The following is a 139351-nucleotide window of genomic DNA, read 5'->3' on the forward strand; positions in this document are numbered from 1 at the left end:
TATGTTTGTTTTCACGCAGTCCAGAGGTGTTGTATGAAATAAAGTGACACTTTTCTGTGTGAAATTCTTCCCTGTTTCCACTACTTTCATCACGAGTAATGAGAAGTTACACGAGTGCTCCAGGAGCACGGAGCTACTCCAGTGTTTTTTCTTTCTCAAGTCGTTTCTTGTAAATCTGAAGGAAGTCAAACACGTTTTTTAAAATCCCATGTTCCTTTTGTGTGCATGTTTGAATGTAGTGGCTTTTATTATCAGATAAATACTGCAGCCTTTAACTTCTACTGTGCCATATTAACTTGACAAAAATGAGGCTGAAAAGGAAAAAAAGTGGAAGTTGATAAACTATATTTATATAGCATTTTTCTAGATAATGTAAGTGCTCAACGTAGTAGCAGAGAATTCAGGTCAGCTGTAAAACCATAGCACAAGTAGAGATTAAACTCCAGATTAGTTAGTGTTAGTAAACCTCTAGTTAGTGTTAGTAAACCTCTAGTTAGTGTTAGTAAACCTCTAGTTAGTGTTAGTAAACCTCTAATTAGAATCAGAATCAGAAAAGGGTTTATTTTGCCAAGTTTTCACACGAGGAATTTGTTTTGGGGATTGGTGCAACACAATACAAATATAAAAACAAATATATAAGAGATAAAATAAAATTAAATGTATAAACAATAAAAAGTATAAACAGTCAAATAAAATGTAGACCGGAAATGTACAAAATGAGGGGACTGGGGCCTTGTTGCTGAGGACAGCTGCAGACGGGAAAAACGGTTCTTGTGGCGTGAGGTTTTGGTCCTGATGGACCGCAGCCTCCTGCCAGAGGGAAGAGTCTGGAACAGTTTGTGTCCGGGGTGGGAGGGATCTGCTGCAATCTTTCCTGCACCTTCAGGGTCCTGGAGGCGTGCAGGTCCTGGAGACATGGAAGATTGCAGCCAATCACCTTCTCTGCCGAGCGGATGATACGCTGCAGCTGCTCCTGTCCTTCACAGTGGCAGCAGCGTACCAGACGGTGATGGAGGAGGTGAGGATGGAGGATGTGATGGAGGAGGTGAGGATGGACTCAATGATGGCCGTGTAGAACTGCACCATCATTGTCTTTGGCAGGTTAAACTTCTTCAGCTGCCGCAGGAAGTACAACCTCTGCTGTGCTTTTTTGGTGAGGAAGGTGATGTTCAGCTCCCACTTGAGGTCCTCGGTTATGATGGTCCCCAGGAAGCGGTGGGACTCCACAGTGTCTGCTGGGGAGTCACACAGGGTGAGGGGGGCAGGTGGGGCTGCGTTCCTCCTGCAGTCCACTATCATCTCCACTGTCTTTAGAGCGTTGAGCTCTAGGTTGTTCTGACCGCACCAGGTCACCAGCTGGTCCACCTCCCACCTGTAGGCGGACTCATCACCATCAGAGATGAGTCCAATGAGGGTGGTGTCGTCCGCAAACTTCAGGAGCTTGACAGACTGATGACTGGAGGTGCAGCTGTTGGTGTACAGGGAGAAGAGCAGAGGAGAGAGAACGCAGCCTTGAGGGGATCCGGTGCTGATGGTCCGAGGGTCAGAGACATGTTTCCCCCCACTGCTTCCTGTCAGACAGGAAGTCAGTGATCCACCTGCAGGTGGAGTCAGGCACGTTCAGCTGGGAGAGCTTGTCCTGGAGCAGAGATGGGATGATGGTGTTAAAAGCAGAGCTGAAGTCAACGAACAGGATCCTGGCGTAGGTTCCTGTGGAGTCCAGGTGCTGGAGGATGAAGTCCTGTTAGTAAACCTCTAGTTAGTGTTAGTAAACCTCTAGTTAGTGTTAGTAAACCTCTAGTTAGTGTTTAGTAAACCTCTAGTTAGTGTTAGTAAACCTCTAGTTAGTGTTAGTAAACCTCTAGTTAGTGTTAGTAAACCTCTAGTTAGTGTTTAGTAAACCTCTAGTTAGTGTTAGTAAACCTCTAGTTAATGTTTAGTAAACCTCTAGTTAGTGTTAGTAAACCTCTAGTTAGTGTTAGTAAACCTCTAGTTAGTGTTAGTAAACCTCTAGTTAGTGTTAGTAAACCTCTAGTTAGTGTTAGTAAACCTCTAGTTAATGTTTAGTAAACCTCTAGTTAGTGTTAGTAAACCTCTAGTTAGTGTTAGTAAACCTCTAGTTAGTGTTTAGTAAACCTCTAGTTAGTGTTAGTAAACCTCTAGTTAGTGTTTAGTAAACCTCTAGTTAGTGTTTAGTAAACCTCTAGTTAGTGTTAGTTAACCTCTAGTTAGTGTTTAGTAAACCTCTAGTTAGTGTTAGTAAACCTCTAGTTAGTGTTTAGTAAACCTCTAGTTAGTGTTAGTAAACCTCTAGTTAGTGTTAGTAAACCTCTAGTTAGTGTTAGTAAACCTCTAGTTAGTGTTAGTAAACCTCTAGTTAGTGTTAGTAAACCTCTAGTTAGTGCTAGTAAACATCTAGTTAGTGTTTAGTAAACCTCTAGTTAGTGTTTAGTAAACCTCTAGTTAGTGTAAACCTCTAGTTAGTGTTTAGTAAACCTCTAGTTAGTGTTAGTAAACCTCTAGTTAGTGTAAACCTGTAGTTAGTGTTTAGTAAACCTCTAGTTAGTGTTTAGTAAACCTCTAGTTAGTGTAAACCTCTAGTTAGTGTTTAGTAAACCTCTAGTTAGTGTTTAGTAAACCTCTAGTTAGTGTTAGTAAACCTCTAGTTAGTGTTAGTAAACCTCTAGTTAGTGTTAGTAAACCTCTAGTTAGTGCTAGTAAACATCTAGTTAGTGTTTAGTAAACCTCTAGTTAGTGTTTAGTAAACCTCTAGTTAGTGTAAACCTCTAGTTAGTGTTTAGTAAACCTCTAGTTAGTGTTAGTAAACCTCTAGTTAGTGTAAACCTGTAGTTAGTGTTTAGTAAACCTCTAGTTAGTGTTTAGTAAACCTCTAGTTAGTGTAAACCTCTAGTTAGTGTTTAGTAAACCTCTAGTTAGTGTAAACCTCTAGTTAGTGTTTAGTAAACCTCTAGTTAGTGTTAGTAAACCTCTAGTTAGTGTAAACATCTAGTTAGTGTAAACCTCTAGTTAGTGTTAGTAAACCTCTAGTTAGTGTTAGTAAACCTCTAGTTAGTGTTAGTAAAGCCCCCTCTGACCACCTCAGTGTCTGCTGTCTACATCTGTTTATTCATCCCTGTACTGCACCAGTTAGTCATTGTGTCTCTCCTTTCTCTGTTCTTCATGCTCTCTGTCTGTTTTCTCTTTTCCTGCTCTGCCCAGTCTGGTCTTCAGCAGGAGATCCCCCCTTGATCCAGGTCCTGGTCCAGGTTTCTCCTTATTGCTGTGATACAATCTGACCAAGTACCAGCAACGGTGGAAGGAAAAAACTCCCCCTTAACAGGAAGAAACCCTGGCAGAACCAGGGGGACGGCCTGCATCTACCAGAGGAGACTATAACTATAACAGAGAAGGAACATGGTGGGGAAGGAGACTCACGTTAATGATTATAATAACAATGTAATGAATAAAGAAAACAGTGAGGAGAGGTGCATCATGGGAGGTACCCCGGCCGTCTAGGTCACACAACTAAGGGATGTTTCAGGGTCACCGAGCTGAGCTGCCCCCAATTATCAGCTTTATCAAACAGGACATTTTCAGGCTTAATCTGAGAGGTAGAGAGCGTTTCTGCTTCCCAAAAACACAAACTAGCAGCTGGTTCCAGAGGAACCTGATACCTGGAGGCTCTACCTCCCAGGAACCACAAATAAACCTGCCGCCTGAGGGCCAAGGCCTCTTTTTGGAAAATATGGACCTATGGGCTATTCGGATGTGATGGAAGTAAGTTGTTAAGAGCTTCATAACAGAGCTGATGAAGACAAGCCAAATGTGGTCCTAAAAGCCTGTTTAATAACATTATATAACAATATATATATATATATATATATATATATATATATATATATATATATATATATATATAATGTATATAATGTTGCTTGCGTGGGTTTCCTCCGGGTACTCCGGTTTCCTCCCACAGTCCAAAAACATGCATGGTAGGTTAATTGGTGATTCTAAATTGCCCGTAGGTGTGAGCGTGAGTGTGGTTGTGAGCATGGTTTGTGTGTTTCTATGTGGCCCTGTGATGGACTGGTGACCTGTCCAGGGTGTAACCCCTGCCTCTCACCTAAAATGAGCTGGGATAGGCTCCAGCAGACCCCCGTGACCCTGCAAAGGATAAAGCGGGTATAGATAATGAATAGAAATATATATATATATATATATATATATATATATATATATATATATATATATATATATATATATATATATATATATATATATATATATATATATATATATATATATATAATTTATATTAATACAGGTACAGGTTAATACAGGACAGAGGAGCCTCTTAAAGAACAAGTTACAGGTCTGTGAAACCCAGAAATCTTGCTTGTTTGTAGGTGACCAAATATTTACTTTACAGAGGAATTTACCAATTAAGTCAGTAAAAATCCTACAATGTGATTTCCTGGATTCTTTCCCCCCATTCTGTCTCTCATAGTTGAAGTTACCTATGAAAATCACAGGCCTCTCTCATCTTTTTAAGTGGGAGAACTTGCACAATTGGTGGCTGTCTAAATATGTTTTTGTATATTTGTATATATGTACATATCTATATGCACACACACACATATTTATATATATATATAAATATGTGTGTGTGTGCATATAGGTACATATACTATACACTATATATGTATATATTATTGAGCTTTATTTCGAATATGCATATTAAAAATACATATACAAAAAAGTAAAAAAATAAAGTACAAATATATCTATATCTATATATATATTATGGCATGCCGTTCAGGAAATTAATATTTGAATATATTGAATGAACCTTGAATATATTGAATGAAACCCTGAATATATTGAATGAACCTTGAATATATTGAATGAACCTTGAATATATTGAATGAAACCCCGAATATATTGAATGAACCTTGAATATATTGAATGAAACCCCGAATATATTGAATGAACCTTGAATATATTGAATGAAACCCTGAATATATTGAATGAACCTTGAATATATTGAATGAAACCCCGAATATATTGAATGAACCTTGAATATATTGAATGAAACCCTGAATATATTGAATGAACCTTGAATATATTGAATGAACCTTGAATATATTGAATGAACCTTGAATATATTGAATGAACCTTGAATATATTGAATGAACCTTGAATATATTGAATGAACCTTGAATATATTGAATGAAACCCCGAATATATTGAATGAAACTCCGAATATATTGAATGAACCTTGAATATATGGAATGAACGAACCTTGAATATATGGAATGAACGAACCTTGAATATATTGAATGAACTTTGAATATATATATACCTTGACTGACGTCATCATTAACGCCATCTTGAACATCATATTTGCTGCTGCTGCAAATATGAGCCAGTCAGCTCCAATCTAGCCACAGAAACCAGAGAAAAAAATATCAGTATCATGTTATAACATGAAACGTTTATTGTTAGAACAATAAACGTTTCACGTTTATGTACTATTAATCACGTGATAGTGTGTTGTGGCTGGAGTCGGGCCGGGCTGAGTCTCATGTGTTCCGGTTGTGAACTGGCATCACCACGACCCAAAACATGGATAAGGTTACTCCACTGTTGAGCTTTCTACGAAATCGCGGTGTACCAGTAGAGTTCCTCTCACGCATGGAACAAGAACATGTAAGTGTATAAAACTTCTTGTGAAAACTTTATTTCACTGCTGTCAAGGCTCAGTCATGCAGCTAGTATAACCTAACTTAGTCAGCCAGCCAGGGTTACCGGGTAACACCGGTACTATGCACAGTTTTGCATCCCTGCCCCGAATTACCATGTGATTTCTTTCAAACTTTGATTTTAAAGTGTCATTACTGAGTGTTAAGGGGTTGAGTTGCCGCGCGGTGACGCAATTCTAGCAGGGATGCAAAACTCGGCATAACACCGGTGCAGTTACAACAATTACCAGGAGAAAGAGATGCTGCTGCTTCAGGTCCTCTGTATGAACCGAACTGAACTTACATTCAACCAGAATGACCGAATTTATACAAGAAACCACATTTAACGTTACGTCAAAACAATCAACAGTTATTGGGCTACTTATAAACTGTGTATCCCATACATACAGCCCATCTGCCAAGTAATCTGTATTACATCTACATCTGTAAAGGTAGCTGTGTGTGTGTGTGTGTGTGTGTGTGTGTGTGTGTGTGTGTGTGTGTGTGTGTGTGTGTGTGTGTGTGTGTGTGTGTGTGTGTGTGTGTGTGTGTGTGTGTGTGTGTGTGTGTGTGTCCATAAGAGAGCATATGTCTGCATGTATCATATTGACTCATAACAGGAAGCATTACATTAATCTTTGTTCTTACTGGTATTTTCTTCTACAGGAAGAGATGCAGCAAGGTGCGCATTTGTGGAATACCCACATTATCCGCAACAGCAGAAATGCAGTAGCTCCAAGTGGACGTCCAATTCTTATGTACACCATCCCTCGTCTATTTGGAGGACAAGATCACCTGAAAGAGGTCTCTCAGGAAGCAGTGGGCTTGTAAACAAGAATGCCAACAAAGAGTACCTTATCCTTGTGATGAAACTATATTCAGCTTGTGTTGCCTTATAATGGCAGAGAAATTCTTACACCCTTCCTGAGAACATACATACTTAAAGCCTTATAAATTTGTCTGGAAATCACAGACAAGCATTCTGACCTGCTGACTGAAATGAAGTGTACTGGTTGTGCGGGAGTGTGTCTGTGTTCCCACAGCTCTATGTTCCCACAGCCCTATATTCTATATATCCTATATTCATTTTTTAAAGACATCTGTTTCTGCACCGTCAGTCACAGTGCAATAAACACCACTGGTAATAAAAAAGACACAAATTCCAGTTAAATTCAAAGAAATTATCAACCTTAAATAACCATGGACATTTGTTTGTTTACAAATATTTGCATTAAGTAGGAAAAAATAATAATTGGGTGACAACACATTTGCTGTCATATGCAACAACTTGCTGATAAACAGTTTGGCAGATGTAAAATGTATAAGACCAGTTTGCACGTCTTAATCTGTGCAGAAAAAGTGAATATCTAAATGGGTTTAACAAAATATTTTGCCTGCACTGCACATGTGCTCACTTAAAACCATTAAAAAGGGGCCAGGCTCCTGAGTCCCACGTGGCAGTAGAGTTCATCCAGTGCTGTGTCCTGCTCATCATGAGAAGAGGTTCTTCCTGCCCAAACTCTGAGACTGTTGTGTTGTTTGTATTCCTTTATTTTTGTTTTCATGATAATAAACAGACATTTTTTCAATGTTGATACCAAAAACCTTTGTCAACCTTCATGTTTCCAATGTGGATTTGTTTTAAATCTTATTTGGATGAAAATAATCAGTGAAACTACTAACACTCACTTACTGACAGATTTCTGTCAAATGCCAAAATATGAAAAATGTCAAAATCATTTAAGAATAAATAAAACATGTTATAGATCAAGTACATTTGTCATGCTCTTGTCATTATTTTCATTCATATAGAACAAGAGAGGTCTTAATATTTGATATGGTTTCTATGAATACACATAAGAGAAAAAAATGAAATTTTATGAAAGACCAAAAATGACAGTGAACATTCACTTTGAAAGCTGAAACTATTCATTTATTTTCATTTAAGCATTGTAGCAACATGCATCTTATATCATATATAATATCACAAAATGACGTGTCTAAAACATAGACTTAACCATATTGATTCATTCTGCCATTCTTAGTACCGTGCACAGTTCCCCAACTGTGATATTTTCATCAAATACAGCTTCCTCCTGATAGTTTAATATGTCATGATTAAATGTCTCAAATTTTCCAAATTTCTTTTTTCCGTGTGGGGAAAAAAGGTCTTTAGCATACTGTAACATGTCAGCTTTTATTGATTCTTTGGGTACATCAATGGCCCTTGTTCCGCCTCTTTTACATTTCCTCACTTGTTTACCTTCATGAATCCACCCTAACTCAACTTTTCTGGTCTTTCTTTTCAGCCGATCTGTTGTTTTTTCGATAACGTATTTTCTGCTTTGGAGAAGAAGTCTCCTCCTGGACAGATTTCTTATCATTCTTCCCATCAATGCCCATCTTTTTCTTTAGTTTTTCAAGCAGTGAATGTTATTTTGGTTCTCTTGCACTTGCACCTTGATTTTCCATACAGAAGCGTCTTGCTGATATCTGATCTCCATATGTTGGGATGTTCCAGCCAGAGTGTCATCATCCATACAGTCAATGACTGTGGCATCAATCTGTCAAAACAGACAGAATTATTACAACTCAAGGACAAGACAACATCCTCCCACCACAGTTCCCACAGTTGTATCAATTAATTTGCTAAACTTTTCCATAATATTTGATGCCATTTCCATGACTTTAATAGTAGTTTAAAATAAGCAGAACAATATATAGATCATAGGGCGCAATAATGAGGCTCTTACTCCAGGAGGAGGAGGAGGAGGAGAGGAAGAGAAGAAGAGAAGGAGTGATGGGGAGAGGAGGAGGAGGAGAGGAAGAGAAGGAGTGATGGGGAGAGGAGGAGGAGGAGAGGAAGAGAAGGAGTGATGGGGAGAGGAGGAGGAGGAGAGGAAGAGAAGGAGTGATGGGGAGAGGAGGAGGAGGAGAGGAAGAGAAGGAGTGATGGGGAGAGGAGGAGGAGGAGAGGAAGAGAAGGAGTGATGGGGAGAGGAGGAGGAGGAGAGGAAGAGAAGGAGTGATGGGGAGAGGAGGAGGAGGAGGAAGAGGAGAGGAAGAGAAGAAGAGGAGTGATGGGGAGAGGAGGAAGAGGAGGAGGAGAGGAAGAGAAGGAGTGATGGGGAGAGGAGGAAGAGGAGGAGGAGAGGAAGAGAAGGAGTGATGGGGAGAGGAGGAGGAGGAAGAGGAGGAGGAGAGGAAGAGAAGGATTGATGGGGAGAGGAGGAAGAGGAGGAGGAGAGGAAGAGAAGGATTGATGGGGAGAGGAGGAGAGGAGGAGGAGAGGAAGAGAAGGAGTGATGGGGAGAGGAGGAGAGGAGGAGGAGAGGAAGAGCACTTGTAATACTGTTTTAAAAGTGCTAAATAGTTGACATTACTTGGCAGATGGGCTGTATGTATGGGATACACAGTTTATAAGTAGCCCAATAACTGTTGATTGTTTTGACGTAACGTTAAATGTGGTTTCTTGTATAAATTCGGTCATTCTGGTTGAATGTAGGTTCAGTTCGGTTCATACAGAGGACCTGAAGCAGCAGCATCTCTTTCTCCTGGTAATTGTTGTAACTGCACCGGTGTTATGCCGAGTTTTGCATCCCTGCTAGAATTGCGTCACCGCGCGGCAACTCAACCCCTTAACACTCAGTAATGACACTTTAAAATCAAAGTTTGAAAGAAATCACATGGTAATTCGGGGCAGGGATGCAAAACTGTGCATAGTACCGGTGTTACCCGGTAACCCTGGCTGGCTGACTAAGTTAGGTTATACTAGCTGCATGACTGAGCCTTGACAGCAGTGAAATAAAGTTTTCACAAGAAGTTTTATACACTTACATGTTCTTGTTCCATGCGTGAGAGGAACTCTACTGGTACACCGCGATTTCGTAGAAAGCTCAACAGTGGAGTAACCTTATCCATGTTTTGGGTCGTGATGATGCCAGTTCACAACCGGAACACATGAGACTCAGCCCGGCCCGACTCCAGCCACAACACACTATCACGTGATGAATAGTACATAAACGTGAAACGTTTATTGTTCTAACAATAAACGTTTCATGTTATAACATGATACTGATATTTTTTTCTCTGGTTTCTGTGGCTAGATTGGAGCTGACTGGCTCATATTTGCAGCAGCAGCAAATATGATGTTCAAGATGGCGTTAATGATGACGTCAGTCAAGGTATATATATATTCAAAGTTCATTCAATATATTCAAGGTTCGTTCATTCCATATATTCAAGGTTCGTTCATTCCATATATTCAAGGTTCATTCAATATATTCGGAGTTTCATTCAATATATTCGGGGTTTCATTCAATATATTCAAGGTTCATTCAATATATTCAAGGTTCATTCAATATATTCAAGGTTCATTCAATATATTCAGGGTTTCATTCAATATATTCAAGGTTCATTCAATATATTCAGGGTTTCATTCAATATATTCAAGGTTCATTCAATATATTCGGGGTTTCATTCAATATATTCAAGGTTCATTCAATATATTCGGGGTTTCATTCAATATATTCAAGGTTCATTCAATATATTCGGGGTTTCATTCAATATATTCAAGGTTCATTCAATATATTCAGGGTTTCATTCAATATATTCAAGGTTCATTCAATATATTCAAGGTTCATTCAATATATTCGGGGTTTCATTCAATATATTCAAGGTTCATTCAATATATTCAAATATTAATTTCCTGAACGGCATGCCATAATATATATATATATATATATATATATATATATATATATATATATATATATATATATATATATATATATATATATATATATTTGTACTCAAACACACACAGAGTTTCTATGAGTTCATGTTTGTTCTAGTTCTGCCTAGCTAAAAAAGAAAAGTATTAAGGCTTGAAATTTTGTACTACTTGTGCTTTATTTATTTTTTTATTCTGTTATTTTATTTATTTTATTATGTATTAAAGTACTTGAATTTACTTTAAGATTATTTTAATTTAAGCTATTTTTTATTCATTTTAATTAATTTTATTATTTTATTGATTTAATTTGCCTGAAGATGATTATTTTGTACTTTTGTCTGTTTGAATGGTTGTGTTAAACAAATAAATCTGACGTTACTCAACAGTTACTCAGTACTTGAGTAGTTTTTTCACTAAGTACTTTTTTACTTTTACTCAAGTAATTATTTGGATGACTACTTTTTACTTGTACTTGCGTCATATTATTCTGAAGTAACAGTACTTTTACTTGAGTACAATTTTTGGCTCCTCTACCAGCTCTGTGTAAGTCTGGAAGCCTGCAGTGCGTCCTCCCCGCCTGCGGGGGGCAGCGGAGCAGCAGAGCACCAGAGCAGCGGAGGATCTGCCGGATGTTGTCAAACGTTCTGAACTTTGACTCTTCACTGTTATCACGTTTCCATCCTCTCGAACCTTCCTGTGGCTCCAGAAAGGCTGTTCCCCCCAGATCCATGGCTACTGAGCGGTAGGTCGGGGCGGGAGTGTTGTTTCCGTGGGTTTGAGTGTTTATTCTGGTGTTTGTAACGCGTGTCTCTCCAGCAGCATCTCTGACAGCGTGGTTGACGGAAACCCCCAGCAGGCTCTGCAGGTAAACACCAGCCCAACTCCTACAAGCTGCTTCCAACTTCCCCTTTTACAGTTACACTCATGTCACGGTCTGCTTTAGAATGAAAAGTCAGACTTATTGACTGAACTTGAGTGTTTTTCTCCAGTATTAGCACCGGGTGGAGCCAGCCTGGTTAGCCGGTGTTCTGCCGATTTCTGCTGCTTTGCCAAAAAATGCTACCTAATGGTTTTCTACCTTTTGTACAGCTACAATTTTACTGTGTTTTACTCCCTAAACCACTTCCTTTCCCCCCCAAGTGGTCCTTGTTGTGTTCCTAATGACCTGCCTGGTTAAATAAAGGCCAATGACTGAATGAATATCAAATAAAGCCATAGAATTGTTTTTTTTTCTCTTTATCGTATAATGTTATCAAAGTGTAATGCAATTCATGTCATGGGTAGTGTATTTTGAAGGATCAAATACTTAACATCTCATCATATTATCCATTTTACATCGTGCAAAAAATGATGGGCGTGCCAATCAAACTTTAAAAATCCACTGTGCGCATGCGCAGAACCACAAAGTAGCACTTCTCGGCAGGGAGCAAGGATCAACAGAACACCGGTGTTTCCTGAAGCACCGCTTTGTTGCAGTAATGTCTTTACGTGTCCACAGAGAAAGTGTCGGTTTTTAATTTTTTTTTGTATTCACTTTATGAATGCAAAATGATCATCTCTACGCTGGCTATCCTGCCTGATTGTATCCTCTAATAATATGTGTTAACATGGCTAGTAGAAAGTCTGACGCTAAAGGGCGCGACAGGTGTTCTGCCAATTTCTGCTACCTGCCGAGAAATGCTACTTTGTGGTTCTGCGCATGCGCACAATGGATTTTCAAAGTTTGATTGGCACGTCCATCGTTTCTTGCACGATGTAAAATTGATAATATGGGATGTTGAGTATTTGATCCTTCAAAATACACTACCCATGACATGAGTTGCATTAAACTTTGTGAACATTATATGATAAAGAGAAAAAAAAAGCAATTCTATCGCTTTATTTGATATTCATTCAGTCATTGGCCTTTATTTAACCAGGCAGGTCATTAAAAACATTCTTATTTACAATGACGGCCTGGCAAGAGACAAGGACCACTTGGGGTAAAAGGAAGTGGTTTAGGGAGTAAAATGCAGTAAAATTGTTGCTCTTCAAAGGTAGAAAACCATTAGGGAGCATTTTTTGGCAAAGCAGCAAAAAATGGCAGAGCAACGGAAGTTGGTAACATTAACGACCATCATGTCTATTAATGAAGCGCATTTAGAGACTGTAAAGGTTTGGGTGTGCCAGGGTTTCCTCAGAACCATTTGAGAGCCTTGTATTTCCTTCCAGGCACTAACTGAGGCCTTGCAGGAGGATCCTGAGAAGGCGGAGTGGTTGTGTCAGCGAGCTTACGCCCACATACTTCTCAAGAACTACAGCGGTAAGTTTGCACACACGTGTGGAAACACATGTGCTACCTGGCTGAGCTTAGAAACTAGGTCTAGGGATCGATTCAAATGTCAAGATTTGATTCGATTCGATTCCGATATTAATTTGGGTTAGTGTTATTAAACTGTTTTTTGAGCTGTTGTATGAATTATATGACTGTAGTTCTGCAACATATTAATACTAGTATTATATTGAGATTCAACAGCAAGTATTGCAGCTAATGATGCTGTAAGGACCAATCAGCTCCCAGAATGCTGATAGAACTGCTTTAGGAAACATCGTGGGTCAGAATTACCAAACAGATCCAGGGAGGAAACAGAGACGGATGAAATCAGTTTTATTTTTTCCCACATTCCGTTTTTATTTGTTCCATTTTCGGTCTATTTTGGTTTTTAATTTTTGAGCATTTGGTTTTTAGCATTTTTTGCAAATGTAACCCCAAGACAGTATATAAAGTAATGAAATATAGACAATTTATGCAATTATTACTGAAAACTTTAATGTTTTCATACCTTTAAACATATTTAAAGGCAAAAACATGGCACCAGTTATTCTCGTGTCCAACAAAACATTCCTTTTTTGGGGATAAACAAAAAAATAACCAAAAGTTGTAATGTAAAGATGAAAAAAAATAAATAAATAAATAAAATAAATACATTTAAAAAAAATCGATCTTTAGACATATGAATCGATTTTTAGGAATTAATATGAGAATCGATTTAGAATCGGGAAATCGATTTTTTTCAACACAGGCCTATTAGAAACACTTAGTTATTGGTTCTGTATCGTTCTTATGATTGATAACTTGATGGATCTGCCTTTGATTGAATATAATCTGCGTGGAGGATCCCTCCCTAAAGACTGGAAGAGCCTTGGAGAACCTGCTTGTAGTACAAGAAAGATAACTGCTGTCTAACGTTAGTTAACTATTTATATTATGTAATAAATAGTATTTGAGATAGTCTCTCCTTTGTCTGCAGTATTGACATGATTGTCTTTATTTGTTTTGATGACAACAAACAGATGATAACTGAATATGGTGTTCTTATGTTTCCTTATGTCATGTTTGTTTGCTTTAAAACCAAAATCAATAAAAATATCTACAGGACTGTCTCAGAAAATTAGAATATTGTGATTTTCTGTAATGCAATTACAAAAACAAAAATGTCATACATTCTGGATTCATTACAAATCAACTGAAATATTTCAAGCCTTTTATTATTTTAATATTGCTGATCATGGCTTACAGCTTAAGAAAACTCAAATATCCTATCTCAAGAAATTAGAATATTCTGGGAATCTTAATCTTAAACTGTAAGCCATAATCAGTTATATTAAAATAATAAAAGGCTTGCAATATTTCAGTTGATTTGTAATGAATCCAGAATGTATTACATTTTTGTTTTTTAATTGCATTACAGAAAATAAAGAACTTTATCACAATATTCTAATTTTCTGAGACAGTCCTGTATTAAAAAAAACAAAACAGATATCATCTCACAGAAATGTCATTTTTCCACAATATTTTTCACCGTGTGATAGAGTGGACACGGTTTTCTGTACGTAATCTCATTATACCCCGTCTCTGCAAACATGGCATATCTGCCTTTGGATTTATTATTTATATGTTTTATTAATCATTGTTCAGGAACTTAGTCAGCATTGTCAGTTTTTTTCTTGCTCTTAAACTGCCAGTACATTACTTTATCTCAAAGAAGAGGAGAGAAAATGTATTGATGATGGTATTTCTACATGTGGGACTCCATGATCCTCGATGAAAGGTTGTCCTGTTGTGTCCAAAGGTTTGTCTAAAACATCTTTGGACAAGGTTTTCCCACATGCAGTCACCATTGTAAAGCTGTAAACAACGATGATGGATGGTCCACCTCAGAAACAGAAACAGAAACCCTTTTCCACCGACGGAAAAAAAAATCTTTTTTTTTTTTTTTTAATCCCGATTTTTTTTTTTCCCCCATTTTATCACCCAGTGCTCCTACCTAAGTCAGTCCTGGGCATTGCTCCCTCTACCAACCCCGGGAGGCCCTGCACTGAGCTCAAGTCTCCTCCTTACTTGAGGAGTGAGCAGGCTGCTTCTTTTCACCAGGCAGGGTGGGGTTTCTCTGGCCGGACTTGGCGCGTGGAAGGATCATGTTATTCCCTTATTGTAACCAGAATATCGATATCGTATCGGAAATCGTATCGTCTTGGGACCTAGTGTATCGGAATCGTATCGTATTGGGAGGTCAGTGATGATACCCAGCTCTACTGATGAGAGTAACAACAGTAGCAGGATCTATATTTGCCAGACGAGTAACTGGGGTGAAAAGGAGATCTGCAAGCTCGTCAGCATAAACCGGCATATGTCCTGAACCACAAAGGGTTTAATAGTTTAATTAGGATCCCCATTAGCTACAGGATGAGTGCAGCACTTCTTCCTAGGGGTCCGCCAAACATTTTAAAATAATACAGTACTAAACATAACATAATAAAAGCAAACCAAATACATTTCCACTAGATAAAGAGAATATCAAATTAAAAATACTCTTCAAAAAAAAAAAAGCATAGACAGCAGAGGCAAAATGAAGACAGCGAAATAAGAACATAACACAAAACAAAAACACTGCACAGTTAAGAGTTCATCTGAGATTGTCAAAAAGTCTGAAAAGCAGTCCACAATTTCATTTCAATTGTAGTCTAAAACTTCATAACTGATCTAATACAGAAAAAAATAAAGAAAAAAAATTCAACAACAGTCATAACCAACTATGTTTCAATTTCCAGCAGGTCAGACAATCAGTCTCAGCAGATGCTGGTTTAAGTGATCTTTATTACAATGTTTTATAATTGTTACTTACAGGACTGTCTCAGAAAATTAGAATATTGTAATAAAGTTCTTTCTTTTCTGTAATGCAATTTAAAAAAAAAAAAAAAAGTCATACATTCTGGATTCATTACAAATCAACTGAAATATTGCAAGCCTTTTATTATTTTAATATTGCTGATTATGGCTTACAGTTTAAGATTAAGATTCCCAGAATATTCTAATTTTTTGAGATAGGATATTTGAGTTTTCTTTAGCTGTAAACCAGCAATATTAAAATAATTCAGTTGATTTGTAATGAATCCAGAATGTATGACATTTTTGTATTACAGAAAATAAAGGACTTTATCACAATATTCTAATTTTCTGAGACAGTCCTGTATACTGATTCAAAACATGTTGCTTAACTAAAAATTAGAATGTTCTTATGCTGTTTGTTTGTGTGATGTGTTTGGGAAATGAATTTCACTCATACACCCTGTACACAACAGTCCTGTTACCAGCATTAGAATTCACATTTGGCAGCAGAATCTCCCCCAGCTGCATGTAGGTGATTTATTTATGATAGTCAGAGCTGGAATAGCTCCTGGGTGGTCCACGTTTCAACAAGTGGCCACAAAGATGACAAAACGGGGCTTTGCATGAAGCAAAACCCGGCTACAAACGCTCATCCCGATGTTCATCCATCCTCGTTTGAAGATTTCACCTGTCTGACGACCTGTAACTCTGCTGGTGTAGGGACACGTCATTCTACAGATAACGCCTCCCGACTGGCCCTCCCTCCCCTCACCTGGCCTTTAGGAACGAGAGGACAAATGACACGCCTTGCCTTTATATACCAAATGCACGTTAGACACGTGTTCGTCATCCAGGATCTAATCTAAAGCGCCGAGTAACTGCAGGGGGGAGGGATTCAGCCTGTTCTGCACCAAATCCAACTCTTCACCTCAGTTTTTATGAAATGGTCAGAAAGGACTACATTGTTGTCCTTTTATTCTGTGTATATGTATTTCACAGTGTCACAACCCAGTCTCACATAAAAACCTGCCTACGTTGGTCCAAAGTGCAAAAACGTAGAGGGGTTACAATAATAGCCCTTGAATTGTATAACTGTTAAATTTTTCTGACAAAAACTCATAACTTAGCCACTATAATAAAGAATAATATATAAATAATAATAATGTAATAATCCGGTTGCCGTCCAGCAACCAAAACGTTGTGATTTCACATTATTCTGGCGAGATCTGAAACAACTTCGCAACAACGAGCAAGCGAATGATCCTACATTCACTGAGTGAATATTATGAAAGTAAAATATATATTTCTCGCTAGAAATGCAATCAAAACGCATTTTTATGCAAAATATTGATTTGTTTCACTAAAATATGAGAAATGTCTGCCATGTTTTTTGGCGTCACGGCCAGAATCTTGAAAGTCACGTGACTTGGACGCAAAACGAATAGTCAGAAAAATGTAACAGTTATACAATTCAAGGGCTATTATTGTAACCCCTCTACGTTTTTTGCACTTTGGACCAACGTAGGCAGGGTACGTTTTTATGTGAGACTGGGTTGAGTGCCAGTACTTCAATAAAAGCTAAATGTTTCCAGAGTCAGTGAGAAATCATCTTAGATAATTTCAGTATTGACCAAAATATGTGATTAAAAAATGTGATTATGTTTTCCCCCTATAATCGATCAGCCCTGTCAGTGTTTGCCGACGTTCATGAAGCTTTTCAGCCTCAGTCATGATGACATGTAGGAAGACTGCAACCAAATCTGAAACTGATTGATTAGCAGTAACCTGATATTGCTACAATGAGCAGATTTAGGTTTTTGCGTATATCTTGGGAGATGTAGATGATGATGAAAATATTTGTTTGGTCAAATTGATTGTCTTTGTAATCATATTGCTAGTGTTTCTTTTGTTTAAAGTTTCATAAGGAGCGTATTAAACCAAACTCCTCCGGGACAATTCCTCAAGTTGTACAGAAATTAGCTCGGATCCCGACGACTGCAGGTTATTGTTATTATTAGGGAGCCTAAAAGATGACAATATTTAGTCTATTGTTCTGTGTTAGGGTGAGTTATTTAATCTTCACTGGGTTTATATATGTAAACGTGTGTTCTCGTACCAAAGCGTGGGATTTCCGTGCTACTCAGTAAATGTTTTGTGTGTTTTGTTTCCACAGATGCAGCTGACGATGCCAAAAAAGCGCTCCAGCTCCAGCCCAGTCTTCCCATAGCTTTCCTGCGAACAGGGTGTGTATTGTAAAACCATAAAAGGGAAAGATTAAATGTTAATTATAGCTTAAACTACTGCTATTCATTTTGTTTGTTTTGTTCCTTGTGTGATAATTTAAAATGAATGTTCATAATTCATGTCTGCATTATAAATATGCAAAGATGAAAGATGAATACTCATGGGCAACTGAAAATACTACCTTAAATAAGCAACTTTATGGCTACTGATAATTCACGGTGTAATTTGATCTATAGACATTGGTAGTTTGAAGCTTACATTAAGTGCAAAACCACCAAAAGTATAACTCTTACAACTAAACAAGTAATTTTTCCAGTTATTTTAAGGCGGGGTCGGCAACCCGCGGCTCTTTAGCGCCGCCGTAGTGGCTCCTGGAGCTTTTAAAAAAATGTTTGACCTTATTTTTTTTCTTCTTTTTTCTCTTTTCCTTTTTTTTTCTTTTTTTAATATTTTCCTTTTTTTTTTTTTTTTTACATTTTTTTCCTTTTTTCTCTTTTCTTGTTTCTTTCTCTTTTTTTTCTTTTTTTCCTTTTTTACTCTTTTTTTCCTTTTTCCTTTTTAATCTCGACATTTTGACTTTTTTCTCGAGATTGTACTTCAACATTCATCTCGACATTCTGACTTTTTTTCTCAAAATTTCAACTTTTTTCTCGAAGTGCATAATGGAAAAAAAAATCTCCCCCCAGTTCTAACTAATATAAAAACATGCAGCATGTGTTTCCTTCATTCTAAGGCTTATGCGAGACTTTTCATTTTTTGCGGCTCCAGACATATTTGTTTTTTGTGTTTTTGGTCCAATATGGCTCTAAAACATTTTAGGTTGCCGACCCCTGTTTTAAGGTGTCTCTAAATGTCACATGACACAAACGGAGCTGTTGAAGTTCCCCTCAGTGAACCCGAAATTCTTTGTGACTATATTTGATTTCTGGAACAACAACAACACAACAAATTCCGAATGAAGACTTGATCAAGTTCTTTCCACATCTACGATGCTAAAATATGTACTTAAGCATCTTGCTTTAACAAGCCAGCATTTGTGTGTCAGAAGCTGTCGCTTTAATTTCCCCAGGATGATGTTTGTGAAGTGACATGTTTGTGTGTGACCTGCAGGATAGCAGAGTTCCACCTGGAACAGTACGAGTCAGCACACGCAGCCTTCACTCAGGGACAGCAGCTGGACGGTCAGTACAACACACCCATCTTCCTGCTCTCTCGCTTCCTTGTGGGACTGGTAATTGAGCTGTTTTATTGTATTGACCTTGTATATAATGTTTGCCTTTTGCTACCTACTGTTGTGGCAAAACCTCTTGGGATGAACAGTATCATCTACTTTTCTACTATCTACTATTCCCTCTTTCTGTCTACCGTTACCATTATGAGTTTAACAAAAACTAAGCCCAATTATGTCACGGTTTGACAGGTTGTAGAACCATATTTGCCAGATAGTCAGACAACACCATGCAGAAATAGGTAAGGCAAGTTTATTTGTAGAGCACAATTCAGCACAAGCTAATTCAAAGTGCTTTACATCAACATTAGAAGCGGCAAGACACAATTAAACAGTAAAGACAAATAAAATAAGAAAAGAGGTAACGTAATAAAAAGCACAAGTTGTTAAAAGTAAGGGCAGTAGAGTACAGCAGGTACATCTCATTCTTACAATGGCAAGAATTACGTTTCTATACGGTCAAAACGTACAAAGACCGGGTCAAATTAGTTTATTTAATTGGATCCCCATTAGCTGTCACCAGACTGGCAGCTACACTTCCTGGGGTCCACACACAACAAAACATCACATAAGACACAATAGATAACATGTCTGACAAGTAAAGCAAGTAAAGCAAACATACAAAAACAATGCAAGACATAAAAACAAACGGTATAGGCTTCAAAATAAAACAAACTAAAGTACACTAAAACTAAACATCACAATACATTAATCTATATCCCATCTAATTCCCTTAGATTTAGATAACATTTGGATTCAAATGAATGTGTTTTTTAAAACTTGCCTTAGTCGGTGCTTCAATAATAATAATTGTATACAAATACAGTATTACAAAAGTAATCTGTGCCGATTCGTGCGGTGAATTAAACCAATTTGACAATTTTACGTCACAAGGCCTGCATTCAGGACTTATCCATAAATTTGCGTGGTTTTCAAAAATCATAAGTATTTAATTTAAGAGTACGCTTAAATAACAAATAAAATTATAAGAAAAGAGGCAAAATGATAAAAAGCACAAGTTGTTAAAAGTAAGGGCAGTAGATCCAGCAGGTAAGTATTTAATTAAACAGTAATGTTTTTATCCTGATTTAAAGGATCTACAGTTGCAGCAGACCTCAGGTCTACAGGAAGTTTGTTCCACCGGTGAGGAGCAGAATAACTGAACGCTGCTGAACCTTGCTTGGTTCTGGTTCTGGAACCACAACAAACCAGATCCAGATGAACCTCAGGGGTCTGGGAGCTTCATAGGAACTAACAGTTCCAGATGAAGCTCAGGGGTCTGGGAGCTTCATAGGAACTAACAGATCCAGATGAACCTCAGGGGTCTGGGAGCTTCATAGGAACTAACAGATCCAGATGAAGCTCAGGGGTCTGGGAGTTTCATAGGAACTAACAGATCCAGATGAACCTCAGGGGTCTGGGAGCTTCATAGGAACTAACAGATCCAGATGAAGCTCAGGGGTCTGGGAGTTTCATAGGAACTAACAGATCCAGATGAACCTCAGGGGTCTGGGAGCTTCATAGGAACTAACAGATCCAGATGAAGCTCAGGGGTCTGGGAGTTTCATAGGAACTAACAGATCCAGATGAAGCTCAGGGGTCTGGGAGTTTCATAGGAACTAACAGATCCAGATGAAGCTCAGGGGTCTGGGAGTTTCATAGGAACTAACAGATCCAGATGAAGCTCAGGGGTCTGGGAGTTTCATAGGAACTAACAGATCCAGATGAAGCTCAGGGGTCTGGGAGTTTCATAGGAACTAACAGATCCAGCATGGATTTTGGTCCAAGACCATTCAGGTCTTTGTAGACCAGCAGTAAGATTTTAAACTCTATCCTTTGACTCACTGGAAGCCAGTGTAGTGATTTCATGACCGGTGTAATGTGGTCCAGTTTCCTGGTGTAATGTGGTCCAGTTTCCTGGTGTAATGTGGTCCAGTTTCCTGGTGTAATGTGGTCCAGTTTCCTGGTGTAATATGGTCCAGTTTCCTGGTGTAATGTGGTCCAGTTTCCTGGTATATGGTCCAGTTTCCTGGTGTAATATGGTCCAGTTTCCTGGTGTAATGTGGTCCAGTTTCCTGGTGTAATATGGTCCAGTTTCCTGGTGTAATGTGGTCCAGTTTCCTGGTGTAATATGGTCCAGTTTCCTGGTGTAATGTGGTCCAGTTTCCTGGTGTAATGTGGTCCAGTTTCCTGGTGTAATGTGGTCCAGTTTCCTGGTGTAATGTGGTCCAGTTTCCTGGTGTAATATGGTCCAGTTTCCTGGTGTAATATGGTCCAGTTTCCTGGTGTAATGTGGTCCAGTTTCCTGGTGTAATATGGTCCAGTTTCCTGGTGTAACATGGTCTAGTTTCCTGGTGTAATGTGGTCCAGTTTCCTGGTGTAATATGGTCCAGTTTCCTGGTGTAATGTGGTCATGTTTCCTGGTGTAATAGGGTCCAGTTTCCTGGTGTAATGTGGTCCAGTTTCCTGGTGTAATATGGTCCAGTTTCCTGGTGTAATATGGTCCAGTTTCCTGGTGTAATGTGGTCATGTTTCCTGGTGTAATAGGGTCCAGTTTCCTGGTGTAATATGGTCCAGTTTCCTGGTGTAATATGGTCCAGTTTCCTGGTGTAATGTGGTCCAGTTTCCTGGTGTAATATGGTCCAGTTTCCTGGTGTAATATGGTCCAGTTTCCTGGTGTAATATGGTCCAGTTTCCTGGTGTAATATGGTCCAGTTTCCTGGTGTAATGTGGTCCAGTTTCCTGGTGTAATATGGTCCAGTTTCCTGGTGTAATGTGGTCCAGTTTCCTGGTGTAATGTGGTCCAGTTTCCTGGTGTAATGTGGTCCAGTTTCCTGGTGTAATGTGGTCCAGTTTCCTGGTGTAATGTGGTCCAGTTTCCTGGTGTAATGTGGTCCAGTTTCCTGGTGTAACATGGTCCAGTTTCCTGGTGTAATATGGTCCAGTTTCCTGGTGTAATATGGTCCAGTTTCCTGGTGTAATATGGTCCAGTTTCCTGGTGTAATATGGTCCAGTTTCCTGGTGTAATATGGTCCAGTTTCCTGGTGTAATATGGTCCAGTTTCCTGGTGTAATGTGGTCCAGTTTCCTGGTGTAATATGGTCCAGTTTCCTGGTGTAATGTGGTCCAGTTTCCTGGTGTAATGTGGTCCAGTTTCCTGGTGTAATGTGGTCCAGTTTCCTGGTGTAATGTGGTCCAGTTTCCTGGTGTAATGTGGTCCAGTTTCCTGGTGTAATAATGTCCAGTTTCCTGGTGTAATATGGTCCAGTTTCCTGGTGTAATATGGTCCATTTTCCTGGTGTAATATGGTCCAGTTTCCTGGTGTAATATGGTCCAGTTTCCTGGTGTAATATGGTCCAGTTTCCTGGTGTAATATGGTCCAGTTTCCTGGTGTAATATGCTCCAGTTTCCTGGTGTAATATGGTCCAGTTTCCTGGTGTAATGTGGTCCAGTTTCCTGGTGTAATGTGGTCCAGTTTCCTGGTGTAATATGGTCCAGTTTCCTGGTGTAATATGGTCCAGTTTCCTGGTGTAATGTGGTCCAGTTTCCTGGTGTAATGTGGTCCAGTTTCCTGGTGTAATGTGGTCCAGTTTCCTGGTGTAATGTGGTCCAGTTTCCTGGTGTAATAATGTCCAGTTTCCTGGTGTAATATGGTCCAGTTTCCTGGTGTAATAATGTCCAGTTTCCTGGTGTAATATGGTCCAGTTTCCTGGTGTAATATGGTCCAGTTTCCTGGTGTAATGTGGTCCAGTTTCCTGGTGTAATATGGTCCAGTTTCCTGGTGTAATATGGTCCAGTTTCCTGGTGTAATGTGGTCCAGTTTCCTGGTGTAATATGGTCCAGTTTCCTGGTGTAATGTGGTCCAGTTTCCTGGTGTAATATGGTCCAGTTTCCTGGTGTAATGTGGTCCAGTTTCCTGGTGTAATGTGGCCCAGTTTCCTGGTGTAATATGGTCCAGTTTCCTGGTGTAATGTGGTCCAGTTTCCTGGTGTAATGTGGTCCAGTTTCCTGGTGTAATGTGCTCCAGTTTCCTGGTGTAATATGGTCCAGTTTCCTGGTGTTTGTAAGGACTCTGGTGGAAATAGGATTACTTCAATGTCTGACATTGATGTCAAGGAATTGTGGCATACTCAAGTTTACTCCTTTGTTTCAGCTCATTGAAATGTGTATGAAGTTGCTTATGCAGAGCTCTTTTAAGGTTCCTCCTCAGAAATCAGTGGGACTGAGGTCTGGACTTTCCCAATACCTCCACTTTGGTCTTGTTTGCCCAAAGGATATTCTTCCTAAAGGCACGTGATGTATCAGAGCCTACGCCATGCTTCTGTGTGCTTTAATTCAATTCTATTTTATTTGTATAGCGTCTAATACAACAGATGTTCTCTCTAGACGCTTTCCAGAGACCAGAACTTTAGAGAGAGAAGATGCTTTCTCCTGTCAGCTCTTTCTAACAGGTCACACATGTGCAGTCTCACCTTAACACGCTGACTGCAGCCCGCCGAGCTGTTCATCTCTGAGCCTTTCACTGACCTTGGAGTGACCCTGAGAAAATTGGCAGCTATCTTGGCTGTTTAGCCCTCGTGAATAATATTCCTCACTGTAGAATGAAGGACTGCAAGCTTTTTGGATTTTTATGAACTTTGTTCATTGATTTTTAATACACAAATTGACAATGATAAAGTGCATGTAAATGACAGTAACATAAGAGCCAAAAAACAAACAAACAAACAAACAAACTAGGGATGGCCCGATACCATTTTTTTCACACAGAGTACGAGTATATTTTAATTTGTGTACTCGGTACTCGAGTACTGGTACAATACTTCTACCACAAAAATAACTAGGCTAAAAATGCAATGAAAAATGCAATGAATTGGAAGACAGGTTTTATTTGCAACAGATAAATTCAATAAAAATAAATAAAATGATCCGGTATCTGTATAGGGGCATCCCTAAAACAAAAAAAAAAAAAGAAAACAGACAGTTGGCTTGGCCATATTTCACATATTCCAGTGACAATAACTTCACTTCTCAAGTCAAAATAGAAATAAATAAATAAATGAATGAATGACAAAAAGTAAATAAAAATAAAGTGGGATCTTATTCCGGTGTAACTGGGACCTTTCTCTGCATAGGCAAAGAACGGTCCCCACATTTCACTCAATCTTCTGCAAGAGCCTCTCAGTGTACAGGACTGTCTCAGAAAATTAGAATATTGTAATAAAGTTCTTTATTTTCTGTAATGCAATTTATAAAAAAAAAAAAAAAAAAAAAAAAAAAATGTCATACATTCTGGATTCATTACAAATCAACTGAAATATTACAAGCCTTTTATTATTTTAATATTGCTGATTATGGTTTACAGTTTAAGATTAAGATTCACAGAATATTCCAATTTTTTGAGATAGGATATTTGAGTTTTCTTAAGCTGTAAACCATGATCAGCAATATTAAAACAATAAAAGGCTTGCAATATTTCAGTTGATTTGTAATGAATCCAGAATGTATGACGTTTTTGTAATTGCATTACAGAAAATCACAATATTCTAATTTTCTGAGACAGTCCTGTATATCGGATTATTTCAAGCCTCAAATTGTTGAAAATCTCTTTTATCCACAGTGTATGTGATGGTGGTGTTGGTGATTTCCACCTCATTAGAATAAGACCTCTAGCCAATAATGTCACAAAAGCTATCAAATCTACTTGAAGTTTAAGCAAAGGCAGGTGAGAGATGCCAAACAAGCTTTTTGGAAATGACCAGTTAAACCGTTCTCATTGTGACGATTAGCAGCAACTGCTTCTGTAAGATCACTGCTCTTGATTGTTTTGGCATCAGTAAAGGTTTTCACACACTTCTTGGCTTAATTTTCATTAAGTGACACATTGTGGAAGTTGTTTTTGGCCATCAGAGGATTATTCATCCCATCTGTGTTAGATTTCAGGACCAGATGCTTCTATCTGTCCATCCACCCGTCCATCTGGCATTTTCACATGACTTTATGATTACAATTGCAGCTGGGGGAGATTATTATAATTAACATTTATTTTAATTAAAAATGATTAGGTAAATCCTAGGGATTATAGGGGGCTGTTTTTGCTTGAAAGTCCCTTCCCTCATCAGGAGTAGACTAAACAAGGGCTAGACTAAACAGTGTTTTGTTGTTTTTAAACCTATATTTCATCAGGCAGGCAACTAAGAACAGGTTCTTATTAACAAATCCAGCCTGTGACCAAGGAGCCAGGACAGGTTATTTAAAGCTCCAATTAAAAGTAAATACAATATAATAAAACATTAAACGATGACACAGCAAGTAGGCATGTTCAGCAGATAAAATGTGTAACAAAGTTTGTTTGAAATCAGTGAAAGTAACGTGGGATAATGATCCTTTTTTTCCCCCTTTTGTCTGTTTTATATTTGGGTCAATGACGTGACGCCTATATTTTCTGAAAAACAGATTTTTCTTTTTTTTTTTTCAATTCAAAAAAGGTTTAAATGGATAAAAAAGTACCAGATATATAACCTACCTGTCCCACATATGCACTCACTTGAATTTTACAAAAAATACTAGTTATTTGGGATTTTGTTGTTGTTTTAAGCGTCAAAATATCATGTGGTGCGACCGTCCGACCATGACTCTGGTTTTGAAACCTTTTTTGAAATCACTCTAAATGTTTTTAAATCAATCTTCTTCTATCTGGCATGATTTCAGAACTGTCTTGTAGTGTGTAAGATTGCAACACATTTGTATTTATATTTCCATCATAATATACAAACAAAGTTTGACTGATGTCCATTTTATGAAATATCATGTGCGACCATTAAAAAAACAACCATTTTTGTATAATACGGAAAACTTGTAAAAAAAAAAAAAGGATGTCAAGATGTTAAGGAAATTAATTAATTTTAATATGAATCATGGTTGCACCACATGACCTTTTTTAAGGCTAGTGCCAATTCATCTTGACAAAAAACTCTGAAATCACTTAATTTAAAATCTTTATATGAATTTATGTGTACAAAACATTCTTAATGTTTGAATAGATATTCTTTTTTTCATTATTTTAAAATTGACCTGTTGAAAATCCTTATTGGTCGTTGACCCACTTATGTGTGGATGGTTGTTGAGGTAGAAGTGGATGAGACACCAGATTAGAGGTTTGACCTTTGATTTTCAGTGGGACATAAATGTGTGGAGTTTCATGGCTTTGGATCCAGAAACTCAGCGCCACAAGACCAAGTTAATAAGGAGCCTGCAGTATAATTCTCATTCTGTCACGCCTAAAAATAATTCTCTTGGCGTGATGGAGCACTCATGGTAGTGTTCATCTTTTCTTCTGGGGACAGCTGATTCATTTCATTCTTTCCCCCAGATTTCCCAAACAGCTGTAAGGGGGTGAGACTGCATAGATACTGTGTTGTTAATACATGAAAAATGAAACGTAGCCATCTCAATAAAAACGTAATGTTGTGTTTTGTTCCTTAATTTTGCTCAGTTTCCAGTGGAGTGACTTGTTTGGTGCTGTGTGTACTAGTAGACGCTGGCGGATGCAAAGCCATCACTTCTTCTGTGTGTGAAGGTCATTCAGTGCCACAACGTGTGTGGAAAAAACCTCCCAACTTGAGGTTCTATTGTGATTTTGATGTCTAGAGGCGTCTACAGGGGTGCAGCTATGATTACAATATTCTACTTCTTTATGTTATGTTTATTTCCTCTTAATATGATGAAAGTGCTGTTTGCTTTCTTATTCAAGAGGGTTTTGGTTTAACTGGGTTCATCTTCCTCATCTAACTACAGATTAAATAAACTCTGCGTTGACACATGTTTCCTTGTTTGTTTTTTCCAGCGTCTGATAAATCATTTGAGATCTGGATCAAGACGTGTGAGGAAATGATGGCAGGTACGTTGCTATGGTGATGCACTTAAGTGTACAGCAAAATGCTCTGAGGTGTTAGATGTTTATACAGAGTATAGTATGTGGCAGTTATTTTCAAACACAGCCTGTGTTGAAAAAAATCGATTTTTTTCGGATTTTAAATCGATTCTTATGTCTAAAGATCAAGTTTTTCCTTTTTTTTTTTTTTTTATCATTACATTTTCGCCCGGTGAACTTTAATCCCAGTAGTCGGACACAGTTTGTTATGACTCTTCTGAAAAATGCCGGGTGCTTCATGGCAATATGTGTGTGTGGTGACAGAATAAATTAACAAGCTGAAATGATTTGTTTACTGCATGAACTGTTGCATTTTTTTTTTTTTTTTTTAACTTTAAATGCAAACGATGCCTGTTTGAGTTATTTATTTCACAATAATTATTGTGAAATCATTATTTCACTAGTTATTTCACATCATATCATAATATCATGTCATATAATTCTGGAAACGGCTCAAAAAACATTTTTAATAACACTAATCCAAATCAATATCGAATCAAATCCTGATAATTGATTCTGAATCTTAAGAATCGGAATCAAAACGATTCTTGACATTTGAATTGATCCCCAGCCCTATTCAAACAAACAGTTACTAACACTGACTGTTTCCATGCATCAATAACCCTTTTAAAACCCGAATATTGGCAATGACCCGAATTTGCACGGCCTGTAAACACCAATAACCCCTTTTGAAAAACCCGAATTTGCTCATGCTCCGGTTTTTAAAAACCCCAATATGACCCCCGGGTTACTCCGTTTAAAACATGAATATTGGGTCATGTAAACGCCAAACAGAATATCCCCATCAAACGGAACAGGAATTTGTTTTCTGCACATGCTCTGTTCACAAGGAATCCTGGTCTTTTGAGTCCAGGAAGTTCTTATAAACACGGAGAAACCAAGACCAGGAGGAGACTAATCACTTCATAAATGTAATGAAGGATATGAACATTTCTGCATTTGTAGACGCTAGAAAGTACCGGGATAGAAGATTTACAAGAAGGTGAGAGAAAAGTTGAAGCAGCATTTGTTTTGAATTTGGATACAGGAAGAAGAAGCAGAAATGACGGGAATTGTGTCATCACGTTCTCCGTGCGTCGCTGGTTTGATCCAGATATCCTGAATGATTAATTACCATGTAAACGGAATATTATGAATGTTTCAGTAACCGGAATATTAGTCATAAAACAAATTTTGACTGCATGTAAACATAGTCAGTAACTTTTGCTCTGTTCTATTAATTAGTCTTATCAGACCAAGTGAAGTAACACAGTCAGGAAGCAGATCAGCTTATCTGATCAAACACACGTATGGATCTGGTGTAGATGCTCCCGGCGTCTGAGGCAGAGCTGCTCAGTCCAATAAGAGATGCGTGCCGTGTCTGGGTGACGCTCCTCCGTCTGCTGGCGACGCTCAGGCCCCCTGGATTAGCTCCTGTAAACCAGAGCAGGAGTTCTGACAAACACGCTTCACACCCGCGTGCACATGTTCTCCCAAGAGCAGCAGGATCCATCAAGTTACTGATGTCTGAACGCCTGTGATGAGACCCAGCCCCTTCATGAGACACACACACACACACACACACACACACACACACACACACACACACACACACACACACACACACACACACACACACACACACACACACACACACACACACACACACAGCTGCTCACGCACGCTGCGTGATGGCATGTTTACCACTAAGCAACATATACGGCACCTGGTTATTGTGTCACACGTGTCTCTCAGCACAACAGCCCTCCCTCCCTCTCAAAGCTCATTAAGAGAACATTAACACACATCCTATCATCTCACGCCTCTCCCCGCTCTTTCTGTAATGCAGCGAGTGAATAATGCACGACGGCAGTCTGGTAAACGCTGCTCAGGCTTGCTCTGGCCCGCGGGGCTTTTACTGGGCGTGGCCGCACCAGTAAACAAACTGGTTTCAAGGCTTGGGAAGTGGGTGTGACCGGACAGACTGACTGCTCTTTTGTTGTTTTTTTTTTTTTTTACTTTGTCTGCATATATATTAACGGTTAATACCATGTTGGTAAAAACCTGCAGCATATATGTATGTATGTATGTATGTATGTATGTATGTATGTATGTATGTATGTATGTATAAATAAATATATATATGCACATTTTTAATATATATCATGTATATTTGAATATATCATATTTATTTTATTAATATGTGTGTGTATATATATATATATATATATATATATATATATATATATATATTTTAAATATGTTGTTATTTTATATATATATAATATTTTAAATATCTTATGTGTGTGGATATATATATATATATATATATATATATAATAATATATTTAAAAAATTATATATATAAAAAAAACATAACATATTAAAAAATATATATATATATGCGCGCATTTATATCATATTTATTTAATTTTTATATATATATATTATGTTTTTAAATATATAATGTGTGTATATATATATATATATATATATATATATATATATATATATATATATATATATATATATATATATATATATATATAATGTATATATATTTTTTTGTGATGTGAAGGGGGGGGGGTGACACCTGCTGCTAATTTAAAACACGAAAAACACACTCTTGTTTCTTGTTTTTTTTTTTTTTGTGGAGTTCATTTGCTGCCACCGGCTGCTGAAAACTTATTACAAAGCCTAGCAATTATCATTTTAGAGCTTCAGTGTCGTCATGCAGTTAGAGGGTACAAAAATGTTTTTACCCACTTGACAGCTTTTCTTTTTTTCTCCTTCTCTGTAGATCAGACAAAGAACGGCGGCGTCAACACGGTGAGCTTCTCCGCAGCGCCACTTAGGGGCGTTGTCGCTCTCACTATTAACTCAGCTCTGTGCAAACTTCAGCTTCAAAGAAAGAAGCCTTACTAAGCTTCTTTTGTTTTTTATGTTTTCCTTTTTTCCATGTGTGTGTTTTTGTGTCATGCACTACTTTTTCACGGCGTCTCTCACTCTAATTGTCTTCCATCTTGTGGGATGAACGACTCAGCAGACGCCAGCAGCTCCTCTCGCAAAGTAAGTGCACAGATCTAAATATGGCTTAAAGATTTTCCTTTTTCTCTTTTTTTTTTATTTTTATTTAGACGGGACAATTCATACTAATGAACACTACATTGAGCAGTGTAAATACACCGGATTTTAGCAGAAATAATAGTTTCCACCCGCAGTCCCCACAGAAAACATAAAAACTATTCAGTCAAACAATACAATCAAACAAGGGAACAAACATAAAACATACATAGTAGCAAAATAGATTTAGTAGCATTTAAAAGCAGTATGGATTGTATCTAAAGTGACTTGAGTTTAAAGTGACTTGAGCAAAAAATGCATATTACAATAATGAAATACCAGCGATGGTAATATTATGGTACTGAGAGTATCCAAGTTGTGTGACATACGAAGTGCGTGTTGCTTTGCACATTGCCCTAGTACGTACGAATTAAAACAGCTAATTAACATTAAACAAACTACACAAGTTTAAGCCTGGTTGTGATATCAGTTGTTCCTCCAATAGAGGGAATGATGTCACTTCCCCACTTGAGTGGCAGAAATGTCTGCAACTAGTGGAGCAGACGGGATAACAGCTGATTATCAGCTTAAATTAAAGGCAGTTGGACTTGACAGTGACCTGTACAGTTACCAAGAACCAGTGGTCCATGGACATTAATATTTGGTACAGTTACCAAGAACCAGTGGTCCATGGACATTAATATTTGGTACAGTTACCAAGAACCAGTGGTCCATGGACATTAATATTTGGTACAGTTACCAAGAACCAGTGGTCCATGGACATTAATATTTGGTACAGTTACCAAGAACCAGTGGTCCATGGACATTAATATTTGGCCACGAATCCAGTTTCCTGATATTTATATGTACTTAATTTCTACGCCGGGGAAATACACGAAGCAAACTTGAAGGCTTACAAAACTCTTGACGCTTGGTCCGACTTCAAGGCAGGATTTGTTGTAGAAATTAAAGTGATGAGGACACCGAACTTTATGATTTGACCGTTTAACGTTAGCTACCCAAAAATCCAACATTACCTGATACAAAATGGGAACCACAAATCCACGTTTTCGGTGCCTGGAATCCAGTTGTTTCTGTGAATTGCAGAGATCCATTTGTCTCTCTTAAGCTTATTTTTCGTCAGTCTGTAAAACGATAACTCTGATTTCTTGCTAAATCTATGAGTACAGTCGATCGCACAACAGCTCTTTCCCATTTTAGATGTTTTCCAGTTGCTCAAACTGAAAGTTTACGCTGCCACTCAGTCTTTCTGACACTCAGTCTTTCTGACACTCAGTCTTTCTGACACTCAGTCTTTCTGACACTCAGTCTTTCTGACACTCAGTCTTTCTGACACTCAGTCTTTCTGTCACTCAGTGGGCGTAACCCGCTGTGAAGTATCATCTGTGACGTCATGCACATTCCCTCTCTAGCCATGATTTAAAATGTTCTGTGAAAGGTCTTAAAAAGATGCAGCCCTGCTGCTTCTAGGTGGACGGTCTGCGTAAACACTTGCAGTGTTCTGTCCTCCACATCGGCCTTGAAGCCTCTTTAATCAGCAGTGTTTGTTTCTTCCAGGCATGACTGGTACCAGACAGACTCCCAGGTCATCGTCACAGTCATGGCCAGAAACGTTCCCCAGGACGGCGTGTGCGTCACCTTCACGGAAAAAGAGGTAGGAGCCCCACGAGCTGCAAGGCAGCACCGAGGAAGAGACGGTCCGTGTTTCTCTGCGTCTGTCACTACGTTTACATGCAGCAGTTCAGTCGGGTTTCTGATTGTATAAGACATCGTTCTGACTTTTAAACTGCATGTAAACACCTTAATCCGATCTACTTCGGACCTGTATCGGACATTAATAATCGGATAGCAACACCTAGATCAGGGGTCGGCAAGCCCGCATGCGGCTCTTTAGCGTTGCCCTAGTGGCTCCTGGAGCTTTAAAAAAAATGTTTGACCTTTTTTTTTCTTTTTTCCTTTTTTCTTTTTTTCCTTTTTCCTTTTTTTCCTTTTTTCTCTTTTTTCCTTTTTTCTCCTTTTTTTCTTTTTTTTCTCCTTTTTTCCTTTTTCGACTTTTTTTCTCGACATTTTGACTTTTTTTCTCGACATTTCGACTTTTTTCTCAAGATTGTACTTCAACATTAATCTTGACATTTTGACTTTTTTTCTCGACATTTCGACTTTTTTCTCAAGATTATAGTTCAACATTAATCTTGACATTTTGACTTTTTTTCTCGACATTTCGACTTTTTTTCCTCGACATTTCGACTTTTTTCTCAAGATTGTACTTCAACATTAATCTTGACATTTCGACTTTTTTCTCGACATTTCAACTTTTTTCTCGAAGTGCATAATGAAAAAAAAAGTCTTCCTCCAGTTCTAACTAATAGATACATGCAGCATGTGCTGCCTTCATTCTAAGGCTGATACAAGGCTTTTCATTTTTTGCGGCTCCAGATATTTGTTTTTTGTGTTTTTGGTCCAATATGGCTCTTTCAACATTTTTGGTTGCCGATCCCTGGCCTAGATAATTCGTTCAGAGTCTGAATGTTAACTCCATGTATACGGAGACATCGGATATTGCAGTCTGCGCGTGCTGGAGAATTTCCTCTGGGCCATTCACCCGGAAGTGAAAGGAGACGACGCGTGTTAAATAGTTGTTTAAACACCTTTTAAAAAGATTCGAAAGACATGGCAGAAGCTTCATCAGGACACCGGAGCAGATCAAAATAAAGTGGAAAAATATGTGGAAGTCGTAACATTGGCGCCAAACAAAACAACGTCAACCGGAAGTGGCTCTTTGTTGAAATGGTTACCATGGTTACCATGGTTACAGCGCCACATAGCGTCACAGAGTCAGCCATGCTCTGGACATTTATCTGATTCTCTGAACAGCATGTAAACTCAGAAGTGATTGGGTCTTCTGGATGTCTTTACACTGCAAAAACTCAAAATCTTAACAAGAATATTTGTCTTATTTCTAGTTAAAATGTCTAATTTTTAGTCAAAAAAATCTCATTACACTGAAAAAAAGACTCATCACTGGAAAAAACAACAATTTTCACCTGTTTCAGGTAGATTTTCACTTAAAATAAGTAGAAAAATCTGCCAGTGGAACAAGATTTTTTTGCTTGTAATGAGAAGATAAATCTTGTTCCACTGGCAGATTTTTCTACTTATTTCAAGTGAAAATTTACTTGAAACAGGTGAAAATTGTCAATTAACAAGTTACTTTTCTGGTAATGACTCTTGTTTTAAGTGTAATGAGATTTTTTTTGACTAAAAATGAGACATTTTAACTAGAAATAAGACAAATATTCCTGGTAAGATTTAGAGTTTTTGCAGTGTAACTGATACGTTCAGAAATCCATCTGTTTGCTGCATGTAAACGTGTACTGCGTGTGGAACGGAGACGGGTTTGCTCTGGGGTGTTTCCTCAGGGGGGCCCATTAGACGGGTCTCACACACATGTGCACCCCCACGTACACACCCCGTCCCCCTGAGGGCCCAACTACGCCTCCAGTGGTGCCGTGTTAACATTACCCCCCCAAGTACAGATCTAAGAGCAATTTACCCTCCCCAGCTCCTCCAGCCTCCTAATTGTGTGAAGATGGAAGGCAGAACTGATCTAGGATCAACGGCAGAGCCCTTCAGGGACAACCCTACTTTTCTCTCTGTTCCCCGCTCTTTCCCATCTCTGCACTCGTCTCCCTCTCTCCGAGGGCTAACTGCAAGGCCCCTCAGGGGAACGGCTTTGTCTTTCCTAATAGAATAACAAACTGAGTTTACCCCGTTTCAAAGGAAATAGTTCACTTGCTCCAAATAACACAGCCACTTGTTAAGCTCCCTCTATGGTGCCGAGTACTGATAAGTTCATATATTTTTTACTAGGTCAGTAAATACAAAGGAAATTAAAGATGAAAGAAAGTGGTTCCAGTTATTTTCTTGCCGAGCCTGAATATGCAGCAGCTGTATATACACACACACGGCGAGGAAATTCAACGGGAAAATGAATAATGAGCCTTTTATAGTTTTCTGCAATTGCCCAGAAGCAACTTGAGGTAACTTTCTAAGCTTTTATTCCCAGCGAACAACTTGTTAAATTCAGAGTTAACTTTTTAATAAAATGTTAGCTGTGGAATGTAAGTGAATATACATGCAAGTCATTTGTTGTTAAAGAGGAGAATAACTAGTATTTTCTTCAAGCATGATTAAAGTCGGGCTCCTCTAAAACCCCTAGCCACCCACGGTGCAGAAAATATTTAATTTTCTCAGACGGCAAAAATAAGAACTTTATTGATCCCACATAGGAGTAATTCATGTTATATCAGCTATAGAGAACAAGGTAGTGACGAAAAACTATATATATCCCCCTCACAAAAATAACAATGTTATTGTCTGAAAAATGGTTCAAATATGTTATTTTGTTACTTGAAAAATTTAAAATATGTTTCTCTATTTTTCTTATTTTTGTGAGGGGGATATATATTGTTTTCGGCACTACCTTGTTCTCTATAGCTGATATAACATGAATTACTCCTATGTGGGATCAATAAAGTTCTTACTTTTGCCGTCTGAGAAAATTAAATATATAATATTTGGTGCCTAACTGTTTCTCAAGTATATTAGTGCGTGTGTGAATGAATAAATGAGACGTAAAAATGTACATTTCTTTGTAGAAAGGCGCTTTATGAAAATATGTCCATTTACTTGTATTAGTTTACAGAGCAGTCTTGAACATCCAATATGGCGGCGACGTTGACGTATCGCAGCAGCGGGCAAAACCACTCTATGCGTCTACGTATATATGTTCACCCCTCCTTCCTTCTTCTATCTGTTTTTTGATGCATTGACTGAGGGCAGCAGTTAGAATTAAATCAAAATATGTCCACTTTCAGCTCTGGAGACACCGTAAGACGACAAGAGGCATCTATTTTGCTGACAAACCTCCACCTGTATGAGGGGGAATCACCCATATCTGCTGTTGCTCTTTTCTTTTAGCTCTCTGCAAAGATCCAGATGGCATCAGGACAGATCTACACCCTCCACCTCCACCTGCTGCACCCTATAGTCCCCCAGCAGAGCAGCTTCAAGATTCTCAGCACCAAGGTAATCCCTCATGTCACTTTTACACTACTCAGCTCCACTCTCGAAGATGTAGATCCTGGAGGAGATGATAGATGTGCTGCTGGGTCTGTGACTTGTGTTCCATATCAAGTTAAAAAATGAGAGTGAAAGAAGCTTCAAGCGGCAACGCTTTTTTTTTGTTAGTTTGTCTCTGCGCTGCTGAAAAGTCAGCTGGAGCCGTGAGCAGCTATGAAGAGACAGAGCTCCTGGTAGATCTGGTCGTTCCTTATCGCCGTCTAGATCCCTTTTTAATTCTCTCCTCAGCACCAGGTTTATGAACATCTGCACCTCAGAGTTGGATCATGAAACAGACTTTTTGCTGCTGTTGCTGGTTGAATAAAATGAACCAGAATCCGTCAGAGTCTCTTTCTCTGATTTCCTCCTCCTGACTCAGACGTCTGACTCCAACCCCCCGACCAATCGGTGGCCTGTAGTGTGATGATGTCAGATACAGCCGACTCAGCAGCTTAGAACCTCGACAGAATAGTTACAGAAAAGTATCTACTCTGCACGTTAGACCCCTGGTGGAAAAGAACCAAACCGAGTGGAGTCGGGCTGAGTAGGTACTGGTGGAAAAGTTCCATTATAGTACTAGAGAGTACTCATGGCCTGCATACTAGAGGATCATTTCTCATGCATCAGCATGTAAATGTAACATCCTGTACATCCTGAGCAGTGTTGATGAGACACATTAGTGAACCAGAATGAGTGTGTCCTCTGCTTGCACCATAACTGCATGCAGATATATCCGTTATGGACTAAAAAGTACGCTTAAGATCACAACTGATCAACACTCGAGTACCGAGATGATACAAGTGACCTCACACTGTGTCATGTTATTTCCTGCATGGTTTTAAGGTGTACAGGACTGTCTCAGAAAATTAGAATATTGTGATAAAGTTCTTTATTTTCTGTAATGCAATTTAAAAAAAAAAAAAAAAAAAAAAAATGCCATACATTCTGGATTAATTACAAATCAACTGAAATATTGCAAGCCTTTTATTATTTTAATATTGCTGATTACGGCTTACAGTTTAAGATTAAGATTCCCAGAATATTCAAATTTTTTGAGATAGGATATTTGAGTTTTCTTAAGCTGTAAGCCATGATCAGCAATATTAAAATAATAAAAGGCTTGCAATATTTCAGTTGATTTGTAATGAATCCAGAATTTATGGCATTTTTGTTTTTTTAATTGCATTACAGAAAATAAAGAACTTTATCCCAATATTCTAATTTTCTGAGACAGTCCTGTATAAACATTGTTGAATACTGTACCAGTGGATTCAAGGATTTTAACAGATGGGGTCTTGTCAAACATACACTGGTATTCTTCTTTTCTGGATCTTTTTTTACTATAGCAGACTCAGGTGGGGAAGGAAATAGATGTGTTTTACAACTTTAAGACTTCGCCGAACTGAAAAATATAAACAAGCAAGAAAAAGAAAATGTTTTCAAATCTCTGCAAAGTTTTGGAAAGTCAGTGAAAAGTCATTGAATTTTATTCGGAATCATTTGAAATACTTTCTGAATCCTTCCCGTGCTGGTAGTTAGTCTCAATAATAGAAGAGCAGGCTGACAGACGTGTCAGGGAACATGTTTTATCGCAGTATAAAGAAAATATGATGCGTGGATGTGACTCGCTGGAGGAATGGCTGCTCAGAGCTTCTGTTTGATCACACCACATTTTTATCTGATGACAATATCATTAATTGTATTTCATGCATTTCATTTTTTTGTTGAATAAGAAAAAAAAAAGACAATAATAAAGCAAGAAAAGGGTATGTTGATAGGAGTTTAAGCAGCTTACTGAAACTGTGGCTGATCATCGCTTCTGTTACCACTTGGAGATCAACATCTTAATCTCTTCAATAATTTAAGGCAATATAAAGTAGACTGGCATTTCCTTTAATTCCTTAATGCTGGTAAAGCTTAGTGTAGCGGTAGAGATGAGAAAATCCACTGTGGCTGCTGAGGGGAGATTCACACAGAGACATAAATCCTTACTCACATTCACAATTAGAAGAGCTATACTTAATGAGAGTTCCTTAACACTGTTTAAGGTGATTACGGACTTAATGAGTAGGAGGGCACTTTCTTCCCAAACACTAATTAGTGTGTTGTAGATGTGGGCTAATGAGCGCTGGCTGGACGTGTCCCGGTTCTGGATTCAGACAACCGTCAGGTTCCAGCTCGCACATCAACACTCTCACGCAACTTTCTCTTTTTCCTTAATTATCAAGGAGGCAAGTTTGTTTTCTTTTAGGGCATCGATCAGTCCGACTTAAACGCTCCGCTCAGTTCCTTTTAAATCTTGTTTAGAGCAGATCTTCACAAGTGTCCTTTGATGCAGATTCTCATCCACATTTTTTGGTGCAGAAATATAAAATACTATACAGGACTGTCTCAGAAAATTAGAATATTGTGATAAAGTTCTTAATTTTCTGTAATGCAATTTAAAAAAAAAAAAAAAAAAAAAAAGTCATACATTCTGGATTCATTACAAAGCAACTGAAATATTGCAAGCCTTTTATTATTTTAATATTGCTGATTATGGCTTACAGTTTAAGATTAAGATTACCAGAATATTCTAATTTTTTGAGATAGGATATTTGAGTTTTCTTAAGCTGTAAGCCATGATCAGAAATAATAAAATAATAAAAGGCTTGCAATATTTCAGTTGATTTGTAATGAATCCAGAATGGATGAAATTTTTGTTTTTGTAATTGCATTACAGAAAATCACTATTTAAATTTTCTGAGACAGTCCTGTATTTATAAAATACTATATTTGTCATGATAGCCATTTGTTGTCTCTTCAGCGATTTTACTATTTGATCTCCATCTGTTTACATTTGGATGTCTGGGCAAAAAAAGGAATGCATGGTTTATTTGCGTTTTTTATTGTTTCCAATCACATATCCTGCCTTGAATCTTAAATTAGATCAAAACTGGAGGTTTTAACGATTTAAAGGTCAGCAAATAAATTGGAACAGTGTGATCCCGACTCTCAAACACTTGCTTGTCAAAATTAAACTCCGCACTGAGGCGGAGCAAAGTTTGTTTCTCTGATCTATAATATCACAGTCTATATTAAGACGGACGACCTTTATGGGAAATGAAGAAGAAATGTGGCTTGTCTGCATAAAGCACACACAGAAGTGGAGGGAGGAAGGAGCTGATGACGAATAACGGTACATTTAGTCATTGGCATTTATATAATAGTCATATCACAACATTAGAGCATTGCCTTATGGGAGTTTCCAGTGCAAATATTAATTAGTTGTAGGCCTGTGTTGAAAAAATCGATTATCCGATTCTAAATCGATTATCATATGAATTCCTAAAAATAGATTTGTATGTCTAAAGATCGATTTTTTTTTTTTTTTTTTTTTTTTTTGTATTTATTTTTGTTTATTTTTTAAAATGTATTATTTATTTATTTATTTTTTCATCATTACATTAGACCTTTTGTTATTTTTTTTTTTGTTTATGCCAAAAAAAGGAATGTTTTGTTGGACACAAGAATAACTGGTGCCATGTTTTTGCCTTTAAATATGTTTAAAGTTATGAAAACTTTAAAGTTTTCAGTTATATTTGCATGAATTGTCTATATTCCATTACTCTACTGTCTTGGAGTTACATTTGCATAAAATGCTAAAAACCAAATTCTCAAAAGTTAAAAACCGAAATAGACCGAAAATGGAAAAAATAAAAATGAAATGTGGGAAAAAATAAAAGCAATTTCATTCGTCCTCTGGATCTGTTTGATAATTCTGACCCACGATGTTTCTGTTTCAGTTCTATCAGCATTCTGGGAGCTGATTGGTCCTTACAGCATCATTAGCTGCAATACTTGCTGTTGAATCTCAATATAATACTAGTATTAATATGTTGCAGAACTACAGTCATATCATTCATGCAACAGCTCAAAAAACTGTTTTAATCGCACTAACCCAAATCAAAATCGGAATCAGATCGGATCAAATCTTGATAATCAATTCTGAATCTTAAGAATCGGAACTGAATCGATTCTTGACATTTGAATGGATCCCCAGCCCTAATTTGTTGATATCTGAGCTACATGAGCCTCAAAATCTGACTGCTGCTGCTGCTTTATAAATGCTTCCTTTTCAGCGGTGAAGTTGCAATGACTTACATGAACTGAGCAAATAGCAGGAGACATGCAGTCCGTGTTAATTCGTCTATCATTTGCCCGCCCTGTCTTCAAATGGACATGGAAAGTAATGGATTGTCCTCAACGCTTCCTGGTGATGTGTTATTTCTGCAGTCTCAAGTGCTACAGTTAACAGATGGATCCCTAACCGTGTGAGACACAAACCGGAGCAAAGTTTGATATAACTGCGTATTCAAAGATGCACACACTGCAAAATCTTAACAAGAATATTTGTCTTATTTCTAGTTAAAATGTCTCATTTTTAGTAAAACAAAATCTCATTACACTTAAAACAAGACTCATCACTGGAAAAAACAACAATTTTCACCTGTTTCAAGTAGATTTTCACTTGAAATAAGTAGAAAAATCTGCCAGTGGAACAAGATTTTTGTGCTTGTAATAAGAAGATAAATCTTGTCCCACTGGCAGATTTTTCTACTTATTTCCAGTGAAAATTTACTTGAAACAGGTGAAAATTGTCAAATAAGGTATTTTTCTGGTAATGACTCTTGTTTTAAGTGTAATGAGATTTTTTGACTAAAAATGAGACATTTTAACTAGAAATAAGACAAACATTCCTGGTAAGATTTTTAGTTTTTGCAGTGCAGTTGTGCAAACGACCCTCATAAAGCTGGAACTACTGAGTTACTTTACAGCGAGGCCACTGGAGGAATGAAAATACAGAGTCATAGGTGCTGGATTTACAGTATGAAAGTGTCAAAGAAGCAAAAAGCTGTTGAGAAATGAGATTGGTAACTTGGTGTAACCCGATGTCCATATATTGTGTGCGTTTCTCTCCGCCACAGCTCACTGCGCTGAATAGATGTTGACCTGCACAGAAACTGCCCCCTCTCAAAAACACACTTCCTCTCACTCATTTTCTCACTCTTCCATGGCAACAGCGCACACTGCATACCAGAGGTGCACGTGGGCTGCAGCTTAAACAAGGACTCCCTTCTACAGACCGCAGCTGAAAATGCTCTTAGACGCTCCTTATTATCTCCTTTTATTTCCCTGCTGTCTTTGTCGCGTTAATTATTTCCTCCAACTCTGCACGGCGCTCATAAACACACACTCTGTGTCCTCCTTTTACGTTTATCTGCTGATGCAAACGTCCACCTATGCCGTTCAAGCCGTCCTGCTTCCTCACAAAGCCCCGACTGTTCCCTGGTCCAGTGGGCTCCTCGGGTGCACACAAGCCTCCACGTGCACACTCACACACAAGTCCTCCCGCACACTCACTTCATCCAGGTATTTAAAAACGGCACAGAAACTTGTGCAGGTAAAATGTGCGGATGTTCCTGTCAGTGTGCAGGAGCCTAACGAACTGAGGAGCTTTCTCCATGCATGTCTCATTTAATTGTTTTGGAGCCATTTGGAAACCACTGGGGGATAAAAACATTCAAATGAACAACCAGCATCAGCGAATCCAGTTTCTCCAGATTGGCATGCATCCCTAATGAGTGTTGAGAAACGCGTTGCCCTCGGAGCTGTTGATTCTCCACCAGCCTGCGTAACCGCCCCGCATTAGCCGCGCCGCCGTGTTTACGCTCCGTCTCCTCGCTGTCTTTAAAGACAACTTAGCAGGGAGAAGCTAAGCTGGGTGCGAGAGTGCACTGACACACACTCACTGACACACACAGGCGCACACTCACACACACGCGTATGTAAATGGCAAGGCCGAACAGTAATCTTCCAACACACTCGTGCTGTTTAAACCGAGCATTTGCTGCATGTTTTTGCGTCAGTGTCGTCTGTAGCACATTATCGTCACGGCGACCTCCTCCTGTCCTCCATCGCAAAACATTCCAACCGCAGGGGTCACCGCGACGACGGGGAGCCAATTACACACCAGTGTGTTTGATCAGAACAGACGGCTCGTGCACGCGTGCGTGTGGACGCGTGCGCGCAGGCATGAGCCACAACCGCCGCCGCCGTGCCGGATCCACTCTTGGCCTTTCATTCAGCTCTAAAGTCATCTCTTTTCAGGCAAATAGCTAAAGTGGCATCTCCCCCCTCTTTAATTTGCATGCATGTCAACATCTGGGGATGTTTGTGTTTCATTCGTGTCAGTTTTTAGGCGAGTGGAGTTTGAATTTAGCTGGCTTTCTGGGGGGCGGATGCAGGGTGGGGGTGACGGGGTTGGGGGGGGGGGGGACACAGGACTCCGGTACCCAGTACTCGAGTTGTAAAAATAAATCAGGGGGGGATGGTGGATTTTATCATATGGGGACAGATAATTTGTGCTGATTACAAATAATATAATATATTACAAATAATAGCAGTGACCAAAACACCTGCAGAAATACTGCAGGAATGACATAGCAGCAGTTAAATGCAGCCTTCTGTAAGCTTTAAATATCCACTGGGCTTACATCAAATACATCAAAACACAACAATAAAAAACACTTTTCTGAACTTATCAATATGACTCTGTCCTTCACAGGATAAGTAAAATGGATCACTGCAAAAACTCACAATCTTAACAAGAATATTTGTCTTATTTCTAGTTAAAATGTCTCATTTTAGTAAAAGAAAATCTCATTACACTTAAAACAAGACTCATCACTGGAGAAAACAACAATTTTCACCTGTTTCAAGTAGATTTTCACTTGAAATAAGTAGAAAAATCTGCCAGTGGGACAAGATTTTTTGCTTGTAATAAGAAGATAAATCTTGTCCCACTGGCAGATTTTCTACTTATTTCAAGTGAAAATCTACTTGAAACAGGTGAAAATTGTCAAATAAGTTATTTTTCTGGTGATGACTCTAAATATTGAAATAGCAGTAAAACCACATTCATTGATGAAATGACATAAGGGATGGAAAGGGGAGATGGGAGTTTTACAGGCGGGATGATTTGGACCGTTTTTATTTCAGGGGGGGATGTCATCCCCCCTCATCCCCCCTCATCCCCCCTCATCCCCCCTCATCCCCCCTCATCCCCCCTCAACTCCAGTACTGCCGGTCCCCCTCTGTTAATAGCATGTGTGTCGTGCAGCGCTGCCCAGTCCTGCCCCTGGGGTCCTGTGGGTGGCGGCCCCTGATCGTGACTCTGCTGTCACATCCCTTTACAGGCCGTGGCCGGGTCTGTCACCCACGCAGGGACACGTGCATGCGGCGCGGTGCACGCGCCGCATGCACGTGCATGTCCCTTGAAAGCTAGGAAGCACAGATGTAGCAGCAGATTAATGTTGCATGACCCCAAGAGCACACAATACAGGAGCAGACTGACGCACACGGAGCTCCGGCTCCACTTCTGTCCCGTTTAGCAGAGAAATTCAAGATGGTGAATGTAGGGTCGCCAACTCCCTGAAAAATACATAAGGGACCCCTTCACCTTTCCTGGCTGGGGGAATTTTTTTTACCCCTTTTTTGAGTGCAACAATTTTGTAACTATTTGACTCGAAGCTGAATTGAATTAGATGCATATTTTTGAATGCCATGAACACATGGAAAACAAATTATTATCCAGCAATTCACTTTAATACGAAATAACAAAATGAACTGAATGAAATAAGTATCTTTCTTAAACAGAAACCTGTCCTGCTTAACTTACAATTGTATAAATTAATATAAAACAATAGAAAGAAAGCAGAACATCCATTCTGTAATAGTGCACATTTTTAGTGCAATAACAAAAGTGCAAACAGAAAGTCTGTAGAAAACTTGTAAACATATTTGTGGCTCAAAGGCCATGACTGTAGCTACAGTTGGAGTAAAACAGAACAAAATAACTTATGAACTCAACAGCTCAATGCCATTTTTTGCTATTTTCTGACTCTTACAGTAATACGGGACAAAGTGCGTCCCTTTTCAGCTCAATACGGGACGTACTTTAGTTTATGAATATGGGACAATTCTGTTTTTCCAGGGACGGTTGGAAACCCTAGGTGAACGGTGCTTGCAGCACTGGCTGCTAAATTTAAGGTGATAACACTTCATTTGCTGGGTCTTTGTCCCTTTCCTGGGCTCTGACTTTGTTTTTTTTCTGTGCCGCCCATTTTTAATGATTTAGTTTAAATATGAGAAAATGTTGTAGTCGTACGCATGGCTAGATTTCTGCCCTGGTACAAGTCTTGTTAAAAACCAAGAATGTACAGTGGTCAGACAAATGTAAGCACCTCCTGAAAAGGACAATTAGGTGTAGTATAAGAATATAAAGCACTGGCCAGAAACTCTGCTCAGCATTGCCTCCATGTCAGACAACAGAATCAGCATGTTGCTACGTAACGGAGTCATGAAAGCCCTACGAGACCTTAAAGCATCTGTGCTACTTTCAGGAAAGCTTAATATTATGCAGGAAGATGTATCAAATTCCAAAGAAAACAGTAAACTCTGTTCACAATCAGGAATGAGACCCACAAGCCAAGTTTATTAGTACAGCACAATTCAACACAAGGTCATTCAAAGTGCTTTACATCAACATTAAAAGCAGCAAGACACAATTAAACAGTAAATGACAAATAAAATGAAATAAAATGATAAGAAAAGAGGTAAAATAATAAAAAGCACTAGTTGTTAAAAAGTAAGGGCAGTAGATCCAGCAGGTACATCTCATTCTTACAATGGCAAGAATTACGTTTCTATACGGTCAAAACATAGAAAGACCGGGTCAAATACAGTATTACAAAAGTAATCTGTAACAATTCGTACAGTGAATTAAACCAATTTGACAATTCTATGCCACAATGCCTGTTTCCAGGTCTTATTTCATACAACTGACGAGAATTATGTTTCTATACGTTCAAAACATACAAAGACCGGGTCAAATACCGGGTCATTTTTGGGTTTTTAAAAACCGGAATATGAGCAAATTTCGGTTATTCAAAGGGGTTATTGGTGTTTACATGGCCGTGCAAAACTGGGTTATTGCTAATATTGGGGTTTTAAAAGGGTTATTGATGCATGGAAACGTAGTCGGTGATGGAAGCCACTGGTCACCGAGGGAACAGGTGAATTCATGTTGATTTGACAATATTAGTCTTGAACTGCTCCCAAGATATTCAGTATTACAGGACTGTCTCAGAAAATTAGAATATTGTGATAAAGTTCTTTATTTTCTGTAATGCAATTTAAAAAAAAAAAAAAAAAAAAAAAAAAGTCACATTCTGGATTAATTACAAATCAACTGAAATATTGCAAGCCTTTTATTATTTTAATATTGCTGATCATGGCTTACATCTTAAGATTAAGATTCCCAGAATATTCTAATTTTTTGAGATAGGATATTTGAGTTTTCTTAAACTGTAAGCCATGATCAGCAATATTAAAATAATAAAAGGCTTGCAATATTTCAGTTGATTTGTAATGAATCCAGAATGTATGATGTTTTTGTAATTGCATTACAAAAAAATCACAATATTCTAATTTCTGAGACAGTCCTGTATGGATTGATGTAAGCTGAGACTAAAACTACCTGTGGATGTTGTCGACGCCCTGAATGATGCACCTTCTGGAAAGGACGAGCGTTCAGAGACATTGTTTAAAACACACTTTTGTTGAACCTTTGACCCAACTTGCCAGAGCGAAGTCATACTTGGAAATCGTATGAAACAGGGCAGGCACTTTCACGTACTTTCACAATGTGTTTTTGGCAGATGAAGAGTCAGTAAAGACGCCTTGGTGAAGACTGTCAGGAAAAGAAAGGAAAACGTTTTTTTTTTCTCTAAAGAAATGCCTTCATTGTCATTCTTTGCTCCTCTTTAAATGAAGAAATAATCCAGTTTTGATAGAAATGATGGCTTAGCTTAAAGTCTGGCAGCTGGATTCTCTTGTGAATGTGATTTATTCCAGAACCCGTCTGCGTCGCATGATATGAAAGCGTAACAGAAAAAAAAACTTTTTATGCAAAATGCAGGAATCAGTCATGCAAATGACTTGACACTCAACACAAAGTGTTAGGGAGGCAGGAAACCTCTGGGACTGAGAAATGAAGCCAACCGTTTCTGTTCACGGCTCCCTGAACCTGGTTCAGTCAACTCCCAGAAACCCTCAGGAAAAAAAAAACTACTAATTTATAACATGGATGGATGTGTTTACAGCCCAATTACCTTTTCCTTGACAAATGTATGTTTTTTAGTTTTTTTTATTTCTATCACGACCTCTGTAAATGTTCAGGTGTGAGTCCCATCGGTCCCTAATAAGACTCTTAATTAGCTCTATTGAAGCTACTTTCTCATCATTGTAAATCAATGCCCTAATCGAACATAATCAATAACGTCAGGATGCTGTCGAGGGTTTTCCCAACAGTCAGTTACAGTAATTAGTTTAAAAGTTGAACACTTTCAGTAAACGTGCAGGTGTCTCTAGAGCAGGGGTCGGCAACCCGCGGCTCTTTAGCGCCGCCCTAGTGGCTCCTGGAGCTTTTTCAACAATGTTTGACCTTTTTTTTCCTCTTTTTTTTTTTTTTCTTCTTTTTTTCCTTTTTTTCCTCTTTTTTCTTTTTTCTTCCTTTTTCCTTTCTTAATCTCAACATTTCGACTTTTTTCTCAACATTTCAACTTTTCTTCTCGAAATTTTGACTTTTTTTTTCAACATTTCGACTTTTTTCTCAATATTTCAACTTTTTTATCGACATTTCGACTTTTTTCTTGGCCTTTCGCCATTTGCCTTCATTCTAAGGCTTATACATACAAGGGTTTTCATTTTTTGCGGCTCCAGACATATTTGTTTTTTGTGTTTTTGGTCCAATATGGCTCTTTCAACATTTTGGGTTGCCGACCCCTGATCTGGAGAAACAACATCATCCATGCACAGTTACTCCCACAGGCTCTTTTGAATTGATAATAACCCTCACATGCACATGCATGTTTCTGAGTGGCAGTGAGAGAGACTCGCTCACACACAGTGAAGACAGAAAGACCCCAGCAGGGATTTGGACCAGGGACCCCCCCCACTTCTATAAGGCCAAGGTTAAGCATTATTGACGTGCTTGAGTCTTACTATGGCCCCTCCCTCGTGCTTCAGGGTACAAAACTGGAGGTCGGCAGCCAAACACTGATCTACAAGTCCATTCTTGATGATCTGATCCTGGCCTGTGTTGGGGAAAAAATCAATTTTCCCATTCTAAATCGATTCTCATATTCATTCCTAAAGATCGATTTATTTTTATTTACCATATTTATTTTTTCATAATTACATTTTCGCCCGGTGAACTTTAATCCCGGTAGTCATTTAATTCACACATGTCCGTGGTGTGAAACTATCAAACAATGAACACGGCGTCGAAGAGTAGTAGCGTTTACAAAGGGCTGGTTTTGAAAACTCCTGAACTAAATGAACTTTTCTTTGGAGAAAATGCTGGATATTTCTGCTTACATTTCAAAATGTTAGTTCAATTAAGTTCATGTTATCTATATTTGCTATAGCTTGTTTGCTTGCTTGCTGTAAGCCATGATTTGTTTACTGCATGAGCTATTTGAGTTATTTATTTCTTAGTTATTTCACAATAATTATTGTGAAATTATTATTTCACTAGTTATTTTACAGTCATATAATTCATGCAACAGCTCAAAAAACATTTTTAATAACCCTAACCCAAATCAATATCGGATCAGATCGAATGAAATCTTGATAATCGATTCTGAATCTTAAGAATCGGAATGGAATCGATTCTTGACATTTGAATCGATACCCAGCCCTAATCTGAAGTACACTTGATGTACAGTTGCAAAACGAATCAGAAATGATCTTATACCTTTTTTACAGAAAAGAGAAAAGCACTTTATGTGCAGCTACCTGCCACCCTAAGCTGGTGAACGGTAACATTACAGTGTCTGTACAGAAGAAGAGTAGGACATGATCCATCAGAGCCTTAACCACCTCCTAATGTGCCACCGTCGTGCTGCATCAGGGTCACGGGTCATTAAACCAGCCACACCTGCTGCAGGGAGTGAGCTGGGACCATGTTGTCACTTTCCAAAAGGGTTCCAGCTGCTGATGTACGAGGGAGGAACTATTTGTCCCACAATGAACCATCTCATGCAGGTTATGCCAAAATGAAATGTCTTTCTGTATAATGATGTCAACAAAATGTTAGAGGAGCAAACAGAATGTGTATGTATGAACATGTAGAACTTTGACGTACATGCACGAAAATCGCTACACACCTGTATCATGTCGCAACTTAAAGAAAAGTCTCTTGGCGCCATGGCCGAAACCGAACAGGAAGTCGGCCATTTTGAATTAATCGTGTCATTTTGGTGGAATTTATGCCATTCCTTCAGCCGCTTCAGAGCCCGAACCGTAACGTGCACCCAGGTGTGTTATACATCAAAATGTGCGTCTCCATCCTGCGAGGACGCGCATTACTTTTCTCAGTCAAAAGCGTTACCGTGGCGACGCTAGACGCCAAAAAGCGCGCCCCCCCTTCATCTGATTGGTCCAGACAGAAAAAACTTTGTGCCTCAAGCCCCTCAATACGGTTTTACGTACATGCACGAAAATCACTACACACCTGTATCATGTCACAACTTAAAGAAAAATCTCTTGGCGCCATGGCCCAAACCGAACAGGAAGTCGGCCATTTTGAACATTTTGAATAAATCGTGTAATTTTGGCGTAATTTATGCCATTCCTTCGGCAGTTAATACGGCCTGAACCGTAACGTGCACCCAGATGTGTTATACATCAAAATGTGTGTCTCCATCCTGCGACGATGGGCATTACTTTTCTCAGTCAAAAGCGTTACCGTGGCTACGCTAGACGCCAAAATGACGCCCCCCCCCCTTCATCCCATTGGTCCATATTTGATAGTTGAACAGAATATGTATGCACAAACAGGCGGTGGAATATTCCTAGGAGCGGTAACCTGCGTTCCCGGGAGAGTTGCTCTCTTTTTAGCCGTACGCCGGGCAGGAGGTGATGATATGTACCAAAGTGGTGTATCACTGCAGCGCTACACGCACCAGCTCATCACCTCTAAGCGATCACACGGTCGTCAGCCGGCTCTCTCCGTCCCTAACCTCGCCTACCTCTCGGCTCTTCTCCTCTCTCCAGCTCCCCTCATAAATGAATCATCACATCGCCCAGCAGAGCAGAAATGTTTCTTAATTGCATCGACATCACCAGAACTGTCTTTCAAACACACACACCATTAAAGAGGGTGTTAGAGAGTGTGTGTGTGTGCATGTGTGTGTGTGTGTGTGGGGGCACATGGCAGCGCCGCTCGCGTGTCTCGCTGCTCGGTGTCCTGTCAATGCGGCTCAGTGTTAAAAGCATGCATCCATGTCCCCCCCCCCCATTGTTTTTCCTCCTCTCCCATGTTCTCCTGGTGTAATGATTTGGATCAGAAGCTGCTGTGTGGAATTAGGATCTGATGCCCCCCCCCCCGCTCACCGTCTCTCACACTGGCCTCTGGCTGACAGACATCTCGTTAGTGCTGCTTGTCTGTCAGTAGGTTGGAGATTGAGCCGTGCCCCCGCACACCCCCACGTCTACACACACGCACACACACGCACACGCACTCATTTGCAGGCTTAGTTGTCCACAGCTTTGAAGAAGAAGATGGTCTCTCTGTCCCCAGTAATGATCTCATGTCCTGTGCTCTTAAAGTACTGTATTTTTCTGGACTATAAGCCGCACCCGCATATAAGCCGCATCCACTTTATTTAAAAAAAAAGATATGCAAGCCGCAGATATTTATGTTGTTAGATTAGATATTTACTACATGTACAGAAGGATTTTGAACTGTAAATGATGTACATGTTTGTACCTAAATAGATCTTTCCTAACAGTATCTTTTAACACGGCAGCAACTTTGCTGATTAAAACAGGACAGAACCAAGAGAAAATAACCGGTATTTATTTATCTGTTTGAAATCTGCTTCTACCTACTTCTATCTGCTAAAGAAGAAGTAGCGTATTCTTCTTTGCATTTATTTTGTCTTAGTTTTGATTCTAATTCCGGTTAGAGCGCCCCGAGCGGTGGAAGAAAAATCCACAGAATAGCTGCACCTTTGTATAAGCTGCATGGTTGAAAACCTATGAAAAAAGTAGCGGCTTATAGTCCAGAAAATACGGTATCTTTTTTTTTTTTTTTTTAAATATGTTTATTGTTTTTCAGAATTTTATGCCCCGTTTACACGTAGCAAAAACGCTGGTCTTTTCATGCGTTTTGGCCGTTCGTTTACAAGAAAACGGAGCTCAAAGTCTCCAAAACCATCATTTCTGAAAACTCTGGCCAAAGTGGAGATTTGCAAAAACTCCGTCTTCACGTTTGCTTGTAAACGGAGAGAAACGGACATTTAGGCTTCAGAACGTCACATTATGAGACAGAAACGTCACCAGCGTCATGAGTGACACCTGTGGTTACAATTAGTTTGGCCACTGTCAATATTTTCTTGTATTTTACCTGTTTTATATTCTAAAGTCACACTTAAAAGTAACTCCACTTCTCTGTCACTCCAAACCAAAAACTCAGGTTCATCTTGGAAGTAACTGGAAGTTACTCGTGTCATTTGTTGATGTTTTTTTCCAGGATTCTGATTGGCTAGCATGACTTTATCATCTCGTTACACTGCCCCCTGTAGGTTTGGCTGCTCATAGCACCTTAACAGATATTTACCTGGTTGTACCTGGTTGTACCTGGTTTTACCTGGATGAGCTGGTTGTACCTGGTTGTACCTGGTTTTACCTGGATGAGCTGGTTTTACCTGGTTGTACCTGGTTGTACCTGGTTTTACCTGGATGAGCTGGTTTTACCTGGTTGTACCTGGTTGTACCTGGTTTTACCTGGATGAGCTGGTTTTACCTGGTTGTACCTGGTTGTACCTGGTTTTACCTGGATGAGCTGGTTTTACCTGGTTGTACCTGGTTTTACCTGGATGAGCTGGTTGTACCTGGTTGTACCTGGTTTTACCTGGATGAGCTGGTTTTACCTGGTTGTACCTGGTTTTACCTGGATGAGCTGGTTTTACCTGGTTGTACCAGGATCCCATACACATCAGGCTACTGTGTTGTTAAACGTTTCTCTTCTCACCACATCTATCCCTCCCCTCCTTCTCCTCCATCAGGTGGAGATCAAGATGAAGAAGACGGACGGTGTCAGATGGGAGAAGCTGGAGGGAGAAGGACAGGAGTCCACCGTCAAACACTTCAATCCCCGTCAGTCATCAGCGTTGGCACCTTTTAATATCAACTATTCTCCCATTTCTGCTCCTCCTGTTCCTCAACCACTTTCCTCTTTCTTTCTCTCTGCGAGGATCAATATAACCTTGTGTTTGTCTGTACTTCACTAAATGGAGAGTAGGCAGCGGAGCTCCGCCGGAGCCGTTAGTTAGTCTGATGGCAGAAGTAGGCAGGGTGAAGGAAAGGTACGACAGCAGAATGTGACTCAGTATCTGAGCCCACACATTCCTCACAGGATTAATTACTTATGTAAGTGTGTGGGAGAGGGGGAGGGGACATACAGTTTAAAACTTGGACCTCTGTCACATTTAAATACGATATTTGACATCTTTCTGACTTTCTGGGCTGTCTGTGCAGCTTGTCCGCTCTGGCCTGAATCTGTCTGCTGCATGTCTGTTTGCTGTATTCATGGAAATCTGTGTCTGGATTACATTTCCTGCTCTGCCTCTCCGTGTCTTGTCGGGATTAAACAGGCTTGTTACCTTCACAGAAAGCAGAAAGGAAATCACAATGTTATTCTTCGGCATGCGTGTTTGACAAATTGGCAGCAAAGCGACGGAAATGAATTCAGACGTGGAGATTTCCCAACGTGGTGCGATAAGTTGTCCACGCAGCCGAATCAGTTTAGATCAGGGGTCGGCAACCCAAAATGTAGAAAGAGCCACATTGGACCAAAAACACAAAAAACAAATATGTCTGGAGCCGCAAAAAATGAAAAGTCTTGTATAAGCCTTAGAATGAAGACAACACATGCTGCATGTTTCTATATTAGTTAGAACTGGGGGAAGAGTCGGAAAAAGTCGAAATGTCGAGAAAAAAGTCGAAATTGTCGAGAAAAAAGTCGAAATGTCGAGAAAAAAGTCGAAATGACGAGAAAAAAGTCGAAATGTTGAGAAAAAAGTCGAAATGTCGAGAAAAAAGTCGAAATGTTGAGAAAAAAGTCGAAATGTTGAGAAAAAAGTCGAAATGTTGAGAAAAAAGTCGAAATGTTGAGAAAAAAGTTGAAATGTTGAGAAAAAAGTCGAAATGTTGAGAGAAAAGTCGAAATGCAGAGATTAAAAAGGACAGGAAAAAGGAAGAAAAAAAGAAGAGAAAATAATTAAAGGAAAAAAGAAAAAAAAGAGAAAAGGAAAAAAAGAAAAAAAGAAGGGGGAAAAAAGGACAAAAAAGGTCAAACATTTTTGAAAAAGCTCCAGGAGCCACTAGGGCGGCTCTAGAGCCGCGGGTTGCCGACCCCCGGTTTAGAGTTTAAAGTTGCTTTCGTCAACGAAAATTATGACTAAATATAGTCGTCAACGAACCTTTATCACCCGAGGAAAACGAGACGCAACGAAAATGCTGGTCATCTGACTATAACGATAATTAAATATATAATGCGTAGAGGAATAAAAACCAGACTAAAATGTAGATTACAAAATAAAAACTCTGCTAAAATGTGTCTTCATTTTTATTGAACAAAATGAGATGAAATGTTATAACAAAGATCCTTAATATTCTTTTTTAAGGTGTTTCCTCTGGTTTAGTTCTGCTGCTGGGTGACGACAGGAAAAAATAAATATGTTGTAAACTCAAGTTAGAGTCTTCTGTATCTGGAATGAATGCATTCTTGAGTCTATAAGGTAACAATATAATAATAATACACTGCAAAAACCCAAAATCTTAACAGGAATTTATGTCTTATTTCTAGTTAAAATGTCTCATTTTAGTAAAAAAAATCTCATTACACTTAAAACAAGACTCATCACTGGAAAAAACAACAATTTTCACCTGTTTCAAGTAGATTTTCACTTAAAATAAGTAGAAAAATCTGCCAGTGGAACAAGATTTTTTTGCTTGTAATAAGAAGATAAATCTTGTTCCACTGGCAGATTTTTCTACTTATTTCAAGTGAAAATTTACTTGAAACAGGTGAAAATTGTCAAATAAGTTATTTTTTTGGTGATGACTCTTGTTTTAAGTGTAATGAGATTTTTTGACAAAAAATGAGACGTTTTAACTAGTAAATAAGACAAATATTCCTGGTAAGATATTGAGTTTTTGCAGTGTATAACCTTGTTTGAATTGTAAAATGGGTTTGGCTAAATACAATGTTTGACTAAAACTAGACTAAAATGGTCCTGGACAATTCTGACTAAAATAAGACTAAAATGCTCAGACTTTTAGTCGACTGAAACTTGAAACGACTAAAAGGAAATTGATCGTGACTAAAACTAATAAAAACTAAAATGATAGCTTTACCCAAAGACTAGACTCAAACTAAAACTGAAACAGGCTGACAGAAACGACACTAGTTTAGAGGTTCAATAGCTTTTCTGTCTCTGTTTATGGATGGTGGTGTTGCATGAGTTCCTCATACGTGCAGCGAGTCCTGTGTAATGCTGCTCTCCTCCTGCACCAGATCTGTACCCGTCATCGTCCCACTTCACCCAGAAATGGGACAAGATGGTGTTGGACTTGGGCGACGAGGAGAAGAACGAGAAGCTGGAGGGAGACGCCGCGCTCAACAAGCTCTTCCAGCAGATCTACACGGACGGCTCCGACGAAGTCAAGCGGGCCATGAACAAATCCTTCGTGAGTATTGTGTTCACCACTACTTTGCATGCCCATAATTAAGCTCAACAAAGCCAGGCTTTCTTTAAGAGAGCCAGCTGAAGCCGTTGTTGGGAGAACCGTATTGATTATTAACTAAAGTTTGTCCTGGGTTTGTGTTTGAGGCGTTGTAGGCGCTCCCTCGTCGCTTGTTTCTGTTTCTGTGTTCTACTGAGTCTAAGACGATAAACTCTCAGCGCTGTCGTTTCTGAAAGCAGCTGCACAGAAAGCTTTTAAATGTTTAACTCCATTCTCAAAAAGGGCCTGTTTTTCTGACCCATAAACACTTTATTTGAATTTGATTGATTTGAATATTCTCTAATGTGCTAGCTTACTTTCTAATGTATTTTTTTTATTATCAGCAGTTTAGAAGAGACTTGTTTGTAAATTAGGACAAAGTATTAAAAGCATATTCAACCTTCATGGTTTCCATAGCAACGCTGTAGCTGAGAAGCTTCTTTAGAGCCGTATCATGCAGCTCAGCCGGTTAGATAGTTGACATGTTCCCTAAGCTGAAATGTTCCATTATCACTTGTTAATTCAGCATGAAAGAAAGAAAGAATCGGCGTGGTGTTTTGGTGGAATTGGTGCAATAAAATGAGTGTGTTGGTGCAGCGACTAACTGTTCAGGTGACAGTTGAGTTACATCAGTAACTCCACGAGCTGATGTTTATTCAACATGAACAAAGCACTTTCCTGCACTTTGAATTTTCAGACATCAACGTTCAGTACTTGTTCCTGGTGATACTTAAATGCTGTTTCAACAGGACTTGATTTGATGAAGTGCTTCAGAGCAGTTTAGTTTAGTGTGAGTGGTCGTGCTGCCGTGGGGATGCAGCAGGTTCGGAGGAGACACCGTCACGTCACCGAGACACCAACCCTCTCATCTCACTCTCAAGTAGATCCCTCAACCATTCCAGTCCACTTGAGATCGCTGGCTGATTAAAGGAAGCAGCAGGCTTGTGAGACGTCTGTGCAGGACACGACGGTATCCGTCTGTCGTCGCCTTCTGTTGACGGGGTTGGATTTCAATCAGAAAGTTAGCAAAAGAAAACTGGTCTGATGTGTTCCTGTCCACCGCAGCAGAGGAGCTCTGGAGCTCCGGTTGTAGGTTACAACCAGTATTTGAGGCTCTGGTTGTAGGTTACAACCAGTATTTGAGGCTCCGGTTGTAGGTTACAACCAGTATTTGAGGCTCCGGTTGTAGGTTACAACCAGTATCAGAGGCTCTGGTTGTAGGTTACAACCAGTATTTGAGGCTCTGGTTGTAGGTTACAACCAGTATTTGAGGCTCCGGTTGTAGGTTACAACCAGTATTTGAGGCTCCGGTTGTAGGTTACAACCAGTATTTGAGGCTCCGGTTGTATCTAGAGATGCACCCATCAGGATTTTGAGCGCCGATTTCCAAAATCAGTATCTGCTGATCCCGATATTGTTGTCTCATGTACATGACACTGGAATTGTATTATTAGTTATAAAGATTAGGAAATGAGAAAGTATCATGAATTGACTGTTTTATTTGAGGCGATATTTCACTCTAGAGACTCTTAGAGACGACTTAGACTCAGTTTACAAAGAGTAAGTGTAGCTTATTAACTTAAACTTTCCTGTGGTAATAATTATGTACAACATGTGCAGCAACACAGACGACAGCAGACATGTCACTCTGTAAAAGTTGATACAAGTTGTAAACTAAACCTTAGTTTTCCTGTGGAAAGAGGAATTCAATCTTAAAATAAAGATCAATTATGAATTATTAAGGTTTGCTAAAGCTTTAGTGATAACATCCGAGGAAACTCTTGTGAGTGAAGCAAAACTCTTCACACTAGAACTCCACTCGTGAAGCGACTGACGCGACTGTCGTCCTGCGTGAGGTTTTGGATGTAACTGTATATATTCTGATAAAACTCCACCGGATATTCATCAGTGAAATATTAACGACGCGGCAGCACTTACCGCGGATCCAAGCAGCTAACGACGTGTTTAAACCCGACATCTGCTACAACAAACGGCTGAGGAGCAAAGCTTATGAATTCATTACCTTACGATGTAGTTCTTTATTAGGGTCCGAGCACTTACAATGCTTATTGTATCTGTAGGAATTTTCCTTCTTTTTTTCTTTCTTTATTTTGATTTTTCCGACAAAATGAGGGTCTTTTTTCCCCCTAAACGTGCCGCAAAAGTCACCAAATTTTGCACCAAGCCAGGCCTGGCGAAAAATGTGATATTTAATGGTTTGCATTAACGGCTCAACAGCGCCCCCTAGAAAACTTTGTGCCTCAAGCCCCACAATACGGTTTGACGTACATGCAGGAAAATCGGTACACACCTGTATCATGTCGCAACTTAAAGAAAAGTCTTTTGGCGGCATGGCCGAAACCCAACAGGAAGTCGGCCATTTTGAATTAATCGTGTCATTTTGGCGCAATTTATGCCATTTCTTCGGCAGTTAATACGGCCCGAACCGTAATGTGCACCCAGGTGTGTTATACATCAAAATGTGCGTCTCCATCCTGCGACGACGCGCATTACTTTTCTCTTTCAAAAGCGTTACCGTGGCGATGCTAGACGCCAAAAAGCGCGCTGTTTAATGGGTGCAGGACTAGCAGCAGCATGCTGCATGGAACTTTCTAGGAATAAATCAACAATGGTGGACAGTAATTGACCAGCTTTTCATCCCTCACAGTGTAGCACACAGCTGAGGTCTCTGACACGTCGTCTTGATTAGCAGCTGAAATTAACTAAAGTATTACCACGGGTAATGTTGAATGCCTGCACAGTTGGATATCCACATACTGTACTGGGGTGCAGCCCTGCAGATTAGTGGGAAGGGGATTTAGTTGCACTCAGATTGAACTGAATGCCTCTTATCGTCATTATACAGTATAAATGGTAGAGCTTCTCCTGGGCTCAGTGCAAGACAATTAAAGTAAAAACAACAAGTAAGTAAAAAGTGCAGATATGCAAAATAATAATATAAGGATAAAAAGTGTAGAAGTATAAAAAAAAATGGAAGGCAACTGTGCATATAATTTACTTGTTTGTTCAGGATGTTGATGCTTCTTGGAAAGAAACTTTTCCTCAGTCTGTTTGTTGTTGCTTTTAAGTGTGTGTAGCTGGCAGACGGCAGCAGCTCCAGCAGCGGAGGACGGGGATGTGAGGACGGGGATGTGAGCGCTGCTGGAGCTCTGCCGAGGCGGCGGGTGGAGCAGACGTCCGTCAGGGAGGGGAGAGGACAGCCAGGAGCCTCGGTGCTGCTCTGACTGTCCTCTGAAGCCTCTCTGAAGCCTCGGTGCAGCTCCGTACCGGGGGGGGGGGGGGGGTTAACCGTCAGCTCCGTACTGGGGGGGCCATATTGGACCAAAAACACAAAAAAACAAATATGTCTGGAGCCGCAAAAAATGAAGTCTTGTATTAGAATGAAGGCAAATGGTGAAAGGCGAAATGTCGAGAAAAAAGTTGAAATGTTGAGAAAAAAGTCAAAATTTCGAGAAAAAAGTTGAAATGTCAAGAAAAAAGTTGAAATGTTGAAGTCGAAATGTTGAGGGAAAAAAGTCGAAATGTTGAGAAAAAAGTCAAAATGTCGAGGAAATAGTCATAATTTCGAGAAAGAAGTCAATGTAAAAAAAAAAGTCGAAATGTTGAAGTCAAAATGTTGAGAAAAGGAAAAAAGAAGAAAAAAAGGAAAAAAAAAAAGGAAAAAGAGAGGGAAAAAAAACAATTTTTGAAAAAGCTCCAGGAGCCACTAGGGCGGCGCTAAAGAGCTCTGGAGCCGCGGGTTGTATTGTATTTTTGTGTTTTTGGTCCAATATGGCTCTTTCAACATTTTGGGTTGCCGACCGCCGTTTATTTCTCCAACTCTGGTAGACTAGCAACCACAGACGCCAAAGACTAGTTTAACACGCAGGATGAACAATATTGTCAAAATCATTAGAGCCCACTACAGGTGCCCCCCCAGAATTCAGCCAGTAATGAAACCCGTCACACGGCCCATGGCCTGCAGAGGGTGAGCTGTGATGGGGCTCAACACCCAGCTCTGCTGCAACATTGTTCCACTGATGGAACCTGAACCATGGTCAGATGAGAGGCTGTTGGAACCAGATAGTAGTACTTGGAGACGTCCCGTCTGAGTAAACCACGCCGAGCCGGACCGTTCCTGAAGGATTCAGAGACGCTCTGGTCTAGGGCTGAAGCGATTCTTCAAATAATTCGATCACAAAAAATGATGGAGGAATTTTCTCTGCCTCGAGGAATCGTTTAATTTTGCAGCTCAAAGCAGAGTATTTCGCCCGGACTACGTTTAATGCGGCACAACACGCTGACGCCACGCACGTAAAGGAAGAAGAAAGAGGCGGATATGTTTGGTTTTTGTAACATGCCTTGCTCAGGCGGGAGACACATGTAGCTCAGTGCTTAACTTTTATTTTTAATCCACTCTTTTCTTGTGGTCCGTTCTCCTATATGTTCCCCCTCTAACCCGGTACATACATAGGTTCCTCTAAACATCTGTTCCCGCTACAGTTTTAACTAAAAGAAAATGTGCTCCAATACAGCAGGTCTCATAATTATATTTTGAACACTGCCAAAACTCAAAATCTTATACTTTAACTTAAAACTTAACTAGAACTTAAAATTAGCTCGACACAAATGAAAGTTCAATTGAAACACGTGGGAAAAACACCTAACCTTTTAAAGGCAGGATTGAGGCAGGATTTATGAAAAAAATCTGTATACATTTTAAGTTTTCTAGTAATAATGTCAGATGAAGCGTTCCAAACCAAAAAGAATGTTTCCTCTAGTGCCCTGATTCCCAACCCCCGGTCCCCGGACCGGTACCGGTCCGTAGAGCCGTTACTACCGGGCCGTGGAATGGCTTGTGTTCCGATCATAATTAGGGCTGCAACGATTCGTCGACGTTGTCGACAAAAAAGCGATAATCAAAATTGTCACCAGACGTTTTTTTTCCAATGGAGTGAGGCATCTCACTTCACTTCACCTCATACAATCTCTGCCGAGCCGCGCTGCAGGACGTCTCAGCGCAGCCTTTTTTTTTTTTTTTTGCGTCCCAGCGCTGCTGCGGGTAACAAAACTTCAAATGTTCGGGAGCATTTTAGCCTGGATACGGCGAATAAAAGAAGACTTGCAAGTAGGGTGCCACCAGTGGCGAAACAACTCAGCACCGGGCCCCGATGCAAGATCATTAAACCGAGCCCTGCCCATCACAATGTAAAACAGACATGCTGTGATTGACGCAATCTCACAGCAGATGCATCACCATTCAAATGGCAACGGGCACTACTGACAGCTTTAACTCTTAACACAACCACAGCGCAGATAGATATGTTTAAAAAAATCCCATATATATAGCACATATAACCAACAGCATAACACACACAGTGCGCCGGTGTGCGACAGAACACCAGCAGTGGCAACAGCTGAGAATAAACCCACACAGCGCACAGACTGAAATTTGGTGGCACGGTGGCACACCACAAATAAAAACATCATAAACACGCATAAACACAAACAAACTAGTGATACACTATCACTATAACAAATATTAATAATAATGGGTCATTACTTACAATTACAGTTTGACTTTCCGGGCCTTCCGCTGGGCAAAGTCTTTAATTAATTCCTGACAACAGTTCAACTCTCGGGGTACGCGGCGACGCGCGCCGTACGGTGCGCGTCGCCGCGTACCCTACGCCGTAATCTGCGTTGGTACAACGCGGAACCATAAATCAGCCAGTGTCCGTCACTCATCTCTGTGCAGCAGAACCTGCAGCAGCAAGACGCTGCTCTCTGATTATGTCTCACAGTTTGAAAACCCCAAATAAAAAATAAATAAGAGAATATTTTATGAAATCAATAAACAATTCCATCATCAAAATTATAACAAATAAAGGTTCAATATATCTTGCTTTGCATGTAATAAGACTAGGTAATATATTAGTTTCACCTTTTAAGTTGAATTATTGAAATAGATTAACTTTTACACCAAATTGTAGTTGAATTATTGAATTAGATTAATTTTTACACCAAATTCTAGTTGAATTATTGAAATAGATTAACTTTTACACCATATTCTAGTTGAATTATTGAAATAAGTTAACTTTTACACCATATTCTTCACCTGAAGCATTTTTTTGTCATATAATTTCATCCAAAACTTGTATAAATCGAAATGTGTTTGTTTGAGTGGCAGCCCTGTCATGGCTTGGCGGACAATAAGTTCTGGTACCCGACCGGACTGAACAGCGCCATGCACAGGTGCTGTATGCAGGTCAGGTACAGTCAGCTGCAGAGATGAGCGGACCTCAGCAAACCTCCATGAGCCGTTTCTTTACTGGTTGTTCCAGTAAAAGAAATAGTGATGAACAAGTGGAAAATCCTACCAAAAAGAAAAGCAAAAGCTTTAATCGCAAGTACGACATTATGTATATAAAATATGGATTTGTTGCAACGGGCGATTTGGAGGCGCCAAACCCACTATGTATTTTATGTGGAGAAACGCTCGGCAACGAAGTAATGAAGCCATCCAAGCTTCAAAGACACTTAAATACAAAACATCCTTCTCTCAAAGACAAACCAGTGGATTTTTTCGAAAGGAAAAAACGTGAGTCAGATTTGCAGAAGCAAGTTTTAAAGGCCACAACATCAGCTAACGTCGCTGCAACGAGGGCTTCATATCTCGTTGCTCACCGGATTGCAAAAGCTAAAAAGCGCTATACAATTGGAGAGGAGCTAATACTGCCCGCTGCAAAAGACATCTGCCTCGAACTTTTGGGGGGAAAAGCAGCTGGCAAAGTGTCGCAGCGGTCTGGCAATTGAAATAGGCTGTTATTTTCGTAAAATGAGTCGCCACCTGTTGGTGGATAAATATATGCACCTGAAACCATTGTAAAGTTAGTAAAACAATGATAGCCTGCATTTTAAAATGCATTGTTTTTTTCTAAAATGTTTATTAAAATTGACATAAATTGTCAACCGGTCCCTGAGCTTTTTGTTTATACTTCTGCTGGTCCTCGGCACAAAAAAGGTTGGGAACCCCTGCTCTAGTGTATCTCTCTGTTGCCTTGAACAGGCTGTGTGCTGCAAAATGTGCTGCAATTGTGGGCTGAATTTCCCGCTCTGGGCTGCAGATGTGACGTCACATGACGCTGCATGCACGTTCTCCCCGTTCTCCCGTGCCGGCTTCACTGTTGGCTGCAGTACCCCCAACGGCCGTCGTGGTGAAGGGTGGCGCTAGAGAGTCTCATTTCTTAAAAGGAGCCTCATGCTCCTTTAAGTGATGTGTGTTATCAAGTGTAATGGCATTTTTAGGTTAGAAATAAGAACATTTCTCGGTAAGATCCTTAGTTTTTTGAGTGAAGGCAGTGAATTTGGTCGACTGGTGTAAGTTCAGGGTTTTTAAATGCACAGCCATGAACCTACTGTATTATATAATTTAGTCTTAGTGATGTCAATTAAAGGAGCATGAGGCTCCTTTTAAGAAATGAGACTCTCTAGCGCCACCCTTCACCACGACGGCTGTCGGGGGTACTGCAGCCAACAGTGAAGCCGGCACGGGAGAACGGGGAGAACGTGCATGCAGCGTCATGTGACGTCACATCCGCAGGACAGCGCGGGAAATTCTGAGTCCTAATTGCAGCACATTTTTCAGCACACAGCCTGTTCAAGGCAACAGAGAGATACACTAGAGGAATCATTCTTTTGGGTTTGGAACGCTTCATCTGACATTATTACTAGAAAACTTAAAACGTGTACGAATTTTTTTCATAAATCCTGCCTCAATCCTGCCTCAAGCTCCTTTAACATCTAACATCTTATGTATATTTATAATTGCTCTTTATCTAAACAAAAATATGTTTTATCCGATTACTCGATTAATCGATGGAATTTTCAGTAGAATACTGGATTACTAAAATATGCGATAGCTGCAGCGTTACTCTGATCGTCGTAGCGACAAACGCTGCGTCTCTAGATGCAGCCAGGAGAGAAACGTCGGGGTGGCCGGTGTAAAAAGCTTTCCCTGGTCTCTCCCTGGTCTGAACTGAGCGTGACCCCCGGCCCTGCTCCCCAGACACTCATCCATTCACCACAGCCCTCTCACCTCCATCCCTCCAGCAGAGCTGCCACATGGAGGAATGCCCCAGTGCACACGACAACAGTTCTGAGATAAAGGTGCAAAGTGAAAAATGCAGTCATTAAACAACAATGAGTGGAGTTATGAAACAGTAAATCCCCAGGACTTTTTTCTTTAGAAGCAACAGGAAAGTCCCAGCCAGCATGTTTGCAGTCCAGTTTATGAGCTTCAATCTGGCTCTTTTAGGAATGAAGAATGGTCTGCTGTCATTTCTAACAACCCAACCTGCTGCTCTTTGATGTTCTCGTGAGGCGTAAACGTCCCAGAGCACGGTGGCTTCAGGACAACAAGCAGCCCGGTGCAGCGGTGCTGGGGTTCTGTCCCTCCCCGGTGCTGGGGTTCTGTCCCTCCTCGGTGCTGGGGTTCTGTCCCTCCCCGGTGCTGGGGTTCTGTCCCTCCCCGGTGCTGGGGTTCTGTCCCTCCCCGGTGCTGGGGTTCTGTCCCACAACGTTCAAAGATCATGCTGATCTGCTCGTTTCTTGAGCTGCTGCACGTCTTCTGTCCCGTTAGTTCCTGGTGGGAAGTCCATAGTGGAACAGCTCCTGAAGAAACTTCTGCAGTCAGCTAATAATCTTCATAAAAGGGATGAGAGGTCCCCGACTTCCTCAATCAACCTGGATCCACGTGCAGTCTTTGTTTTGAGCGTGAATTAGCTTCTCTTTGCTTTTCTCTTGTGCCATTCTGACGACCAGTTCAGTGTCTCTGGAATGCTGGATTCACACTGAAGTGTCAGAAATTACCTGTGGAGGCTCGGGATGCTTGGGGCGCTGGGGACGCCTGCAACGCTGCTCGCTAAAGTCTGGCGATGTCAGCAGGGGCGGGGCCTGTAGTGGGCGGGGCCTGCAGGGGCGGGGCTTCAAGCTGCGCTGCCTAACTGGAGGGAACAAAGTATTCTACACATATCTATATCAGGGGTCGGCAACCCACGGCTCTAGAGCCGCACGCGGCTCTTTAGCGCCGCCCTAGTGGCTCCTGGAGCTTTTTCAAAAATGTTTGACCTTTTATTTCCTTTTTTTATTTTTTCCTTTTTTCCCTTCTTTTTTTCTTCTTTTTTTCTTTTTTCTTCTTTTTTCCTTTTTTTCTCTTTTTTCTTTTTTCCTGTCCTTTTTAATCTCGACATTGCAACTTTTTTCTCGACATTTCGACTTTTTTCTCAAGATTGTACTTCGACATTAATCTTGACATTTACATTTCAACTTTTAATTTTTTGCGGCTCCAGATATATTAGTTTTTTGTGTTTTTGGTCCAATATGGCTCTTTCAACATTTTGGGTTGCCGACTCCTGATCTATATATAGCAGCACATCTTCCGTTTCCTATTTCACCATGGATCACCTTCTTTATATTTCAGCGTTATTTCCGCGTAGATAAGAGTGAGTTTGATCCTTAACCAGGTTGGTCCTGGATCAACATCAACCATCATGAAGCTGCAGTCTGTCTGCGGTGAACACTGACACACCGGGTCAGAGCGGGTTTGGTCATAATGTTTAACCTGTGTTTTATGATTAATAAGCACGGTTTTTAATTATTTTTCGTTGGATCAATGTAGCAAATAAAATCGTTGGGACCATCCATCTCCTCAACATCAGATACTGTTTCACATAAAATCAGCAAAAAAGTCAGTTTGCTGGATGAAATATATTAATTCCTGATAAAATAAGTGTGTTAGTGCACAGCTCTGCTCATGTACGCATGTGAATGAGTGTACGTTTGTGTGACATGAAAGTACAATCTGCATTGAGGTTCTCGCTTCAGGAATCCCGGTCTGTGATTGGACGCTGCCTCGGCGTCGCCGCTGCTCATTTGCATAAAGTTCAGATTTTTCAACTTCAGATTGACGCTCTGGACGCCTCTAATGCCTCCGTGGCCTCCAACGCCTCTCGCAGCGCTTTCATAGAGAATGAATGGCAGCCGGACCCCTATGATGCCTGTGCTGCTTTCAGTGTGAATCCAGGGTCAGACACGGTGTGTTTGTGTTGGAGCAGACGGTTCTTTCCAGGATGTTCCTGAGCCGTTTGGTGGGGCCGCGCTCATGTTGTTTTAACCACAACAGACAGGAAGATGACAACGTTGTTGTGATTGTGTCCGTCTCTCCTCCTGCAGATGGAGTCGGGCGGGACGGTCCTCAGCACCAACTGGAAAGATGTGGGCAAGAAAAAGGTGCAAGTGAGTCCTCCGGATGACCAGGAGTTCAAGAAGTACTGAGCACTCCCTTCCCCCCCAGCGTCTCTTCTGTCTCCTCCACCCGTTTCACACGATCTCTCTTCACATGTGGGCCTGAGCTCCGGGGGGCCCCTGGTCTCCCGCTCCCTGGCAACTCCTCCGGCCGGTGCTCGGGGAGTAAAACCCACCACATCGCTGCGGGGCATTTAAATCTGTTCAACTGTTCGACTGATTCCCATTGATTTGTTGTGTGTTTTTTAAGGACTCAAAAGGAAAGTAGATGTGAGCGACAGAGCTAAAACGCATCAGTACAACCTTCAGATCAGTTTCAATCACTCTTCTCGTGTTTCCTTCCTGTTGGGGAGCCTTTCATCGCCTCTTCTCATCCATGCTTGTATAAAAAAAATGTAAAGTTGCAATGAATTCCAACTCAACTGATTTTTCTTCCTGTGAGAGGTTAAACAGCGAGACTCGGCCGGCGGCTGAGAACCGGCTGGCACCTGAGTGTGACTCGAGCTTCAGTGTAAATAAAAGATTTGTTGTTTGGCTCTAAAACTTTGTCCTTTTTTTCCTGATTCGCTGTCTCCGGAAGCGGTTTTGGACGGACCGGAGAGTCTGTGAGAAGGACCGCTGAAAGACACAAAAGCAGGAGTTTACGGAAGAGAATTAGGGCCAGGCAGGAGAAAAATAAAAATTATATTTTAGAGGAGGAAGATTTTTTTTTTCATTATGCAGAAAAAAGTCAAAATGTTGAGGAAAAAAGTCGAAATGTCAAGAATTATGTTGAAGTACAATTTCAAGAAAAAAAGTCAATATTTCGTGAATAAAGTTGAAATGTTGTCGAGATTAAGTATAAAAGTATAGTAGTATAATTTCCAGAAAAAAGTTGAAATTTCATGAATAAAGTTGAAATGTTGAGAAAAAAGGCAAAATTTCGAGATTAATGTTAAAGTACAATTTTGAGAAAAAAGTCAATGTCGACATTTCGACTTTTTTCTCAAAGTGCACAATAAAAAAAAATCTTCCCACTCAAATATTTGTTCTCCTGCATGGCCCTGATACTACTCCGTAGGTTTGTGAGGATGGTGAGGTTCTGGGGCCTCGTGTATAACAGAGTGCATAGGATTCATACTAAACTACCTATACTAACATACCCAAAAGCTGATTTATAAAACCGTGTGCACGCACATCTGCACGCAATGTTCTCTTTATAAATCACAGTCCAGCTGGAAGGTTGCGCTGGTGAATTCGGCTCATATCCCGCCCTCTACACGCCCACTTCATACCATAAATGGGCAATGCAAAGTAGTTCATGACTGTATTTGCATATGAATGAGCCTGCTGAGCATGCGCAGCGACACCTGCAGCCTGTTTGGGTGTCAGGATGAATGAGACGTGTCGAGCAACCGTGCCACTAAATTTCACGGAGACTGAGATGGAGATGTTGTGGATGAGGTGGAGGACAGGAAAACCACATTATTTGGTGGTCACAGTAGTGGCATCACTAACAAAAATAAAGCGAGTGAGTTGCCTGCCAGAATGTGATTTCTGGCCGCGGGAGCGCGCACAGCAGCCCGTTGAGCGACAGCGCTGAAACGTCAGATTTTCAGATTATGAAGCTCAAGAATGAGATCAAGTCATATTTAGGTAGAAACAACTTTTCATTAACTGTATTTGGCCTTCAATCAATTTTTGGCAGGTAAAAAGACCCATTTTCAGGGGAGAAATCAGATTCTGGCAGGCAATCACTTTTTGGCACGGCACCGGCACGGCGTGTCCTGCACCGCGGACATGCCGTGCCGGTAGGATGATCTGACAGATGAAAATACCCTGTCAAATCACGCTTCCACATAGACATCAACATTTATCTATGTGGAAACGTGATCTGACGGGGTATTTTCTTCCGCCGAAGCGTCGTACACATAGATCTATGTGAAGCACTTTCTGATTTCCTGCTGTTAAATCGTCTATTTACATGAAAAAGCCTTTGAAAAAAAAGAAACGGGGATGGTACGGTAGTATTTTCTGCAGAGGTAGGACAGCTGGGCAGATCACCGGCTTGGGTGTACATGGATCTATAAGTCTGATATGTGATGACATTAACAGTATGACATGAATCTGGCTTCATTTCACCACCTCACCATCTGCGTCACCAGTTCCCCAGATCTTCAGACTGTTCCTACGGGAGGGTCAGGGTTAGCGTAGGGATACGCACATTTTTCCGTTAGTTTTTTCTGTTTAAATCCCAACCTTTGCGTAGAAGGTGGATTGCGCATCTTTCAAGCCCTGTTTTGTGCGCAAGCAAACTTTATAAATGAGGCCCCAGGTCTGTAGTAACGGGAGCAGGCCCGGGTACGGAGGACGGCCCCAGCAGCAGCAGGGGGGGGGGGGGGGGGCCGGGGAGCAGCCCCACTACTGTAACTGAGAGGGGGGGGGCTGCCGGGGCCGTATTAATATGGATCAGCCTCCCTAACCACATCATCAAGCCTCTCACACCCACTTAAGTGTTAAATTCATCAGACGCCGTTTCATCTCTTGTGACGATCAAACACCCATTTTTAGTTCTGGATGGAACTCTTAGCTTCGTGATGCTCACACACTCCTGCAGTATCCCTCACACACACACACACACACACACACACACACACACACACACACCGCCCCCGTCCTCCCCCCTACCCCCGCCCCAGGCAGCTCTGCCACATCAAAAGGAGCTAAGCACTTTGCATCGTGGGTAAGATCTGGGAGCATGACGGCTGCAGAGTCTTTAGTCTCATTAAAGAGTTCTAGAGCTGCAACACTCACATTAAAGGACTCTGGAAACTTCTCCCTGCTCAGCCCTTCGGAGCGGCGGAGCGGCTCAAAAAATCAAAATGTTTTTCCAGCGTGAGAGAGGAGAGGAGGTTCACAAATAATCCCAGCGATAACACGCAAGACGTGTAAATAAATGGAAAATATATTCATTTGATCAGCGGGAGAAGAAAGAGGGGTGACACTTGAAAGTTGACTTTAAAAAAACAACACAAAAACAACTTTATTCAGTGATATTGCACTTCCACATGTCTTTAATGCAGGAAAGAAATAACAGCTTGAGAGAGGAAGTGAACGGTACATGGTTTTAATGAGAACTGCTGGTGACGAGCCAATCACAGGAGAGACGGCTGAAACAGGAATGTTCCTCCGCAGCAGCACCGAGCTATTTAGGTCAGTTATTGAACCTCTCAATGTATTTATGTACATGTGAATACAGCATCACCTGCACTCGTCTGTATGCTCAGGGAAACTAGTTCAGCTTCCTAAATCCAGCCGTGTTTGGAGCTCGTCTTCACCCGTCTATATTTTGTTGAAAGCGTGCTGTTGTTCTAGTTGGATCTAAATCAGCCGCCAGCGTCAGGCACACGAGTTCAGATGCTGCCGCCCCCCCGTCCCCCCCGCCCTACACCAGGCCCAGGATGCGGGCCACCCACCAGTTGCAGGGCATGATGACCCTGCAGACCACCCTGCAGTTCTGGTAGTGGTAGGGCCAGGGCTGGTACCCCCCCAGCGGCTCACACACCCTCTGGCAGTGGGGGTAGCTGCGCCGGCAGTCCCTGCAGCAGATGCCCTGGTGGTCCAGCATGGGGTCTATGTCCATGGTGCCCTGCTCGCCCTCCAGACCTCGCTGGGACATGGGGGGACACGGGGGGGACAGCAGTTACTCAGACTCACTTCTAACCAAATCTCAGAGTTACCATTTATTAGTCAAAGCATTAAACAGCATAAATGTTTCAAAAGTATTACTATTAGCACAACTCTGACAGCCTGGTAGGAATTCCTTAAAGCAGCTAAAATTTCACTTTTTCCATGTGACCGTACACCCATATGGAACAACCCAGACATCCTGAAAAATGATAAAAAGATGGCAAACTTTGCTCAATGGAGAGACCAAGGAATACGGTATCTACATGTAATCATAGGAGGACAGTTTGTACCTTTTTATACACTCACTGTTCAATATGGAATTAGCAGTAATACATTTTTAGAATACCAACACTTTACAGGTTAGTGTCTAAAATAGATAATTCAGTCTCTCTTCCGATTTCAAAATGGGAAGTGGATCTCTCTCTTAACACTGACCAGATTTCTTGGTCACAAATATGTTTAAATACTTTCACTATGACTAAGAACCCAAACTTACAACTTATACAGTACACAGTTCTTCATAGAATACATTATACAGGACAAAGGATGTTCCAGATGGGCTTTGTCACCTCTAACATCTGCTCACAGTGCACAGAGAACACCCCAGATAATTATATGCATGCTTTATGGTTCTGTACACCGGTACGGAGGTTCTGGACGGAGATTTGTGAGGATTTATCCACATGGATCAACTACAGAATTCCAGTGTGCCCCACGATATGTATATTAGGTCACCTGGGTGAAAGTCAAATGGAATCTAACTGGACACACCGGGTTCTCACTGCCTTATGTATCGAAGAGAAAACCATTCTAGTGAATTGGAAACAAAAGTCCAGTTTATGTATTAACCACTTTAGGAATCTTCTGTCAGATCATATTAGTAGGGAAATATGGAATTTCCAGGGGGGTTAGGGGGTTTCAGGGGGAGGGCTCACCTGGTAGGGGTTCTCTGGGTTGAACTCTGCCTCCACGTCCTCGTAGTCCTCCTCCCCGGGGGCCTGCCGGCGCCCCCGGGGCGGGGGGGGGGCGGCCCTCCTCTTCCTCTGTCCGCCTGAACACATCACATGTTACACAATAGTAGGGAGGCCGTAGGTGCTCTGACAGCACCGGGGCGTCCTCAGCTCAATTCAATTCAATTTTATTTATATAGCATCTATTACAACAGCAGTTGTTTCTAGGATCTTTCCAGAGACCAGAATATGAACCCCCGGGCAATTATTAGTTAGTTAGTTAGTTAGTTAGTTAGTTAGTTAGTTAGTTAGTTAGTTAGTTAGTTAGTTAGTTAGTTAGTTAGTTAGTTAGTTAGTTAGTTAGTTAGTTAGTTAGTTAGTTAATTTATTTGTCCACAAGTGAAGATTTGTCTTTTGTCCCATAAGCATCTGCTGCTTCCACCTGCCTGCTGTGTGATGCTGACCACCCCGACCCCCCAGTCTGGCCCTCGGCAGGAGGGTCCCCCCTTATGATCCAGGTCCTGGTCCTGTTTCTTCCCTCCTAAAGGGGAGTTTTTCTTGCCACTGTTTGGCTTAAGGTTTTTCTCCCACTAGGGGAGTTTTTACCTGCCAGTGTTTATGTAATAATTGCTCGGGGGTTCATGTTCTGGGTCTCTGGAAAGATCCTAGAGACAACTTCTGTTGTATTAGACGCTATATAAATAAAATTGAATTTAAAATTGAATATTTCAGTTGATTTGTAATGAATGAACTTTATCACAATATTCAAATTTTCTGAGACAGTCCTGTATATTAATAAGAGCTGTCATTTACCTATTTACTGTACACAGTGAGCGAAAATAACCGAGTCAAATTCAGTGTCTTGTTTGACCTGACTTGTATAAACCTGATTGTGATTGTGATTGTGTTCCTGGACCGTGATTGGCTGCGAGTGCTCACCGGTGGAGTAGGTGGGCCGGAGCCAGAAGATGGGCAGGTCTCCACACAGCTCCTTGATCTTGCTGCTGAGGAAGGCGGGGTTGGACAGCGGCGCGTCCGCCGCCACCCAGATCAGGTCGTCCTCGAACTTGGCCGGCATCACTTCATCGTCCTTTCAGGGGGAAACAGAGATCAGGGCCGCGCTCACGTGGACGTCAAATAGCGTGCTGAGGGGGAACATCCACCTCGTTTATTCGTCTTGTCAGTAGCCTCCAACAGCCCCCTCTCTCTGAATTTTAATCTGCATTAATAGTGATATGTTAATGCTCTTTATCAGGGAAACTTGCAGCCCCGGGGGTTTGGATATAAACTCCTCTTTGCATAAACATTTAGCTGCACACACAGTGTCAGGACACATCAGCGTCCACGGGAGCGTCCTGGGATGACTGGATCCACAGACGGACTAATGAAGGTTCAGGAGTAAACAGGCTTCCTGTCAACAGCCTGCAGGTAGGAGGGCTGGGGGGGCTGGGGGGGGCCGCCCCACCCCGGGGCAACACTCCTGTGGGCTGCACTCGCCACGGCCCTGTTCCCTGTTCCCGAGCCGCAGATTTTTCTTTCCGTCTCCTTTTTCCAGCTCAGATGGTTTTGCTGGAGGGACAAATGCAGGAGGGGGAGAGGGGGGGGTTCTTCTTCCCTTCTCCATGTCTGATAAGTGTTTATCTGAGCCACTCGGGATGGACACGCATGTTTGTGTGCTTATCTGGCCCATACTTCCCATCACTCTGAATTATAGCCAATGACCAGCCTGCAGCAGCCATTAGAGCAACATCTCCGTGTCTCCAAACACACACACCATCTACAAATGATCATTTATGAGGCAATACAGCAACACACACACACACACGAGCACAAATGTGAAATAAATGATCGTTTATGAGGCAGACAGAGACGATGAGAGCAGCCTGGCGTGATAATTAATTGTGTTCCTGCATGTATGTGTGTGTGTGAGAGGGAAAGTGTTTATCCACATGTACATTGATGGGAGCGGTTCTGCTGATGTGGATTTATGTGGATGTGACGCTTACCCAGAACTAAATGATTTTAATTATCAGACGGCCTCAATTGAACGAGCACAAGCTGTGGTGTGTTCTGTGATAACGGAGCTCCAGCACTCGTGCACTCGTCTCTTTCTTTTCTTCTTCTTCTTCTTCCCCCGTTAACGCCCCGGGATGATGGCGCTGACCCGGCAGGTCTCCGGACACCTCAGCAGTGGGAGGAGAGCGGCCGTCCCAAGGGACGGGACCACGGCATTCTGGGAAAACTGAGTGGATGAATAAACACGCAGACGATGTGGACGTGTTCTCTGGAAACCGGGGAGTTACGCCCCGTTGTAACGTGCAACCCCCACCGCGCTCGGTATTAGGGCCATGCAGGAGAGAAAATATTGGAGAAGGGAAGTTTTTTTTTTATGGTGCTCTTCGAGAAAAAAGTGGAAATGTCGACATTAATGTTGAAATACAATTTCAAGAATAAAGTCGAAATTTCGTGAATAAAGTCAAAATTTCGAGAATAAAGTTGAAATACAATTTCAAGAATAAAGTCGAAATTTCGATAATAAAGTTAAGAATAAAGTCGAAATTTCGAGAATAAAGTCAAAATTTGAGAATTAAGTACAAATGCAATTTTAAGAATAAAGTCGAAATTTTGAGAATAAAGTCAAAATGTCGAGAATAAAGTTGAAATGCAATTTTAAGAATAAAGTCGAAATTTCGAGAATAAAGTCAAAATTTCGAGAATAAAGTGGAAATTTCGAGAATAAAGTTGAAATTTCGAGAAAAAAGTAGAAATTTCGAGATTAATGTTGAAATACAATTTGGTGAATAAAGTGGACATGTCTCCTCCATCAAATCCAGTTAGAGAGACTGACAGCTCTGCAGCAGCAGCCCTAACTAACTACTAACTTTTTTTTTTTATGGTGCTGTCTTCAGGGAGTAGCATTGAGGACGTCAACTTCGGGGGGGACTGGCAACTATCTTCAGGGTTTTCCATTTGAGAGTAAGATCTCTCAGCCGAGATTCCAGCTTTTTACTGGACCTGTATTTAACCGGCAGCAGCGCTCACACGTCCTCCCCGCGGGCCGAGCAGAGACAGCACCGGCCCGGTCATTACCAAACACAGCAGGAGCCGTGAACAGCTCTGGGACCAACGCTAAAGCGTCTGAAGACGGGACGTGTGACGAGAGCCTGACGGGTTAGTTGGAGCTCCTACGAGGAAGCTAAAGTTGTGACGATGCAGCAGAACCCACCAGATCGAAGGTCATGGAGTCCTTGTTCAGCGTCTGCACGTCAGGCAGACGGGCCTTCACCTGGGTCTTGATGTAGCACTTCTCTCCTCCGGAGAAGCGGATCCCCGTGATTCCCTGGAGCAGGAAGACGGGAGGTCGTTAACGAGAAGACATGGAGGAAAAGCTCAGAGCTCCTCCACCAACTGTCCTTATCTACAGAGTTCTACATCATCCAGGAGGAAGACACTGATTAAAGGTTCACAGGCTAAAACTAGGCCTGGGTTGAAAAAATCAATTTTCCGATTCTAAATCGATTCTCATATCAATTCCTAAAAATCGATTTGTATGTCTAAAGATTGATTTTTTTTTTCATCATTACATTACAACTTTTGGTATTTTTTTGTTTATGCCCAAAAAAAGGAATGTTTTGTTGGACACCAGAATAACTATTGCCATGTTTTTGCCTTTAAATATGTTTAAAGGTATGAAAACATTAGAGTTTTCAGTTATAATTGCATAAATTGTCTATATTACTGTATATACTGTCTTGGGATACATTTGCATAAAATGCTAAAAACCAAATTCTCAAAAGTTAAAAACCGAAAATGGAGAAAATTAAAACGGAATGTGGGAAAAAAATTAAATTGATTTCATTTGTCTTCTGTTTGCTGCCCTGGATCTTTTGATAATGTAATTCTGCCCCATGATGTTTCCTAAAGCAGTTCTATCAGCATTCTGGGAGCTGATTGGTCCTTACAGCATCATTAGCTGCAATACTTGCTGTTGAATCTCAATATAATAGGATTAATATGTTGCAGAACTACACAGTTATAAAATTCATGCAACAGCTCAAAAAACTGTTTTAAAGGTATTATCCATGATTTTGGAGAGCTAGCCAGATTTGAAAGTGGCACCTCCTCTAAGCCCTGCCCCCTCCTCCCCCTCCCAGCTTAAATCATGTAAAAACTCTAACCAATCCGTCTCATTCGGTCCGAATGAAACGGATTGGTCCAGGACCAGAGGCTTGGCAGGGGGGGGGGGGGGGGGGGACCAATCAGATGCCTTCATGAAAATGTGCTGTCCAAAATGTCCTGGAAATTCGACTCCTGCAAATGTGCGTTCCCCAAAGTTAGTGGGGGCGTGGCTTTGGACGGAGCGCTGACGGGAGGGGGGGGGAGGGGGCGGGGCTTACAGGAGGTGCCACTTTCAAATCTTGCTAGCTCTCTAAAATCATGGATCATACCTTTAATAACACTAACCTAAATCAATATTGGAATCGAATCGGATCGACTCAAAAAGTGATAATCGATTCTGAATCGGAATCGATTTCTCTGCGGTGTTACTGAGTCCCGTCTCCCGTTCTAGCAGCAGCCTCCTCATATCTTTCATTCCCCTTGAGCGGGACTCACGATCTGGAAGTCGTGCACCTCCACGGCCTCGTCCGCCCCGCTGCTGGTGCTGAAGCGCTCCATGTTGTTGGCCGGGTCGATCTCCATGGAGCCCTCCTCCACCTTACCGTTGATGCTCATGCTGTAGTGGACGTTGTAGACCTGCACACACACACACACACACACACACACACACACACACACACACATACACACAGAATTTCAGACTGGCATGTCAGGTATGAGCCCTCAGAGACCCCGCCACCCCCACCCCCACCCCCACCCCCTCCTGCACTCTCCCTCACCCTGTTTCTCCCTTTTCACCGTATTTTCCTCCAGTGTTTGTCAGCTCCACTGTGAGACCCTCCAGTTCCCTCTGCTAACAGCTGCTAACAGCTGCTAACAGCTCCCCCTCCAGAGATCCTCTCCTCCACTCCTGTTAGGAGTAAAAGCACTCCCTAGGATCCTTCTCCCCTCTCATCCGTCCACCTCTTGCTCCCGGAGCATCGGCCGGACCAGAGACCCCTCCACCTTCTCCCACCCCACCTTTTTCCCCCGGCAACACAACGCTCCCATTCACCAGCCCGGCCTCTCAGTCACGCTGCACCAGGGGAAAGGGAAGGGGCACTGGACTTACATTAGGACTGTTTGCCTGCGCTGCAGAAAAAGAAAGACACCTTAGTCTCCCCCAGCACAGCATGCAGCGACGGCTGCACTGCACTTGGTTCAGAGTCCAAATCCCTCCTTTGGAAACGTTCAATTCAGGTTTTTCATGAGTTTAGGAGCTGATTCTGCAGCCCTGCCAGAGCTACTTCCTTCAGAAAGAGGGAATGAATGAGAGACTTTAACTTATTCAAGTTTTTTAGCCCATTTTTAAGTCCACAAGTAGATCACAGCCCCCCCCCACACACACACACACACACACAATTAAATTAAATTAAATTCAATTGTATTTATATAGCATCTATTACAACACAAGTTGTCTCTAGGATCTTTCCAGAGACCAGAACATGAACCCCCAAGCAATTATTACATAAACAATGGCAGGTAAAAACTCCCCTTTAGGAGGGAAGAAACCTGGACCAGGACCTGGATTATAAGGGGGAACACACACACACACACACACACACACACACACACACACACACACACACACACACACACACACACACACACACACACACACACACACACACACACACTGGTGCAGGTTAATCAGCTTAGGAACATGAACTGTAGCAGAACAATCTCTTATTCAGTTTGATGTAAATGGCCTACTTTTGAAAAGAAGTACAGTAAAGTTCCTTTCACCTCCTCTACTTTCACCTCCTCTCCTCCTTCCACCTCCTCTCTCCTCCTGCTAAAGCTCTTGTGAATGATGGATCAAGAGGATCCGTGTCTCTTACGTGCTTCTCGTTGTTGTTCCAGAAGTAGAAGGCCCCCGCGGCCCCCAGCAGCAGCAGCAGGGCCCCGGCCACCAGCACGGCCCCCCCGGCCCTCAGCAGGCGGCCGCTGGCGGAGGGTTTCCCCGCCACGGCGGAGTAGGCCTGTGGAGCAAGGACCGCGTTAGGGGTTAGGCACGGATTACAGCAGGGCAACGCACTTACTGTTACAGCAGGAGGGGCCCCGGGCCCCTGGACCCCTGGATCCCTGGATCCCTGGATCCCTGGACCCCCGGACCCCCAGACCCCGGACACTCACCGGAGGCATGAAGTGCTGCAGGTCCTCTGGTCCCGCCGCGGCGATCGGCACTTTCTCTGAGCACCCGGACATGACTGACCCGCACCTGAGGAGACCCGGGTCCACTGCTCTCCTGCACTCTCTCTCTCTCTCCTCTCCTCCTCCTCCCTCTCTCCTCCTCCTCCCTCTCTCCCTCTCTCCCCCCTCACTCCTCGATCACTTTTTTTCTCCCACATACCAAAGTTGTTCATGCTCCACTCCACTTTGAATAAAGTGATGAAGTAGCTGAAAGCTCCAGATTGTTAGGATTTTATGAAATTGTGAGTTTTTGTATAACTCTTTTTATTGACTTTTTCTTTTAAACATATAAAACATAACAGGCATTCAACAATTCACAAGACACTTCGATTCAAAAGGAAGGGGGAAAAAAACTATACTGACAGACAGGCAGTTCAGGGCTTTTCTCAACTTGATCAGCTATTGATGCATAGCTGTGGGAGAGTTAAAGCTTGGTCTCAATATAATCCATAAATGGTTTCCAGGTACTCTCAAAGTTATGTGTGGAGCCTCACAACACAAATCCTAGTTTCTCCAGTCCAAGGTGCTGCCTCACATCTCTCAGGATTCTCCCAGTTCAGGAGGATCAGTCTCCGGGCCAACAGGGGGACAAATCTGGTTATTTTGAGTTTATTACGAGAGAGATTCTCGTTCATCCCTCCCGCTATACCAAAGATAGCTATCAGAGGATCCGGCTGAATTACAGTTTTGAAGACTCTGACAGCGTTGTGAAGATCGAACTCCAATAGGTGTGCCGAAAGTATGAGTTTTTTTTTTCTATAAGATTGTACTCTGATGGTTGCTCTCAGTGCAGAACCACCTCCTGGGTTTAACCGCGGTTGAATTGGTTTGATATTGGATATTGGATATTCGACATTCAACACCCATAAAACTTGTGATACATACCACTGATTTTGGTCAAACCACTTGTGATGTGTTCATGGTCATCTAGACTATATATCACAAAACAGTAATTATTAAAAAATCATATAAAAAAATCATATAGGGGCTGATTTAAAAATCATATTATGGGCTGATTTAATGTGGTTTAATGAAAACAATCGGTGTTATGCATCACAAGTTTTATGGGTGTTGAATTCATTACACCTCATTAAATCAGCCCATAATATGATTTTATAATAATTACTCTCTTGTGATATATAGTCTAGATGACCATGAACACATCACAAGCAATATGACCAAAATCAGTGGTATGTATCACAAGTTTTATGGGTGTTGAATTCATTAAACTACATTAAATCAGCCCATATATATGATTTTTAAATCAGCCCATATATATGATTTTTTAATAATTACTGTTTTGTGATATATAGTCTAGATGACCATGAACACATCACAAGTGGTTTGACCAAAATCAGTGGTATGTATCACAAGTTTTATGGGTGTTGAATGTCGAATATCCAATATCCAATATCCAACCAATTCAACCGCGGTCGAAAGTATGAGGGTTTTTTTTCTAAAAGATTGTACACTGATGGTTGCTCTCTTAGACTGATTAGCTGAGTTCTTCTTTAGGTGAGGACGGTGAAGAAGAACGGATGTTTAAGATTGATGGGTCCCCTCCTGTTTTTCTCTGGGTTTAGGTCCTAGATCTTTGCTGGGTTGGCATGTTGGATTAGAGATTGACAACAGAAAATATATGGCTGAAAGTGTGACATGTTTAAGTTTCTTTCCCTGCAGTTGACCTGCAGATAAGGTTCAACAGATAAGGTTCCTATAATGTACACAACACCTCCCTTTTTCAGTATAAATATGACTGGATTGATGACCACAGTGCGCATTTCTCTCCTGGTTTGACAAAAGTGTACCTCCGGCTGGAAAACATTGTGCATGATATAATAAAAGCTTGTATTAACTTTGATTCTGTTCACTGGTTTTTCTTCGAAGCCCCGACGTGACTCGGAGGTTTCTGCTTTCTCTCAGAAAATCATTCATGCTTTTTTCTCTTTGAAGATCCTCTAGCTGCTCATGTAACTCACATGAGTCTGATCATTAGGCTTCATTGGCTTGGAGGGCAGAACCAGCTCTGCCTGCAGGATTTCCACACGGTTCCAGGTCCAAAGTGAATTCTGCAGAATGTTGTGTTTCACCAGAGGTGGAAAAAGTACAAAAATATTGTACTTAAGTAAAATTACAAATTTTCTGCTTGAAAATTACTTAAGTAAAAGTAAAAAGTACCCATTAAGAAAATTACTTAAGTAAAAGTATAAAAGTACCTCAAATTAAATATAATAAAGTACCAAAAGTAAATGGTGTAAAATGTACTTAAGTACAAAAGTAAAAAGTAAAAAGTACAAAGTACAAAGTACAAAATTCAAAGTACAAAATTATTTTCAAAAGGATTGCAAAGAAATGAAGAATCCAAGAATTTGCTTACAACTCTAAATAATGGTGATATTATTCTGACCGCGGCGACACGCACCATACGGTGCGCTTCGCCGCGTACCCTACGCCGTACCTTACGTCGATTTAACGCGGAACCATAATTCAGGCTTCAGTCTTCATCGGTACTCGACGCGACGGCGGTTCCTCCGGCCTTTCCGGCCCGCCTCTGCGGCGCAACTCTCCCGGGGGCTGCGGCTCCTTCTCGGGGAGGCCGAGTCTCCCCGTCTGCCCCAGGTGTCTCGCATGGATCTATAATATTAACGGTATTAAAGGTGTCTCGTCACGGACCCGCCGCCGGGCAATCAAGGGCAATTCTCTCGCCCCCCTTCCTTCCCGTCCGCCTTATCGACGCACAGGCGTAGGGTGTGCGTCGCCGCGTACCCTACGCCGTAGCTCTGCGCCGGTGTAACGTGGAACCATAAATCAGCCCCCGCTGTGCTGTTCTCATGGCTTTAATTTGTAGCGAGTAACGACGTGTCCAATTTTAAATGTAGCGGATTAAAAGTACGATTTTTTCCTTGAAAATGTAACGAAGTAAAAGTAAAAGTACAGAAAAATGAAAGTATCAATAAAAGTACAAATTCTCAAAAATCTTACTTAAGTACAATAACGAAGTACTTGTACTTCGTTACTTTACACCACTGTGTTTCACTGCTGTGAGGGGCAAACCCCGCCGGCTGGTGGGGCACATTTCCAGCATATCCGCTCTTCTGCATATTCTTTTGAGTCTAGAGAAGCCGCTGCTTTAAAAAAAAACCCTGAATTCCTGAATGATAATGACTGGATTGCGCAAGAGGCGCGCGGTTCGCGTTCTGCAGACCCACAAAAGGTTCCCGTCAGGACCGACCAGATCCTCCCTCCAGGATAATAAATAAATAAATGAATAAAGGACGTGTGTAACTGGTTGCAAATGTCAAACCTTTTCCTCGACCAGCTTATGTAGACACAGTTAATGCACCTTTGCTGATTCTGTCCTGGTCCATTTCATAAAAACTCGAGCACCCTCCTGTTTTGCAAAAATGGTCCAGAGAATGTCCTCTAAAAAATAACAAGATTTGCAATGCAGGGTTTAGTCTGAAGTGTGTGTGAGGTGAGGGGGGTGCTGTGTCTGTTGTGGCATCTCACCAGCCATAATCATGTATTCACAGAGGGGGGTCAGGAGAAAAGAAGAAAACAACAGAACTGACCTTCTCGCTGGGCTGCAAGGACGCGCTGCTGCCGCAATAACAGCGACGCCTGTCGGCCTTTACTCACCAGACTGCTGCTGCAGACACGTCCACCGTCACGCCTTCAAACACACAGCACTCGCGCTCACAACAGTATTTCAAAGTTTATTTCCTTTTTCAGAATATCAGACGAATAAAAAATCTGTACAGTGAATCCTTATTGCATTCAAATGATTTCAGAAGTTGCTGTGAACTTTGACATTTTGGGTCACCAACCCCTCAAAGAAGTGACGTTTTTTGGGGGGACATTTAAATAGTGGCATGCTTTTAAGATCAATAATTACATATCATATTTACACATCTTTCCTTGATTATCTTTATTATATAAAAAATAAAGTCTCTGCATGTACAAATCTTGCATATGATACACTTCACATCCAACAAATGTCTCAAAGTGATTCATGGACTCAAAATGTGGCTTTTACATAAAAACAAACACACACACACACACACACACACACACACACACACACACACACACACACACACACACACACACACACACACACACACACACATATATCAGGATAAACTTAGATATGCACCCCCCAATAACAAATAGCTTATAATACTCTCACATAACTGTCATGGACAATAAATCTTAAAGTTAAACTCTGAGTAGACTGTACATTTCTTTGAGTGTCCTTGAGTGTGCAGACGTGTGTCCTAGGCCTGGTCGTCGGGACAGTGTGTGGGCGTGGGGGTGTAGACGGGGATGGCCATGTCGCTGATCTCCGTCACCCTGACGGGCCTGGGGGGGGTGACCAACACGTAGTCGTACTCCCGGTGCAGCACCTTCTCGTAGACGCTCTGCAGCCCCACGGTCTTGGGGATCTGGGCCTGGTAGTAGTTGTCCCTGCGGTGGGGGTCCCGCGGGAGGGAGGCCGTCTTGGGCAGGCTGCTGAAGGAGGACAGGGTGGGGGCCGGGGAGGGGGCCGCATTGGCCCTGACCGCCGAGGGACTCCAGCAGCGGTCCGAGTGGCCCAGGACCTTGCACTCGCTGGTGCAGGCCCATAGAGCTGCAAGGGAAAGAGACGGAGATATTTAGTATTGATTACGTTTATTTTGGTACTTAACCATGCTTTTATTTTGAAGGTACTGGGTAGCTGGAGCACACTGGGTGAGTTTAGAATAGGGATTGGCAGACACAGGTGAGGCACCTGGGAGGGCAGATGGTTTTTTACCAGGGCAAGAGAGGCAGCAGAGGGCCACTGTTCTTTGTTTGGTCATTTGCCAATGTACGGAAGAGTATTAGGGCCAGGCAGGAGAAAAATAATATTGGAGAGGAGGAAGATTTTTTTTTCATTATGCACTTCGATAAAAAAGTCGAAATGTCGAGAAAAAAGTCGAAATTTCGTGAATAAAGTTGAAATGTTGAGAAAAAAGGTGAAATTTCGACTTTTTTCTCGAAATTGTATTTCAACATTAATCTCGACATTTCAACTTTTTTCTCGATATTTCGACTTTTTTCTCGCGACTTCGACTTTTTTCTCGAAACTGTATTTCAACATTTATCTCGACATTTCAACTTTTTTCTTGAAGTGCACAATAAAAAAAAATCTTCCCCTCTCAAATATTTTTTCTCCTGCATGATCCCTAATACTCTTCCGTACCAATGGAATAAACCTCAAGAAACATTATTTTTTGCCTGGACAATGGACTTTGTTATATCCTGCGTAAATTCACTCCCATGTGTCTCAGCGGCCGTTTGATTTGACATCAGTTTATTATAGTTTGATACTTTTGTGTGTGTTTGTTGACTAGATCACTCAGGAGCTGTTTCTGATTGTTCCCCTCTCTTACCATTCTGGCCCCCCATGGGGGGAACCACGGCCCCGTCTTTCTTCAGGCCGGTGTCTCCGCTGACGTCGCTGTCGCTGTCGTTGAAGTCGCTGTCCCCCTTGCCGCTGTCCTTGCCGCTGAAGGCGGGGTCCCTGGCGGAGATGGTGGTGTAGGAGTTGCCCTTCCAGATGGTGACGGGCCGCACCGCCTCCTTGCCGTTCCCGTAGCCGGGCAGGGTGGAGTAGCCCTGGGGGAGGAGGGGGGGAAACAGGTTATTTTCCAATTCAATTCCATTCAATTTTATTTATATAGCGTCTATTACAGCAGAAGTTGAACAGAAATAAACCCCCGAGCAATTATTCCATAAACAATGGCAGGTTAAAACTCCCCTATTGGGAGAAACACCTTTGTCAGCCTGGCTACAGTGCTGAACAAAAAACGTGGGTTACTTTTGTTATCCTCTATCAATGATGAATAATAAGCAGTTCTGACTTTGCGAATGGCTTTTTAGAATATATTTCCATTCACGATAGGAGTCTACAGACTTCCAAGAGTCCCACTTTCTTTCCATTTTACGCACGTTTTGTTTCAACATATCTGAATTATACCAGGGAGTTAAGCTCAAACCCTCCCTTTCAAAGGAGCAACTGCATCTAAATCTGAAGGGAGAGAAACCTTAAGCCAAACTATTCCAGACAAACACACCCCCCCACACTCCAGAGCGCCCTCTCACCTCGTGTTTCTTCCCCCGGATCTTGCTGCTGCTGTCCGACTCGTACACGCAGGGCACCTCGCTGCCGTCCTCGGACGCGGAGCACAGGTCGCTGCCGGCGGGCTGCGCGGGGGGGAACCCCCCCTCGTAGGCCCCCCCTGCGGGGGGCCCGTGCAGCGGCAGCAGCGGGTTGTCCCCCCCCGGGTGGGGCCTCCCGTGCATGGGCTTCTCCCCGTAGGACTCGCGGTCGTCCCCGTCCTTGTCGTGGGGGCGGCGGTTGCAGGACGTGGCGATGAGGATGATGGCCAGCAGCAGCAGCGTGCAGCTGCCCGCCAGCACCACGATGATCACCACGGACAGGTCCCAGTGGGGGGGCGCCCGGGGCTCGCCCCCCGGCGGGTGCGCGCTCCTGCCGCTGGGCGGGGGCCCCTCCACCAGCAGCAGCAGCAGCGTGGCGGTGGAGGTGAGCGCGGGCGCGCCGCCGTCCGTCACCGTCACCATTACGCGCAGAGTCTCGTCCACGTCGTGGCGCAGCGCATGGTTCAGGTAAACCTCCCCGGTGGAGGGGTTCACGGAGAAGGTGGGGGGGTCCCCGGGCCCCCCCCCAGTGGGGGCCAGCGCGTAGGACAGCTGCGCGTTCACGCCCTCGTCCGCGTCGCGCGCCTCCACCCGGGTCACCACGTACCCGGGCGGCGCGTCCCGCGGCAGCGGCAGCTCCGTGGAGCCGTTGCCGCCCACGGGCGGGTGCGTGATGACCGGCGCGTTGTCGTTCTGGTCCAGCACGCGCACGCGCACGCTGGCGCTGCTGGCCAGCGGGGGCGCGCCCCCGTCGCTGGCGGTGACGCGCAGCTCCAGCTGCTTCACCACCTCGAAGTTGAAGCTGCGCAGCGCGTACAGCGCGCCGCTGGCCGGGTCCAGGGACACGAAGGTGGAGATGGGGGAGCCCATGAAGTAGGAGTCCGCCAGCCGGTAGCTCACCTCCCCGTTGGGGCCCAGGTCCGGGTCCCGGGCCCCCACCGTGGTGATGTAGGCGCCGGGCGCGTTGTTCTCCGGCACCGACACCTCGTAGGCGCGCTGGCCGAACGCCGGCGCGTTGTCGTTCTCGTCGGTGAGGCGCACGGTGTACTGGGTGATGGTGCGGAACGGGGGGGAGCCCAGGTCCTCCGCCACCACCGTCAGGTTGTACTCCGGGATGCTCTCGCGGTCCAGCGGGCTGGAGCTGACGATCATGAAGCTGTCCTCGTAGGCCTGCTGCAGGCGAAAGTGGTCGTGTCCGTACAGGGTGCAGTGCACCTGCCCGTTGGCCCCGGAGTCCCGGTCCGAGGTGCTGACCAGCGCCACGAAGCTCTCCCGGGCCGCCGCCTCCGTGATGTAGGCGATGCCCGCCGTGATGGAGGTCATGGGGGTGATGGAGATCTCCGGCGCGTTGTCGTTCACGTCCTGCACCTGCACCACTATCTTACACACGGCCGGGCTCGGGTTGGGACCCAGATCCGTGGCTTGGACGTCGAATTCGTACGTGTTCTTACTCTCAAAGTCCACCTGGCTCTCTAGGGTGAGCCGCCCGGTCTTCCTGTCCACCCTGAAGAGCGCGCGTATCTCTGCAGGGACCTGGTTCCCGAACCCGTACACCACCTCCCCGTTCAGACCCTCGTCCGGGTCCTGCGCGTCCAGGTCCAGCAGCAGGGACCCCACCGGTGCGTCCTCGGGCAGCTCCACCGTGAAGCCGCTCCGGTCGAACACCGGGCTGTTGTCGTTGTAGTCCTTGACCCGGACCCCGATGCGGGTGGTGCCGGTGCGGGCCGGCTCCCCGCCGTCCACGGCCGCCAGCTCCAGCGCGTAAGAGGACTGCGTCTCCCGGTCCAGCTCCTTCATCAGCACCAGCTCCGCATATTTAACCCCGTCCGCCCTGCTCAGCACGTCGATGGAGAAGTGGGAGTTGACGGAGATCTGGTAGCTCTGGATGTAGTTGCTCCCCACGTCCTCGTCCACGGCGAAGTCCAGCGGGATGCGCGTCCCCACCGCCGTGTTCTCCGAGATCTCCAGGCTGGAGTCCCTGCGGGGGAACGCGGGGGAGTTGTCGTTGATGTCCTTGACCTCCACCTCCACGTGGATGAGCTTGAACTGCTCCTTGGAGAAGCTGACCACGTCGAAGGCGATGAGGCAGTGCAGGGTGTGTTTGCACACCCGCTCCCGGTCGATCCGCTCCCCGACGCTCAGCTGCCCGTCGCTCTCCCGCAGACGGATGAAAGACGAGTTGAACTGTTTCATCATCCGGAAATTGTTCCTGGAGCCCGCCAGGGAGGACGGGCTGGAGGAGAGGATGTCCTTGGCTAAGTTTCCAATCACCGTCCCCGGCGCGTCTTCCTCAAACGTCTGATATTTCACCGTCTTCCCTTGCGTGACGGCGGCCAAACACACCAGAGAGACGCAAACAAGCACTAACAGCCCGCGCCACCCCTTTCCTCCCATCTTTCCCACAGTCACTCCAAAAATATTCTGTAAATTCAGCAAACTGTCTTCACTGAGTCCAACTTGTTTGAAACCAAACGCACCTGGAGAAGCTTGTCCTGCCGCGCTCCTGACGGCTCCTGACGGCTTTGCGGGGCTGCTTTTTTAGTATAAAGCCTGTGATAAATATTCCATATGGCTGTTAATGCGCACTCTGGATGCACTCCTCTCTTTCTCTCTCCCTCCCTCTCTCTGTCTCTCCCTCCACTGAAGGTGTGTCGCTCTCTCTCGGATGGAGCGGGCTGCAGTGTCTGCGGGAGGGTTTATATGGCGGAGCATGCAAATGAGACGCACTGTGACCAATCCGGGCTTTGGGATGGGGATGGGGGGTAGGGGGGGGTCAGACAGCTGGGGGGGTGAGGGGGGTCCTTCTGTAGACCTCCAAAACCCTGTTTAGAGATTCCTGGACTGTGCGAGAAACTTGGCACCCATGTATGTGGGCTAAACGCGCGGCTTGATTTAATAGTGCCAGTTTCCGCCGCTTGTTTCTTTCTGCTCCCCGGGCTGGTGGAGGCGGCTGCGCACCGACACATGGGGAGGGGGGGTGGGGGGGCAGAGATGCGCAGTGTCCCTGAGCTAGAGGACAAAGCATTTGAATAGGAGTGTCTACTCGGGCTGCCTCACCTCTAGAAAGCGTTTCGGTGTAAAGAGATGTGGATCCCCGCGCACCGTGACGCACGCGTCCCCTGGTAACCCACTGGGAGGGAGAAGCCTGTCCTGGTGACCTCTCCACCTCTGGAGCACGATAACAACATGGGAGCATGCAGGAATATGAGGCGATGAGCCGGGATAGAGTTGTTTCTATGATGCTGAGGCAGCGGAACCCGCGGAGCCGTGGCAGAGCCGCGCTCAGATCAATGTGATAATAACACTCATACCAGCCCCATTAATAAAGTCTATACATTGGCTCTGCTGTCTGTTCATTCATCTCTCTGGTGTGCTGTAATCCATGCCACTGTTTTTGCCTCTGTGATCATATCTCGGGCGACAAAGGGAATATAAACGTTGATTTTATTGTAATTCCGCCTCGGCTCTGATCCGCTCACGAGATGAGCGCGCAGGGAGGGAGAGAGAGTGATGATTTCTTTCTCTTTTTTCTCTCCCCCTTTTAATTAAAGCCAGTGTAACGGCCCCGGCTCAACATGCGGCTGTGTTGGCCTCGGCTGGCAGAACAGAGAGGAGCCAGTCACGCACACATCACTCCCACAGCCTTTACCCCGTTACAAATGGGATCGGGCTCTGGACGCAGGAGGGATTTATCGGGATTTCAATAGTGAGATTATATCAAAGGCCCATGAAGCCCTCGTTAGTAGCGGCGGGATAATGGCATGGCAGGGTCCCCCGTTGCAGCCGTCTTTTCTGTGCATTGTGGTCCCTGTGTGTGCCCCTCACCCCCCCACCCCCCCTCCACCCATGCAATCCTCGTCTAACTGCAGCATAATGATGCAAAGCCACATGCAGCCTTTGTAGCCCCCCCGTGCCCCCCTCCCTTTAGCTCCTTTCAGTACATGCAGATCAGAAATGAATTGGCCCGGGCACCGTGGGTCCCTCTTGTTAAAATATATTTAGGGAGAGACCCGGGGCCCCGTCACGGCCCTTTAAGAGATTTCTCATTCTTCTTCCCATTGGGCTCATTCTCCCCTTCCCCAGCCCGCCTCGGTTCTGCCCCTCCATCTCCCCCTGCAGCTTTTCAGGGGCAACAGTTGCCGTGCAGTGGAGGCTAATATCACTTGACATGTTCTATAAAGGAACCATCTGCCACAGAAAGTCAAATGAGAAACACCTGAATGAATAACACAGATAGATAGATGTTCCCCCTGAGCAAGCAGACTCCAGTCATTGATTGAATAATGACGTTTAGGGAATCACTTTCCAATAAGACACTTTTTTGAATGAGGAGCTGCAGTTCATGAATTGATGAACATTTTGCTTGTGGGGAAATCCCTCGTTGCTGCATATTGATCCAAGGAAACGGAGGAAAGAGAGGTTAATGGAGATGTATCATTATAATTACAACCGCCAAGGAAAGTTAGTCTAAAATGTAAAAACAGAATGAAATGATTTACAGATCTCACATTGCTTTTACAGTAGAGTCTAGAAACATTGGACCATTCCAGGAGCTGACCAGTGACAGGACAGTTTTAACTTGATGAAGTAAAGACGGGCAGAGTTTCTTTAATCTGCAAAACCTGTTTACAATGAAACCATTTCAGAGTCATTTCCTTTTTTGTTTCAGACTTCTTTTTTCTTTGTTAACACTTGTGCTGTCTTCAGGTCAAGGAAGGAGGAAGAGAAGAAGGGAGGAAAGAAGGAAGGAAGGAAGAATGACAAGAAGCAAAGTAAGAAGGAAGGAAGGGAGAAAAGAGGATGGAAGGACGGGAGAAAATAAGGAAGGGAGGATGGGAGAAAACAAGGAAAGAAGGAAGGAAGGGAGAAAAGAGGAAGGGAAGAAGGAAGGAGAGAGCAGGAGGAAAGAAGGAGGGAAGGGAAAAAAGAAGGAAGCGAGGAAGGAAGGAAGGAAGGAAGAAAGAAAGAAAGAAAGAAAGAAAGAAAGAAAGAAAGAAAGAAAGAAAGAAAGAAAGAAAGAAAGAAAGAAAGAAAGAAAGAAAGAAAGAAAGAAAGAAAGAAAGAAAGAAAGAGAGAGAGAGAGAGAAAAGAGGAAGGGAAGAAGGATGGAGAGAGCAGGAGGAAAGAAGGAAGGAAGGGAAAAAGAAGGAAGGAAGGGAGAAAAGAGGAAGGGAAGAAGGAAGGAAGGAGGAACTAAGGAAGGAAGGAAGGAAGGAAGGAAGGAAGGAAGGAAGGAAGGAAGGAAGGAAGGAAGGAAGGAAGGAAGGAAGGAAGGAAGGAAGGAAGGAAGGAAGGAAGGAAGGAGGAAAGAAGGATAGGAGAATTAGGTCATTTGGACCCAAAGACAGTACAAGGGTTAATATGCAACTTGACGAACGTAATAATGGCAGCAAGAGAAGAGACTTTCTCCTGTAGTGCAACCAAAAACAGCAAAACAAAAAGACTAAATGTCTCACAGCCTCAACGGGAAGGTTTCTGGATCCATCCCCGGCCCCATCACTAGTGTCCTAGTGAGCGAGACACTAAACTAAGATCCTGGTCGTAGTGCGGGTAAACCTGGATGAATGGGGATGGTTGTGTCAGGGAGGGCATCCAACATTAAACTTACAGCAAATCAATATGCAGGACATGGTTGGCCATGGAGACCCCTGGAGAAAAGCCCAAAGCAGGAAAAAGTCTGTTATTCTTCAAAGACCAAGAAATCACCAACGTTCCAGATGTTCCACATTGCTGAAATCACCAACAATTTCACAGTAATGTTTCCCAGCATAAGAATAAAAACAGTATATCATCAAAAGATTCATTGAATAAATCACTGTATAAATGGACAGGATCAAATAAATCAATAACGGATGTTGCAGATGTTAGGGCCCTTGGGCAGCACTATTCACCTTTCAAGGTACAAATGGAGGTTAACATTCTGCAAAATGCTGCTATTTTCTCTGGACTAAAGCTGAATGAAGCAAAGTGGTCTTATCCTGCGGTCAGGCGACCCAGAAATGTGAAATTCTTTCTAGAAAACTGTGTCCTCCACACTAAAAGGAAGAGGCATCTGCAGGTTGTTATGAGGGTCAAAAGCCTGCATCTCTCACGGTATGAAAGTTCATTCTGGGATGAAGTGGTCAGCCTGGAGTGTAAACTTCAATGAATCAACATGACACGAATGAAAGATATGAAGAAGACTCAGAAGTGCTGAGCAGCTACAAGAGTACTGAGTCTCCATTTCCATTTTTATTTATTATAAATATCTCATAGCTATCATTTTTGTCCATCGTTCCTGTAGTTTCTTGTGCTGGCCCCCTTTTTTCTCTTTTGTGCATGTTTGCAGGCCGGAGCTTCGGGAGCTGCGTTCTGGCCTGCGGTTGAATTGAATTGAATTGAATTGAATTGAATTGAATTGAATTGAATTGAATTGAATTGAATTGAATTGAATTGAATTGAATTGAATTGAAAGGACAGTTATCCCCCAGTAGCTGCCTGGGGGATAACTATATATAATAGGTGAACATCACCCTGTCCCAAATAACTGCCATCAAAGATGCTACATTTCCTCAGTTTAAAGATTTCAATATCTGTTTCCTGTTGTGAAGTTTAGTCTGGATTGCAGTATTTGAAGTTGCAAGGCTTTACCGACTTTATAACCATACAGCCAGCTTTTTTAGAGCGCTGTAACATATTTCTCTCATTCCTTTTTAGAAAGCTTTTATTGTGGTGTGAATATTGTTATTCATTTTACACTTAGACTAGTGGAGTGGTAGTCTAGTGGCTACAGAGAAGGGCTTGGGCTCGGGTCGGGAGGACCCAGGTTCGGCTGTGTGGAAGCCAAAATGAACCACCTTGAGCCCATGAGCAAGGCCTTAACCCAAACCTGTGTGTTTGTTCTGTCAGATGTAAGTCGCTTTGGATAAAACTGTCTGCTAAGTGACATTATTATTAGACTTGGTTATTGCTGTCTTCTTATTCACTATGCACTGTATTTTTATCTTGATGTATTTTATTGTTCTTGGGAAGCCCTTTGTAACTTTGTTAAGAAAGGTGCTATATAAATAGAGTGTATTATTATTATATTATTATATGGAGTGACAGGAAGGGCAGGGACGACGTCGTTGCCGCTGCAGTTTCCACGGGGGAAAACACTTGTGGTTCCCTGGTGGGTGTGAAGAAGCCCCCACGGGGAGACCGGTTCCCCCCACGAGGAGACCGGTTCCCCCCACGGGGAGCCCGGTACCCCCCACGAGGAGCCCTAAATCAGCCATAATCAGCAATATTAAAATAATAAAAGGCTTGCAATATTTCAGTTGATTTGTAATGAATCCAGAATGTATGATATTTTAGTTTTTTTTAATTGCATTACAGAAAATAAAGAACTTTATCACAATATTCTAATTTTCTGAGACAGTCTTACATCTTACACCAAAAAAGGGGATACAAAAATAATAGTTATAGTGACAAATAAAACTAGTACCGTTAAAGAGTGCATGGGACAGATTTTGATACCAAAATCCCCACTTTCCTGTGATGGAGACACGCACCTAAAGAAAAGGGCCAGTCACGTGACCGCCGTGTCCCTCGCCCGTCTGCACGCGAGTGGGACAAAAGCAGAATTAGGGAGTCTCTCAAATCCCTCCATTCTTCACGAGACACATTAGCATTTTCTTTAACTTATATAAATATCTCTTTAGAAGAGCTCCCCTCCTCCTCCCGGAGCTCTTCTCTGCCCCCTTTGCCCCGCTCTTTTTCTCCTCATCTTTTCTTTTCTCTCGCTTTGTGGCTCCATTTGCTCAAGTGATCGCGGGGTATTTGGGGTCTGGAGCGGCTCCTGGCCTGATCCGGGCCCCTCGTCGGGGGCTTAGGCCCTTTCACATGGAAATGGAAGCTTTTTGGTCGCTTTTGTCCAGCAGATCCCCCCTAAAAGCGATGGACGGGGGGGTGCGGGGAGGGCGAGGAGAGAGGGATCTGTGTGCGAGGGTGGGAAGGGTGGGAAGGGTGTGCGTGTGCGATCATCGATCCGGCCGCTGACCCCTCACCCCCCTCACCCCCACCCCCCCATCCCACTCACAGCATCCTCTGCTCACTCGCGTGCCATCACAAGCACATGAGCTCTAATTGGTTTCCAGCACTAATTATCCAATTAACTCCTCTTCAAGGGGCCCTAACACCCCAGGCCTGGGGGTGAGGCGAGCCCTACAGCTCCAGGGTGCAACACTGGTGTCTCTGCCTCATAGCGGTCTTAAAGTGAAGTATATTATGCTCTTATTGATGTCATAATGTTGGGAAATTTGAATATATTGCAAAACTTCATTCGTAGTAAATTCAACTTAAGGTGAAACAAATATATTATTTCCCACTACGTGCAAAGTGAGATATTTCAAGCTTTTATTTGTTATAATTTTGGTGATTATGTCTCACAGTTTATGAAAACCCCAAATAAAAAATCTCAAAAAATTTGAATATATTATGAAATCAATGAACAATTCAATCATCAAAATTATGACAAATAAAGGCTTAACATATCTTGCTTTGCCTGTAATGAGACTGTAGGCCATACATGTATTAGTTTCACCTTTTAAGTTGAATTATTGAAATAAACTAACTTTTAGACCATATTCTTCACCTGTAGCTTATTCTACATCTTGGCTGATGGACATACAAGCATAGGAGGCTATTTAAGTTGCTAGTATGGTTGGCTGTCTGTAAAGTCATGCAAGTTCAATGTTATTAAAGCACTTTAAACTTTAAATCAAAGCGTTTTGTTTTTTCATATAAAATAAATACATTTCTATGCATTTTAGAAGTTTTGGGGTTTGGCAGGCAGGTGGAAGCTGCAGCGGGATGACCAGAGAGGGGGGGGGGGGTGGGGTCTGGGGGGGGGGGCGCAGGCAGGTGGAAGCTGCAACAAGTATTTAGTATTGATTAAGTTTATTTTGGTACTTAACCATGCTTTTATTTTGAAGGTACTGGGTAGCTGGAGCACACCGGGTGAGTTTAGTATAGGGTGAGGCGGCACCTGGGAGGGCAGATGTTTTTTTTACCAGGGCAAGAGAGGCCTTAAACTCTTATCCAAATTGAATGCGTCATAAAGTGCTTTGCACATTGATTTGCCCCTTCTGGGAAAGTAAATGTGCATTTGCAGGTTCCAGCTTCAACATGTGTCACCCGTCCTGATAATGTAGGACCTTTACTGCAGTTGGATGGTCAGTTCAAGACAAATGAGGACAGTATTTGAACAATACTGGCGGCACCAATGGCTTTGCTCGCTGTTTTCTTCACTTGTAAGCTGCTACAGCCTCCCTGTGTTCCACAGCAGTCATATAAAGTTAATTTGGCACAGCTTATTGTGTATTCAAATTGAATCCCAGATCATTTTAGAAGGTTGTTCTTCAAATAGCCGATAGCAATTTCCACATTTATAACCCACACTGCAAGATAAAGTTGAATTTTTGATGAAGTAGTTACGAGGAGAGTGAACGCTCGATAAAAGGACTTCCAGTCACATGAAAAAGACAGTAACACTTTCAGCTGTAACATTTTATGTCTCAGGATGTTAAAAAGTAAACAATAAAACAAACAATAAGGCACTTTTTTCATCATCTCTGTGACAAAAGCAACAGAAAATACAGCAGCAGTGTAACAGTAATCTGGTGTTGGGTATCATGTGGACAGCGTCTCAGATTTACGAGGGAGCAGGTCTTCTTCAAGGTCGCTGGGTTCGGCCTGGTTGGTACTGGTTTTAGTGTGAACCTTTGGGTTTGTTTTTCCTTTCTTTTACCTGCTTTACACACTCTAGTTTGTTAAAGTCAGTAGTCATAGTTGCAGCTATAGAACAAGACTATAATAGTTAGTCTCAAACTGGTGGTAGATATGCTGCTATAGGCCTATGCTGCAGGGGGGCACCGACATGATCCACTGGGCGGTGCCTCTCACCCATCTTCTCTTCTCCTCTTCCCTTTTTTATTTATTATAAGTATCTCATAGCCATCCTTGTTGTAGTTTCTTGTGCCGGCCCCCCTTTTCTCTCTTGTGTAGTTTGCAGGCCGGAGCTTCAGGACCTGCATGCTGACCTGCAGTCCCCCCTTCTGATCATCCCACTGCTGCTTCCACCTGCCTGTGTGGATGTCTGCTGTGTGCTTGCTGACATCCCCGACACCCCAGTCTGGCCTCCGGCAGGAGGTCGCCCCTTATGATCCAGGTCCTGGTCCAGGTTTCTTCCCTCCTACAGTAAAGGGGAGTTTTTCTTGCCACTGATTGGCTTAAAGAGCATATTGCAGGTTGGAGACCCCTGTGAATCAATGTGTAGGAAAATAATGTAGGAACTGAATTTTCATTGAAATACGCATAAATATATACTACTGTGACCTCTGGAGTTGTTTTTGTGAGAGTATTTTACTTCCGAATCTGAAAAAGCTGAACCGGAAGTGACGTAGCGGCAGGAAGTGCGGTGAATTTATCTACCTACGCCGTAGGCTACGTAGGCTACGTAGGCTACGCCGTCGATTTTACACGGAACCATAAATCAGCCTTTATTCACTGCAGCACCACCCGCCCGTGCTCCTGAAAGAAACTCCGAAACTCCTTAAAAATGGGTGAGTACTTGTAATCTGTCTACGTTTGTACTTTCTAAACAGAAAACAGGCTTATTATCTTCTCTTTTTTCTGATTAAATGCATCCGAAATAGCCGGGTATTTTTAAAACCGAATATTTCCCACCCTTCGTTTATCCACATTACATCGTTGTTAAAAAAAAAATCCTTCCACACATAACCGGAGATCTGTGTTTTCGAACACATTCATAAGCATTCCAAACCTGTAGATCATCTGTTCTTCCGGCCTCCGGGCCGCCTCTGCGGCACCGCTTCACCGGGAGCGGCGTCTCCTTCTCGGGTAACGAGCTCGAGTCTCCCCGTGTCCCACGTCGCCGCGTACCCTACGGCGTAGGCTCTGCGTCGGTGTAACGCAGTAAACGGTGGTCGAGAGCAGAGACCATTTATTTAATAAATAGCTTGGAGAACAGATGGTGGATCATCTGTAGTTCTGTAGTAAACAAAGGTCGCACGTTAGACGTCAGACTCAGAACAGATTTGTTGTTGTTTTGGAGCATAATGTGACGTTCGAAAACGCAAAACTCTGGTTGTCTCTGTCTACACGCATCTACATAAACGGAGTTTTCAAAAATCTTCACTTTGCCCAGAGTTTTTTTAAACATTCGTTTATTTGTGTTTTCATGTGGATGACAGGTCCAAACGTAGGAAAATATCTTCGGTTTAGCAGATACCCGGCTACGTGTGTACGGGGTCTGGGCAGTCAGATGGGGCAGCTGTGGAGACGTCTCCCTCCTGCTGCGTCATATGACGCGGTGTTCGAAAAAAAAAAGCGTTTGTAGGAGCTTGGCTAAAATCAGCCACTTTTTCCTCTGAATACGTGCCCTTATGTCTTGTAAAACATATTAAATCATACATTAACTTCTCACATAGTCATTTTCACATAAGGTCAGGTATCATTTTTGAAAAAATTCTAACCTGCAATATGCTCTTTAAGGCTTTTCTCCCACTAGGGGAGTTTTTACCTGCCATTGTTTATGTAATAATTGCTCGGGGGTTTATGTTCTGGTCTCTGGAAAGATCCTAGAGACAACTGTTGTAATAGACGCTATATAAATAAAATTGAATTGAATTGAATTTAGTTGCACTATATTGAAATTGGTTTACCTGTTGTTTATTGGGTAATTTACTTCCTGTTGTGTTTTGGACCCGATGCTGTTGTGCAATCCTGTTCTTACGTCACTTTTTTAACTGATACGTTCACAAGTATCTATACTTGTCTGTTCACATATGTCAGTTGCTTCTTCTGCCTTTTTTTCTGCTGTTCATATGCTTTGTTTTCCTTTTTTGTTTCAGACTTCTTTTTTCTTTGTTTAGATGCAACTTGACGAACGTAATAATGGCAGCAAGAGAAGAGACTTTCTCCTGTAGTGCAACCAAAAACAGCAAAACAAAAAAAAACTAAATGTCTCACAGCCCCAACGGGAAGGTTTCTGGATCCATCCCCGGCCCCATCACTAGTGTCCTAGTGAGCGAGACACTAAACTAAGATCCTGGTTCCAAACCTGGATGAATGGGGATGGTTGTGTCAGGGAGGGCATCCCACATGAAACTTATGGCAAATCAATATGCAGGACATAGTGGTTGGCCATGGAGACCCCTGGAGAAAAGCCCAAAGCAGGAAAAAGTCTGTTAGTCTTCAAACTCAGACCAAGAAATCACCAACGTTCCACATGTTCCACATTGCTGAAATCAGCAACGTTCTACATATGAAAGGATCCACAAATGAAAGAAAATAAAAAAGTGTTACACGATCCTGAGTGTTCCAGTTCAATGAGACAATAAAACAAATATTGGGCAACCATAACCTCTTCAGTAGTAGCCACGTGTGAGTCCACGAGTCCTTTAAGTTTGTTTCTTTGTTTTATTGTTTGCACTCGTAAAAAAGAAACATTACACAGAGGAAAAAAAGTTAAGAAAAGACGTGCAGGAGAGGTCATAAAAACCAGAAGGGCTTATAAGCGACTCCCCCCTCCTAAAAACAAGAAAAAATAAAAAACAATAATGCACAAAACCATATAAGCATAATACATAGGCCTATACAGTATAACTGATAACTCAGTTATACGATACTTCAGAATACAATTAAATAGCTTAGAAAAATATTTGAATAATGGTGAATGACAAACACAGATATATTAAAAATCTCTAAACTTTTTTTCAGCTTTCTTTTGAAGCAGATAATGTTGAGCAAGTTTCACTTAGATGTTTTAAACTGTTCCACAGCACAAAACCTTGATACATAAATGAACATTTAGCAACTGCGGTTCTGCAGAAGGGGATATGCAAATCATTCCTTCTTCTGCTGGAGTATGAACGATAATAGGAATTAAACTCAAAATAATTGTGAAAATGTCTGGGTAAAGTTAACAGAGAGCATATGACTTTATACATCAGGATTCCTGTTTGATACTTATTCACATTGTAGATTGTTAGTATTTGTAATTTAATTGTTAGTATTTGTAATTGTTAGTATTTGTAATTGCTACGACAAGTGACCAGACAAGTTCAGACCTCTGCTCATACGGTGGTCCCTCGCTTATAGACACGTTTTTGTGGCTTGCAGTGCATGGCTTACATTTGATTGGCTGCTCCTGACTGCCATTCATCCCCTTGATTCTCATGGAGAGTCAGAGTGTACTTGGTTTTGCACATCGCGTTTTGCATTTTGAGCAGAGGTGTATAGTAACAAAGTAGATGTACTTCGTTACACTACGTAAGTATTTTTTTTTTATTAGGACTTTTACTTTTACTTCATTACTTTTAAAAGTTAAAAAATATACTTTTACTTCGTTACTTTGACATTTGCCACCTTGTTACTCGTTACAAATTAAAATAATCAAAGAATTATATTTTGCAAGAAAGACAGTTTATTTTTGGTGTTTTATTCTCACCTGAAAGTGAACAGCTTAAGAAAACTCAAATATCCTATCTCAAAAAATTAGAATATTCTGGGAATCTTAATCTTAAACTGTAAGCCATAATCAGCAATATTAAAATAATAAAAGGCTTGCAATATTTCAGTTGATTTGTAATGAATCCAGAATGTATGACATTTTTGTTTTTTTAATTGCATTACAGAAAATAAAGATCTTTATCACAATATTCTAATTTTCTGAGACAGTCCTGTAGAGTTCACTTCGCCATTTTTGCAGAAATGGATCTTTCAACCTTTGCTCAACAGTTAGTTTCAACCAGTCAGTGTTATTCCATGTTTGAGAGAGCCATGGTGAGGTTTGTAGTTATTTCTTAGTGTTTTCAGAGGCAGTAAACTGTACTGGGGCTGATCCCCAGCAGCAGGCCTGGACTGGCACCAGAATGCCACCAGATTGATAACGTCCTCTCACAGCAAACATTCCTTCTCCTCCCCGTCTCTCTTTTCTCTTTAGTTAACTCCTGCTCAGATCCATCACCTCCAGCCCATCTGTCGCTGATGGCTGCGACGAACAAAACGGTTAACATCTCATGAATACCGCTTTTACACCCCGACCACAGATTGTGGGGAAACTTTAGGGGCCAGTGGAGTAACCAGAGCAAAGAAATCTGTCCGGGGACACTCCCTCTCCGCTTCCACTTCATTACCGGTATTGTGCTCGGGAGCGCGCAATCTGTGCGGCCGTCTCCGCCCGGCCCCGCCAGCTTTCCTCATCACTTTCCAATGATGATTTAACAGGCTCTCGAGGTCCCGTTTCCCTCCAAACTCCTCCTTCCTGCCCATCTCATTCTCCCTTTCACTGCTTGTCAGGTTCGTGTGCTTTTGTCTGCAGCTATTTCCATCAGCCTGCACTCTGGAGGTCAGGGGGAGAAGCACATAAAACTCAGACATCGGCCCTGAATAAAAGAACAATATATGGAGGAGTTAAATGCAGCCAAACACCCGCCCCCTGGAAATCATTTGGAGGGAAGAAGCCTTGTTGTTGTTGTTGTTGTTTTAATAAATACACTTTTATACAATTCCTTACCTTCTTCTTTTGGAAACAAGCTGCAGGAGCTGGACGTTTTTACGTGATGAAAAGCTCAGGGCACCTGATGACTGCGCCGAGCCAGATTGCGTTGCGCTTTAAGGCTGATTTATGGTTCCGCGTTACACCAACGCAGAGCCTGCGGCCTATAGGTGCGCGTCGCCGCGTACCCTACGCCGCAGGCTACGCTGTCGATTTAACGCAGAACCATAATTCAGGTTTTACACGAACAGATGGGACCGACGAGTTAAGGGGGGATCTGAACACCACTTACGTGAGGTTATGCAGCCGCAGTACTCGAGTTGTAAAAAAAAATCAGGGGGGATGGTGGATTTGATCATATGGGGACAGATAATTTGTGCTGATTACAAATAATATAATATATTACAAATAATAGCAGTGACCAAAACACCTGCAGAAATACTGCAGGAATGACATCAAAACACAACAATAAAAAACACTTTTCTGAACTTATCAATATGACTCTGTCCTTCACAGGATAAGTAAAATAGATCACTGCAAAAACTCAAAATCTTAAGAATATTTGTCTTATTTCTAGTTAAAATGTCTCATTTTAGTTAAAAAAAATCTCATTACATTTAAAACAAGATTCATCACTGGAAAAAACAACAATTTTCACCTGTTTCAAGTAGATTTTCACTTGAAATAAGTAGAAAAATCCCCCTCAACTCCAGTGCTGTCTATGGCCCATCTTCCTCCTGCTTTTAGTAAAGTAGCCTGCAGAGGAGCTTCTGATGCAGATCAGGAGCCGTTGGTGAATGTTATAATCCTGGGCCATCATGTTGGAGGGCCACAGGAAACTGCAAGGAGGATTTTTATTGGCCAGTAAATGTTTTAGCACCTTCATGAGCAGAAATGAATTCATGCAGATTCAGGGGTTGGGAATTTTAATTCAGTTCAATTCAATTTTATTTTATTTATATAGCGTCTATTACAACAGAAGTTGTCTCTAGGATCTTTCCAGAGACCAGAACATAAACCCCCGAGCAATTATTACATAAACAATGGCAGGTAAAAACTCCCCTAGTGGGAGAAAAACCTTAAGCCAAACAGTGGCAAGAAAAACTCCCCTTTAGGAGGGAAGAAACCTGGACCAGGACCTGGATCATAAGGAGAAACCTGGACCAGGACCTGGATCATAAGGAGAAACCTGGACCAGGACCAGGGGCCAGATTCACCAATATGTTCTTAAGAACGATCTTAAGAAATGTCTTAAGATCTAAAATTAAGAAGTTCATAAGAAAGTTCTTAAGTGAAATTCCTCAATATTTTCTTAAGAACCGTCTTAAGAACTGTCATTTCTTACGAATTTCTTATTTTTCCTACTTAAGAACTTCTTAAAATATGGCTGTATCCGAAATGGCATACTAAGTATTACATGCTACATACTGCATCAGTATGTACTGTATCCTGCATACTAAATGAAGGATTCAGTAGCCGCTCCAGCAGACCGTTCACACAGCAGTAGCAGCCAAGTATCCCAGAATTATATGATATTATATTTATATTTATATTATTATTATTATTATTATTATTATTATTATTATTATTATTATTATTATTATTATTATTATTATTATTATTATTATTATTATTTCATTATATTCAGTCATGCACCTGAAGCGAGACTTCACTACACCGATGCTCCACAATATTGTGGGTCTTTGTTTGTGCAAATGTGTTGAAAAAGGTGATATTAGAGTCTTACCTTTTACAGAAGACATTTTAAGACAGGTCAAGGTTGTCTTAAGTTAAGAAAAAAGTCAAGAACAAATTTGAGAACTTTTATTTCAAGAATACCATTTATTCTTAAGTTTTTTCTCAAGAAGAAACTTAAGAAGAAAGTTGAGAAAATACTTAAGAATTTTTTAGGAGAATATGACTTCTTCTCTTTTTTCTTCTTAACACTGAACTTAAGAAAAAAACGACACTTAAGAAGATTTTTTTTCTTAAGAATGTTTAGTGAATCCCGCCCCAGGCTCATAAGGGGGGACCCTCCTGCCGGAGGCCAAATGTGCACTTACATCTTCCTTTTAACACACCATGTGACTCAGGATTTAGTAAATGTAGGAAATGGATGAACTGTGACCTTGATGGTGCTTTGGACAGTAGTTGGCGGTTTTTCTAAAGTTGACACCATTTTACAACTACACTGTAAACGATTGTCATGTAAATTAACAGTAAAATACTGGCAGCAGGGTTGCCAGTATTTTACTGTTAATTTTACAGTTCTCCTACTGTTATCTGGTTTACAGTATATTACTGTGTACTGATTTACAGTACATTACTGTTTTTTCTTGATTTCACAGTAGATTACTGGCAGCAGGGTTGCCAGTATATTACTGTTTTTCTACAGTTTGCTTACTGTAAACTTAATTTACAGTTTATTACTGTTATAATACTATCTAGTAAAACACAGTATATTGCTGTATTTTATTGGATTTACAGTAAACTAGTGGCAAGGTAGCCACAATATTGTTTTTTATATTAACAACCGAATTTTACCATAATCCCAAATAAAGTACCGTGCAGTCATTTTTGTAAAGAGCATATTAGTAGCAATTAGCAAATAAGCAAATTTAACGTGGTATTCTATACAACATACTGAATGATTCAGTTAACTTAAATGCAGCAATAAAAATCTATGGAAAAGAAGAGACTTAGAAAATATTAGATCAATTATATAAGCCAACATTTATTTGTAAAGAGGCAGTATGAACTTAAACAAACAGTTTTTTTCCCCATTACAGTTGGACATTTCAAATGTGCATAACAGAATAAGGCAGCCCATTCTTTCATCAACTGTGAACACAATGAACACTAAACAACTTTTTAATAAACTTCGAGGAATTATGCATCTTGCCATTGCAAGTAGTGCTGCCTTTTTAATACAAAATACATAAACAATCATTTTTCTGCAGTGCTCTACAGCATAAATACCCACATTTTTTAATATAGCAAATTCAGTAGAAAGACAAAAAATGGGCAATGACCGTGGCTACACTGATGTGAAGTTCCTGGGTAGAGAGATCTCACTGACCTACATGAAATCCCACTCAAAGTCTATGAGGTTCTTCATAAGAGAAGACACACGGGGGTTGACTGTGACTCTTCTGAACGACTCTCCCTGTCTTCTTGGAGACAATCTTGCCCCGGCTGGCCTTGGTCCCTTTTTCTGGGTTGATCCCAATGAAGCGCCTGAAAAACACAGTAGTCTGAGATTAGAGGTTGGAAAAAATAGTCTGCTGCTATATAAAATAGGGCTGGGTGATATGGACAAAATCAAATATCAAAATATTTTTGACTGGATACCTCAATATCGATGTTGTGATGATACTGTAGGGATGACTACTGTTTCTTTCTACTGGTGCTTTTTTTACCATTAGGGTGAGAAAAACAATCAAGAAGCCTATAGCAAATCAAAACTCTAAACAAACAGTGACAGGAACTACAGCCAATCAGATTACTTCAAGCAAAGTGACAAGAACCATAATGGCTCATATCGCATGGAGATTTAAATTGTGGTTAAGTATATCCAAAAATGATAAAAAATACATGTACGTTGAATAGATTTCTAATAGATATACAGAAAAAGTTAAACATTAGCTCTAAATGAAGATTATAAACCACATAATCTAAATATTCAATAAATTGACGTACTTTAGAAGACACTTCATGTCATACTCTATATTCAGTCTATGTCACAGGGTTTTCAGACAGTGTATCCAATAGCATAAGAGAAAATTCTGTGACCTCATGGATTGAATATAGAGTATGACATGAAGTGTCTTCCTTTAAGTACCTTATTGGATATTTAAATTATGTGGTTTATAAAGTTAATTTAGAGCTGATGTTTAACTTTTTCTGAATAACAATTAAAAATCTATATTTACATAAATATATATTTTTAAAATTTTTTGGATATACTTAACCACAATTCAAATCTCTATGCAATATGAGACATTATAGTTTTTGTCACTTTGTTTGAAATGATCTAATTGGCTGTCGTTACTCTCACTGTTTGTTAAGAGTTTTGATTTGCTGTAGGCTTCTCGATTGTTTTTTTCACCCTATTGGTGGAGCATGATCTTGTCTAATCACCATCAGATATGTTATTAGGTATATTACATACTAGTGCCTGTGTTCCACTATTATTGATCTTGAAGATCTAAATAAGAGAAATGCATATAGAATCAGAGTGTGCAACTTTTTTTTGTCTCAACACATGCAATATCATGATACCAAAAATCCCAGATGATATCTTGTCTCAAAACATGATATCAATATAAAATCAATATATTGCCCAACCCTAATATTAAGTGTTCATTAAGTTAAGGGTTTAAGATGCACATGAATGAATGTGAGAAAGAGATAAAATAGGACAATAGACCTTTTTCACAGCAGCCATTTTGATATGAAATAGCAGGGAAACAAAGGTGTTACTAATATATTGTGGTTCCATTCCATTTAAGTGTAGCAGAATCTTTACAGTGAGTTAACATTAACAATACCAGGACCCTGGCAGTGTAATGGAATGGAACCTTCATTAGTGTCATTAGTAACACTTGGGTTTAGCCTACAATTTCATGTCAAAATGAGTGCTTTGAAAAAGGTCTGTTGGACAACACAAACCTTACCTTTGAATGAAATCAAGTGTACAGGCAGCCTCCTCTTGGTACTGTAGATTGCAGATGTAGTACACTAAAAACAGAGTAGCATGATATGACCCTCAAGGCTGATCATCCAGCGTCCAGCAGTCACACGCTCTGTTCCACCTGAAACGTGAAATTAGAGTAATTTCAGAAAGCATCTTGACATATATAAATATCTGTATTTGGAAGAACAGGCATGCTTTGCTGGGATATAGATAACTTTAAAAGCTCATCTGATATGAAAAATACAGTATGTCAATTCACTGAACACATACCGAGCAGTATTAGACGAGGAGTCGAGGGTAGGGTGAGGGTCTTCTCTACATCAGCCACTGTTGCAGACATCTGTAGGGCACAGACAATATAAGTGTACGGAGCATATTAGTTCCATGAGATGAATTTTAAAATGGCAACAATTCAATGCAATAAAAATGAAGAAAGAAGAGAAACAAACCTAGGTCTCCAAGAACACAGCTTGTGACAGAGAAATTGTTGGTCATAACATACTTTCAATATTTCTTAAACTTATGATTAAACTTGCTCTGCTAAAGTTAGTCTTTTGACGTTAGCTGTTAATGTTACCACTAAAGATATCCATGCAACTCAAACTCAACTCAACTTCCTTTTATTGCCACACGGCTAGGCCGGTGGAATTAGTTTCACAGTGCAGGTGGTAGCTGCAACAACACCACAGCAGTACAAAAAGACAGAACGTTTTCCAGAGGAAAAAGACAGAGTAATAACATGTGAATAACATGTCAATTCATGTGAAAATACACAGAAACAGAGGACAAACTCCAAAATCCCCAAAATAGAGGCACAATAATGCTTCTAGCTGCAAACCAACCAAACAAAAAACTAAACAAAAAAACAATATGACTAACTTACCTACAATAATTATATTGTATGCTAAACAACACTGCTATACTGTCCTGCAAGCTTAGATCTACTGATAAAACACAGTTTAAAGATATTGAAATAATTGTACAAGAGTAATCACCAGACAGATAAAAGATATTTCAACTTACCGAGTGATTTGCTCATAAAGTGCAGGATTCAGATGGATAATCCTCAAAAAGAAAGTCCAGAGATGGCTTCAACTGTTTTGCATGCCTCCTCTAGAAATGCAGTAGCGTTCTGTTGATTCAAACATCACTCCCAGAATGCAACGCTATTTACGGTATATTACAGTATTTTATGGGAAACGGCAAACTGCCCATCGATATTGCCCAGAATGCATTGTTTCCTACAGTATATTACCGTTTTAATGAGAAACAGTATGCTACTGTCAGAATTTGACTGTTTTTTTACAGCATTTTGTTACAGTGTATGACATCTCTCGGACACTCTTCGACCTGCCCCCCCGTCTAGCCTGGTCCCCCCTAATGATCCAGGTCCTGGTCCAGGTTTCTACCCCCTTATGATCCAGGTCCTGGTCCAGGTTTCTACCCCCTTATGATCCAGGTCCTGGTCCAGGTTTCTACCCCCTTATGATCCAGGTCCTGGTCCAGGTTTCTACCCCCTTATGATCCAGGTCCTGGTCCAGGTTTCTTCCTCCTAAAGGGGAGTTTTTCTTGCCACTGTTTGGCTTAAGGTTTTTCTCCCACTAGGGGAGTTTTTACCTGCCATTGTTTATGTAATAACTGCTCGGGGGTTCATGTTCTGGTCTCTGGAAAGATCCTAGAGACAACTTGTGTTGTAATAGATGCTATATAAATAAAATTGAATTGAATTGAATTGAAAAAAACCATCCCAGGGACGTGTGATAAAAGCAACACACTTCATCCTCCTCTTCTGCAGGGTGTGCCTGGGCCTGTGTATGAACACATCTAATGGCTTTATTCTTGCAAAGTACAGAAACAAGTATCTGGAGAGAAGAATATATCAAAAGTGCGGCCATTTTCAGATTTGACTTGATTTTGTTTGCACCTATAGAATATTTGCTTTGTGCCTAAAGATGCTCACATTGTTTGTACAAATAGCTTATTTTCCATAAAGCCTGTTTCTTAAGCCTTCATGGGTCGGCGTTTCAGCAGATGTTTGGGAGCATCAGTACCAGCGGCTGGAGCAGAACGGGGTCCAGTTCACAAACAAAGCAGGTCTTTATCATAAACATTCTGATCCTTTGGTCAGACCTAGTAAAAAATTAAAAAAAAGTGAAAAAGTTGTGTTAAAACCTTGTTTTTGAGGGGATGATGACTTCTTACCAAGACAAAAAATTGGTCATTTTTCAAAATATGGGATATTTAACTCAACATGGATGTACGATGAACATTTGTATAAATCTGTTGTCCTGCACAGCTATTGTTGTCTGTGTGATGATGTGTTCAGCACATCCACCAGGAGACTCAAGACTCTTGTCTGAGTGTGTGAATGCTTCCAGTCTTGTCCTCACAGGTTGTGTGTGTGAGTCTTATTTTGAATATGCAGAATTACCCGCTGTCTTGATGTTTAAGCACAACCCTCTCCTTGTATATGCTGGTGCTACATACGTAAGGGGCTCAGTGCACTTATCAGAGGCTGTAATTAGACGGATAATTAAGCATCTATGGCCCCTGCAGCGGTTTGTATATGAATCAGAACATCTTGGTGACTAATGGTGCTTTTCCACTAGCGAGGGAACGCTCCCCTGCCATCCAGGTCGCCAGGGCCCCACCGTACCTCCATGGGTGCCCCCGGCGCTGCTGGAGCCCCCAGGCGGAGGGGGAAATGGTCCAACATCCCTCCATTCATACTGACGACATAAGACATAGACACCTGAGAATGACTCCACCCCGCCGCGCCCGCCCGTGCACCCCCCATCCATTACATACCTGCATGTGTATGTGCTGTCCAGGGACCCGGAACTGGTTGTCATAGTGACCGTGGGTCGTAGACGTAGCTGCTGTGAAGTTTGCCGGCAGTGAAACTTGAAATTCAGCATTTGGTTAAATTTCCACCCTGTATACCGATCAAAGACGTAAACTAAAAAAATAAACCTTATGCAAAAGAAGAAGCTAAAATATGAATTAACGTAACTGATTGTTTTGGATGAATGTCTAAATTGGAATACCGTAATCATATTAATCAAGTTTGCAGAAGATCAATGAAAATGCTTGGCATACTGAAAAAGGTTTGTCCCTTGATCCGTCCCTCTGCTCACTTGATTCTGGATTATAGTTTCCTATTTCCATATAAGAATTACTGCGATATTGTCTGGTCTGCAACTTATCCAACTTTTCTCAACAAATTACTGATCATCCAAAAAAGATTCTTAAGAACGATCTCTTAGTCTGGTAGACACGAACCATCTGCACCTCTTTTTATGAGAAAACATCTTATTCTGTCTTAACCTTCAATGTCTTTATTTTTAATGTAATCCAGACCTCCATGTTCTCTTTTACGTTCATATTTATCATTTTTTTAATTTGTTGTACATTATCTTTGTTATTTCATCACAGTTGTTGATGGGAGTGGAACTCTGTACAAGCCCTTCAGGCTTCCTTCCCTCCATGCACTGTTTTAAAAAAGAATTGTGCTAAATAAATAAATGAAATGAAACTTGTCAAACTCTTATCTGTTCTGCAACCAAAGATGCCATCCAACAAACAGTTTGCTATGTTTTGCAGAGTGGATTTATAGCGTTTTTATTTTAAGGACACATTCGATTGTCAGACAAACTTTACTGGTTCAATTCAATTCAATTCAATTTTATTTATATAGCGTCTAATACAACAGAGTTGTCTCTAGACGCTTTACAGAGACCCATACCCAGAACATGACCCCCGAGCAGTTATTACATAAACAATGGCAGGTAAAAACTCCCCTAGTGGGAGAAAAACCTTAAGCCAAACAGTGGCAAGGAAAAACTCCCCTTTAGGAGGGAAGAAACCTTGAGCAGGACCAGGCTCATCAGGGGGGACCCTCCTGCCGAGGGCCAGACTGGTGGGTCAGGGACGGCAACAGCACAGCAGGCAGGTGGAAGCAGCAACGGGATGACCGGGGGTGGGGACCGCAGGCCAGCACACAGCTCCCGAAGCTCCGGCCCAATCAGCAAGTCCCAGGTTGGGGTGCAGGGTCAGGAAAAGACTTGTGCTCCGTAATGCAAGCTACAAGCCACCCACGGCCACCTGCAGGACAAAAGAGAGAAAAGGGAGAAGAAGGGGGGGCCAGCAACGGGATGACCAGGGGTGGGGACCGCAGGCCAGCACGCAGCTCCCGAAGCTCCGGCCCAATCATCAAGTCCCAGGTTGGGGTGCAGGGTCGGGGAAAGGTTGAGAAGGGGCAGGGCCAGGGAGAGGAGTCTTGAGGGACGAACATTCTCCCCCGCCCAAAAGGGGCCGTTACCCTGCCCCCCTCACTCCCACACTGCAGGTTCCGGTGTCCGGCAAAGGATGCTGCAACATGGACAAAAGAGAGAAAAGGGAGGAGAAGGGGGGGCCAGCACAAGAAACCACAGGAGCGACTCTGACACACTAAAGTTTACACTACCTAGAGATTTACCAACACCAGCTAGAGGTTTACTAAACACTAACTATAGGCTTTACTAAACAGAAATGTTTTAAGTTTAGTTTTAAAGGTGGAGGTGGTGTCAGCCCCCTTAACCCAGATTGGAAGTTGGTTCCATAGTAGTGGCGCCTGATAGCAGAACGCTCGCCCTCCAAATCTACATTTAGATACTCTAGGAACTACGAGTAAACCTGCACTCTGAGAACGGAGAGCTCTGACAGGAACATAAGGCACTATCAGGTCTTGCAAATAATGCGGAGCTAAGCCGTTTTGGGCTTTATACGCAAGTAATAAAATTTTAAATTGGATTCTGAATTTTACGGGTAACCAATGGAGCGACGCTAACACTGGAGAGACGTGGTCTCTCCTGCTAATTCCTGTCAGTACTCGTGCTGCTGCATTTTGGATCAGCTGGAGCCTATTCAGCAAATTACTTGGACATCCTGCTAACAACACATTACAGTAATCTAGTCTAGAAGATACAAACGCATGAACTAGTTTTTCTGCATCACTCTGTGAGAGGATTTTCCTAATCTTTGCAATATTACGGAGATGGAAAAAGGCTATTTTACAAACCTGATTGACATATGGTTTAAACGACAAATCCTGATCGAAAATAACACCAAGATTTCTCACAGTTGCACTGGAAGCCATCGCAACACCATCTAATCCCTTCCTAAGATGCTCTGGACCAAGAATGATAACCTCTGTTTTATCTGAATTTAGAAGCAGGAAATTTCTGGACATCCAGTCCTTGATGTCCCTAAGACATGCCTGAAGTTTAGCTAACGGTTCTGTCTCATCCGGCTTCATAGACAAATAGAGCTGCGTATCATCAGCATAACAATGAAATTGTATGCCGTGATTCTGGATTATACTTCCCAACGGCTGCATGTATAAACTGAACAAGATTGGCCCTAGCACTGAACCCTGCGGAACACCATAACAGACCCTTGACTGTTCTGAAGAAACCTCATGTACATGAACAAACTGGAACCTGTCAGATAGGTATGATTTAAACCAACATAGAGCTGTCCCTTTAATCCCAACAACATGCTCTAACCTGTGCAGTAAAATGCCATGATCTATAGTGTCAAAAGCAGCACTGAGGTCCAGTAGAACCAGTATGGACACTAGTCCCTTATCTGAGGCCATAAGGAGGTCATTCGTGACTCGAACAAGTGCTGTCTCTGTGCTATGATGCATTCTGAACCCTGACTGAAAGACTTCAAACAGATCATTTCTATACAAATAGTCACATAACTGGCTTGAAACTGCCTTTTCCAGAATTTTAGACACAAATGGAAGGTTGGAAATTGGTCTATAATTAGCTAAGGTGTCTGGGTCAAGAGAAGGTTTTTTAAGTAAAGGTTTAATTACTGCGACTTTGAAAACCTGTGGTACATATCCTAAACTTAGGGATAAGTTAATTTGGTCCAGTATTGTCGTACCAATAAGAGAAAAAATATGTTTGAATAGTCGAGTCGGGATGGGGTCTAACATACATGTGGTTGACTTAGCTCTATTAACGAGTGAAGTCAGCTCAGGGAGGTCTATAGGATCAAAACAGTCTAGAGACAAGTCAGAGCCTAGGGAAGTCGCTAAAGCTGAAGAAACACCTACAACCGGCTGGTTGATTTCTTCTCTAATTCTCGCGATTTTACTGTTGAAGAAGCCCATAAAGTCCTCACTACTGAGAGCTGCAGGAATGCACGGCTCAACAGAGTTGTGACTCTTTGTCAGCCTGGCTACAGTGCTGAACAGAAAACGTGGGTTACTTTTGTTGTCCTCTATCAACGTTGAATAATAAGCTGTTCTGGCTTTGCGAATGGCTTTTTTATATACTATTAGAATATCTTTCCATTCACGATGAGAGTCTACAGACCTACAAGAGTACCACTTCCTTTCCATTTTACGCACGTTTTGTTTCAACATGCGGATATCTGAATTATACCAGGGAGTTAAGCTCCTGTGGCTAGAAACCCTCCTTTTCAAAGGAGCAACTTCATCTAAAGCTGAATGCAACAAATCAGCAGTGTTACTAGCAAGGAAATCAACATCTGCAGAGGTAGAACCCAGGTCACTGGCCTCGACTACATCACTATTTCGCACTGTCGTAAGATAAGCAATGGCCTCCCTAAATTTAACAATAACTTCATCAGACAAACATCTGCTAAAATAATACCTCCTATTTTGCACTTCAACATCAACAAAATTAAATTCAAACGTTATTAAGTAATGGTCGGATAAAAGGGAGTTTACAGGTGACACCAACAGACCATCAGTTTCAACACCGTAGGTGAGAACGAGATCGAGAGTATGATTAAAACAGTGCGTCGGTTTATCCACTTTTTGTGAGATACCCATTGATTCTAGAAGAGAATCGAAGGCTAATTTAAGATTATCGCTTTCAACATCCATATGAATGTTAAAATCACCCACTATGATGAATTTATCTGTGCTGATCAATAATCCAGAAAGGAACTCTGAAAATTCAGACAAAAACTCCAGATACGCACCAGCAGGGGGCCGGTACACTACCACTAACACAACTGGCTTCTCTGATTTCCGGCTCGGAAATTTCAGACCAAGCATGAGGCTTTCAAATGTATTATAGTTGCACTTAGGTACAATTTTTGTTTCGAGACCGGAGTTATAAATTGCTGCGACTCCTCCGCCTCGGCCCGTGCTACAACTGGTGTTGTTCTCAGTATGAACAAACTCATTTTCAGGCTTATTAGCTGTTTAACTTAAAGCAGTAACCCACTAACCTACTTTATGAGTCACACAGGACAATCACAGAGTACACTGGCAGCGAGGTGGAAACACTTCTTAAACTTGCTTATTTAATAGGCAACAGAACTCCCACTCCTGCTTACTTTGTAATTCCTCTCTCATATCTCCCCTCCCACTCCTCGTCTATCTTACCTTTCCCGTTTCCTTCCACTTTTCCACTTTTTTCTGCTGTTTCAATTCCTTGGAGAGCTATTTAGAGCGCGCCACAGAAGCATGTTAATGCGCCTGCAGAGAGCAGGTAGCACGGGTCATGCTGCTGCAGCTGCAGCCGAGCATCACAGCTCCTGTTCCCGGGGTCACCACCATCAACAATACTGTGCTATTCTCTTTGAGGCACAGCTTCGGGGTAAAACATGCAAACTAAGAGGGGGCACCGCGCACACCCACACGTGTAGTTGCAGTCTCTTATCACCCACACACACACTCAGGCAGCGCCGAGGGAAATGGCAGCGCACATGCATGCACGAGCCAGCAAGACTTTGAAGGGGTGGCCCTGTTTCCCCTCGGGAGTAAACAGCCGCAGAAGACAAATAACTATATTCAATAAATTGTCTGCATGCACCAAACATACACTCTCTCACACACACAGACACAACTTTTCTGTCCAGTGTGGTACTGATCAATATTTCAGCAGCCCAACCTCAATTGTTCATGCAGGCCACGAGAGAGCTAATGAGGCAGCGCTACAAAGACAATGTGCTCGCAAAAGTAGGCTATCTACTAAAAGACAAAATTATCTCTTAGATCTAGGGGATCCTTCCCACTCGGGCCGGGATGAGAAGTTTCTGAAGTGAACCACTGGAGACCTTCTGCTCATGAGTGGGCATGTCTGTCTGGGAGAGCACAGATGTGCTTCCCTCTGATCTGGCTGTCAGAGTCCTCGCGCCTCATTGTTGTCAGCGGGCTTTGGTTGTTCTTTCTGTGGGAAACGTGGCATGCCTGCCAAGGAAGCTTGATGAAGTCCTCCTTCATTGAGGGGCTGGAGCTCCGGAAAGACAACACCAAGATGACACAACATCCCATTTTGCTGAGGGGTTGAGAAAAGAAATTAAAAGAAGAGATGAAGTGTCTCGATGCCTGTTTTTTTTTTTTTACTTTTTTCTCATTCTTTTTGCAATTAGAAGCGTGTATAGTTACATTAAAGAGAAAACTTGCTCATGACAAATGCATTATGCTGCTATAGGCCTATGCTGCAGGGGGGCACCGACATGATCCACTGGCAGTGCCTCTCACCCTTCTTCTCTTCTCCTCTTTTTTATTTATTATAAGTATCTCATAGCCATCATTTTTGCCCATCGTTCGTGTAGTTTGTTGTGCTGGCCCCCTTTTTTTGGGGGGGGGTTTGCAGGCCGGAGCTTCAGGAGCTGCATGCTGACCTGCAGTCCCCCCTCTGATCATCCCACTGCTGCTTCCACATGTCTGTCTGCTATATGCTTGCTGACATCCTGGCATTTTTTTCCAAGCTGCTGCTGCAGCTTTGCTTGGTACCGGTAACGTTATCCTCCATATTTGTTGTTTGCTAAGTATCTGCGCAGCACTTAGCAACCAAACACCGCTGCATTGCATTGTGGGAAGTTTCTGCTTAGCTAGTGTCCATCAATCCACACTAATACATTTCTCCAGAGTGAGTATGGATAGTACATACAATTGTGTACGCACTAATGTTTCGGACGCACTAAAAAATCTCACATACTGTTTTTGCTACTCATTAGGGAGGAAGGATGGGATTTCAGACGCAGCTGTTGACTCACTTTTGGACACAGCCCCCAGTGGTGAATGGAGGAAATGCCGCTCAAGGCACGTTGCAAAGCTGTGCTGAGATGAGGGACGACCTGTAATGCTGACATGTCCCCACTGCTGTACAACTGGAGACACGTCTGCAGGAAGAACAGGACAAGAGATTCTCTGAAACACTTCATCATCCTCAAAGCCAGGGAGCCTTCTAGGTGTTTGGAGGAGGAATGGGAACACGACAAAGTGGTTAAAGCCTTAAAAACGTGGATTTATCTGAAATAAGATTGATTAGAAAAAACATGATAGGCGTTCATACCGTTGCAAAGAAATGAAGGTATTTGGTGGCGTGTATAACTGCTCAGTCATGTGTCTCAGCTAACCAGTAGGATGATTTCTTTCCTTTCTTTTAATTCATATTATACAGGAAATGCAGAGAAAATGCAGAGTAAATGCTCAGTGGATCAAGCATCCCTTGGTTTTCCCTCCGGTAAGTATGGAATCGACATCTAAGCAACCCATATAGTTCAAGGTCCAGACTTGTACTGAGGGGAGCAACATTAAGGGCCAATCCCAATACACCCCCTACTTTCTACCACTAGCCCTAAAAATGAAGCCACAAACTTTAGGGCCCTTGTAATCTTCCCTAGGGATTGGGACAGCACTTGCTACGTCACTGCGTGGTTTACGTTCGGGTACGTAAGCGACTGCGTAGTTACGTTTGCACAAACGTCACACCATATCAGGAAGCCCAGAGATAAAAGCTGTTTTAATTTCAGCTGTAGCGCTGTTAATATGACACTTTATTAAGTTTTAATATTTTTTCAGGTGTAAAAGTAACCGTTAAGATCCCCAACCTGGGCTCAGTTTATCCAAATAACGCCTGTTAAGAAATTTGCTCCGATGTTTTCGGGATGAGAAGGAGCTGATTTATGGTTCTGCGTTAAATTGATGCAGAGCCTACGGCGTAGGGTACGGGGCGTGTCGCTGCGTAACCTATGCATAGGCTCTGAGTTGGTTTAACGCGGAACAATAAATCAGCCTTTATTCTGGCGAGATCTGAAGATACAACGCAACAACAAGCAAGCGAGTGAGTACCTTCACTGAGTGAATATTATGAAAGTAAAACATATATTTCTCGCTAGAAATGTAATCCAAATGCATTTTTATGCAGAAACGAACTCAAAATATTGATTTTATTCACTAAAAAATAAGAAATGTCCGCCATGTTTTTTTTTTTATTCAGTCTGGGAAAGATGACGTAAAGCATTCTGGGAAATTTTCTCTGGCCCTCGGTTGGTGAGTCAGAATCTGAAATCCCTCACTATTAAGGGCTAGATTCATACACACTAGCCCTCGTTTTCCCCACTCCCCCTATATGCAAAGAGGAATTGGGACACCACTACCCTCACGGGAACGCGCAAAATTTAGGGGTAGGACTGAAAAGTAGGACTAGGGGGGATTGGGACTGGGCCTAAACCTCCCAACACGAGTAAAAAGAAGCCTCAGGGGCAATAAAGACAGTTTGACAGTCACTTGCAGCAGTAAACCCTTTTGTCTGTACATTAGGAGCTCCTCTATTCTAGGAAATGAGATGCACTTCATTGCAGAACATGTGGAAGTTGCTAATTGTGATGCTAAAATGTTGGTCCATGACCTCCGCCCTCCCAAAAGGGAAACTTTTAAACCTGACTTTGATGTTATGAAATGTTTTCACTAAGTATAATGGTTGTTTAAGTCATAGATATGAACCACTTTTAGGGTGTATTCTGGGTCTCCATCAAAGAGAAAGAAAGGGAGGGAAAGAGAGAGAAAAAAAATCAAGTTAGAGATCTTTGCAAGCACAGCAGGCAGCACCCAATTATCTTTGCTCACAGTAAATGAGAAATAGTCAAATTAGTATTGGGTCTAGCATGTGTGTCTTTCTAAAGCGGCGTATGAAAAGCAGGGAAAACAAGCTCACACCCCTCGACACAAAGCCAAATGTAAGCTATTTTACAAAACTACAACCCCGTGTCATCAAAGTTGTCCCTGCGGAGGCGTCGTCCTTGATCGCTCCTCCCATCTAAGCGCCCCATTTCTTCACATATCATCTTTGTTTGCAACATCTTTGTTTGCTCACAGAGAGGAAGGAGCCTGCATTCAATACAGCTTAATAGTTTGCGTGTCACTGGGAAAAGACGTAGATGAAACTTAAAGAAATAAAATAGTCAGTCTTTGGTGCCAGAGAAAAGAAGCCTGATGAAGTTTTATGGAGGCAGATGTGAAGTTGGGCCTCATTAGAGAGAATAACAGGTCTGTATTTAAGGTCCCGGTGAGTGGGCCAGGCTCGGTCCTTATTTACACGTGGGGATGCTCTGTTTCAGGAGAATGAATACGATGCTGGGTTCAGCCCGTTGGAGCTTTGCAGGGGCTCCGGTACTACGATGTTTCCCACATTGCACCACAACGTTTCTTCGGTGGCCGACAAGGGCGTGGTGCGAATGAAAAAACGTGCTGCAAAAAACAAAGACAAATGCAGCATCATCAAACGCTGCAAATAGAGAAACGATGCAAATCACAAAACGATATAAAACAAGAAACCATCTTCAAAAGAAAAACGCTTCATAACCGGTCACTACAACCGGAAGTGCAGTAACGTTAACAGGTGATTTATGTCAATCTTTAATCATGATCTTATCTTATTAATATTATGTGCAGCCTTGTATCGTCTGGTGTAAAATATAATAAAGAAACGTCTCGTAATGTACAGCGTTGTACAGTGATATAAAAATCACATTACCGTTCCCGCTGTTTAAACCATGGATGTAAACACTGTGGTTCAGTCAGAGCGCCCCCTGCAGGTTTGGAGCACTTCCTGTTGTAGTGACCGGTTATGAAGCGTTTTTCTTTTGAAGATGGTGTATCGTTTTATATCGTTTTGTGCTTTGCATCGTTTCTCTATTTGCAGCGTTTGATGATGCTGCATTTGTCTTTGTTTTTTGCAGCACGTTTTTTCATTTGCACCACGTTCCTCTTTTTGTACCTCGTTTTGAGTTTGTGAATTTGAATCGTTTCTGTACTTGAAGCCGTTTTCCTTAACTGAGACGCATTAGGCCGTTGCAGTGCGTTTGGCCCTTGTCAGCCACCGTACATTTCTGCTGATCATAACCAGCTGTTGGATGAATGGATTTTCATCAAGTGCTGTAATCTGAGAAAAAGATGTGCAGTCACTTGTGCAGGATTCTATCCAAAGCAGTAGATTATATTCATTACGACGCTTTCATCAGAATACAATCAAATAAGATCGGTCTTTTTGTACTTTTTGTTACTTCAAAGCGAGAGCGTTATTGGTAGATAACGCGGCTCCTCGTCCCCAGAGTGCAGCGCGTTTCACAGCCCTCGTATCCCAGAGTTTACAACTCAAACATTGGCTCTTCAATGGAGCCTTTAAGTTTTCTTCTCTCTGTAGTTCCTCCTGCTTGCCTCATAGGGGGGGGGCCTGGGGGGGTTTCCAAGTGGTGGAAAATCTGAAAGCTTCACAGCTGAATACCACAAAGCACAGCGAGCTGCTCCTTCTGGGGTTCAACCTATTTTATTTTGGGTCAAACCTTACTTTCATGGCCGTGGCCATTTTGTTCACCAGTTCAACGAAACCTCAGCATCAATAGTAACAAACGTGAGAGAGTTTAGCAGGAAGTCTGTTAAAACTGTGATGCATCAGTCTGACCTTGGCATTAAGAAGCTTCGAGACCTTTATGTGGACAATATATTTGCTTCATTTGAGCAATTATCAAATGAATTTGGTTTCCCCAGACACCGTCGATTCAGGTATTTTCAAATCCCAGATTTCCCACCCTGCCTGACAAAACAGTTTTATACCTTTCTCAATCCACTTCCTACTCTGAAAGGCACCCTGACAATCATTTATAGACAGATTTGCTCCTTACAAACTACCTCATTAAACAGTTTTAAAGCTTTATGGGAGGAGGAGCTGGGTAAAGTTATATCTTAAAATCTTAAATATCTTAATATCTTAAAAAGGTGCACACCTCCTCCATCTGTGCCAGGCTCGGCCTCATCCAACAAAAACGTATTCATAGGGCCCACTGGACCATGATGAGACTGTCTAACATTTACAAAGATGTGGACCCTAAATGTCTAAGATGTGCCCAGTCCCCTGCAAATCATCTACACGTTTTGGAGTTGCTCATCTTTGGCTGGTTTTTGGAAAGACATTTTTAACACACTGTCAGAAATAAGTAATATGCACGTTGAACCAGACCCCATCATTGCACTGTTTGGGGAACTTTCAGCCAAACCACAACTCTCCAAAGCAAGTAAAGATGTAATTGCCTTTGTTTCTTTATTAACTAGACCAGGGGTTTTCAATTCCGGTCCACGGGCCTCCCTGCTCTGCATGTTTTAGATGTTGCCTTGCATCTAATTCTAATTAATGGTCCTAATTAGCTTGTCATCCAGGTCTGCACATCTCTGTTGATGACACAGGTACTGGTATCACGGTGTGCTGAAGCAGGGGAACATCTAAAACATGCAGGGCAGGGGGGCCTGAGGACCGGAATTGAAAACCCCTGATCTAGATGAATAATTTTACTTGGATGGAAATCTTCAGCAGCTCCTACTCATGTCTCTTGGATCAAATCTATTTTAAACTGTATAAAGTTGGAATAAAATAAGGTGCACATTGAATGGGTTCACAGACAAATTTTAATTTATTTTATTATTTTATTGATTTAATTTGCCTGAAGATGATTATTTTGTACTTTTGTCTGTTTGAATGGTTGTGTTAAAAAAATAAATCAGACGTTACTCAACAGTTACTCAGTACTTGAGTAGTTTTTTCACCAAGTACTTTTTTACTTTTACTCAAGTAATTATTTGACTACTTTTTACTTCTACTTGAGTCATATTATTCTGAAGTAACAGTACTTTTACTTGAGTACAATTTTTGGCTCCTCTACCAGCTCTGATCATACACCTTGACTAAGTTACATACAGTAACTTAGTCAAGGCATACTGTTGATGTGTTGTTGTTTTTTTGTTTTAGGACTATCTCTGTTAATGTCCTTTACCTATGCATTATAATTCATAAGTGCATTTATACTGTTAATGTTTGTCGTGCCAATTATTTCAATAAACAAACTGTGATGCATGTAAAAGATAGTTGGTGTTGCCATGGGCCTCCTACTTACAATAACTGTGATGTTTATTTCACAGTCACCTTGCAGCACCTTTTCAACCATGCTTTTAACATAGCAGCTACTTTAGAGGGGTGGGGTTTGCTACTCTGTCCCACCCCCATCTTCTGGGGGATGTACCTCTTCTGAAATCCGCGTTACCCTGGGGTCAAACCGTCAAGGGAGGTGCCAAGGTCCAATTTGGTGCACTTTTGAAACCATAGATTCCACCAGGATCATGTCAAAGGTGGAGAGCTTCTCCGCTCTGCTTCCTCAGCTTGATCTGTTACCATGGTTACCTGTTGATGCATTCAGTGCTGTTGACCGCTCAGTCCTCCTGAAACGTCTGGATCAACAGGTTGGCCTGCAGGGGTTCAGATCCTTAACCAACAGGATTTTCTCCATTTTGATTAAGGACCTGTGTTCCACCTCAGCCTCTTTGACCTCTGGTGTGCCACAGGGATCCATGTTGGGCCCTGTCCTATTTTCATTATACATAATGCCATTAGGGTCAATGATTTCCCATCTGAATGTCTCCTTTCATCTGTATGATCCAGATGATCTGCAGATCTATCTGTCAATCAAGCATCAAGTGCCTTGGAATCCATCCATGGATGCCTAGACGACATGAAACTCTGCCCGGCTCAAAACTACCTCAAATGAGAGGAAAACTGAATGTGTTTGCTCCTTCCTTTTTTTAAAATTTCTTTTCATTGACATTCAGCATTAAACATTCACATTGGATACATCATGTATGCTACATCATACATCTGTTGTCTGTCTTATGCTGCGTTCCATTTACCTCAGAAGTCGGAACTTGCAACTGGGAATGCCGTCACAGCCGAGATATCAGCGTTCCGGTTACAAAGTCGGAAAACAAGATGGCCACGTCCACGAAAGCTGTTCTAGCACCTGCCAACATAACAACATAGCCAACATAATAGTCCTGTTTTCAACCCTGAATTCACTCTTCTCTTCATAGAGGGTAGTAATCATCAGACACATGGCTCATATCTGACTTCACATAACATTTGCTTTATTTTTTACCAAAATGTTCATTTCAAGTTAACATCTCTGATGTTTGGGATGAAGTCATCCTCCCTTCCTAGGCTTGCCTCTTTTATTGTTCACGTATCCGTGGCCCTGACACCAAACGTTGCTTCGGGACCGTGGAGTGGTATTCTCTGCACCAGAAGTGGGATGGTAGGAGTTTTTATGACCAAAACTAGACAGAAGTGCTACAAATTATTACAGGATCTCTCTTCTACTTCCTGTTTACAGCCGGGGCAGCCATCTTGGAATGTTAACTCGGGGGTGGTGAAGATTCTCCGACTTTCCCAGTAGGAAATCCCACTTCGAGGGGCGTTCCAGTTGAAATTCCGACTCGGAACTCGGAAATTCCGACTTCCGAGGACAAATGGAACGCGGCATTAAATGTCAGAATAATGTTTTTGCTTTATGTCCAAACAATGAAAAGAAAGACAAACCACCAAAAACTACTACGTACAAGTAGGGAGTGATGTTTTCAACATAACACAGTCATTGACTTGAGAAAATAAAATCAGGCCTATGACGTAGTTGACCCAGTTTTCCCAGTATGAGGTGAATTTCTCCAATTTATGATTAATAAATGCTGTTATCTTCTCCATTTTATAAATGTCCATTGTAATTTCTATCCATATCTTTAAAGTTGGGCTCTCCTGTGATAACCATTTCCTTGTAATAGTCTTTTTACCGGCCACTAGCAGGATATTCATTAAATGTTTCTCTTTTTGGCCAGTCCTGAGGTTTGTGTCCAAAAAACATGGTCTTACTCTCGAGGGATATTTCACATTTGTAGATATCCTGTAGGGCTTTGTGTATCTCTTTCCAGTAATTCGCAGTCCCCGAAAACATGGTAATGGTTTGCATTTTGATTCCCACAGTTTCTCCAGCAGACAGAGGAGTTATTATCATAATGAGACTTCTGGGAGGGTGAAATAAAATACCTCATCAGACTTTTCCATCAAACTCCCTCCACTTCTGTGAGCTGGTCCAGGTCCATTGATACCTCCATATCATTGTCCATTCTTCCTCCGATATAGTTATCCCTCCTTCCTTCTCCCAGTGTTTGCTTCTTCCAAGCCGTCTAGTAGGGCTTTTCGGGCTTTTTTACTTTGAAAATGTAACAGATTTTCAAATGAAAGCACTATTGTTGTGCCTGACATGTGAGCAGCTCGCTCTGCCGTGTGTAAAAGCAGCTTAGCCAGCGCTGAGGTCCGGAGCAGACTCAGCTGAGCAGAACAGACGGACATTTCTGCTGGGACCACTTTAATTGATTAGAAAAGAGACGGGCAGAGGAGGGTTCCCTCTTTGGTCAACCAGCTCTAAGGTTCAACAAATGCAGCCTGATATAAAGTTTGGTCTGGGGTCAGGGAGGACAGTTTTAACTATGATCAGGATCTGTGATGTCACAGAGCTTTAAAAGACTCACCGAGTTTTTCATTTTTCTGTGACTTCATATAATCAAAAATTCAATCAGTCTGTGATTCAGTCAATCAAAGATTTTGTTAATTTTAAAGTGTCGGTTCATTTAGTTGTTCATCATATATTCCTTGCCAATATGTGTTCTGGATTCCAAGTGCATTTCCCAAATAAGTAGTTGATGAGCCCATTTTTGCTGTTGGTCTTTCCCATATCTTTCACAGCTTCACAACTCCAACCGTGTACTTTCTAAAGCATTTTCATGTTTCCTGCAGCACGAAACAGATGCAATCTCTGCTTTAAATATCCAGGAGATATTCTGTTGCCTCTTTGAATAATCAGTTTGGTATTTCTGATAGTTTTGTTTTCAAATTAAAGAAGGAAATACAGGACTGTCTCAGAAAATTAGAACATTGTGATTTTCTGTAATGCAATTACAAAAACAAAAATGTCATACATTCTGGATTCATTACAAATCAACTGAAATGTTGCAAGCCTTTTATTATTTTAATATTGCTGATTATGGTTTACAGCTTAAGAAAACTCAAATATCCTATCTCCAAAAATTAGAATATTCTGGGAATCTTTATCTTAAACTGTTTTAAACTGTCTTAAACTTTGTTTTTTAACTGCATTACAGAAAATAAAAAAACTTTATCACAATATTCAAATTTTCTGAGACAGTCCTATATATTTGAGACAAGCTTTTTGAATAGATATGTTTATAGCAGCATATCTTTTATGTAGTGTAGTGGAGTGTTTGTGTAATAGATACTGGATAGAGGATGCATGCTTATTCTATCACATTTGCATATGGAGCAGTTCCCCAGAAGGGGTGAAAGCGAATATAACAAAATATACTGGCTAAGTTTAAGGACACGTTCTGGAAAAGAAGATAAGATTAGGAAACCATCTCCAAGTTGCGTTTCATGTATGTGTCCTAGATTCAACTTGATATAATGTGACTGCTCAAAGAAAGGCTGTGATGCTTAGAGCCGAGATAATGGGGAGACATTTTCCCTGCGTCATTATTTTCATTCTGCTCTGAAGAAGCCGCTTCAAATCGGCGGTATTTTATTGATAATGTAATAGGCTTTTATCCTATTCAACTGGGCTGGCTGTGCGACTATTAATGCTAATGTTATACGGGCTATTAGGAGTGTTTAGCGAGGCCTGTGCGTGAGGACGGGGGTTTATTGGGGCAGATGGAGTCGGCCCCGGGGCCGCCCTCACCCTTGACCCCCCACAGATGTCCCAAACCCAACCAGGGCTCTGAGCCGCCGATCAGCGGAAAATCACTAACGCACCGGAACCGACTCGTCAATGCGCAGGACAACAGGAGCGTTTGAGCGCCACTCCTGGCGGCGCGGCGGCTACAGCCCGGATGAAAGAGGGGAAGGAGCCATGCAGGGCCTCTGTTTGACCGATGGCTCTCCTCTCAATGGGGCTCTGGTGCTCATACATAAATTAAGAGGTTAAGTGAGCCATCAGGAGAAAATGTTTGCATTTATTAACTAGTAATAATAGTTCCCAGCTGCGAACGCGCAGTGTGAGTTTTCCCTTTGGATCGACTTCTTAAACTGAGGCTGAAGGCTGTGTGTCCACACGTCGGTAAAGTCTAATTAATCACCACAGAACTTATCGCCGTCATAGCTGCGGGTCACTAACAGAAAATATGGAAAATACAGGAAAGCCTCATTTGCAGCGACCGCGATTATTTATTTATTCATGACGGATCCCCGTTAGTCCTCTGCAGTGGAGACTATTCTTCCTGGGGTCCAACATTGCACACATAAAACAATAAAATACAATCCTTACAATTAAAACATAACTAAATCTAAAGAAAAATGATCTGAGATGTGATGGAATTCAACCCTTAAATTGTTGAAACCAGCCAGAACCAAACAACAAAAAATATTCCATTTTACACATTTCAGAATAAACCAAGAATTTCAGAATAAACCAACTAACTAAAAGGGACGTCCTTGCTAAGTACTGCTGATTATAGTTCTGATTAGAATATTGGGGTCGTTTAGCGCCTTTGAGGTCGTTTCCCAAATGGACTATGAGAGGTACGCGTGTGCAGAAATATAGAAACAAGTTAGCTGCGAGTTGATTTCGACTTCAGAGACCGGAGCGTTCACGGGGCTCATTAGGAAAGAACAAACATTCCCACTTCTATGAAGTGAGCAGGAATCCCGCAGGAATGCAGGAGGCAGGTGTAAATTTAAACCGTTAATGAGGCGCATCAGGGCATCAAAGGCGCGCCGTGCTGGGCCTTTCTGGGCCATTCTGCCATTAGTCCATACGAGACAAAAGCCATCAGAGAGTTTTCCTTGCTAAACGGTGCAGAATGGGTCCGAGCAGCGGGAGTTATATTGTAGTCCACACACACCCCACCCCCCACCAGACCAACCAGCCCCGTCCCTGAGACTGGACCCTAACGAGGCAGATGACATGTTAACTATGGGTTGGAGGGTGGAGATGAGCTAATCCCTGCCTTTAAACCAGGAGTCACCAACTATGACTGTGTTTCCATGCATCAATAACCCTTTTAAAACCTGAATATTGGCAATAACCCGCATTTGCACGGCCATGTAAACACTAATAAGCCCTTTGCATAACCCAAATTTGCTCATATTCAGGTTTTTAAAAACCCCAATATGACCCCTGGGTTCCTCCTTTTAAAACCTGAATATTGGGTCATGTAAACCCCAAACGGAAAATCCCCATCAAACAGAACAGGAATTAGTTTTCTGCTCATGCTCTGTTCACAAGGAATCCTGGTCTTTTGAGTCCAGGAAGTTCTTATAAACACGGAGAAACCAAGACCAGGAGGAGACTAATCACTTCATAAATGTAATGAAGGATATGAACATTTCTGCATTTGTAGACGGTAGAAAGTACCGGGATAGTAGATTTACAAGAAAGTGAGAGAAAAGTTGCGCGAAGCTTTTTTGAATTTGGATACAGGAAGAAGAAGTGGAAATGACGGGAATTGCGTCATCACGTTCTCCGTGCGTCGCTGGTTTGATCCAGATATCCCAAATGATTAATTACCATGGAAACGGAATATTCCCAATGTTTCAGTAACTGGAATATTAGCATGTAAACGTAGTCAATATTTGTCAGAGGGCCAGAATTTTACCAATTTTACCAATTTTACCTCCTTTGGGGCCGGACCCTCAAATGAAAATTAAATAAAAATCACATTATTATTTGATGGTCATTTCATTACAAAACTGAAGGCATTTTTAGCCTTTATGAGTCCATCTCCTATCACCTATACCACAGTCATCCACCTGGAGTGATCAACTCAATTAAGTCAACTTTATTTATAGAGCACTTGAAAAACAAACACCACAGAAGTGATAGGAAAAGGCCTCTTAACAGGTAAAATGGCACTTTCAAAGGCCATGAAACGGAAAGTTGATGTGGAAAACAGATCATTTAAACGATGACTGGACTGAAAAGTACGCATTTATCATGCCAACCTTCCCAAATGCGTCACCAGTCTGCCTCATTTGCAACAAAACTGTTGCTGTTGCTAAAGAATATAATCTGCGCCATCACCACAACACTAAACATACACATTTCAAGGATTCATTCAGCTGTTAGAGGCCCGTCAGAGAAGAATCCAGTCGCGGGCCGGATTGGACGGTTCTGCGGGCCGCCGGTTGATGATCACTGCTTTAAACTGTATGATAAAGTAACACATCACGACTGTTTCAAATAAGACATAATTGGACACAGTCCTCACAGTCGGAACTGCGTGAAAACTATTTGTTCCACTTTCAGTTATGTATTCATGGTTTTGTTTGGTGCTGCTGAGTTTCAGGAGCCATTGAAACCCTGCGGTAGTAGCATGCTCTGTACAATCCTTAGTTTATATTGTATGTCAATGATGGGATGTGTGGCCACCTTCAGAAAAGGAGAAAAAGTGAGAGAGGATAATCATTTCAAAAACCCACTCACTCATCTCACTCATCTTCTTCCGCTTATGATTATCCGTTCCCGGGTCACGGGGGCAGCAGTCTCAACAGGGATGCCCAGACTTCCTTCACCCCAGACACTTCCTCCAGCTCTTCCTCCATCTCTTCCTCCATCTCTTCCTCCAGCTCTTCCTCCAGCTCTTCCTCCATGTCTTCCTCCAGCTCTTCCGAGGGGAGTCCGAGGCATTCCCAGGCCAGCCGAGAGACATAGTCTCTCCAGCGTGTCCTGGGTCTTCCCCGGGGTCTCCTCCTGGAGGGACATGCCTGGAACACCTCCCTAGGGAGGAGGGACATGCCTGGAACACCTCCCTAGGGAGGAGGGACATGCCTGGAACACCTCCCTAGGGAGGAGGGACATGCCTGGAACTCCTCCCTAGGGAGGAGGGACATGCCTGGAACACCTCCCTAGGGAGGAGGGACATGTCTGGAACTCCTCCCTAGGGAGGCGTCCAGGAGGATCCGGTACAGATGCCCAAGCCACCTCAGCTGACTCCTCTCAATGTGAAGGAGCAGCGGCTCGACTCCGAGCTCCTCCCGGGTGACCGAACTCCTCACCCTATCTCTAAGGGAGCGTCCAGCCACCCTGCGGAGGAAACTCATCTCTAAGGCAGCGTCCAGCCGCCCTGCGGAGGAAACTCATCTCTAAGGGAGCGCCCAGCCGCCCTGCGGAGGAAACTCATCTCTAAGGGAGCGTCCAGCCACCCTGCAGAGGAAACTCATCTCTAAGGGAGCGTCCAGCCACCCTGCGGAGGAAACTCATCTCTAAGGGAGCGTCCAGCCACCCTGCGGAGGAAACTCATCTCGGCCGCTTGTATCCGCGATCTCGTCCTTTCGGTCACTACCCAAAGTTCATGACCATAGGTGAGGGTAGGGGCGTAGATTGACCGGTAAATCGAGAGCTTCGCCATTCGACTCAGCTCCTTCTTCACCACGACGGTCCGGTACATCAACCGCATAACTGCGGACGCTGCACCGATCCGTCTGTCAATCTCCCACTCCATCCCTCACTCGTGAACAAGATCCCGAGATACTTGAACTCCTCCACCTGAGGACAGGACATTTCGAAAACCATATACTGGAACTCAATCTTATACAGATGTGTAACGCCTCCAGAGGTCCACCTTCCAGAGGTTGTTGGACGCTGGAAGGAGTCGAGTGGTGAACTCGTAAAACATCAATGAGCTTGTGGTTGTAGAGGAAGCAGTGGGACCCTCGTGCACAGTGGTCGGTCGCGTTGACCACTGTGCTCCGTGCAACTTTGATTCCTCATGAAGGAAGCCTGGGTTCATGTAGTTGATTTCTTGTAACTTATGATTGATAAAGAACCAGATCTTGGCAGTAACATGGCGATGGGTCAGATAAAACAGCTGAAGAAGAGCGTCTGAATACTAAAAGATAATTTCATTTGAATACAATTTACATTATCTGTCCGTTTCACCACACGGAAATAATGACTCATGTAACAAAAATAACCTTTTGCACTTTATTCCTCTACTTAAATGTGCAGTCACTCATGCGCTGGACTGGGAAACGTCTCAATCTTGGAGGAATCCAATTGTGATTGTTCACTAGTACGCAGCAAAGGATCCTCAGGCGCATGAATAACTATCTCTGTGATGAAATCCAGCACAGCTCCTTTGGCAGGCAGAGTCCCTTAAATCCCCACATCTCACCAGGCACGTAGGGGTAGGTTTGGGAAACGAGGTACCTTATATGTATGTGTCTCCTCCGGGGCTGATGGGAGCCTTACATGTGCACGCTTGCTGTAGGTGGTTACATGTGTGCATGTCGCTTCAATAAAAGGCAGCTTATGCAAATGTGTTCATGTGACCAGCTCAGGGGAGGATGACGGCGCCTCACACGGAGGTTTAATGCTCTGCCAGTGTTTTAGCCGAGACTAACAAGGCACGGTGCGCCAGCGGCGCTGCAACGGCTGTGTTCACAAGCGGGAGACAAGTTCACGGGTCTTATGTGGGGCGGCGCGGAGGGCCCTGCTGAGCTCCGGGAGGAGGAATTAGCAGCAGGCAGGTCTGTGGCCCACTTCTCTCCCGGTGAGACGTGACAGGTGACGGCCAGGGCGTCGGGGGAGTGGGGGCTCTCTCCTCTGCTGGCTTGTCACTCAGTCCTCATCCGTGGGACAGCGAGGGTGGCGCGCCTCTGAAACGTGGCCTACTTTCTCGCCCAGAATGGAAATGTGCTCAACTTGTTTCTTTGCAAAAGCCTGTCTGATTTTAATTAACATCACAGCCCTTGTGATAAAACAGCACTCTGTCTATATCTCACAGCAACAACATCCCACATCCGCCTTCTGTCTGCGCGTGCATGCTCAGTGTGTGTGTGTGTGTGTGTGTGTGTGTGTGTGTGTGTGTGTGTGTGAGGGAGTGACAGAAACTGAGAGCTGAAATCCATAATTTAAGTGATGCCCACGAGCTGCACACAGCAACTGATTTCAACAGGCTTCTCTTAAGTCTCACACGAACCAGCACACACACACATACACACACCCACACACACACACACACACACACACACACACACACACACACACACACACACACACACACGCTCAGATGCTCAGATGAGCACACAGACACAATCTCAACCTGCTACTGTATTTCTAATTGTTGCCTCCTCTGAACCTACGGCGTCCCGGAGTCCAGCTCTCCACTGGTGGAGGTGGAGGTGGTGTAGGTGTAGGTGGAGGTGGAGTTGGAGGTGGAGGTGCAGGTGGAGCTAGAGGTGGAGGTGGAGGCGTGCTTTTACGTCTGTCAGACAACGCGGCGCATGTTACTGCATTCATTTGGAAATAATAACATTGACAACTGCTTGAGAGACGGAGGGTGGAGCGAGGGAGAGAGGTCTAGCGTGTACCGCTAACGAGCTGTATTGTGCTGCAGGCGGTGTGTGTGATAGCTAGAAGCTGCTGTGTGTGTGTGTGTGTGTGTGTGTGTGTGTGGTGTGTGTGTGTGTGTGTGTGTGTGTGTGTGTGTGTGTGTGTGTGTGTGTGTGTGTGTGTCTGCTTATTGGCAGCTGAGGGATCTTAGCAGTTTCTTATTTTTTTCATAATTTTTCTGTGCCACTCTTTCGTCTTAGTTTCTTCTTGTCTCTTGTTCCCTTTCCCCCCTTCTTCCCACGTCGTCTCTCTTCCTTTCCTCGCCTCCTTTATCTCCACGTCTATCATCTCCTCTCATGTTTCCTAGTTTTAGTTTTTGAACCTCAGTCTTCTTGTCATAGTTCTTCATGGGGCCCCATCATGACCCAAACCCTCACTTTCTGCATGTGATGCATTATCCATCTCCAGCTGCTTTGTTCCCTCCACTCACCATCAAGTAGCTGCAACCACACACACACACACACACACACACACACACACACACACACACACACACACACACACACACACACACACACACACACACACACACACACACACACACAGTGAGTAGGGCACCACGGTCCCATTAGCTTTAATATTTCAGCAGCGTGTCACCAGCAGCCGTGTCACCGCCTGCTTCCCGGGGACAGATCCTGGATCAGGCTGCCTCCACCTCCACCACCTCCACCACCACCTCCACCACCTCCACCACCAACCAGCACCACCAGCACCACCAGCACCACCAGCACCACCAGCACCAACCAGCACCAACCAGCACCAACCAGCACCACCAGCACCAACCAGCACCACCAGCACCAACCAGCACCACCAGCACCAACCAGCACCAACCAGCACCACCAGCACCACCAGCACCAACCAGCACCACCAGCACTAACCAGCACCAACCAGCACCACCAGCACTAACCAGCACCAACCAGCACCAACCAGCACCAACCAGCACCACCAGCACCACCAACACCACCAGCACCACCAGCACCACCAGCACCACCAGCACCACCAGCACCAACCAGCACCACCAGCCGATGCTTACTTCCTACTGGAGAGGGGTGAAAGAGCAGGGAGGGGAGAGCAAGACTGTTGGGGGGGGTTATGAACAGAAGATGCTACTGAGACAGGTGGGGTGCTGATGGGGTCCTTGGTTTAGGTGATCACGTTCACACGTTTACACGCTCACACATGTGCAGATGCATTGTTAACCAGTGTTTTCATAAGTTGCTCTGCGTTACAGAAGTGCCGGATGTTGACAGCGATGACTGTTAAGTCTCTCACAAGCTCTTCGCTCTCTGAAGTGCAATATTTCGCCTTCGTTACAAAATCATGCCTGCCGTCTAAAGGATGCAGAAGTCGGCTTCAGATAAGTATCCTGCGACTGTGTGTTTATGTGAGGAGAAGTCCCGGTCCCGTTCCTGTGTCTCCTCCATGTAGTCTGACCCCTCGCCAGCGACGCGGAGGCTCTGAGGCGGGGAGGCGGGGAGGACGCACATATCCACACAAACAGTCCTGGGAGTTATAACTCATGCATGATCACTAAATGGAAACATTTGTTATCTGCACAACAATGCAGCCAGAGGAGTTAAATCTTTCATAGCCCCCTCGCCCTCCTCGCCACTTCCCCCTCACCCACTCACAAAGTCCACACTTAAACGCACACTCAACACACACCGCAAGTGCGTGCATACAGACGCAAGCCACACGCCGGAGCTCATGGGACATCCTTCTGTGAATACCCCCCGAATGTCACGCACCGAGGCGTAAACCAGCACACGGCACCTCTCTCCTCAAAGCCTTCATTAGGCGGAGAAAGTGGGGTGGGCGTGCAGTCACCTGCATCCACACATGCACAGTTGGATGCCTTCACGCCTTCATAATCATTCAATCATGAAACATTAACACAAATATGTCCCTACTGTCCCGCATTGAAATATTCAGTTTCTTGTTCAGACTGATACGTGTTCCCCGAGCTCATCTTCCAGTCACGCGGATGAAACCGTCCCGTTGACGGTTGTCGGTCACCTTACCATAGATGACATCCCGAGATGCGTCTTTTGTTCCTTTTCTTTGGTGAAATCCCTTGAAGTTCTGACCTATTTAACAGTCTGGGACACGTCTGCCGTTTTGACATGTAATGTGATTGAACAGTTCATTTCAATTCAATTCAATTCAATTGAATTTAATTCAATTCAATTCAATTCAATTTTATTTTATTATATTTATATAGTGTCTATTACAACAGAAGTTGGTTCTAGGATCTTTCCACAGACCAGAACATGACCCCCGAGGCAGGCCAGGATGTCAGCAAGCATATAGCAGACATCCCCACAGACAGGTGGAAGCAGCAATGGGATGATCAGAGGGGGGACTGCAGGTCAGGATGCAGCTCCTGAAGCTCCAGCCTGCAAACATACACAAAAGAGAAACGGGGGGGAGGGGGCAGACCATCACAACAAACTACAAGAACAATGCAGAACAATGATGGTTATGAGATACTTATAATTAATTACGGAGAAAGGAAAGAGCAGGATGGGTGCTGGGCACCGCTCAGTGGAACATGTTGGTGCCCCCTGCAGCGTAGCTCTATAGCAGCGTAGCTCTGTAGCAGCGTAGCTCTGTAGCAGCGTAGCTCTGTAGCAGCGTAGCTCTGTAGCAGCGTAGCTCTGTAGCAGCGTAGCTCTGTAGCAGCGTAGCTCTATAGCAGCGTAGCTCTATAGCAGCGTAGCTCTACAGCCGCGTAGCTCTACAGCAGCATATCTAGGATGAAGCTGTTTCAGACCAGCTGCTCTAGTCTGGTCCTGCAGCTGCAGCTATGAATACTGGCCCTAAACCACTAGAGTTTACACTAAAGAGAGGTTTGCTAACACTAACTAGAGGTTTACTAACACTAACTACAGGTTTACTAACACTAACTAGAGGTTTACTAAACACTAACTAGAGGTTTACTAACACTAACTAGAGGTTTACTAACACTAACTAGAGGTTTACTAAACACTAACTAGAGGTTTACTAACACTAACTAGAGGTTTACTAAACACTAACTAGAGGTTTACTAACACTAACTAGAGGTTTTCTAAACACTAACTAGAGGTTTACTAACAATAACTAGAGGTTAAACACTAACTAGAGGTTTACTAACATTAACTAGAGGTTTACTAAACACTAACTAGAGGTTTACTAAACACTAACTAGAGGTTTACTAAACACTAACTAGAGGTTAAACACTAACTAGAGGTTTACTAACACTAACTAGAGGTTTACTAACACTAACAAGAGGTTTACTAAACACTAAATAGAGGTTTACTTACACTAACTAGAGGTTAAACACTAACTAGAGGTTTACTAACACTAACTAGAGGTTTTCTAAACACTAACTAGAGGTTTACTAACACTAACTAGAGGTTAAACACTAACTAGAGGTTTACTAACACTAACTAGAGGTTAAACACTAACTAGAGGTTTACTAACACTAACTAGAGGTTTTCTAAACACTAACTAGAGGTTTACTAACACTAACTAGAGGTTAAACACTAACTAGAGGTTTACTAACACTAACTAGAGGTTAAACACTAACTAGAGGTTTACTAACACTAACTAGAGGTTAAACACTAACTAGAGGTTTACTAACACTAACTAGAGGTTTTCTAAACACTAACTAGAGGTTTACTAACACTAACTAGAGGTTAAACACTAACTAGAGGTTTACTAACACTAACTAGAGGTTTACTAAACACTAAATAGAGGTTTACTAAACACTAACTAGAGGTTTACTAACACTAACTAGAGATTTACTAACACTAACTAGAGGTTTACTAACACTAACTAGAGGTTTACTAAACACTAACTAGAGGTTTACTAAACACTAACTAGAGGTTTACTAACACTAACTAGAGCTTTACTAAACACTAACTACAGGTTTACTAACACTAACTAGAGGTTTACTAAACACTAACTACAGGTTTACTAACACTAACTAGAGGTTTACTGGCTTCATAGACAAATACAGATGTGTATTATCAGCATAGCAATGAAAATGTATGCAAACACTAACGTTTTAAGTTTGGTTGTAAAGGTGGAGGTGGTGTCTATGAGGTGCCGTGAGGGACATAATTCTGAATTAGTGTTCATAAACACATATGAAATCCAAAACCTTTTATACACACAGGTGAAATGCTCTTACACATACAACTGGAAATGTTCATAAACACATATGAAATCCAACTCTTTTACACACTATACTGAAAACTTCTCACACTCACTTGTGAAATCTCACATACACACAGGTGAAATGCTCTTATACATACAACTGGAAATGTATCCACTCACATATACAACTGAAATGTGCTCACAGATACTACTGAAACGCTTTTACACAAACTAATGAAATCTACTCATATATACAGTTGAAAATTTTTCCTCTCACACACAGTGGTGAAATCTTCTCACAAACACTAGTGAAAACCTTCTCACAAACACAACTGAAAATCTTCTCACAAACACAACTGAAAATCTTCTCACAAACACAACTGAAAATCTTCTCACACACAGTGGTGAAATCTTCTCACAAACACAACTGAAAATCTTCTCACAAACACAACTGAAAATCTTCTCACAAACACAACTGAAAATCTTCTCACAAACACAACTGAAAATCTTCTCACAAACACAACTGAAAATCTTCTCACACACAGTGGTGAAATCTTCTCACAAACACAACTGAAAATCCTCTCACAGACACAACTGAAAATTTCAGTAGAAACGGAAGTCATTCCAGTAGAAACGGACGTCATTTCAGTAGAAACGGAAGTGGGTTGTTTAGCGCGATTTTTTTTTTTTTCCTGGCAGTTATTTTGACTGATTGATATAGCAATATCTTCTCAGCAGCATACAACAACTCTGACTGAAGAAAGAACTTTACTCAATAATATTAGCTTCAGCAGAGACTGCTGGATGAGCCTCACGTCACTTTTCCCATCACGGTGTTCTGTTTGATGCTACCCGTCGAGAAATGCTACTTTGTGGTTCTGCGCCATGATTGATTCACATGAGCAACATTAAGTCTAATAAAGTTCCTAAATGTCGGTTTCCATTATTTTTATATTAATTGCCCAGCCATAGTGCTTTTATTGTATTATTAATTTAAATTAATGTATATCTTTAATTTGTTTGTAGGTGCAGTGCGAGTCCTGCAGTAGGTGGGCACATTTTGAATGTATCCACTATGACAAAGTCCCACATTATAAGTGCCAGAAAAGTGGCTAACTACTCTGTTTGGCATTTTGTTGTTGTTTGTGTTCGTTAACTTTTATTTATTATTGTTATTGTTATTATGTTATTAAATGTAATTTTCTGAACTTAGCACTCTTCTTTTGAAACGACAAATTGAGACAATTTGTTTGTTTGTGTGCCTTTACTTTTATTTCTTATTATTTTATACTTATTATCAATCCAAAAATAGTGATCACAAAATTGATAAATTGAGGGGTGTAAGTATGCTGACATTCATCCTGCAGTGGCAGTGAGGTGATTAGTATTTTACCTGAATGCATTAAGTGACGGGAGCATTATTTGATAGGATGTTACTGGACTATCAAATTATGCTACCATTAAATAGATTTAACATGGATGATATGGGATGTTGAGTATTTGATCCTTCAAAATACACTACCCATGACATTAATTGTATTACACTTTGTGAACATTATATGATAAATGGAAAAATAAAAAACTATGTTATCGCTTTATTTGCTATTCATTCCGTTATTGGCCTTTATTTAACCAGGCAGGTCATTAAGAACACATTTTTATTTACAATGACGGCCTGGCAAGAGACAAGGACCACTTGGGGAAAAAGGACGTGGGCTAGGGAGTAAAACAGTAAAATTGTAGCTCTACAAAGGTAGAAAACCATTAGGTAGCATTTTTTGATATGGTAGCAAAAATCGATAGACAGACGCTATCGGTTTATGCGGTGGTAGCATTTTTTGACAGAAATCGACAGAACAGCGGCAGCGGCAGCTTTCTGCCAGTATTCCATGTGCGAAAGCACTTTTGGGTTTGATAACGTGGTGTGCATCCTCTCAAAACTGTAGTTGTTGCCGTTGCGGGATGCTATGACGCGGCTGCCGTGATGGGAAGTGATGTGCGGCTCATCCAGCACACCTGCACCGGCACCTGCACTCGCAGTCACGGGGGGGGGGGGGCGCTGTATGGTTGGAAACATCTGCAGAGGTAGAACCCAGGTCACTGGTTTCAATTGCTTCACTATTTTCCACTATTGTAAGATGAGCGATGGCCTCCCTAAACTTAACAATAGCTTCATCGAACAACTATAAAACGGTAATAAACCCAATCTATTTACTTCAGAAGAAAGCCATTAGAACTGTTAGCAAGTCTGATTATTATTCGCCTACAAACCCACTGTTTATTGACCTCAAATCCTTAAAATGAATTGATATAGTTGAATTAAACACTGCACTCCTAATGTATAAGGCACACAAGCATCTCCTTCTATCCTGTATTCAGAGTCTGTTCCAGGCTAGAGAGACTGCCATATATAGTAGAACCAAAACTAGGATAAATACTAAAGAAAGATGCATATCAGTTGCAGGAGTTAAAATATGGAACAGCCTAAATAATGAATTAAAAAACTGTAGTTCAATAAATAAATTTAAAACGATGTATAAATCCAATATAATCCGAAGATACAGAACATTAGTGTGATACAAAACTATATATATACATACATTGTTGTTGTAAAAATAATATTTATACACCAAAAAATTTAATGATTGGTCTTTGGTTTCCTTTAGTTTTCACTCTTCTAGAGATTGTTTTCTCTAGGAATTGATTATTTACTTTCTCCGTTAATTGTTTTTCTGAGATCTGTCTTCTGTGGGTTTTTTACTTGATTTTTCTGTCATATTTACGTTTGTCTTCCTTCTTGTTTCGCATGTGTGTTTACTTTGCTGTTTTTTTGTTGTTGTAGATTGTTTGTCCTTGTTGTATTAGTACAGTAGTAGTTCTATAAAGTAAACAAAGTTAAAAAGGGTCGGCACAATAAGCTTAGGCTTCAGCTACACCTTTTGGTCGGTTTATTCCTTACTTCTTTTTTTTATTATTTCTTTCCTACAAAAGGAAAGGAAATGCAATGTATTTATCAATGGAAACTGATCGACCAAATAAACTATTTCATCATAATCATCATCATCGGACAAACATCTGCTAAAATAATACCTCATATTTTGTGCTTGAACATAGACAATGTTAAATTCAAACGTTATTAAATGTTATTTGTCAGATAAGAGGGAGTTTACAGGCGACACTAACCGATTATTGGGTTCGACCCTGGGCGAGGACGAGATCGAGGGTATGATTAAAACAGTGTGTCGGTTTGTTCACTTTTTGTGAGATACCCATTGATTCTAGAAGAGAATTAAAAGCTCATTTAACATTATCGCTGTCAACATCCATATGAATGTTAAAGTCACCCACTATGATTAATTTATCTGTACTGATCAATAAACCAGTTAGGAAATCTGAAAATTCAGACAGAAACTCTAGATAAGCACCAGCAGGGGGCCGGTACACTACCACTAACACAACTGGCTTCTCTGATTTCCAGCTCGGGAGTTTTAGGTAGTTTAAGTGGGAAGAAAAAAAAGTCACAAATTCTTCCAATTCGTGAAGTTTTACCTCCGATATTCTGGTGAGTTTCTGCAAACGGAACCTCATCAGGAACCATCTGATAAGGCCAGAAAAGGGAAGGAAATCTACAGGTGAACTCAGCAGAGTTGCGAGAACCGAGGGATCATCAAAGCTCTATTCTCACGGTTCAGACATGAATATCCGACGTTGATTACAGCGCAGAAATCGCTGAGAAGCTACAGCTTCTGATTAAAGTAGTGTTTCTGTTGCAAATACACAGAGGAGCACGGTGAAGAATAGCTGGGAGAGTGGAGAGAGCCCTTGGACGCGCGCGCACACACACACACACACATATAAAACCTGAATCATCATTGGAAAATCATTAGAAATCTGGCGAAGTAGAGGGGCACAGATTGAGAGACAAACCCCTCATTCAAGCACACACAAAGACCGGCCAGCACACACACACACACACACACACACACACACACACACACACACACACACACACACACACACACACACACACACACACACACACACACACACACACACACACACACACACACACACACACACACACACACACACACACACACATCAACAAGCTCACAGAGAGGCAGTCGGGTGGAAGGGAAGATGGGCGGTTCCAATGATCCACTGCTCCGCGCGCACACAACATTTATGGCTCCTTCTTGGTGAATACCTTTGAGTTTCATACACATGTCGGCTATTGCTATGCGCGTGCACGTGTCCGCGGGGGCGTGTCCGTGGGGGGGTCGCCATGCAGCAGAGCTCCATTAGTGATTCATTTGTGTGCGGTTAACCACTGCGAAGAAAAGGCAACACTTTATTTGTCTGAACTCAACCCCAACCATATGGCGACACTTTTGCCTGCTCACAACTCGTCCTCCCTGTCGCTTCTCTCCCTCTTTACTCTGGTTTTCCTTCTGCACGTTATCACTCTTCCTCTCTTCCCTTCTTCTTCCATCAGCTCACGGTTCGTCTGCACGATGCAGCAAATCCACTCTTTCTGCTCTAAAGTTGCCTCTCTGTCTTCTGTCTTCCGCTGACTTCTTGAAAGGCTGTCGTGCTGCATGTGTGTGTGCATGTGTGTGTGTGTGTGTGTCAGTGTGAATGTGAGTGTGTGTGTGTGAGTGCTTGTCTTCTAGGTCGATGGGGACATCCTCTCTGACTGTCAGCTGCAATCAGGCCTCACATGTGCCAGTAATGTTGCGTATTGTCCGAACACATCACCAGAGGAGCGTCTGAGACGTCCATTAAAGTTCAAAGCAATTTATCACCATTGCCCTCCTCCTCCTCCTCCTCCTCCTCTTTCCCATCATCCCTCACTCCCTCCTCCTCCTTCTATGCTGTCACTGTCTCCTCCTTCTCTTCTCCTTCTTCCAGTCCCAAGCCTCCGTCTCCATCCATCACATCAGTTCCCTCTTGCTCTTTTCCTGTGAATTAAAATTCCAACAGGATTAATTGTCATCTTTTCTTTCATGCCATTTGAGGGACTGCAGAAGGTGCAGAAGACACACATAGTAAAGAATGAATCAACCAAAGCATCGTGTCTAGTCTTTCTTGTGCGCGTCTGTCTGTCTCCCTGCTCTTGTCTGTCACGCTCGCCCTTGATATCTGTGACGGGTCGAGGCTCCTGCAGGCGTTGAGCGCTCACGACCGAGTGTGTCTCCCCCACAGCGGGACACACCCCGGGGCACGACGGTGGCAAGTTCAAATATGGTGCTTTTCCACTAGTACCTACTCGGCTCTACTCATCTCACCTCGGCTCGACTCAACTCGGCCAAGTTTCTTTTCCACTACAATTCAGCACCTGGAGCAGAAGTAGGAGGTCGGAGTGAAGCTGCTGTGACGTATTTGATTGTGTGATCTAAATGAAGAAGACAACAACACTAAAGATGTAGAACCTGGAGGAGATGATAGATGTGCTGCTGGGTCTGTGGCTTGTGTTCCATATCAAGTTAAAAAATGAGAGTGAGAGAAGCTTCAAGCGGCGACACTTTTTTTTTTGGATTTGTTTGTCTCGGCGGTGCTGAAAAGTCAGCTGGAGCCGTGAGCAGCTATGAAGTGACAGAGCTCCTGGTAGATCTGGTCGTTCCTTATCACCGTCTAGATCCCTTTTTAATTCTCTCCTCAGCACCAGGTTTATGAATATCTGCACCTCAGAGTTGGATCACCAAACAGACTTTTGCTGCCATTGCCTGTTGAATAAAATGAACAAGAATCCGTCAGAGTCTCTTTCTCTGATTTCCTCCTCCTGACTCAGACGTCTGACTCCAACCCCCCGACCAATCGGTGGCCTGTAGTGTGACGAAGTCAGATACAGCCGACTCAGACGCTTAGAGCCCAGATATACTTGCAGTTCAGAATGCGTACGCATCATGGCCGCAACGCATATCCTGCATTCATTTGATGCGTCAACGTGCATGTTCTCAAAGAGACACTGAACGCGTACGTGACCTGCAGTTCTGGCTTTGGCCGTGAGTGGCGCTGGTCCCGGTCTGGTACCAGCTGGCCACAAGTGACGACGTGGAGGTCGCTGGCGCCGTTTCAACCAAAGCAATGTTATAATCTCCTCATCATCCAATGGTGTCATGTAAACTTGTTTGTTGTTCTAATCTGCTACTACTATTACTGCTGCTAGTAACGCTACTACTAAATATTTAATCACTTTTCCAACTGTTGCTCTGCTTACTGCCCCCTATCGGTCACCGATGCACTCTCCTCGCGTACTACGCGAGCGACGTTGCAGTTGGTGGTGCGCCTGAACAGACGCAAACGCAAGCACCAACAGCAAGTTTATCTGGGCTCTTAGAACCTCGGCAGAGTAGTTACAGAAAAAGTATCTACTCGGCACGTTATAGACCCTTAGTAGAAAAGAGCAAAACCGATGCGAGGCAAGTCGAGTAGGTACTAGTGGAAAAGCGCCAATATTGAACCGACCTCAGCGACTGACAGCCTTCTAACAGCCGTTCAGCACGCGCTAGCTCCATTTCACAAACACCCGCCCACATGTGCTCCAGCCTTGACAGTAAGGTTCCTCAACCTGCAAGCCTTGGAGCAGTCTGTGTGTGTGTGTGTGTGTGTGTTGATGTGTGTGTGTGTGTGTGTGTGTGTTGATGTGTGTGTGTGTGTGTGCGCGTGTGTGTGTGCGCGCACGTGTGTGTGCGCGCGTGTGTGTGTGTGTGTGTGTGTGTGTGTGTGTGTGTGTGTGTGTGTGTGTGTGTGTGTGTGTGTGTGTGTGTGTGTGTCTGTGTGTGTGTGTGTGTGTGTGTGTGTGTGTGTGTGTATACGTGTGTGTATACGTGTGTGTGCAAATATGCGACACAAGGTTGATCTGGACCTGATTTTAATCAGTGGGATTTTGCAAACGGCCTCGGGTTCCTCCCAGGGACTAATTAGCGATGTGGCTCAGGCCTGATAAATAAGCCGCCGCACGCGGCATTAAAACCCATAAAGAGGATGCAGGAGAGAGTTGGAAGGAGGGCGGACGCTCAGATCAGGTGGAGAAAGTCTGCGTCTACGAGGGGATCAATTGACGCGGCCTGATCTACTCTGATTTCTCCCTTTTCACTCTTCTTCTTCACCTTTACAGCCTTGAGTTTACTAATTCTCTCCCTTTGCTGCACACACGCTGTCAGACACACACACACACATACACTGTCAGACACACACACACACATACACTGTCAGACACACACACACACATACACTGTCAGACACACACACACACATACACTGTCAGACACACACACACACACACACACATACACTGTCAGACACATACACACACATACACTGTCAGACACACACACACACATACACTGTCAGACACACACACACACACACACACACATACACTGTCAGACACACACACACACATACACTGTCAGACACACACACACACACACACACATACACTGTCAGACACACACACACACACGTGTGTTGACAGCTTGCACCCAAGTGAGAGCAGAAGGTTGACGGCCTGAGAGAATTCCGTAGGCTTTTCCACACTGCACCTTAATATAGCTACGCACACACACACACACACACACACACACACACACACACACACACACACACACACACACACACACACACACACACACACACACACACACACACACACACACACACACACACACACACACACACACACACACACACACACACATACACACGTCAGGGAGATGTAGTAGGACCCAGATGCAGGAGACCAGAAGGCAGGAGTTCCCAAATACGATTATTTATTAACTTAAACAAAACCAAAAACGCTGGGAAGACGGTCGTTCTCGGGACTGGGAAGACGGTCGTTCTCGGGACTCGGAAGACAGTCGTTCTCGGGACTGGGAAGACGGTCGTTCTCGGGACTCGGAAGACAGTCGTTCTCGGGACTGGGCAGACGGGCGTTCTGGGAAGACGGTCGTTCTCGGGACCGGGAAGACGGGCGTTCTCGGGACTCGGAAGACGGTCTTTCTCTGGACTGGGAAGACGGTCGTTCTCGGGACTGGGAAGACGGGCGTTCTCGGGACTCGGAAGACGGTCTTTCTCTGGACTGGGAAGACGGTCGTTCTCGGGACTGGGAAGACGGGCGTTCTCGGGACTGGGAAGACGGTCGTTCTCGGGACTGGGTGCGTGCGTGTGTGTGTGTGTGTGTGTGTGTGCGTGTGTGTGTGTGCGTGCCAGCGGACCTCAGAGCATTGTCTTCTCAAAAACAACTGTGATCCATGTGAGGAAGCGTCTTTAATCGGAGGGACAAACACGGGCCACAGAGAAACACCAAATATGTTTTTCATCACCAAAACAATCGACAGATTAAACCAGTTCGCCTCGTTAAGCGGCTGATCCATCTGTCCAATCGGGAGGGGGGGGCGGGCCCGCTCCCCGGCGCTGACCCCAGACAGATGTGGAGATGATCCACTTTCACATGTGTGAGGGAGGACTGCTCTCTGTTTGAAGTCTTGTGTTTGGCATGAAGGGGGGAATGCAACCCAGTTTACAACAGCCTCCTTGTTTCTACTGTTGTTTCAGGACGGAGCTGATGGAGCTCGGCGCTCTGCAAAGCTACGCCTCATTTACACGGAGCAGGTTCGCTTCATGCTGCTGCACCGCCGCAGCCCTTAGTTTCACGCAGAGTTACACCAGATGTTCTCAAACACAAGGTTCTCTTCAAACTTTTGCTGCAGCCCACATCAGACCAGCGCAAACGCTGAGCTCCATGACCACATCTCTGACTGCTCTGGTCAAACCAAGACTCTGCTACTAGAGCTGAAGTTGCAGGTACAGTGGGGCAAAAAAGTATTTAGTCAGACACCAGTTGTGCAAGTTCTCCCACACAAAAGATGAGAGAGGCCTGTCATTTTCATCATAGGTACATTTCAACTATGAGAGACAGAATGAAAAAAAAAATCCAGACAGTCCGTTTGGATTTTTAAAGAATGTATTTGCAAATTATAGTGGAAAATAAGTATTTGGTCAATAACAAAAGTTAATCTCAATACTTTGTTATATACCCTTTGTTGGCAATGACAGAAGTCAAGGGTTTTCTATAAGTCGTCACAAGGTTTTCCCTCACTGTTGCTGGTATTTTGGTCCGTTCCTCCATGATCTCCTCTAGAGCAGTGATGTTTTGGGGCTGTCGCTGGACAACACGGACTTTCAAATCCCTCCAAAGATTTTCTATGGAGTTGAGATCTGGAGACTGGCTAGGCCACTCCAGGACCTTGAAAAGTTTCTTACGAAGCCACTCCTTCGTTGCCCGGGCGATGTTTTTGGATCATTGTCCTGCTGAAAGACCCAGCCACGTTTCATCTTCAATGCCCTGCTGATGGAAGGAGGTTTTCACTCTAAATCTCACGATAAACGGCCCCATTCATTCTTTCCCTTACACGGATCAGTCGTCCTGGTCCCTTTGCAGAAAAACATCCCCAAAGCATGATGTTTCCTCCCCCATGCTTCACAGTAGGTTTGGTGTTCTTTGGATGCAACTCTGCTTTCTTTCTCCTCCAAACACGACAAGTTCTCAAAATTCTCCCAGTTCTCTTCTGCATCCTCCAAATGCTCTCTATCAAACTTCAGACCTGGACATGTCCTGTCTTCAGCAGGGGGAACGTCCGGCCCTGCAGGATCTGAGTCCCTGATCGTAGTGTGTTACTGATGGTTCCTTTGTTACTCTGGTCCCAGCTCTCTGCAGGTCCTTCACTAGGTCCCGTGTGGTTCTGGGATCTTTACTCACCGTTCTGGTGATCATTTCTACCTCACAGGGTGAGATCTTGGAGCCCCAGATGGAGGGAGATTATCAGTGTGTTGTATGTCTTCATTTTCTAATAATTGCTCCCACAGTTGATTTGTTCACACCAAGCTGCTACCTATTGCAGATTCAGTCTTCCCAGCTGGTGCAGGTCTACAATTTAGTTTCTCACGTCCTTTGACAGCTCTTTGGTCTTGGCCATAGTGGAGTTTGGAGTGTGGCTGTTTGAGGTTGTGAACAGGGGTCTTTTATACTGGTAACCAGTTAAAACAGGTGTCTTTTATACTGATAACCAGTTAGAACTGGTGTCTTTTATACTGATAACCAGTTAAAACAGGTGTCTTTTATACTGGTAACCAGTTAAAACAGGTGTCTTTTATACTGATAACCAGTTAAAACAGGTACATTAATACAGGTAACGAGTGGAGGACAGAGGAGCCTCTTAAAGAAGAACTTACAGGTCTGTGAAAACCAGGAATCATGCTTGTTTGTAGGTGACCAAATACTTACTTTACTGAGGAATTTACCAAATTCATTCAGTAAAAATCCTACAATGTGATTTCCTGGATTCTTTCCCCCCATTCTGTCTCTCATAGTTGAAATGTACCTGTGACGAAAATTACAGGCCTCTCTTCTTTTTAAGTGGGAGAACTTGCGCAATTGGTGGCTGACTAAATACTTTTTTGCCCCACTGTGTGCCGTGTCTCGGTGCAACGGCGTAACTATGGAGACGAGATTCCTCCCGTCGTCCACCGTAGGTGCAGCATACTTTCCCCCATAATTTGCAGGCCGTGTGGTATGATCATCACACCATTAAACTGTGCAGCCAACCATCAAAATGTAATTAATGTGTCGGTGCAAGAGGAAGTCCAAGACCTGGAGAACAGCGTGGGATCATGGCCCTCGTGCAGGGCAGCGGTATAATGATAACAACGAGAATGTTTCGACGATGGACTCTTAAGATAAGTTATAGTTAATGCTACATAAAACTCATTAAAACTCCCCAAATTACAAATAATTCAAAAAATTATACTATTTATTGGTAACATATTCCCTTTTTTGTTTGTTTTTTACTTGATGTCAGCAATAGCTTTCAAAATGTACCGAAGAGATGAGAGATATGGTTTCATATTTCTGCTTTATGGGGCTTTCAGACGCTTTGTGCTTCGATCTGTGATGCAGCAAATGTTGCCAGTGGCGGACGGGTCCAGATTCATGTAAGAACAGAGCCATGCTGTTCTTCTGCTGTTTCATGTTCGGCATCGAATTAAACAATACCCTCCCTAAAGAGGCCGCTGAGCCTTGCTTCTGGAAGTGGAGCAGCTCGTCTGCCTCTGTGTTTGATGGCTCCATTCTGGGGACAGATCTTTCTGCCGTTCCTCCCAAACAGTTGTTTTCAGCTGCTCTTTCGCTGGAGCTTGTTCACTACTATAGCCTCACCTTTTACAGGCTCCACTCTTGAGTTAGCGCCACTGGGAACAGGGCCGGATTTAGCAAGGCCCACTAAGGTGGGCAGACTGAAATGTAGGGTGGCGCTGCCAAAAAAGATTTGGGGGGTCAAACCCCCGAAATGCATAGAAAACTATGCTATCATCATATCAGTTCATCTATCTTCTCCTTCTTTGACCAATAGTATGCTAACCCAATTGCCATTCCTGACACTACCCTCTGCATTTACCCGGGCTTGGGACCGGCACTAATAGGACACTGGCTTGTGCCATGTTGAGGCTGCATTTATTTTATGTTTTTTGCTTTTTATTGTTAGCTTCTTATTTGTATCTATCAATCAATCGTACCCTACGGCGTAGGCTCGCCGTGGATTTAAAAGGTCCCGCGGCAGGCTGGTGGCTCCAGTGCCTGCACGGCACCGCAGCCTATCTATCTATCTATCTATCTATCTATCTATCTATCTATCTATCTATCTATCTATCTATCTATCTATCTATCTATCTATCTATCTATCTATCTATCTATCTATCTATCTATCTATCTATCTATCTATCTATCTATCTATCTATCTATCTATCTTGCATTGAGACGTACATACAGTAAGTTGTGTTGTTTAGTGAATCT

The 139351-nt window shown here is 42.3% G+C and overlaps 3 protein-coding genes across 6 annotated transcripts; 1 reads left to right on the plus strand and 2 right to left on the minus strand.

The window, feature by feature from the left end:
• The first annotated feature begins 11103 nt into the window (after window positions 1-11103).
• On the plus strand, window positions 11104-63977 carry sugt1 (SGT1 homolog, MIS12 kinetochore complex assembly cochaperone). 4 transcript variants are annotated; one of them, XM_061733004.1, is made up of 13 exons: window positions 11104-11218; window positions 11296-11341; window positions 12688-12778; window positions 17799-17868; window positions 18980-19050; window positions 26940-26993; window positions 29827-29855; window positions 30070-30095; window positions 31668-31764; window positions 35091-35198; window positions 50408-50498; window positions 52921-53093; window positions 63363-63977. In XM_061733004.1, exons 1-13 carry the CDS (start codon window positions 11106-11108, stop codon window positions 63462-63464), a joined length of 1071 nt encoding a protein of 356 aa, XP_061588988.1. In that variant the 5' UTR covers window positions 11104-11105; the 3' UTR covers window positions 63465-63977. The 4 variants fall into 4 exon arrangements, with proteins under 4 accessions (XP_061588988.1, XP_061588989.1, XP_061588991.1 ...); XM_061733005.1 differs by having other exon boundaries at window positions 30073-30095; XM_061733007.1 differs by having other exon boundaries at window positions 11116-11218; window positions 11293-11341.
• A 2448-nt stretch (window positions 63978-66425) lies between these two features.
• Window positions 66426-74469, minus strand: LOC133452122 (leukocyte cell-derived chemotaxin 1-like). The gene is made up of 7 exons (XM_061731332.1): window positions 74348-74469; window positions 74053-74193; window positions 72668-72808; window positions 71280-71393; window positions 68993-69143; window positions 68039-68154; window positions 66426-67083 (listed from the first exon to the last, which is right to left on the minus strand). The coding sequence occupies exons 1-7, from the start codon at window positions 74417-74419 to the stop codon at window positions 66859-66861; spliced, it is 960 nt and encodes a 319-aa protein (XP_061587316.1). The 5' UTR covers window positions 74420-74469; the 3' UTR covers window positions 66426-66858.
• Window positions 74470-78465: 3996 nt separating this feature from the next.
• Window positions 78466-83243, minus strand: LOC133452123 (protocadherin-8-like). The gene is made up of 3 exons (XM_061731333.1): window positions 80531-83243; window positions 79819-80044; window positions 78466-79034 (listed from the first exon to the last, which is right to left on the minus strand). The coding sequence occupies exons 1-3, from the start codon at window positions 82979-82981 to the stop codon at window positions 78682-78684; spliced, it is 3030 nt and encodes a 1009-aa protein (XP_061587317.1). The 5' UTR covers window positions 82982-83243; the 3' UTR covers window positions 78466-78681.
• Between the last annotated feature and the right edge of the window lie 56108 nt (window positions 83244-139351).

The sequence above is a fragment of the Cololabis saira genome, chromosome 10 (assembly GCF_033807715.1).
Source record: "Cololabis saira isolate AMF1-May2022 chromosome 10, fColSai1.1, whole genome shotgun sequence".
In the NCBI taxonomy this organism is placed as follows: domain Eukaryota; kingdom Metazoa; phylum Chordata; class Actinopteri; order Beloniformes; family Belonidae; genus Cololabis; species Cololabis saira.

What these genes read in the sequence shown, in the direction of transcription:
- sugt1 (XM_061733004.1), top strand. Translation starts at nt 11,106, where the DNA reads ATGTTGTCAAACGTTCTGAACTTTGACTCTTCACTGTTATCACGTTTC. An exon ending in GTGTGAGGAAATGATGGCAG is followed by an intron (nt 26,994 to 29,826) that starts GTACGTTGCTAT and finishes CCTTCTCTGTAG; the next exon opens with ATCAGACAAAGAACGGCGGC. An exon ending in AGAACGGCGGCGTCAACACG is followed by an intron (nt 29,856 to 30,069) that starts GTGAGCTTCTCC and finishes TGAACGACTCAG; the next exon opens with CAGACGCCAGCAGCTCCTCT.
- LOC133452122 (XM_061731332.1), bottom strand. Translation starts at nt 74,419, where the DNA reads ATGTCCGGGTGCTCAGAGAAAGTGCCGATCGCCGCGGCGGGACCAGAG. An exon ending in TGCAGCACTTCATGCCTCCG is followed by an intron (nt 74,194 to 74,347) that starts GTGAGTGTCCGG and finishes CTTGCTCCACAG; the next exon opens with GCCTACTCCGCCGTGGCGGG. An exon ending in AGGTGCACGACTTCCAGATC is followed by an intron (nt 71,394 to 72,667) that starts GTGAGTCCCGCT and finishes TTCCTGCTCCAG; the next exon opens with GGAATCACGGGGATCCGCTT.
- LOC133452123 (XM_061731333.1), bottom strand. Translation starts at nt 82,981, where the DNA reads ATGGGAGGAAAGGGGTGGCGCGGGCTGTTAGTGCTTGTTTGCGTCTCT. An exon ending in TCCGGGGGAAGAAACACGAG is followed by an intron (nt 80,045 to 80,530) that starts GTGAGAGGGCGC and finishes CTCCTCCCCCAG; the next exon opens with GGCTACTCCACCCTGCCCGG. An exon ending in CCCCATGGGGGGCCAGAATG is followed by an intron (nt 79,035 to 79,818) that starts GTAAGAGAGGGG and finishes TTTCCCTTGCAG; the next exon opens with CTCTATGGGCCTGCACCAGC.